Source organism: Phoenix dactylifera, unplaced genomic scaffold, assembly GCF_009389715.1.
Source record: "Phoenix dactylifera cultivar Barhee BC4 unplaced genomic scaffold, palm_55x_up_171113_PBpolish2nd_filt_p 000665F, whole genome shotgun sequence".
NCBI classification, from domain to species: domain Eukaryota; kingdom Viridiplantae; phylum Streptophyta; class Magnoliopsida; order Arecales; family Arecaceae; genus Phoenix; species Phoenix dactylifera.
Window position 1 is genome coordinate 170,001 of NW_024068052.1, and position 103,014 is coordinate 273,014.

At 39.9% G+C, this 103,014-nt stretch overlaps 3 protein-coding genes across 3 annotated transcripts; 2 read left to right on the forward strand and 1 right to left on the reverse strand.

Moving 5' to 3' along the window:
* Window positions 1–18,097: 18,097 nt before the first annotated feature.
* Window positions 18,098–19,406, forward strand: LOC120106852. The gene is made up of 3 exons (XM_039119954.1): window positions 18,098–18,924; window positions 19,009–19,155; window positions 19,227–19,406. Exons 1-3 carry the CDS (start codon window positions 18,211–18,213, stop codon window positions 19,383–19,385), a joined length of 1,020 nt encoding a protein of 339 aa, XP_038975882.1. The 5' UTR covers window positions 18,098–18,210; the 3' UTR covers window positions 19,386–19,406.
* A 6,046-nt stretch (window positions 19,407–25,452) lies between these two features.
* Window positions 25,453–28,017, reverse strand: LOC120106854. The gene is made up of 4 exons (XM_039119957.1): window positions 27,839–28,017; window positions 26,642–27,692; window positions 26,375–26,548; window positions 25,453–25,635 (listed from the first exon to the last, which is right to left on the reverse strand). The coding sequence occupies exons 1-4, from the start codon at window positions 28,015–28,017 to the stop codon at window positions 25,453–25,455; spliced, it is 1,587 nt and encodes a 528-aa protein (XP_038975885.1).
* A 1,414-nt stretch (window positions 28,018–29,431) lies between these two features.
* LOC103718068 (endoribonuclease Dicer homolog 3b-like) lies at window positions 29,432–96,236 on the forward strand. Its single transcript, XM_039119958.1, is given in 31 exon segments — window positions 29,432–29,760; window positions 29,845–30,025; window positions 30,121–30,234; window positions 41,303–41,437; window positions 41,575–41,644; window positions 44,521–44,585; window positions 44,722–44,853; window positions 44,928–45,080; window positions 70,844–70,979; window positions 73,694–73,799; window positions 73,896–74,088; window positions 74,175–74,335; window positions 80,482–80,697; window positions 80,838–81,103; window positions 87,509–87,783; window positions 87,884–87,908; window positions 87,911–88,409; window positions 88,514–88,602; window positions 88,768–88,985; window positions 89,078–89,138; window positions 89,141–89,286; window positions 95,050–95,250; window positions 95,252–95,291; window positions 95,294–95,394; window positions 95,396–95,453; window positions 95,456–95,526; window positions 95,672–95,692; window positions 95,694–95,747; window positions 95,749–95,871; window positions 95,873–95,955; window positions 96,155–96,236. Coding segments are annotated over 31 exon segments (4,092 nt in total). The 5' UTR covers window positions 29,432–29,680; the 3' UTR covers window positions 96,174–96,236.
* The last annotated feature ends 6,778 nt before the right edge of the window (window positions 96,237–103,014 follow it).

The following is a 103,014-nucleotide window of genomic DNA, read 5'->3' on the forward strand; positions in this document are numbered from 1 at the left end:
AAATGAAAAGCACACAATATTTATGTAATTTTAACTATTTTAAAGTTAAGGCCATACATTAAATACATGAATTATGCAACTTGATTGTATAAGTTATTAATTTTATGAGAAAATTAAGCACATAGATACCTTTGATCAACACAACGACACAAAATATAAAATAAAATGTTAAAATTTTATTTAAGAGATTATCAATTCAGTGCTGTGATTTCATATGGAAGTAAAAAAAAGAATGGGGTCACAGGAACCTTGCTTAGAATGTGGGATAGTTGAAATCTTAGTAAAATAATTGAAAAAATAACCTTTTTAAGAGTAGATGGAAGGATTATTATGGATATTGTCATCTTCATATAATTTTCGCTATCATTCATTTCAGCCAAAAATAAGGATATGATGGTAATTATACAACTGCTGTTCGAAACCCGCCATCTGAAGCAAGAGGGTGGTTCTATATACACCCCCCCTATTGCTCAGGACACCCCCCAAAAATTAAAAAAAAATTAAATACTCTCTACACCCCCCCATTTGCTAAGGACACCCCTAAAAAATTAAAAATTCCTAAATTACCCCCCACCCTCCCCACCCCCTCACCTAAATTGCTCTCTACACCCCCCAAACCCCCCCCCCCACCCCGCTCTTCCCCTCCAAAACACCCGCCGGCGGCCAAACCCCCTCCGTCTCCCCCTTCTCCCTCTCGTCGCCGGTCGGTGCATTGCACCTCGCCAACGCCCAAAACCCCCCCGTTCCCCCTTCTCCCTCTCGTCGCCGGCATTCTCCCGATCTCCGACCACCTCGCCGGCTTCTCCCGGAACTACCTCCCCGGCCATCTCCCGAGCAACGAGCACCTCGCCGGCGCCTCCACGACCACCTCGAGGTAGCTCCCCCCCCCCCCCCCCCGCCTCCAGTGCTCCGTTCGGCACTGGATCGCCGAACAGAACCCTTCTGTTCGGCTGAACAGTGCCGAACAGAAGCCTTCTGTTCGGCAACCCTCAACCGAACAGAAGCCTTCTGTTCGGCTGCACAGTGCCGAACAGAAGCCTTCTGTTCGGCTGCACAGTGCCGAACAGAAGGGTTCTGTCCGGCTCTGTGCAACCGAACAGAATCCTTCTGTTCGGCATTGTGCAGCCGAACAGAATCCTTCTGTTCGGCTCTGTGCAGCCGAACAGAATCCTTCTGTTCGGCACTGTGCAGCCGAACAGAAGGCTTCTGGTGCCAAATCGCGTGCCGTGCTGAATTTTGTGCCGAACATTTATGTATGCAATTGAATTATTTTCTTTGATATAGCCTAACATTGAATTTCTATATTTTCAGACATGGATCCCCGTCCCGCCAGAGTTAGACCTACGGCGTCAGCTAGGAGACGTCGTGCTAGGATTGCTTCTCCCGAGCCTGCTCATATGCCATCGGACTCTCCTGAGTCAGAGCATGATGATATGCCCGCTAGGGGCGAAGACGATGAGTCCGTTGGACCATGTCCAGGAGGTCCAGAGGATGAGTCCGTCCTGATCAGTTTCAGGACGCATATAGCAGCTTCCATCTGGAGGCAACAGGTATTGTTTATTTGTTATAGCATTATATTTTGTTTATTGATGTTTTATAAAGTAGTAGTAATTATACATTTATATTACAGGAACGAGCTCCACTAAAGTGCATGAACCATACTGCCAAGGTTGGTGAATGGAAGTGGTGGTCTTTAAACCAACCAAATACCAGGTTCAGAGCACTATTGAGGCAGTCGGGCCTCGTAGAGTTAGTACAGTGCTCTTATCGATTCATCGATAAGATTCTGATTTCGGGCTTCGTAGAGAGATGGCAGCCCGAGACGAACACCTTCCATATACCATTTGGCGAGATCACTATCACGTTGGATGATGTATCCGCCATTTTAGGGATTCCTGTCGCAGGTGCCTCAGTAGCAGTTTCTCCTGAGAGGATGAGTGATCGGGATGCTGAGGAGCTACTTGTGGAGTTGTTGGGGGTGTCAGCTGGAGACGCGCGTCAGGAGGTACTGTCATCGCGCGGTCAGTCTGTGAGGATGGAGTGGCTGAGGACTCAGTTTCACTTTGTATTTGATAGAGACAGCCAGCAGAGGATAGAGTGTGCAGCACGAGCCTATTTGTTATTTTTGTTAGGCTGCACACTCTTTGCTGATAAGAGTGGGACCAGGGTGCCTATAGCGTGTCTGTGTTTACTGCGGGATCTGGATAGGGTGAGCACATATGCCTGGGGTACAGCTGACTTAGCATATTTGTATCGGTAGTTGGGGATTGCGTCGAGGTCATCAGTGAGACAGATCAGTGGTTATATGACGCTTCTGCAGGCATGGATTTATGAGCATTTTCCAGCACTCAGTCCTCACCCGTCGCTCGAGTATACTGATGCCAGTCCCCGCGTGCACCGCTGGATGCCCGGTACTCCATCCCGTACCACGATGGACCATTTAGTGGTTCTACGTGAGTCATTGGACCTTTTGAGCATCGATGAGGTACGTATCATATTACCATTTGCTTGTGTTTGTCAGTACTTTTAATATGCGATATAGTATAAAACTGAAATGGACCTTTTGTTTTGCAGGTTATTTGGGATCCCCATCATCGGCTTCGGGGAGATCGCCCATATATTGATATCACATTTTTTAGTGGCTCCATCAAGTGCCTTGATATCGTAGAACCCTATCATCCAGAAAGGGTTCTTAGACAGTTTGGTCGTATTCAGACCATCCCTCGAGCGCCACTAGCCCCTACGCGAGCCAACAGAGGTTCCACAGCAGGCTCGTACCGGATACATTACTCCTATATGGATCAGCTTTGGGAGCGGTGGGAGGACCACGTGCTGAGCCAGGCGAGCAGGAGCCACCCAGTTACCCGGCCATCAGACAGCGTACCGGGATACATGGAGTGGTATCTCCGTATCACGCACGTTGCAGTTCAGCCTCCTCATCTGCGCTCGAGTACTCATTCTGGAGCTAGGGGAGGTCATGATGATGCTGACATGCACCGGCGGCGTAATGCAGCTGCACTCGGTATCAGTACCGACATTGTACGGATGGGTCCCTCAGAGGCTACGTCACTAGGTGCCGGGCACCTATTTGATGCTATTTCTCAGATGCATCAGGTACTTCTGGGTGATGAGCCTGGCCCGAACGGGATGTCCCGGCAACAAGAACACCTTCAAAATTAGAAATAAGAAAATATTAATAGCTACAAAATTATAAATAAGCAAAATTAAATAAGCAAAATTAAATATTCGCAAGTGTTGTGAACGTAGTACCTCAACAAAATGATTTCCATTTACGAATCCGATAGCGATATCTTTGCGGGATAGAAGAGGTACTGGCACAGAACGGAGAGGTAGGAAGGTCAGACATTGTTGCAACGAGAGATGGTATAGGACAACATTATAGCAGGATGCTATAAGATGACCCATGTCCGGCATAGTCATCCATCTGTCATATGGTGGACAATCATCATAATATGATAATGCATGAGTGATCTCAGCAATCGTCCCTTCCACACCATATAATGTGCGATAGTGGTCCGAATGACATTGCAACTCTTGCAATAAATCCTTCCTAACACGCACCCAGTCATCTTCTCCAAATCCCAGTAAGTCAGCTATTGCCCTAAATCCGCAATTCCCATCAGCTTTTACATCCTTGATATGCTGGATGTATGGTCTCAAGGCAGAAGGAATAGCATCAATATAGATAATGAGCGTATGTGACTGGGCTCTAGTACGAAAAACCTGCAAATAATATCAAATGATAGAAAATATGTAACAATGGCAGAAATATCCAAATAGTTATCCGTCTCAGCACTTCCCGTACCGGCACGGCACGGCACGTCCCGACATGTCCCGTATCGGCACATCTCGGCACGGCACGTACCGACATGTCCCGTATCGGCACATCTCGGCACGGCACATCCCGTATCGGCACATCTCGGCACGGCACGTCCCGACATGTCCCGTATCGGCACATCTCGGCACGGCACGTCCCGACATGTCCCGTATCGGCACATCTCGGCACGGCACGTCCCGTATCGGCACATCACATACCGGCACGGCACGGACCGTCCCGTAGACGTTGTGATACCTATTGTAAGGAAATAAATATTTGGTACTTACCTTTTGCTTGGGCCGCCTCTTTTGAATCTGAGTAGATGGATTGCGGATGGTAACTTTCTCAACACCAGGTGAATAACTATCCTGTCCAGATAGAACCAACTCAAACGCAGACGGGTCACGTCGAGTAGACGTATCAACCTTCATTGAAGCGCGCCCACGTGAACCAGTCTTCCATTTTGCAGGCTCTAAAAGAGGTGTACTATCTGGACTTGCAATCTCTCGTAACTTCTTGATCATCTGCAATTGAGAAGCCCCATCTAACTTCTTGAATCGTAGCGCAATCAAATCTAACTCTGCATTACAACTCAACTGAATTGGCTGCACGGGGGGGTAGGCAGAATATCAAGTTTCCTCCAATGAGGATCTATGCAGTCGAGAGGAATGGGCCGACCTTCCACCCTGTACCGCGCAATCTGGTGAGCACATGGTATACCATGTGTGCGTCGAATAGCGCACCCACAATTTGAATCATCAAACCCAACTGAATTGGCTCGTTTCGATTGGGCGAGGACATGATTTAACGCACTTATAGATATGAAACCTCGCAACTCTTTGAATTCAGTTGGCTTGAAGTTGTGCTGCACTACCAATAAACTCTTCTCCAATGAGGCTTTAACGGAGCTGTGCTGCAACTCAATCAATCCATGTATTCTAGTCCAAGATGACTCGAAACTTCCTTGGCTTGATCCAAGCTGCTTTTTGAGCTTTGCATGTGCACTCTCGACCCTAGTAAACAAATGAAAGTTAGATATAAGAATTGAGGCAAATTAAAATTAAATGAGTCTTTATTTGTGATACCTATTTGTCGTCACATTTCCGTAGTGCCTGCATGTATCCGTCCACGCCGCAACAAATCTTTCCTTGTATTTGCTCAGCCAAGTATCTGACACATACTGTAGTGCATCTGGATAGGTACCGAACTCTCTCTGCAGTGCACTCCAGCGATCATTATACTCGTCTTCCATGGAGGACAGCACTAGTACATTCCAACTCATAATAAATTTATCCCATTTCTCCTTCAATTCGAAAAATTTTTTGCACTTGGCCAAAACATTCCTACTAATATGCCATCTACATAATAAATGTCTAGCAGTAGGAAATACTCTATGAATTGCATTCATCAAAGCCAAGTCTCTATCTGTAACAATCAACTCAGGCAAAACATCATCAGCTATGACACTGCGCAATCTCTCTAATGCCCAAGTATAGCTTTCTTCCCCCTCAGAATTTAAGTATACAAAAGCAACTGAAAATGTCATGTCAGTAGATGTCACCCCCACAATCTCTAAGAGCGGAAGACGATACCTATTCGTCTTGTACGTGCAATCCATTATCAACACACGGGGAAATGCACGGAACAAATCAATGCTGCCAGGGTGTGCCCAAAATAAGTCATGCACAACATCCGTATTAGTACAATTCCTATGCCACTCAATATATTTAGCCTCTGATAATTTACCTAATAGATGTTACATTTCAGACCTCCCGGCTTTCTCTGCAACCTTAAACCGTTGACGTACATTGTAGATAGTCTTGATAGTCGTAACATTGAGGGCATCTCTTTCCTTCAATGTGGATAATATGTCCTTTGGACGAACCAAACTCTTCGACATATCCACTAACAATTCCGTCTCCTGCTCAGATAATCTCCCTGCATATGAGTGCTGTTGCCCAAGGTGACAATCCAAGAGGGGGGGTGAATTGGTTTCTTCTAAATTTTTGGTACTTTTAAAACTTTCTAAATTAAGTGCGATGGATGCTCTCTTAGGTTATTTAAGTGAGTTAATCTAATGCAAGAAGAGAAGATAAAGTAAGAGAAAATGAAAGCACAAACACAATGCAAACACACCAATATATAGTGGTTCGGTGCTCTCCTTAGCACCTACATCCACTCCCCAAGCGTACCCTTGGGAATTCACTATAATCTTGCGGATTACAGTTGGATTGTTTTCCGGGCTCACAATCCAAAAACCTTGTTGGTTTTACGGGCTCACCAACGAACCTATACACTTGGTTTTCCGGGCTCACCAAGAACCTTGTTGGTTTTGCGGGCTCACCAACGAACTTATACAACTTTGGTTTTCCGGGTTCACCAAAAACCTTTGTTGGTTTTGCGGGCTTACCAACGAACCTTTGTTGGTTTTGCGGGCTTACCAACGAACCTTTACAAAGTGTTTATACAAATGAAAAGAAAAGATTTAAACTCCTAGATGAGCATATAAAGCAATATGAACAACAAGACGAGTTAGAAAGAAATTATCGCTTTGAAGTCGCTTTGCTCTTCTTGGTCAAGGAAGCTTCACTCTTCAATGGGGGAAGGAGCTCTTAATGCCTCTTTGAATCTGCTCAATCCCTTTCTTTGATTCTTGAATGAAGCTCTTGATGAAGCTTGTCTTGCTAGGGTTCTCTCTTGAATGCACTTGATGTATTTTCCCCAAAAGCTTACTTCCTCTGATGAATACTCCCTCTTAAATACTTCTCCAACCTCCAAATAGTCCTTTCTGACCGTTGGATTGAAGAAACTAGCCGTTTATAGCCGTTGGGAGTCCAAAAAGCATTTCTGCACAACTAGCCGTTATGTTCAGCCCGTGTTTGGGTCGGCTCAACCTGTCCTTGGGTCGACCCAACTTGGCCTTGGGTCGACTCAACCATTTCTTGGGTCGACCCTCTCAGTAACCACAGAAACCTCAATTTTCAGCCTTCCATCCCTTGGGTCGACCCAACTTTTCTTTGGGTCGACCCAACCTTGGGTCAGCTCAAACTTTTCTTGGGTCGACTCAAACCTTGGGTCAGCTCAAACTTTTCTTGGGTCGACCCAACTTTCAGAAAATTCAGAATCTTGAATTTCAGCCTTTCTTCACTTGGGTCGACTCAACCTTTCTTTGGGTCGACTCAAGGTTTACTTGGGTCGACTCAACTTCTTCTTGGGTCGACCCTCTCAGAAAATCCAGAGAACCATTTTTGAGTTGTTTGAGGATCTTAATGTTTGGGTCGACTCATGCTTTCCTTGGGTCGACCCAACTCACTGTTCATCTGTGCCATATTTGCAGAAGTGTGCCAAATGATTTCTTGATGTGCCGGGGTCGATCTAATCATCCTTTGGGTCGACTCAATTCACACTTTGCTGCATTCTCAAGGTTAGATTCATTCAAATGAACAATGAAATATATCTATATCAATTTATACAAATATACTGAGAGTAATGAACTTATAAATGAAGTATCAATTTAACTTATAGCATGCTCTAGATAATTGCTTGTTAATCATCAAAATAACACTATCATCCTCAATCTCCCCCTTTTTGATGATTACAAAATAAAGAGTATAAGCCTATTGATACTTGTCTTTAAAATCTGTTCATAAAAGGGATTAAATTGCTGAATTTCAGCTTTTCATATATACTTGTGAAATCTCCCCCTATATTATTCAAAAGTTGCCAATTTGACTGTTTGAATGGCTCCCCCTTTCATTTATAATTCATTAGCAATGAAACTTCAAAAATTTGAGATAAAATATGAGTTTCAGCTTATGTATCGGGGTGCGAGAGGTGCGTGCCAAATTCTGAATTTATATGTGCCAAATTCTGAATTATGATAGAAATTTTTGATTTGATGATTTTCATTGTTACAAATTGCTCCCCCTTAGATATATAAGGTTTCTTATATGATTTTCAAATTGTTTGCCCATTTATTTCTCTTTTCTTTTCATAACTTCTTTACTCACTCTTTCTCACAAAATTAATACTCTTTCTTTATTCACTTTCTTTACATATTCTAAACACTATCTTTACTTCTCCCCTTTTTGTTATACATATTTTTACTTCTCGCAAAATTAATACTCTTTCTTAACTTCTCAAATGAAATACTCTTTCTTTTCTTAAATTGAATACTCTATCTTTTCTTCTCCCCTTTTATATACTCTTTTCTTCTCTTCTCCTTTATATACTCTTTCCTTCTCTTCTCCCCCATTTTGTTATCATCAAAAATATATATATGGGAAAAGATGCAACAAATAACAAACTTCAAACTTCATTGATCAAAATAGGAACATTTTAGTACATTCATGCCAAAAACAAAATAAATACAATGTTCCTCAATCAAGATTTAAAGATACATGATAAAAGCAAGATACATATGAGAACTAGATATCTAGCCTAGGCTCTAAACAAGATCGTGAGACTCTCCCGGATTGCTTGGCTACGGCTCTCTTGGGTCCCATTTCTCCAAGATCTTGAAGTATTCTACTGTTTGGAGATAATTGGAGAAGATTTGAGAGTGAGGAATAGGGTTTTCGGAAGAGGACAAAGGGTAAACAGTGCCCTAGATATGCTCTCGGGTCCCATTTTAACAGTGGGGTCCCGACGTTGGGTCGACTCAAGATTTTTCTTGGGTCGACTCAACGTTGGGTCGACCCTATTCTGGGTTGGGTTGACCCAAGTGTAGACTTTTTCTTTTCTCTTTCTTTTTGCTTCTAAAAAGTTTTCCTTGCTTCCAATCCTTATAAACTCTTTATGGGACAATGATACATGAGTAAGGAATCTATAGATAACAAATTTGACTCATGTTTCATGGGTTTTTAGAAATGGGAGGAATGTATCATGAGACTGCTTGCTCCCTTTTATATCTCTTCAATAAAAAGGATCACATATGCCTAATTTCCTCCTTAGGAATGTATCTATCTTCACTCAAGGGTTTCATAAATATGTCGGCTAATTGTTTTTCAGTGCATATATGTTCAATACATATGTTTCCATTTTGCACATGATCCCTAATAAAATGATATCTTATTTCTATGTGTTTGGCTTTAGAAATGAGACATTTAAGATGTGAGCCAAAAAAGATCTCTAACTGTAGATTCCAAAGATATTTTTCAAATCAAGTGTAGATGGAATCTTTTTCAAGTTATTTCAAGAAGTGTCAAGAATAATATTCAAGGAAAGGCACGGATGAATATCCAACATTTTTTTTAATATATTAAGTATATAACAAAATGAGAGCAATCTAATTAATTTTCAGAGTATAATATAAGAGCAGATAAAGATCAAAACTTATATACTCGAAAAATATAAGATTATGTTGAATCCTTAATTCTTAATGACTTCAAAGTTCTTTCATGATATAAAAGTATTGGGGCATAGATACCAAAACATGAATTTATGCAATGTAGGATACATTAAATTTAGGGCTTTGAAAGTTCTTTTAAGGCTCTCTTAAAGACTTTCTTTTACTCCTTTAAAGATCATAACATCAAAATCAATTAAAATGAATTGGCTTAGGATTGAAACACTAAGGTGCAAGCCAATAAGAACTCATAAGTAGATTCAAGATAAATTTTCGATACTAAGACAGACGGAATCCTTGTCAATTAATTTTCAGAAATAAATGATTTACCGATGAATACAGATGGAAATCCAACTTTCAAAAGATATTCAATAAAGCACATAGTTTAATGCCACTTTACATTTAGTATTCTTTGTCTCATCTTTAGATGCGAATTTATACGATTAAGTTCTATATGATCTCTCCCTCTGAAATTTTCTTTCTCTCCCTTAATTAATCATTCCATTTGAGAGTTTAGAGTTTGAAGATAATTTTCAATAAAGAGATTGAGTATTTAAAGCTCCCCCTCAAAAGATGCATTTTCTTTTAAACTTTCTTTTCTTTTGTTGAATTTCAGATTTTAATGATAAACGTGAATAAAACTGAAACTTTATGATATCAAGAATGTAGAGTGATCTAGAGTTATTCAAAATTTATAGCAATCACTCTTTTTAATCTTTTAAGAACAAGTTATGCTTCCTCTTAATCTTTGAGAAAATGTACTGAAATATTAATCAGAAAATGATTCATTTGAAGCTCAAATTCATTCAAGAGCATTTACATTTTCTTTCTTTTAAGAATCATTTGAGTGAGCTGAAATATTTCTAGACTTGAGATCATTCACTCTTTTAATAATATATATACATATATATTTTGATGAAAGTCTTTAACAATGTAGGAGAGGAAAAAAAAATATAGATGACCATTGAAGTATATGTATTTATAGAACTCAATTTCTTAATCAAGGTTTTTCAGCAATGTATATATGAAGCACAATAAATCTTTTCAATATCAAAATAAAATCATATATTAAAAAATATTTGTTTGCAATCAAGATCATCAAAAGACACATCATTCAGACCAATATTAGTACACTTTGAAGATAAGAAATGATATGTTTCAGATGCGTATCAGGGCAAGCAATCAAGGCATCAGAATTATTCTATTTTTCTTAAGCTGTAATTTTATCTAGAAATTCATATTGAGTTATTCCCCAAAATGATGCAATCATTGAAGCATATAATGAAGGTTACAAAAATACAATGATAGAGGCATTTTTAAATTAAGTTTAAGCTTTTATACAACATCAGATTCTGAATTTCATAAAAATTTTCAAGGAGCCTTTCAGGATTATAATTTGAGATATGCATCTTCTACATTGTAGCTCATCTTAAATTATTAAGATTGAAGACACATATTTCAAGAACATTAGAGCACATCCAGAATCTTTGTAATTCATATTGAATTTTGGTACAAATTGGAGGATATTATGTACTAATGTTAGGCAAGATAAAAGATATGTCAGAATCAATCCATTTTGCCTAATTTGCAAATTCAAATTAAATTTTTTTTTTTATTTTTCAAAATATATTCATTAAAACAAAATGATGTTGTTGTTGGTAATAACATGTTTCAATCAAAATTTATAGGCATAAAGCATTACAAGTTATATCTAGGAAAGATCTTTGCTATTTGAATATTGAAAACACATAATTCAAAATATGCAAAACATAACAAGCATGTCATGGATCAAAATCAATTCTTTTCAAATAAAATTTCCTTTATTTAAATACAATTTAGCACTGATTTTATCCTTAAGGTGTGTTTTCAAGTGATTCAAACTTCATTTGATTTTTCACAACCTTCTTATATATTTTTATTTATTTATCATTCATTCCCCAAATTTTTAATTTCTTTCTTTAACCATTCAATGAACATTTTGATTATCTTCATTTATTTTTCGGTTTTACTTTTCTATGCTCTATATTCTATTTGCTCCCTATCCGGTGGAGTTGGAAGGGGCACGAGGTACTACCACTAGCCTCCCTCTTGTGCCGTCCCTAATATGCCCTGCACCGAATAGTTGGGTCAAATAGTGCCGGGTACTACCACTAGCCTCTCCATTGGCACCATCCCTATAATGAGCAATGTAGAAATGTTAAACTATTCTCTTTAGCAACAAGATATTCACTCCAAACTCTCCCTATTTAAATATAATTAATTACGGATTTTATCCCTTCCAAAAGAATGTTCACACAAGTCTCACAAATATGCTGAATATATTATGCTTGTGCTGCTTTTACTTAAGATTGGAGTATTTACTTAGCTTTTACTTCTTCTGAGCAATGTTCATTTTCTTTTTCTTTATCTCTCTCTTTTTGTTATTTTCAAATAGTTACATGAAAGAGCAGAATAAAGAATTAATCTAATATGCTGCATATAAATATATATCATGCAAACAACATTTTCATTATGCCCAATGATTCATAGCTTATCACAAGTTATTTTGAATTAGAGATTTGAGGCATAAACTTGTGTATTTCATGGTTATGCATTATATAGGAAAAAGTAAACTTCAATTTAATCACACCATGAAACAATCATCACTAGCATGAGAATGAAGCATGATATCAAGATGATCAGCAATTAAAGGTTTAATCATGCTACCATATAATTTCAGATTATTGATTTTGCTCAACTAACTCACAAGAGAAGAGTTTAGATTACCAGTGTATTTAGCATTCTTCAAGCCAAATACCTTTTAGATTCTTTACACCCTTGGCTGAAGAAAATCTCTCTCCTTTTTTTTTGTTTGCAAAGGAATGTTTATTGTATCTTTCATCAAGGTGTCCTTCAAGTTGAAATTTCTTGCTCATAAATCCTGTATCATTAATAAACTCTTTTTCTTTCTTGAAGGAAAGTCATTAGTTTCTTCAAGATACAAAACATTCATACAATATATTTCTTTAGCTAGATGACTCAACATAAGATATGACAATAATTGAATATTAAGTCACTTTACTCAAGAGATTGTCTAAATATAAGCAAGCACAAGTCACTTGAACTAAAGAGATAATTTTATTAAATAATATGGTTCAAGGACACCCATGTGAGGCAATAGGAAGATTTATCAAAGTCAAACCAATTTTTTTTTTTATTTTCAGAAGCAATTTAGCTTAGATTCTATTTGCTTAAAATAATTATCAATAAGATATACCAGTTAAGTTTTAATCAAGTTATTTTAAATAGTTGTTTCTATCAAAGTTCTGGTTATGATTCGGCTTTCAATACAAATAATCTTGTTTTAGAGAGATAGGCAATTTTCTTTTAGATTAATTAAGATTTTATATTTGACTTATGGGAGATGGTTCAAAGGAATTAATATTCATACTTTTAGAATATTTTTATGCTCAGATTAAACATGACGTGTTAACATTAATCAATAGAATTCGAGATAATTTTATGTAAGGATATTAATCATTCAATCAAGGATACAGTGATTATACTAAATGAGACACTTTAAAGATCAGATTTATTAATCTTAGATTTTTTGAATAGTCTTGAGAATTACAAAAAAAAAATCATTGTTATAAAACTTTTTAGTAGAATTTTCATTATGATCACGACACATTAATCATTTATGATTGAAACATATGATGCATACATGCGACTTATAGAGTAAATCATAATATATTTCAAATAATCACATAAGGAATGAGTGATATTATGATAAATTATACTCATACCTTCACAAATAATGAAATAAGATTTCATAAGTATTATGCTCAATAAAGTTTTAACATGAAGGTATGAAATCAGCATCAAGTGTTTATACTAGAGAGAAAATTTAGATTTTTGTAAACTTGAAGAAGAAGGTTATATATATATCCATTCATTGTTTTCTTATCATGATGCAAGCACTAGAAAGTTTCATGCTAAACTCGTTGAGATAAAATTTAACATATGAGGCATTTAAAAACTTTGATGCAGAGAGTATCGTAATTTCATAAAAAAGATAATTTCAATACACGAAGTAGAATGTTAAACCTTATACTAAATTTAATGAATAAAATGAGACTTATCTTTAATTATGTGTCAATGCACCCATTTGTATGAAAATTTCATTTGTTCCATGGGTAGCTTGGCACACCTACATCTATACCCTCATATTTTTCATTTTGGGTACCCAAGCTTGCTTGGGTCCTTGAGGGTTAGTGCATATGGTTCCTTTTGGAATCCAAATTTGTTTAATCGTAATAACTTTACCATTTGATTTATTCGAATTAGAACCATAAATAAAGTTTTTATGCCCAATCTTTTTATATTTGAACTAAGTTATCTTATTTGATGGTTTGCTTGGCAAATTGATAACCTTTTTCTTTAGGGTTTTATTATTGAGCAAAGGAATCCAGCCAAGTCTTGATTTATCAAAAACAGCATGTTGGCTTTCAAACATCGTTTTTAATTTTTCTGAACTTACAGTGAATTTGTTAATAAAAAATTTTAATTGGTTGATTTCTTCATTTAGGTTTTGATTTTCTTTAATTAAATTCTGATTTTTCTGAATCAATTGTTCTGAATTTAACCTTAAGCTTTCATTTTCAGAATTTAGTTTGTCTTGCATTTCAGCAAAAGAATTTCTTTCTTTTGAAATTTTTAGATTTAGTTTCTTAGAATTTTTATTCTTCATAGCTAGTTTTCTACATTCACAATACAATTCATGAAAAGCATTTAATAATTCATCATAAGAAAATTCTTCTTGAAAATTATTTGATGTAAGAGTAGATTCAGATTGTACCTTATCTTCTTGTGCCATAAAGCACAAGTTAGTTACCCCTTGTACTTCTTTGGAGCTAGTATCATCATTGTTGCTCCTAACTTTTATTTTCTTGCTTGACTCTTCCTTGGTCAAGGCTTTCTTCCTTTTTATCTCTTTCTTACTTTCTTCTTGCTTCCTCTTCTTCTTTGTCTTTAGGAAGCTTTTGAATTTTTCGGTGTTTGGGTATGGATCCTTGTTTTCATCACCGAATTCTTCATTTGTTGTTCTTTCTTCCGGATTGGGAGATTCAACATCGTTTTCTGCAGGCTCACTGTTAGTATGTAATTGAAGCATATGTGAGCTAAACAGAATATTGTCATAAATATTTTCTAAAGTATCCCAGATTTCCTTAGCAGATAAACATGCAGAGATTTTATTAAATTCAGTTTCATGGATAGCACAATATAGTATGTTCATAGCATTAGCATTCAATTGTGCTAAGTCTTTTTCATTAATAGTGTGAGAGAGTGAGTGAGGGCCTCTAGTAATGATGTACCATAATTCATAGTTTGAAGCTTGAATGAATATCCTCATTCTAGCTTTCCAATAAGTGTAGTTTGTGCCATTAAATAGAGGTGGTCTATCAATTAATTGTCCCTCTCCTATAGAACATCCCACTTGGATTGTCATGATCTTTAACTCTTGATTGTGAGATCAATGGGTACTATTAGAGCACCTTGCTCTGATACCACTTGTTGCCCAAGGTGACAATCCAAGAGGGGGGGTGAATTGGTTTCTTCTAAATTTTTGGTACTTTTAAAACTTTCTAAATTAAGTGCGATGGATGCTCTCTTAGGTTATTTAAGTGAGTTAATCTAATGCAAGAAGAGAAGATAAAGTAAGAGAAAATGAAAGCACAAACACAATGCAAACACACCAATATATAGTGGTTCGGTGCTTTTCTTAGCACCTACGTCCACTCCCCAAGCGTACCCTTGGGAATTCACTATAATCTTGCGGATTACAGTTGGATTGTTTTCCGGGCTCACAATCCAAAAACCTTGTTGGTTTTACGGGCTCACCAACGAACCTATACACTTGGTTTTCCGGGCTCACCAAGAACCTTGTTGGTTTTGCGGGCTCACCAACGAACCTATACAACTTTGGTTTTCCGGGTTCACCAAAAACCTTTGTTGGTTTTGCGGGCTTACCAACGAACCTTTGTTGGTTTTGCGGGCTTACCAACGAACCTTTACAAAGTGTTTATACAAATGAAAAGAAAAGATTTAAACTCCTAGATGAGCATATAAAGCAATATGAACAACAAGACGAGTTAGAAAGAAATTATCGCTTTGAAGTCGCTTTGCTCTTCTTGGTCAAGGAAGCTTCACTCTTCAATGGGGGAAGGAGCTCTTAATGCCTCTTTGAATCTGCTCAATCCCTTTCTTTGATTCTTGAATGAAGCTCTTGATGAAGCTTGTCTTGCTAGGGTTCTCTCTTGAATGCACTTGATGTATTTTCCCCAAAAGCTTACTTCCTCTGATGAATACTCCCTCTTAAATACTTCTCCAACCTCCAAATAGTCCTTTCTGACCGTTGGATTGAAGAAACTAGCCGTTTATAGCCGTTGGGAGTCCAAAAAGCATTTCTGCACAACTAGCCGTTATGTTCAGCCCGTGTTTGGGTCGGCTCAACCTGTCCTTGGGTCGACCCAACTTGGCCTTGGGTCGACTCAACCATTTCTTGGGTCGACCCTCTCAGTAACCACAGAAACCTCAATTTTCAGCCTTCCATCCCTTGGGTCGACCCAACCTTTCTTTGGGTCGACCCAACCTTGGGTCAGCTCAAACTTTTCTTGGGTCGACCCAACTTTCAGAAAATTCAGAATCTTGAATTTCAGCCTTTCTTCACTTGGGTCGACTCAACCTTTCTTTGGGTCGACTCAAGGTTTACTTGGGTCGACTCAACTTCTTCTTGGGTCGACCCTCTCAGAAAATCCAGAGAACCATTTTTGAGTTGTTTGAGGATCTTGATGTTTGGGTCGACTCATGCTTTCCTTGGGTCGACCCAACTCACTGTTCATCTGTGCCATATTTGCAGAAGTGTGCCAAATGATTTCTTGATGTGCCGGGGTCGATCTAATCATCCTTTGGGTCGACTCAATTCACACTTTGCTGCATTCTCAAGGTTAGATTCATTCAAATGAACAATGAAATATATCTATATCAATTTATACAAATATACTGAGAGTAATGAACTTATAAATGAAGTATCAATTTAACTTATAGCATGCTCTAGATAATTGCTTGTTAATCATCAAAATAACACTATCATCCTCAAGTGCCCCTCCAGATTCTCTGCAGCGGGATGATTGTGCACTCCACATACGACCAGTAATATCCAATCATCCGCAGTATCCAATTTCTTTCCTCTTAATGCAAAATGGCATCTACACTTCTTTGTCCCACAGGCAGTCTTTATTCGCTTTTCTTTTTTGGTTCGGTACGTCCCACCCCTCTCACAACCTAACGTAATTCTGGGTTTCTTAGAAATGGTACCTGCATCAGATGATTTGATTACAACAACAAAACCATTTCGCCTCCCAGCTTCACGACACCAATTACACAAGTCCTCTCTACTCTTGAAGATCTATACATTAAACAATTTATGTAAGTACACAGTTGTAAAAATAGCTCGCTAAACTATTACAAAATTGCACAATACATTATAATACCTCGTAAGTTGTAAATTCGCTTGTGTAATCCAGTACAAATTCTGATCCAATTATACTCGATTCGGTTGTAGCATAGCCCTACATATAAAATAATTTATCACCAAGAATTAATGAATCAGAGGATCTGTTCGGCACAAAATTCAGCACGGCACGCGATTTGGCACCAGAAGGCTTCTGTTCGGTTGAACAGTGCCGAACAGAAGCCTTCTGTTCGGCAACCCTCAACCGAGCAGAAGCCTTCTGTTCGGCTGCACAGTGCCGAACAGAAGCCTTCTGTTCGGCACTGTGCAGCCGAACAGAAGGCTTCTGCTCGGTTGAGGGTTGCCGAACAGAAGGCTTCTGTTCGGCACTGTGCAGCCGAACAGAAGCCTTTTGTTCGGCGATCCAGTGCCGAACGGAGCACGAACCGTGAAAAAAAAAAAATTCGAAACAAGGTGGAACACGTACCTTTGCGGCCGATTCTTCGTCCCAAATCACTAGTTGCTTGTCCATGCTTCGAATGGGGCTTAAATCTCCTTCAAAGATCGCCTAAACGATGTAAATGGATCGAGGGGTTTAAGGGGGGTTTGAGGGGGGGTTTTTTTTTTCTTTTCAAAACGAAACGGAGGAGGAGGAAGGGGGGGTGTATGAGAAAATTTCAAGGGCAATATGGTAATTACACTAAAGGTTAGTTTGGGTATTTTTTTGGGGGAATTAATGGCCGGTCCAGTGTTGGACCGGACTATAATTTTTAGTCCCTGTTTACTCTATTTGTAACAGCCGGTCCATCCCGTTTGTGCCGTTATGTTTGAGACGAAAATAACCCTGAGATATATCCCGAAACAGCCGGTCCATCTCGTTTCTCTCTTTCTGTTTGAGACGATATTAGCCCTGAAGTCCCCAACGGATTCGGCTTCATCTCTTCCCCTTTTCCCCCATTTTGCAATCCTATCTCCTCCCCACGAAAATTTCCATCTTCCTCACCGATTCCGGTTGATCTGGTGTCCCCCGTTTGAAACCCTAAGACCGTAAACAAGCTACCCACCGGGAAATCACTCTTGCTCCAGACCGAGAGTTCCTCTGTCGACTCTATTTTCCGGCCGGTCTCCGACTGAGAGCTCTGAGACGACGGCATTTTGTCGACTCCCACACCTGAAGCTTTCCTTGACGCTCGCGTCTTCGCCCTGATCGTTGGTCGACGGCGCTTCGTTCGACCTCGCTTCCCAAATCCTCTCCGAGGCATATTGCCGGTTCTTCGACGGTTTGTAATCCCTGGATCATAATTTCTCGATTAGGTTTTCGTAGCAACAAACTGTAATATAGTATTGTTGGGCATTTATTTTCATAATGTGCGAATGCTTAGGATTTAATTTCTTTCGTCCTCTGTTCGTTGTTATAGTTTATTAAAATCATTCATTATCCCGTCTATGTTTTACTCAATTATATGTTTCTATTTTTGAGTTGATTTTATTCACAATTTGTGTTTGAATATATTTGTGTTGCAGACAATTTTCATGGCTCCAATTAAGACTAAACGCAGAGCACATGCTGTTGGCCCTAAAAATATGGTCAATGGTAGGTGCTATTTCAGCCATTTTGTTAATTTTATGGTCACCCTAGTTCCGTTATTGTCGCATGAGCAAAAGGTTAGGATCACCGGCACACCTTTTGGCCATTTGCTAGGTCTGCCATATATTAAACAGAGTAGGCCTGTCCTGGACACTCTGCTCTCCTTCTGGGATGACGAGGAGGAGGGTTTTTGGTTTGGTAAGGTTTTAGTTCCTTTTGTAGGGAGCGATTTTGCACTAATTCTTGGTCTAAGTGCGACGGGCGATGAGGTAGAATTGCATAGTAAGGGGAGGGTCACGTCTGACCTCATCATCCGTTTTTTTGAGGGGGACCATAAAAAAGCCAATAGAAATGCAGTAAAGAGTAGATTACAATTTCTTGTTGGAAAGAGCGGACAACAAGATGTAGAGGATTTCACAAAGTTATGGGTTCTATATGTCTTTGTGACTATCCTCTTTCCAACTATACACTATTACGTTCCTAAGGCATTATGTTCATATCTTGATGATTTAGACCGCTTAGGTTCATATAGTTGGGGTCTTGCTGTTTTTGCTTTTCTTCGCCAACAAATACCTAGTGTAGCCGATAGTGTGCGGTCAAGGAATATCACTGGGAAAGGATCGGCTAAATATATGGACGGCTGCACGGTCGCTTTGGTGGTAAGCATCTTAATATCTATTTTTAATTTCATTGTTAAGATATGTATTTACTTTTAATTTTATGTTTACATTGATTTTTTGCAGGCATGGGCTGTTGAGCATGCGAACAGCCTTGTTGGAAGCCAACGACCCACCTTCATGTATCCACGTCTCCTGCGTTGGAGCAATGTCTCATTTCCTCGCAAGGTGGACGTGATTTCTGAAATCATGAAGAACTTAAAACGATATCAGGTTTGACTTATTATTTGTTACATCGAAAATAATTTGAGTTGATGCCAAACTTAAGTTTTCGCTTGCAACAGGTGATCGAGAAGCTAGAGCCTAGAGAGGAGGAGTTGCACATTCTCTCGCGAGGAAGGCCACGAGACGTTGCTTCCATAGAGATGCGAAGAGATGATGCATTGGTAAAGGGTTTACAAAACATTTTCAATGTTTGTACAGAAATCTTACAATCATTCTAGACTTTCGCACGTATCTTTCAATTGGCGGCACACACTTATGTACATTTGGCACACACCTCTCTTGTAGATAGACATCATTATTTCTTGGCAGCACACAGTTATTTTATCTGTCAACATAGTAAATAGAACTGTGCACACAGTTAAACGTTATTAGGAAATTGTTGTAGAAGTGGTTGGGATGAGGTAGTAAAAGGGCATAAACACTCAATCCAGATTGGCACATCCCAAAATGAAGCAGTGAACTCCTATTTTTGATGAGTAGAAGGTTTGGCAAAGTTTAATCACCGTTATTCTACCCCGGAACACAGTTATTTCAACTGTGCACACAGTTTATGATACTATACACACAGTTTATTTGTTTCGGAACACAGTTATTTTGTCTGTCAACATAGTAAATAGAACTGTGCACACAGTTAAACGTTATTAGGAAATTGTTGTAGAAGTGGTTGGGATGAGGTAGTAAAAGGGCATAAACACTCAATCCAGATTGGCACATCCCAAAATGAAGCAGTGAACTCCTATTTTTGATGAGTAGAAGGTTTGGCAAAGTTTAATCACCGTTATTCTACCCCGGAACACAGTTATTTCAACTGTGCACACAGTTTATGATACTATACACACAGTTTATTTGTTTCGGAACTCAGTTATTTTGTCTGTCAACATAGTAAATAGAACTGTGCACACAGTTAAACGTTATTAGGGAATTGCTGTAGAAGTGGTTGGGATGAGGTAGTAAAAGGGCATAAACACTCAATCCAGATTGGCACATCCCAAAATGAAACAGTGAACTCCTATTTTTGATAAGTACAAGGTTTAGTAATATTTGAACACCGTTATTCTATCCCGGAACATAGTTATTTCAACTATGCACACAGTTTATTTGTTGGAAAGCACAGTTAAATTAACTGCGAACACAGTTAATAAAACTGCGCACACAGTTAAGTATTATTATGAAATTGTTGAAAGTGGTTTGAGATGGGGTACTAAAATGGAGTAAACACTAAATCTACATTGCTACATCTCTTAATGAAATAGTGAACACTTAATTTTGATGAATAGAAGGTTTGGCAAAGTTTGAAGACTGTTATTCTACCCTGAAACATAGTTGCTTCAATTATGCACACAATAAGTTCTACTCTGCACACAATTTCTTTGTTTCCGAACACAGATAAATTAACTGCGAACATAGTTAATTAAACTGTGCACCCAGTTAAGTGATATTCAGAAAATGTTGCATAAGATGGCATGCTGAATTTTATGAAACTCCGATACACTTTTAAGCATAGAAATAATAGTATCTGAAACTGTAATACACAGTTTAAGCGTTTGTTAAGCATTTCTTTTTCTTTTCTTTTTTCTTCTCTTCTTCCCGATGCCCCTTCTTCTTTCCTCTTGCATCTAGACATCAATATTTATTGGCAGCACACACTAACAACAACTCGGCACACATCTTTCTTCATTTGGAACACTCCTGTAAATTGATGGGAAGTTCTTATTTCTATATGGCACACAATATATCATATCTGTAACCATTATTCTTTCGCAATAGCAATAACTTTAAACCATTAGGCACCTATTTACTTGCATTCGGTATGCACTTTTCACTTGCCGGCATACACTTAGCTCCATTTGGCACACACCTATCTTTTCTACGCACATCATTAATTCTTGCTAGCACATGCTTACAAACAACTTGCGCACATATAATTTCAACAGTCTTTAAGGAAATACATACAGTTAGTTTGATAACTCTTTTGTTTTAGTTACCTTCATCTAGCCATAGGGAACCTCATCCAATGGAAAGCATAGAGAAACGCATGACATTGGTTGAGAGCTGTTTAAGAAGACATGGCTTTAGTTTACAAGACCCTGAAACTGTTGGGGATGATGAAGGGGGGGACGATCGCCGGTTGGTCCTGATAGATAAGAGGTTGTCCATAGTCGAAAAGGTCCTCCAAGATAAGGGCCTCTTGTCGGATGACCAACGAACTGAGCATGCGACTGGTTCTACAATGGTAATCAAAGTTTGACGAATTATTAACTCAATCTTCTTGTTGAACTTGTATTTTTGTATGACTTTAATACCACACATTCTCAGGTGAGGGAAGATCATACTGCAGTTGGTGAAGCTCTAGATCAAGCTGCAGCGGAATTAGAGGTTTTGCAACATAGTGAAGAAATGGTGGAGGTTTGTAATTATTTTCTTGACATCATTATTTGATTATAGATTTGTAGTGTATATTGTAGAAGTGTAAAATGCATATTCCTATCAGGTTATTTGGCCCACTGATGTCCAACAAGGTGAAAAGTTCCTTCGAGAAGCAACACCTTTTGATGATGCTATGGATCAATGCGATGCGGAAGAAGAGGATATGCACAATAGTGCAGATGACTTGGAGGTAGAGTAACTTTTGCATCGTAAGGCAAATTATAATTTGACAATTAAATAATTATTGTAATTTACTGAAATTGCATAATACTAGCAGGTTATTTGGGAGCATGATACTCCTTGCGAGAAGAAATGTGGATCGACCACCAAATATGTCTCCTCCTTATGCAGGCGCGTGAAGTTTGGAGCACGCGAGAGAAAGGCAACGGAGAAAGCAAAAGCCATATCCCAATTTCCGAAGACTTATAAAAGAGCACACAAAAAACAGAAAGTCAAGAAATTGGATGATTCGCCCGATTACTCAAGTAAGTTTCTGTTGCCTATAAGTACTGCACTTATGGAGCTACACAGGTCTACTCCAATCGTCAAAGAAACTCTCCCTCCTAAAGAGGTATAGCATTATTTTCATTTTCCCTAAAATTCTATATCCATATGTCAGCTGCTGATTCAATATCCCATGTCTTTGCTAACTTATATTGTTGTCTTCACTTTTAATTGTTCTTAGCAATTACTACAATCCTGTGACATAATTGATGTTGAGAGATCGGCGTCGCCTGAAAGGTCAATAAAAGTGGCACCAAAACTAACGTATCACGGGAAGGGGGAAGGTATACTTCCTCTTTACTATGAAGAAGCTATTGATTTCTTTCTACAAGGAAACAACTTCGAGTAAGTTTCTTTTATTAACTGTGCAATTTCACATTTCTCACAAATAAAGTACCTTAAACATGTCAATGAAATACGTAGGCAAACAATATGGGAAGATGCAGATAATTTGAGACCATCATGCACTGGTGATGCCATAGTCCAGCTCCTTCATGATGGGCCACTACGCAGTGATGTACGTAAATTAGAGACGTACCTCAGTTTAATCTATATCACTTGCTTATTTAACATTTTTCCTGAAGTACAGGTCATGAACGTGTATTTTTCTGTATTGGAGCTATTCCATCGAGAATACGTTGAGCCCGTTGATAATCCAAGTATTTACATGCGTTGCGAGATACAGGTTATTTACATCAACATTTTAAATTAGAGGAACCACGTTTTGAAACATTTTAATTGTGTGCCATTATAAATTTAATAGGCTGCTGTAGTTCCACATCTTTCAAGCGTTCGTGATGTGACAGCTGATGTTACCAGAAAGATTTTAGATTCTTTGCAGCCTAGTATTCGGAAGTGGTTAGGGCAAATTCAACTTTTCGATCTCGAACAGTGTAGATATTTATTTATTCCAATGAATACGGGATGGCATTGGTATCTAATTGCTCTGGACTTGACGAACCAATGTTTTGAATGCTACAACTCGATGTGGAGCTTTCATGTACCAGATGACGTTATCAAATTTGTGGGTATCAATTGTACAATCTTTTACATCGTTTTTGTTTTTAAATTGAATCACAAGTTAAGCAGATATAATATATTGTGAACATTCTTGCAGGCATCATTTTTGAGACACTGGTTAGAAGATTGCGTTGGATACCATATCCCTGATTGTCCCGTTCGAGAAATTAGAGAGTGCGCACAACAGCCACTAGATAGTGTGGACTACGGGGTGTATGTCCTCATGTATGCCGAGGAACTGATACGTGGCACTACCAGAGCATTACCGGAGGAGTTCAAGGATCCCTCTATGTACAGGACCTGGGTTGCAGGAAAACTTTTGTTAAATACTCGTTGTCTTACAATTGATAGGTTCTGGTCGTGGTATGACGAGAAGAAGAAATAGGCATAGAGAATAGAGCCTTCAGATGTAAATCTTTCTTGCAACAGTTTTAATTTCTGTGTAATTATACTGGTTGACACAGTACCTTCAGATGTAAATCTTTCTTGTAACAGTTTTAATTTCTGTGTAATTATACTGGTTGACACAGTACCTTCAGATGTAAATCTTTCTTGTAACAGTTTTAATTTCTGTGTAATTATACTGGTTGACACAGTTATGACGATTAAATTGAATGATTTTGAGAAAAGTCTAATTTGCCTATATCTCTTTGCTGTCGTGCTATATAAAGGATGCAATGACAATGTGTATTTGTTGATTTTTGTGACTCCCCGCCATCCTTTTTTTTGGTGCCATGGTGTGCCATGCTTCTGATGGCACAATGAATTTTCTGAAACGCTAGAAGCCAGTTGAACACAACCTCCAGGGATAGATAACAACAAGTGTGTTCCAACCAAACGTTGATGTGTGCAAACATTAACAAATTTTGTGCCAAGCTAGGTGCCATGGTTTGGTTTGTCATGCTGCATTTAATTGATTTCGATACTGTTTTTCTTACAGGTATGTTTTTATTTTAGTTGAAAAGCAGGTTTTGAGTAAAGTAATGACCAACTTTGCAAACCTTGAGTGTACGGGACAAATATGCAAGTACAAAGTGAAAATCATGTTTCTGTTGAACATTAACTTCCGAGACAGGATTCAACTACTGTGTTCCAACCAAACGATGCTGCGTGCAAACAGTAATTAATTGTGTTCCAGGAATGTAGAAGTGTGTTCAATTGTTTAAATAGAAGTGTCAGTTGTGTGCTTGGGATTTATGTATGGGTTCCACTCATACTTAAATGCGTTCCAAGCATAGTTTACTGTTTGCGAATCATCTGAATTTCAAGAAGCTTCTGTCTTATATTTGTCCAATATCATCAACAGTAAGAGTGTGCCGGGGCAAATGGCACACTAAAGAGCAACTCAAAAATCTGACATTGTCTAAAACAAGTGTGTTCCAAGCAATTTTTATTGGGTGCAAACCTTAAAAAAATGAGTGCCAGGCTTTTATAAGTGAGCACACCACATACTGAAATGTGTTCCAAGCGTAGCTTACTGTTTCTGTAGAATGAACATTTATGTGCCAGGCTTCTACAAGTGGATTCCAATCATACTTAAATGCGTTCCATTGCAATCCAATGAAGTGTGCACCAGTATGGAATGTGTGCCAGGATTCACAGATTGTGTTCGAAGTTCACTTAACATGGTGACAGGAACTTTCAGTGAATTTTAACAGTGTGCCTTGGTGTACCATATTATGTTAACTCCTTTTATTTGCTATAAATACAGTGTTCCAGTACTAATAAACGGTGTGCTTCGGATTACTGTATGCTGCGTAGTACATATGACTGACATGTTGCACAACCAGAGGTGTGCCATGGTGTGCCAAGGGTTGCTTACTAAGAAATTGGTATAGAGACACACAATCATCTGAATTTCAAGAAGCTTCTGTCTTATATTTGTCCAATATCATCAACAGTAAGAGTGTGCCGGGGCAAATGGCACACTAAAGTATCTGAAATTGTTTCAAAGCAACTCAAATATCTGACATTGTCTAAAACAAGTGTGTTCCAAGCAATTTTTGTTGGGTGCAAACCTAAAAAAAATGAGTGCCAGGCTTTTATAAGTCTGCACACCACATACTGAAATGTGTTCCAAGCATAGTTTACTGTTTGCGTAGAATGAACATTTATGTGCCAGGCTTCTAGAAGTGGATTCCAATCATACTTAAATGCGTTCCATTGCAATCCAATGAAGTGTGCACCAGTATGGAATGTGTGCCAGGATTCACATATTGTGTTCGAAGTTCACTTAACATGGTGACAGGAACTTTCAGTGAAGTTTAACAGTGTGCCTTGGTGTACCATATTATGTTAACTCCTTTTATTTGCTATAAATACAGTGTTCCAGTACTAATAAACGGTGTGCTTCGGATTACTGTATGCTGCATAGTACATATGACTGACATGTTGCACAACCAGAGGTGTGCCATGGTGTGCCAAGAGAGTGTGCCATGGTGTGCCAGTAAGAGTGTGCCGGGGGAACCAGAGAACAATGCAATTCATTTCATTGACATCAATTGTTTCTGCAAAATTCTACCACAACAAAATAAGAAGCAAATGACTACGACAAAAATAAAAAATTCAGATCTCCATACATTACACCTAATCTCCAAAATATTTAGTCGATGGCCACATTACAAGTTCTTCTGTTGTGCCCAAGCTTTCCGCAGCGTCCACATTTTATATGACGTACTAACTCCCCTTGCGAAGGTCTTCTCTTTTTTTTTGGCCTACCTGGTCGAGTCTTTCTGATTGGGGGTAAAATATGAATCTCATCTGAGGCACTATAGGGCTCCTCGATATCAGGAATTGGACTAATAGCTTCGGCATATGTTGCTCTGTACATTTCAGTTTTGAAACAATTATCAGTGAAGTGGTACAGTGATCTACCAGCCTTCTCAATGCATGCACATGCATGCTTACATGGCATGCGGAATATGTGCCACTCGCCACAAGAGCATTTGTTATTCTGGAGGTCAACTTCGCAAGAGTAGTTTGTATCCTTTACGTCATATATCATTATGTTTGACGTAAATACGGATAATCTCCGACCGTCTTCTGCATTTCTATGCAATACTTTCTCTGCATCTGGGCATAGATTTGTTTGAATATTGTAACCTCGATTACGCCGTTCATGCATCAATGTCATTATTTGAATCCTAATATGGTCAACCAACTGAGGCACGGGAAGATGGCGAGCCTCCAAGATCCAACTATTGAAACACTCTGCCACGTTAGATGTCATAATACCCCATCGTGGACCTGGAAATACTGCATTTGCCCAATGCTTCGGATTTGCATTAAGGAGAAAAGTTCTACTCCCTGGAGCATCTAATGTAAGCTTGCTAATTATTTTGTGGAAAACATTCAGCCTTGGAGTATAAGCAGCAGCATTTAGTAAATCGAGCAGCCTTTTTCTCTCACTTGCACAATAATGGACAAGCACCTGCATTAACAATAATAAAAGGATGAGATCATCAACATCCTAAATTAGTTAGATATATTCTATGCTGAAAATTAAAAATATGACTATACATACCTGATTCTTGAAGTTGTCTTTCACATGACGGAAACAATATGAGTGGTAACTACCAGGAAAGTACTTCGGCACTGATTTAATAATTCCTTGATGTCTATCCGTCATAAATGTGATCTGCTCACTTCGCCACTCAATGCAACTATAAATTGCTTCTTTCAAATTCCGACAAAACCAGTCCCAATTGTCATCCGTCTCCGTATCGACCACACCATAAGCAATAGGAAACATATCGTCGTTCGCATCTTTGGAAGTCGCACCAAGAACTACTCCTCCATCCTTATGCTTTATAAATGTTCCATCCATAAAAATCAAAGGTCTACAACCTCTTATGAAACCCACTACTGAAGCATGAAATGAAATAAATAGGCGTCTGAATCGACCTTCAATAGTTTCATACTTCGCTATGCTGCCAGGGTTGGTCTCAAGAATGGCATCGCAATACCAGCGTATCCGGTCATAAGATTTTGATCTGTGACCATAAAGGTCCTTCATAGCCACCTCCTTGCCATGCCAAGCTTGATGATACGGCAATTCAACACCATATTCTCGACGAATATCCTTTACGATATCAGTAGGCCTATATAACGGCATATCTTGAAGTTTTTCTTTAACTATGTTTGAAACCCAACATTTCGAAGCCTTAGGATGCGACCGGACTTGCAACCCTCCGCCACATGTATGCTGACTATTCATTTTTTTAATTGCAAAGCTTTCTTGATTTCCAAGTCGGGAAGCATGGATACGCCATTCACATCCTTCGTATGCACATTCCACGGTCACTCGCAGGCGATCGTTCTTCACAAATACAAAATCTCTACAATTTGCAATGCAAAAGTTGCGAATCGTGTCGCGAAGAGTTTCCACATCATTGAACTCCTGACCAACACCCTCAATAGAAGTTTTCCAAGCATCCAAAGAATTTCTTTGACTAGGTTGCTCTTCGATTGCCGCTCTTGTTTCTTCAACAACTCGACCGAAATTACTTGAGCTACCTTTTGAAAAATTTTTTGATCGGCAACTGCACTCAACATTTTGGGCTGGGCCACTATCCCTACAATTAGTTTAACAAAAATTCAGCATACTAACTATTAAATTAGTGATTAACATGAAAAAACTAATATGTGAAATATGCAATACAACAAAGAGTTAAACTAAGATTACCAAAATAGAAAAAGATGCAATTAACTACTGCATTACCTCATATCAATTACGACATCGGCTGCTTCGATCAAGCATGGAATATGACTAACAACCAACTCGATCACCGGCGCATTTAAGTTGACGTGTATTTGATGCATTTTCCGAACATCATTATCCCCCAGGAGCGAAACAACCATTCTAGACTTGTTTGGAATAAAATATTTAACTTCTACCATTGTATCAGACAGATGTCTCCACCTATCCACTATTTCTTTGTAAATTTGATCGAGATTTGTGTCTTCGGAGATGGAAATAATAATAGCTTCGCCACCATAAGAACAAATAGCCATGAAAACAGGGCTATTTGTTTTTTTGGAATCCATGACAATAGAAAAATGAAAAAAGGGGAAATGATTGAAGTTCCGAATGCTATTACAACGATGAAGCGAAGGGAATGCTGACACAGCAACTATTTCTCGAATATGATATCATCAATGAGAGTCACACGTTTAGGTCTCCAAACAGTATATGAGCAATGGCAGAAAAACATCAAGATAATCCAGCAGCTAAAACAGGGTTTTCATTTGATCAAAGCTGGGAAACAGAGGAGAAAAGAGGGATAGCAACTTTATTTCGAATATGAAATCAGCAATGGAAGTCACAATATCCATGAACAATCTGAACTGTAGTTTCTTCCGCTTCAAAGTCTCCCCTTTCCGCTTCATTCTTCCGGATCCAAGAAGCAAAATCGAAGAAGCCGGTCCATCCCATGCGAATGATCAGCAATGGAAGTCACAATATCCATGAACAATCTGAACTGTAGTTTCTTCCGCTTCAAAGTCTCCCCTTTCCGCTTCATTCTTCCGGATCCAAGAAGCAAAATCGAAGAAGCCGGTCCATCCCATGCGAATGATCAGCAATGGAACTCACAATATCCATCAACAATCTGAACTGTAGTTTCTTCCGCTTCAAAGTCTCCCCTTTCCGCTTCATTCTTCCGGATCCAAGAAGCAAAATCGAAGAAGCCGGTCCATCCCATGCGAATGATCAGCAATGGAACTCACAATATCCATCAACAATCTGAACTGTAGTTTCTTCCGCTTCAAAGTCTCCCCTTTCTGCTTCATTCTTCCGGATCCAAGAAGCAAAATCGAAGAAGCCGGTCCATCCCATGCGAATGATCAGCAATGGAACTCACAATATCCATGAACAATCTGAACTGTAGTTTCTTCCGCTTCAAAGTCTCCCCTTTCCGTTTCATTCTTCCGGATCCAAGAAGCAAAATCGAAGAAGCCGGTCCATCCCATGCGAATGATCTCCGCGAATCGCTGACAATGGAGAAATCCAGTTTCTCCACGATTCCAATGGAGAATCCGAGCCATATTCCCCTCTTTGCGGTCCATTTCCCAACTGATTCCACATTTTCAACCTTAACGGCAACGAAAGGGCAGCTTCGGGAAAAAAGAAAAAAACAAACCTCTGTTATGGACCGGTAATTAAGATTATCCCTAATCGTGGACCGGTAAACATGGTTTGGGTCAACAGGGACTTAGCATTACACAGCAGTCAAGGGGAGGGTCGGGAATTAATTTACGCTATTTTTTTTTGGTTTTTGGGGGGTGTCCTGAGCAATAGGGGGGGTGTATATAGTACTACCCGAAGCAAGAGGAAGGTTTCTCTCATGCAACTCCACCACCCGGCTCTGCCCTCACGCATTTTTAGCCTCCCTCGTCCTTTTCCGTCGAGAAGGGAATCCATGCCCTTCGCCTTGGCCTTTTCTCAGGCCGTACCATCGGCCGTCCACGTCCTCAGCTGGAGCTCCAGGGCTTCAAAAACCAAACACGACCAAGAAAACCCTCGGAATTCTCCTCCCTCCGATCTCCCATCGACCCTCCAGCCATGGATTCCGCCAAAGAAGTCATGGAGGACAAGGAGGAACGACCATCTCGAAGGCCAACCAAGGCTTTCCAGCCTAGGAGGTTCTTGCTGGGTTCTTCTCCTACTCAGTTTCTTGAAGAAGAATTGTTTTCAAGTTTCCTTTTTTTTTTTATTGTGGTTTTCAGTTATCAGATTAAGGTATTCGAGGTTGCAATGCAAAGGAACACTATTGCGGTGCTGGAAACAGGGGCCGGAAAGACGATGATCGCGGTGATGCTTATAAAGGAGATTGGGAGAAAGCTGATTGAAAATGGTAAAAAGATGTTCATATTTTATCTGGCACCAACCGTTAATCTTGTCAATCAGGTGATGCAGGGATTCTTTGCAAGTTTCGTTTTGCCTTCCTTTTATTGGGAGCTAAGATTTTTGGTAGAGAACTTGACATTATAAGTGATCTGCAGCAATATGAAGTGATCAGAGATCATACAGAGTTCGACGTGGCTGAATACTATGGGGCAAAGAAGATTGGTGAGTGGAGCGCTGAATTCTGGAAGAAGGAAGTTGGCAGCAGAGATGTAATTCTTTTGGCCCTTTATGTCCATTAAACTATGATTTTATGTACAGATGCTTGGTGTAGTTCTAGCTACAGTGACTATAATTATTTGGGGTACAACAATTTTTTGATCTGGTAAAAGCTTCTTAAAAAAACATTTTTTTTGACCTAACTTTGGTTTCATTCTTGAAGAAACTTTAATGGTATTTAATCATTTTATTTTATTAGGTACTGGAGGTTGCAATGTTTACTTTTGTTCTCACCGATACAGCATATTCAGTTACTTGAATAAGTATGGTTATTACTTACAATTATTAATTTTTGCGCCTATTTCCCATGGTAAATCTAGACTTCTTATGAGATCTAGTCTGATATCTGAATGCCATGATTTTGGGCAAAATTGTATCTGAATACAAATACATGGTATCATATAATGTGATTAGCTAGTATTAGTTATCATATAATGTGTCATGATTTTGGCCTAAGTATAGAGTTAAGTAATCCGGGACCGCACCTGCTAAGCATGACCAAGTATGTGATGCAAAAAGGTCTAAGTTCCAATCTAGATCACATGCCTATAGTTGTCAAACATGTGTTGTCTGATGCTTGTTGGCCTGATGTATAGGATTCATATTAGTGACATCTTGAGTTAGCGTATATAAACATTTATTGATATATGATAAGCCTATTGGCTTGATATAGACACACACACACATAGGGTTTATACCAGTTGTGTCCTTTATTGGAATGTATAAATGTGCATTGATCTGGCTGGAGCATGTCAGAGTGATCTGTGATGATGCATGTCAGCACAGATTAAAATGAAGTTGAGCTGCACTAATACAACCAAACTTAGCTGAAGTCATCTCAGTGAGTTTGGTTTTACGGTTTACCTTTTCTTCTCTATAATGTGACCAATCTCCTTTGAGCTTCTCCATTGTATATTGTTCGATTATTATAAAGCCCAATTTTATGCTAGTTAGATATCTTTAGATAATGCATTGCATATTGTTTGGTCATCTTTATTAGCAATTAGAACATTTCATAGCATCATTTAGAATGATTGGTTGGCCGTAGATTAAAAGTTTGAATGTCCCAAATGTTTCACTCCTCAAAGTAGGTAATCAAAGTTACTCTAGATCGAAAAAAGGGGAATCCTAGTGTGTCTTATTATGTTGTTTGCATATAAATAAGCACTCGAGCATATCTTTGTCAGAAAATGCTTATTGAGTGTTGGCATGGCATTATATGTTATTGTACTTTGTCAGCCTCTGATTGGCTTAAAGTTATAATTTACAATTCTGGATCATTAGTAATTTGATGTGAAAGAGGATCCTACTTTGCACGGAGGTTCAAAAACACAATTTTGGGTTTTAGTGTTGCCGAATGAAGTCCAGTTTCATTAGTTTTGGCGGTTTCATTGGCAATTTGAATTTTGGTAGTTTCAACTGAAAATTATAAATAAAGTTGATGAAATTTTGGCAATAAAAGAAAATTAGTTAAGGTCAAGAAAACAAATGTGAGATGATTTTAAAATATATTATATTATCTGCCCTTTATATTAGTTCGCTAGCCGTACACTTGGGTGATTGCCTGATTGGATTTGGATTGTTGAATGATAAAGTAGTTATTTTACAGAATAATGTACAAATTTACTATTTGATGCTCGGTTATCAGAAGTGGGTGCATGAGCAGATTTGGGCGTGGGCATGGGAAAGTAGCTCTCTTAAGAAAAAAATTGAAAAAGGAAAAGTTGAGGAAGTGGGTGCAGGGATGAGCTCCTTGATATAGTTCAAATAAGATGTGCTACTCCAAGTGGAAGATTCATGCTACTAAAGTTTGACGATAACCAAAAGCAAAAGAATCTAAATGCCTATGAGATTTAGGTTTATAGAATGGTGAAATGTATCTCAGAACTTTAGTTTTTTGTGTATCTCATTCAGTGTTCAATAATTTGGTTCCCATCTTGGACAGGGCAAGCGAGTTTTAGCATCAATAGATTTGGCCAGAAAATATTGAAGATTCAAAAAATATATAAAAAAGGAAAGCAGTAGAAAAAGAAAAGTAAACATATTTAGAAAAGGAATCAAGGATCATCTAAAAGCAACCATACGACATTCTGTTATTTTTGAGTATTATTTGGTACGTTCGAGTATATTGTTTGGGTTGTTTATACTAAGATATTCTTTGCATGTATGCCTTTACGAGATGCATGCCTGCATACATATATATTATTATTGATAGACTATAAAGCAGGGTCGGCAGAACTGTTCCGAACCGAGCGGCTCTGATCATATCGAGCTGTCTCGGCGGTGGACTGGGATGATTCTGGCAATGGAAACGAAACTCGTCGCCGGAGGAGAAGGAGAAGAAAAAAAAGGAAAAGAGAGAGTGAGCGAGGAGGAAGGGAGAGGGAGAGGGAGAGGAAGGAAGAGAGAGGGAGGTGAAGGTCGACCGGTGAGCCTGCGGAGACCGACGAGCCGCCCGGAGGAGGCTCCTCTGGGCTCTGCGGTTGGGTCCCCTATGTTCGAAAGAGGGGACCCGCTTGCAGAGCCCTCCTCCGTCCGGGTCGCCGCCCTCCATCAGCCCACCACCGGTCTCTGCCACCCTCCTCTCTCCCTCCCCCTAAACATAGGGGACCCGCTTGCAGAGCCCTCCTCCGTCCGGGTCGCCGCCCTCCACCAGCCCACCACCGGTCTTTACCACCCTCCTCTCTCCCTCCCCCTCTCCCCCTCTTCTTTCCCACCCTCCTCTCTCCCTCCTCCTTTTTTTCTCTCTCCCGTTCGCCCTCTCTCCCGCCTTCTCTACTTTGTCGATACGGGGCCGACACGGAATGGTATGGGGGCATACCATTCCGTGCCGTCGGGCAACCAGTCTAGGCCTCCTTTATGGCATAGCAGACCTTGTTATTATTCACATGACATTATTTTTTAGTTTAACATATCATTTTTGTTTTGAAGACAGTTCAAACACAAAAATCTAAATGTTTATTAAGCTCTAAACTAGTCTAGCCTATTCAAAAATCATACTAGTCTAGATTCTTTTAGACCTAATTTCATAGCACCTCCAAATATTCATAAACTTGTATATTTTAAGCTAAATATTGGGAAGACACTTCTTAATATTAGGAAAATGAAGAAATGGCAAAATCTCTAATGAATTGCTTACATGTACAATTGAATTAAACCATAAAAAATTTTCGGTCAAAACATTGAAATCTGCCCTAGTTTTGGATTAGTTCCAACCATAATTGATAAACTTTGGTTTTAGTATTGTTCTACCCTAGTCCGCCGAACCGGTATTGGGATCCATACCAGTTGGTTGACAGTTCGGTATGGTACAGGCACACGGTACGGTAAGACATGCCTGTTCCGAACCGGCACGCCCAATTTTACTTTGTATGGAGTATTTCAAGTTGATTTAATTGGTAATCACTCTTTTTGAACTTTTTCAATGATTTTAAGTCTAATTTGATTTTTTTGACAATTTTTGATGTATTTTCATATTTTTTGATGTTTCTATAATTTCAGTTTAACCTAAATGATGCATCTTATTGTTTTAAAATGATATAAATTATAAAATAATTAGCGAGATATTACATGCTACGAGGAACAACATGAGATATCCTCAAATCAAGTACTGAGGTAAAAATTATAAAATAATACAATCAATTATATACGTTTAAAGTACAATATACATACCGATATCTAAAATCGGATCGAATGACGATGCCTTGTAGATATCCGGATCATCGGCATAGTCAGGAGGCACATCAATTCACCCATCTAACCAAGCAACGTTGTAATCTTGTATGTTTATCCTATAAGGAACGCGCTTCGGGTTATAAGTACTTTCGGATCTTTTGCCGAAGCTCTGGCTTTGAGGAATGTCCTCGGGCTGATAAACTGGTTGATAAAACGACTGTGAAGGGGCCCATCCGAATAAGCCAACAGCAAAATTCGACCCATAAGATGCTCCAGTCTGCGTAGGGCAGTAGCCACCAGAAGATGTCTTAGATGCACCATATCCATATGGGCCATAGGTTGTATGTAGTTGCGAGGTCATTTGCAGTTGCACCGTATCCTCCTGAATGACCTCGAGAAGCCTGTCTCCTATATGCAATTGGATCTTGGCGGGCTCTACCAGATCGTGCATCATGGTCTCTAATCTATGTAGCATGTATAAACTGGGACTCCATTGGGACTGCAGGTGCCTTTTGTTTTTCTTTTTTTTATGCTTGCAGCTGCCTTCTTACCTTCCGTGCTACTCGTGGTCTACTTACCCTTCATGCCTCTCTTTGCTTAGCTATGTTGAAAGGATGTATGTCACTCTTCTGACCGAGTCAACTCGATAGCGTAGTGACCATGTAAAAAATAATTTTTATTTATTTTTTAAATTTAAAAATAATTTTAAAATATTAATATTTTAAAAAATTAATTTCATCTTAGATCCATGTAAAATCCAACAATGCTATTTTTCTAATCCCTTGGGCATGCATCAAAGACTACTTATTTCTTATTTTTTTCTAAATTTAGGCCTAGGCCACTGTGCTCATGATCGCATTAAAACTTAAATAAATGAACACCAAATTTTATGCTTCTGATTTTATATTTTTTTAATTTTTATTTTTTAAATATATATATTTTTTTATTTTTAATACAAAATAAATTTTTAATTTTAAACATATATATAATTCAAAAATTAAAATTTTTTATGTCACCATGTAGATCGTCCATAGATCTACAACATATAATAAAATCATGCCCAAATCAAGAATTTTGGCATGATTTCTCCTTAGTTTGCAATTTTCGAACTATTTTTTCAAGCCCCAAAAAAATGAGGAAATGAGATAGGGGAGAGAAAGCACACCTTATTTAGGATCGAATGTTTTTTCTGAAGTGTTGAATCAGTGTGCCTTTTGACCCGGTGGGAAGGAGGAAAGGCGAAAAGTTCTCCGCCGCTTACACATGTTGGGAAGGCCTTCCCAACTCATTTTAACACCAAAAAAAAGGAAAAGGGAGGGGGCCGGTTTTAGAACCGGGTTGACTTCCCGGTTCGCACCGAGTTCGAATTGAATTGGCTGGTTCTAGGCCAATTAGCACCGGTAAGGTCTAGTTCGGATCTTTTTCGATCGGTTTTGGACCAGTTCCGGCCGGTTTGGGGCCGAATCCAAAGGCCGAACCGATCCGGTTTTCCACCAGGTTGGCTTGGTACAGGCCGTACTAGGTGGTTCGGCTAGGTTCGACATTCCTTGGTTCTAGCGAAAAATTAAAACCCTGTTAAACAACTTTATTTTTATTCGGCTGATTTGGGCATGGGCCACCACTAAATGATGCAAGTGGGGATATTACCCAACTTTAATGGTTAAAATTTAAAACTGAAAGTTATATAGCTTTCAGATATTTACCTATATATCTTTGATTTTCAACCTCCCTAAATGAAATATTTCTCTAAGACTTTAGAGTCCCCCACTTGTATGACCATAGAGTTCAATTTCACTTATAATGTTTCAGATTTAGTTCTATATGAGATAATGAAATTACATCTGAACTTTGAATTAACATTTGTTTTGTTTTAATGATTAGACTATACTAAACATTGCATTCTAAATCATCTTCTTGTACAAATATATTTGCATGTGGCTAAATATCAACACATATTATATATTCATTGAAAATCTTACAGTTTTCAATAGAAAATACCATCTTGTTTATTTTGTTTGTTATATGTGCTTTTTGCCCAAATGTCGTATATATTTGGTGCCCAAATAAAATGAGATGACAAAGTAATTTTTCACTTGTCTAGAACTTGATTTTAAGCAAAGTTGTTGGATCTTTCCCCAAATGAAATATGCCATTTTCACCCTTCTACCCCATGAGAACATTGGTGTACCAATTTAATATGTATTAGGTAGCTAAAGTTTAGTAATTCATAATCAAAGTAGGTAAATATCATCATCTTCTTTGTCCACATAAATCTTTTTTCTTTTAAACTTTTACAGTTTTCCTTACATTCATAATTTATTTTAAATCACCCTTTGAAAATTTTCAGCAATTGTCAGAGGAGTATTGGAGGTTAGTGCATGCTCTGGTCATTCTTTCTTGAAAAATGAGATTTCCTAACAACTAAAGTAGCAAGTTAGGAGAAATAGGAACAACTAAAAGAAAATCTTGCACTCTCAAAAGACAGAGAAGGGAGTTTAGAATTGATTGAACTCAAGACAGGCTTCTTAATTGGCTAGGCACCCCTATTTATAGTTGTAGAAGCCCCCTTAAATCTACCCATGAATATGTCTACATTCATTCCTAGCTAAAAAGGTAGCATATTTTACAAATATGGAAAATGATTGTGCAAAAGAATCTCCCTGTAATTTGCTAGAATTTGATTGATATAAAGTAAAAAGTAGATATAGTATGAGTCTCCTCATGATTGGATAGATTTTTTAAAATATCTCCAATTGATCTTGACATTTGGGTTCTTCAAATTTTTTTCAAATCTGTAATGTTGTTTGTCCTTATCATCATATATTTGAGGTTTATATCCCAAATCTTCCTTAACCATCAAAAACTTGGCCCCAAATCAAACATTGAAGCCATTTGCTGTCTTGAGCAGCTTTTGATATGTGCTAGCTAGGTCCACTGCAGATGCATCAATGGTAATGGGGAATGAATAAGGACTGTGAGCTGCAACTGTCAGAAGCAGTTGTTTCATGGGAGATATACATGCCTCACAAACTACTCGTCATTAGTTCATCACTTTTCAAACATTAAACCACTATGGAATTATTATACTTGGTTCATGGGAGAGAGAGCTTTTCTGCAAACTGTTCTTTAGCATGTATAGAGCAAGCATGGTGAGAAGTCGATTAAGAGGCTACCTAACATTTAAGTGGAAGGTGGCCATTTAGTTAAGTGATCAGGTGGACTTTGTTAACATAATTGATTAGATACATAGACACATGTATAAATATGTAATGCAAAATTAACTAGAGAATTATAAATAAATCAAAATAAATCAAAGGAAAAGATATTACAAAATGAAATACTATATCCTATACATTTATATAAGTACCTACTACCTATATTAGTGCTAGACATCAACTAGTTGGGTACAATTTTTCCCTACATACTATGTAATAGATGACCCAGAAAAAGAAATATAATCTAAAAGTAGCTTTGCACAATGATTATTTATCAATGCAAAATCAGAATGAAACAACCATTAAGAATTAATGAAGCTTGTAAGTCAAGGTATGCCGTACCGGCCCGAACCGGGCGGTACGCGGCGTACTGTATCGGTTTGGTACCGATATCCGGTACGCCAAAAAAATTTCATTCCGTACCATATCGACACTGTGCTAGTGTGGCACCGGTACGTGATCCGGTACCGAGACGGTGAACCTTGTTGTAAGTTGTTACTAATGAACGTGTTTGGGCACCAATGAGAAAGAAATGGGACTATACCTTGCTGACACACTAACCCATTTAAAATTCTATCCCGAGCTCCACCCCTTTGGGTTAAAAATGATGACTAATTATGCTAAATTAGAAACAAACAACCACTCAATGATTAGTTCGTAGGTTCTACGCGGAACCGACTGTACCGACGTACCGGTGGGCATCGGTACCGGTACGGTACCGAACCAAACCGAGCCGAACCGGTACTGTACCGGTGGGGTTAAAAGCCAAAAAAAATTGGAGCCGGTACGGACTGGTCGGTTCGGGCCGGTACCGATTCGGGACGGGCTGGTACCGAGTCGGTATGGGTCGGTACCGGTCGGTACGGGCCGGTACGCGTCGGTACCGGTCGGTACCGGTCGGTACGGGCCGGTACGGTTCGGTACCGAAATTTGTAGCTGTACCGTACCGGTAGGGTCCGGTACCGGTATGTACCGGCCGGTACCGGCCCGTACCGACCGGTACGGCAGACCATGGGTGTTTCAGTATCAACGAGAAAGATACGGAATTGTAATTTGCCTTGGTTACACACCTAATACTCCATCCTAGTTAATAATATTAGCCAAACTTGACCGTTTCTAGCTGCGTTGGCTAGGTGATCCTTTTAGATATAATACTACAGCATAGGTTCTCACACCCTCAGCCTGAAATCACAAGTCAAAGACTTGGCAACTGCCACTTACTTATAGGGTAATACCCCACAAGCATGCAAGGTATCCAACACGATATCATAATAATATAAATAAGGAAAAGGAATAAAATCAGAGCAATTAAAATTCAAAATTGAACGATTAACAAGTCCAAAAAAAACTCACAAGAAACTTGACGAATTTTATTCAGAAGAATTTAACTTCAATTGTTCTCCAAATATTTAATCGAAGAAAGAAACCTATAAAATGCTTCCAAGGTCTATACTAAGTAAACAAATACTAATTCTAGGATATGCCGAAGATTCTATTCTCTCAACTAGTACACTACATAATAATATCCCATCAGCAACTAGTTATCTAGACTTGTAAAGAAAGAAGAGGCCAAATAATGAGCTCAGCATCCTAGTAAATAATGAATACCTTAACTAGATAACTCAATAATAAATTAAATTAAATTCCTTGAATATAGCAAGCATATAAGAAAATTATTATATTTTAATAAGATAATTTTTATAATTAAAAATATTAATGTTTGCTTAATTGTTCATATTCATGATCATAAAACAATTTAAGATGTTATATTTCAACTCAACAACCTATTAGACTATGACCACACTTATATCCTCTGGCAAACTAAAGAACAGCTCTTGGACCTTGTGGAGGGGATAGAATATTGCACTTGTACTCTATGGAGTGGGCTAGAAACCCTCATTTATACTCTATGAAAGGCCTGGAATAATGAGTTTTTGGAATAGACAAAGTACCAAAATATAATCTCCATGGGTGAGGTTCAAAATATGGTCGGGTTGAGAGTTAAAGAATTAAAATGTATTAAAGCTATTCACAAATCACATATACAGATTTATCAAATTCTAAACAAGTATGCATGTTCAATAAAATGTTTCTAAACAATTATGCATAATAATCAGTAATGAAAGTAATACTTTCAATTGACAAATTTATTTTCCATTTAAAATATAATTTTATAAAATTCATGAATTGCATGTTAATCAATTTATAATTTATTTAATAAATATTTATTCAGAGTAAATAAATGAAAAATCTAAGAAAAGAGAATCATTACATACCTTGTGGGCGCACTCAGTAAACAATTCCAACTAATCTTGAAAAATTTCTCTAGAACCTAATATTCCAAAAATTATATTTTTATCAAAAAATGTCAATGATAAACATATCATGGTTTCAAAATATGGCTGGAGGGTAAAATTTTAAATTTATCATTGCCATATTTTGATAAAAATATAATTTTGTAGAGGAATAAAGTAAAAAGGATTCAGAAACCATGATATGTTTATGATGCTAACATTTGGTCTATGCTGGAATAAAGTAAAAGGATTCACAACTAGTACTCTAAGAGATGCTACTTCAATTTTTTTAACATAGACCAATCTTAGGTACTTCATACTACAGTGCTCAAATTTGTAAAACATACGTGATCATGTCAGCTGATCTGCTGCTCTTACAAAGCAAATCTGCTTAGTTAAAGGTATCTTGCCTCACTTGGGGCTAATTATTCAAGCCAAGATACAAACTTTCATTGTTTCCATGCATTTGTATTATCCCTAAGCAAGGTTCGCCATCTGTATCTGACCTTATATCGGAACCATGTTGGTACAGTGTTGGTATGCTCGGCACGAGGATTGGTTTGGCGTACCAAGACTCGGTGCATCTCCGGTCCCAAGTCTTGGTTCAATACTGGTACGGTACAATATGCTCGGTACAGAGCGATACACCAGTATGAGTGTACGACCAAGTATGACCCTAAGTTATCCAACACATTTCATGCCTCTGAGTGATTATGGATCATGGATGAATCATTTACTGAAGGATACTTCTAGGAAATCTAGCAAGTAGACATTACCTATAAAAAGCTTATTGTTCAATCCATGGTATGCTGAACCGACCCGTTCAGCATGTACCGGACCGGTCCGTCCGGTCCGGTTCAAGTATGGAAAACGGTTCGGGCCCCAGAGGGGCCGGAACCGATCGGTATGGTCACGTACCGGTGCGAACTGGACTGGTTTGCATTGGTACGCGCGCCCACGCATGCTGCCCAGTGCGCCATGCGTGGTTCCCCATGCTGGGTAGTGCGGGGCGCGCGCTGGGAACCACGCTGGGCAGCGCGCTAGCGCGGGTGAGCTCTGGGAACCGCCCATGCGCTGGAAACCGCACAGGCACGCGGTCCCGCAGCAGACCAGTTTAGAACCGGTACAAACCGGTCCGAATCAGTATCGTACCGGTCTGGTAGGCGATCGGTACGCCTACCGGTACCGGTACAGCATACCTTGGTTCAATCTCTACTAGTTGCTTTCTCTCTCCACATAATAGGTTGTGTTACCACTATTTCTGTTACTTCATCCTCATTCTAAGACCGTCTAATTGGTTCTTCTTTAGCCTTGCTCAGCATTACAATTATATTTCTTTCTGTATGTTATTCAAACATGTGTCCTTGGAATATGACTACCTTTGCTCTGTAGTATTGGGAGAGTGCATGGGAGGCAATGTTTTTCGCTTAGATAGCATTCCAGGCCATGTTGTAGTTAATTGATAGATACTAGTAGTTAATATTAATTAGTATCCATTGACTTGACATAGTTGTTTAATTTGATGGATAATTATAAGTGAATAGTCAACTTTTACATTTTTCATCATAACAGCCAAGAAGTTTTGCCCAATTTTTTCATCTGTAGCTTAATTTTCATTATTCATTTTTTGGGTGTGGGGATGGGGCCAAAGATCTGGATGATTTGCGTAGAAAATGCATTAAATTCAACCATCAGTCTATTAATTTGCTTTAACTTTAGGTAAACTACATTTTATACAAACTAACCTGAGAACTCTTTTCTTCTATTCCTGTATGTTTAGTGGGTTAACTGTTCAAAAAGGTACCATCTACTGCATCTTTAATCTTTCCCTTCAAACTTGTTTATATTAAGAGTTCTTGACAGCTTCCATTCTACAGGTTGTGATGATGACTCCCCAGATTTTATTGGATGCTTTAAAGCATGCTTTCCTGACTCTGGACATGGTAAACTTGATAATCTTTGATGAGTGCCATCGTGCAACTGGAAATCATCCATATGCAAAAATAATGAAGGTGCATAAAAAGTTAATCTTGCTAAGTGATAAACTTAATATAAATATATGGAGATACTTTCCTTGTTATTCCTCTTTTGTATGATTTATTTTGTTTTCAGTATCCGATTAACTATTTTGATGCTAATTGTGATATAGGAATTTTACCACAAGTCTGGACGCAAGCCAGCCATTTTTGGAATGAGTGCATCTCCTGTAGTTAGGAAAGGCAAGATACTATAGGAACAACAGATTATTAATTTTTGGAATGAGTTCATTTTTGGAGCTTTAAAATTAATTAATGCTTCAGTTTTGTTTTGATGATTAATTTGCCATGATGATTACTTGTCTCTACATAGATAAACTTGCTAATAACTCAGTATATCACGAGGCACAGATGGTACACATTACAGGAAGATTATTTCTGTAAGGCATAATTGTTGTCTCAAAGTACTTATTTCTTATTGCAGTCAAGGTGCTTTTTATTATTTTATACTGTATCATTAGTTCTTTGTGTGGTGCTGTATTAGCTAGTGATTATTATTCATTATAATATGACTTCTTTAACTTCACAATGACCATCTTGTTGGCTTGATAGGGCACTGATATTCTCTAGATCTTGTGTAACTATCAACATTTTTAAATTGCCATGGTAAGACATTGATGAATTTAAATGTCTGTTCAAAAACAATAAAAAGCCTGGAGAGGTAGGATAATCTAATACATGTCAGAGACTATGATGAATTAAAACTACATACATACACTAAAAAAAGCAAGATAAGTTCATGACCTCTCTCATTGGAATTATTTCTGTTTGTGGATATTACATTTGCTTTATCTTCTAAATGAACATATATGTACAAGCCTGTTCGGCATCATCAGTTTACACTAGACAGGAAAGGTTATAAAAGCAAGTTCTCGTGAAGAGCTCGTTGTAAGCTGAAAACTGATTTGCATCTTAATCATACCGAATAATATTGATCCCCTTTTTCTAATTGAACAATCATCATACTTATATATTTACTTTAATGAATCTTTTATTCTACTAATTGAACAAGCAAACTCACCAGATCTAATAAAGCATAGAGTTGGTTGTGCCTGATAATGGATGGGATGACAATCATGAGTTAGTAGCCAAAAAGCTTGTGAGTGGGATGTGAAAGAAGGAAATGGTAGCGGGATATGACCTAAAAATGATGAAGCCCCAAAGTTTTGCTGGATTTTGATGGTCATTTTGATTGCTGGAATTTGACAATGCTTTGACAACAAGGCCTGGCAGTGGCACATGTGTCAGCAGGTTGACCCATGTTATTCCAAATTGATGGCCCAAATGTTCAGACACTTCTGCCAAATACCAACATGCCGGCCAGAAAGTATCATGGAAAATGTTCTGATGTGTTTGGCCTAGATAAAACTTTTGAGGACAATGTGGGGAGGCAAATCATTATCTGATTAGGACAAAATCTTGAAAATGTGGTCACATAAGGAAGAAAATAAAAGTACAAGATAAAGATTTCACTAGAAGATCTAGTGTATATCAACGTGCACCAAAAATTGTGACCAGAAAACTCCCATATTGGAAAAAAATTGGGTTTTCCATGTGCAGATTAGGCCGTCATAATTGAGTGCTTCTGCAGTCTTTTAGCATTATGGTGCCTGCAAGACCTTGTCTTACCTTCAGTTAGGTCTACATATTCGGACTTCTCATGAAGTCTTATGCTAGAAACAACTTCTGTCTTTGTGTACTTGATGGGAGAATGTTGCTAGACATACTGCACAAAACTACAAGCTGTATCTTCTTTGGTGTTTCGTACTTTATAATTTCTTCTGTGATATTCTGACCATGTTGAAAATCCTTATTTGCACATTTATATTATTCTGGTTTTTTCCTTACAAAAAATGTTTTTGCATCTAAATTCTTGCTTCTCAAGTTACTAGGATTGCCAAACTCCCATTGATCCTTGATCCATAATATTAACTGAAGACTTCACTCCTGTAGAGCCAAGGTCTGCTAAACTGGTCGGAACCGATGAGTTCAGCTTGTACCGTACCGGCACCAGTCGGCATTGGTACGGTTCGCACCGGTACTCGCGGGGAAAAAGAAGAGGAAGAAGAGGAAGAAAGAAGAAGAGGAAGAAGAAGAGAAAGAGGAGAAGACTACCTGTCGAAGGGGGGAAGAAGACCTCTCTTGCGGGGATTTTTGTCTACCGGGTCTCTTTCTTCCTCCTGAGCACCTCGCGGGGAAGAAGACTACCTTGCGGGGAAGAAGACCTCCCTTGCTCGCGGGAGAAGGAGAAAAAGAGAGGAGAAGAGAGGAGGAGAGAGGGAAAGAAAAAAGCGGCTTGGGAAGAAGAAAAGGAGAAGAGAAAAAAAAAGAAAAGAAAAAAAAGAGAATCTAGGGCAGCGCGCGGGGGCGCGGCGCGAGTGGGAAAATGCGTCCCCAACTTGCGCCCGCACATGTTCCACACAGTGCGAACCTCGCGTCCACGCGCAGCGCGCGGTTCCCCGCGCAGGCTCGCCGCGCGGGGTAGCGAGCCCACGCAGGCTATCCCGTATGGGCTTTTAATGCCACAGAGTGGCATTTAATGCCTCTATGGCATAATGCGGATGTGCGCACGTCCACGCGTTTTCTTTTTGTTTTTTTGAACCAGTTCGGTACCAGTTCCAATCGGTACCGAACGGACGTACCGGTGGAGACCGGTACGTCGGTTCAGTCGGTACCACGTATCTTGTGTAGAGTCATAAATGTGCATAAAATTGACATCTTGAGTTTGAAACTTACGGCTTCCTTGTTGGTGTTCTCTAAAAACATTTTAATTTGCCAATTATTTCAGAGAAGAATTCCCTTATAAGTTATAGCCTTCACAATGTTTTTACATGCTTTTTTCCCCTTCTCTTTGAAATATAGTTTCAATTTTTGCTCATTTTAAGTGTCAACATGACTTGCTTGTGCTCTGAAAACAAGAATCATATCAATTTGGGCAAGTTTGAGCCGCCTTATGATTCGGATGACTAATATCTTACAATTTTTTGTGGCAAATCCAGTTGTGTGTATTTCTTTGGCTTGTTATTTCTTACTATGTCTGACATATCTCCTTTAAACAGGGGTTTCATCAGCCAAAGGTTGTGAAGAGCAAATATCTGAGCTTGAAAGCATCTTAGATTCTAAGGTTATATTCTATCACCACATAATTATTACGCGATCTCTGAAAACATTGAAATTTCTATTATTTTATCAAAACAAGTTTGTCTTCATTGCATTATATAATAAAATGAAGATGCACTGATAAATTGGTATTTTTTCAGGTTTATACTGTAAAGGATAGAGCTGAAGTTGAAGCATTTGCTCCTTCAGCTAAGATGATTAATATATACTATGATGCCACCAACTTTAACTTTCAAGATATGAAAATTAAGTTAGAAGCTTTAAGGGAGAAGGTAAATTCTTCTTGATCTGGAAATTATAATTCATATTCTAAGGTTGTTTTGAATAAAATTTGTGCTCTGAACAGGTTGATGCTTCACTGGTTAGTTTGCAAGAATCACCGTCCAATCAATTTAAAGACACTAATGATATACTAATGGCATCAAGAAAGAGTTTGTCAAGATATCATGGGAAGATTTTGTATTGTCTAGATGAGCTTGGGCTTATTTGTGCAGCTGAGGTACTGCATCATCAAATCTCTGTGATCTAGTTAATTAGACATATCATATATTATGCAAGAGGTACTTTATTATGCATGCCTTAGTATTATATTTGATTGTTGACCTAGATCTTTTGCCATATTTATCTGCTAACTTTTATCACAAACTTGTGTTTTTAATTATGTACAAGGACTCTGTAATTTCCATTTCTGGTATAGGAAACAAGGTAGCATGTTATGAGCTGTTATGATGATGTATACAAGATGTCTTTCCTCATTAAAATCGAGATAGACTTAAGATCAGCCTGGTAAAATGCTAAGAAAAACTCATTGACCATTCAATTTTCTATGTCTCAGTTTTTCTCTACAATAAAGAAGCCAGTTCCTAGCGTAAAAGGAAGAAAATCTGTGGTTTCATAAGCCTATTAATTTGCTAGGTTATTGAGGGTATGGATATATGTGCAGCAGATCAGCAGTTTTTCTCATCTTAGTTATAAATTCCAAGAACTTCCAGTAAAGAACAATCTGACTGCACTTTACATTCAGAAACATTGGAAATTTGGAATTGTAGTTTTAGTTCTATATCCATTAATTTAGATTTTATGACATACGATTCATGGAAGAAAACTAGCTTGTACTTTTATCCAACTAGAGACATGTATCATGATTCATGGAAGAAAACTAGCTTGTACTTTTATCCAACTAGAGACATGTATCATGCATTCTCCTTGGAGAATTAGACAAATAGTAGTCTTATCTAATATTGACCATTGGACAGATTCCTTGAAATGCTTTTGAAATTTAGTGTATTCCACTTAGTTTAATTTTTTAAATATAAGTTTGCTTACTGCAGTGCATCAATTAATAGAATGAAAGATCCAGAAACATCTTTTTAAATATCACATCAAGGTTCTGTCAGGCACCTTAAGGAGATTCTCCTGCATGACTCTAACACTGTGCACTCTGCTTTCACAAACAATGCAACTTTGTTGGTCCTTTTATATTGCCTGGATTTGTTAATTTTGCTGGCTAAGATTGTCAGAAAGATATCTATGATACTTGATGGGATCATTACTATGCTTACACCATAAGACTTTGTGAAAGAGTTGGGACATGTGGGAGCTCATTATTAAGTGGAGCAGCAGGACATCAAAGTAGCTCTTCTAATTCTTCACTAATTCTCTGCTTCTTTTGTCATTGCTGACTTCACCCATCTTTAAGCTTTCTTTAGACCAAGGTCGGAGGAACCCCTGGTGGGATAGCTTGGTACGGGTCCGCGCCATGCCGGGGCCCGTACCGATATAGCGAACAGACGGGCGGGGGACGTACCGATATAGCGAACAGACGGGCGGGGGAGAGGCCAAACAAGAGAGGAAAAGAGAGAGAGAGTGGGGGAGGGAAGGAGAGGACACCGGCGGAGCCCGGTGGACCCCAGGGGAGGCTGTGAGGGGGCCGGCGCCCGGGAAGAAGACCCCATCAACTGATTTGCCGACTTCACTTACGAATTTTCAAATTTTTTAATTTCGCAATTCGTAAGTGAAGTCCGCAAATCAATTGCCGACTTCATTTACGAATCTTCAATTTTTTTAAGCGGCAGACCCCTATTTCGAACAAAATAGAGTTTGGCCACCGTTGTTCCCAAGACGATGTTGATGAGGATTGAGAGGCTTGCTCAGGGTTTTATTTAGGGGATGCAGGGCGGCGGCTAGGGGTTGCATCTGGAGGATTGGGAGTCGGTATGCCAACCGACTAGGGCAAGGGAGCTGGGTGGTTAGTCTCTACTGACCAGGAGGGAGGTGCAGATTGCTCAGCATGCTGCCAGGATTATCTTGGAGCCGCAATCTCTTTGGAGTTGGATGATGGTAGCCCGGTATGGTCCTGTTGGGAGCAGTGTGACCCCATCTGGGGGTCGGAGGGCATCACCAGTTTGGCGTGAGATCTGCAGATACATGCCTATGGTCCTATCTAGATGCAGGCGGTTGATTGGTGATGGCCAGAGGGTCGAGGTGGTGGAGGATGCGTGGGTGGACGAGCTCCCATTGAGGTTTTGGCCGACCCTAGTTAGTGTTGAGGTTGGGGACGGACTCCGGGTGTGTGACCTTCTTTCCAGAGGTGGGGGGTGGGATACATACCGGATTGATCAGATGTTCGAGGAGCCACTTGCGGCGCGGATCCGGTCGCTCCCAGTTCTGGGGCACCCCTGCCCTCACGTCAGGGTATGGAGCTTGTCCTGCACGTCTAGAGTCAGAGTGGCCGACGTCTGCTGCGTTGTCCAGGATGGAGGGCAGTTGGGGGGTGGATCTCAGCCGGGTTTGGCGGTTGGGGCTCCACCCTAGAGTGGCTTTATTTCTTTGAAAAGTTGCTTAGGGTAGGCTACCGACGAGACTTCTGCTGTACGGGAGGGGCATGGGTATCCACCCCCAGTGCCCTGAGTGTCAGACTGATGAGTCGTTAGACCATGCTATCTTCCAATGCCACTGGGCTAAGAGGGTCTGGAGGCGGACAGGGTTCTCCACGAAGCTCTAGTGCCATGCGGCATCTTTTCTTCAGGTTCTTCAATATTTGGTCGGGGCCTCGTAGTCCAGACTGAAGGTAGTGCGGGCGACCTATACTGCTCATCAGATCTAGCTAGCGAGGAACGTATGGACATTTGGGGAGTATCACACCTCGAGCCCGAAGCGCGACAGACGCCGCACGCCTGCACGGCGAACCATACAGGCGTGCAAAACAGCTGATCATATCAAAACTATTACAATGCTTAAAAAATGACTTAAACATTAATACATTCAAAACAATCTTACAAAGTTTCAAAATAACATATATCAACATAATTCAAATGTTTTAATTGGTCTAACCAAAAATTCTAATTTTAACAAAATCTTCCAAAATTTATTGCACTCCCCAATCCCGTGCGATCAAGCCTCTGGATCTGAAAAACAAACAAAATAGGATAATGAACTACACTAGCTTAGTAAGCAACATAATACCCCAGAGGGGTCGAAGCATATCAGATAATTAATCAAAGCACAAAATAATGACTGAAAATTAAATCACAGATAATATGTATTCTTTTCTTTTGAAATTTGCTAAGTGTTTTCATAAAAATCCTGATACCAGAATTCCAATACAAACAGGCTATGGCCACGTAACCCAGTGGCATGGGTTGCACAAGGTGCCAAAACACCACTATTATTAATCGCCGGTATGGTGTCCAAATATTACTATTATTAATCACCGGTGGTACGGTGTCTAAATACCACTATTATTAATCATCGGTGGTATGGTGTCCAAATACCACTATTCTAATCACTGGTGGTACGGTGTCGAAATCAGTTTCTCATAGATACAAGTCGACAGGGCCAACGAATAATCTTCATTGGCGATGCCAGAATAGATGATAGTCATGCTGAGAATACATACATATAAAAACAAATTTCATAAGTTGCCCAGTCATATTTTACAGATTTTATAGCATATAACAAAATTTTCAAATAATATTTAATATGCCTGACCCATTTTAACTAAGTACAAAACATATCTCAAATTTAATCCATTAATAATTAATTTATCAAATAATTTAGAAAACATAGTTTGAAGTATTAAGTTACTTACCCCTTTTCGTTTAAATCCCACTTCACACAAACAGGTCAGGTGCACCTATTTAAATATCATTAGAATATAATTAATTTCTTAATTAATCTCAGAGCTAAGCAAAATCAAAAATATTATTGGACACGGTCCAACAGGGTCCCACATGGCTGAACTGAGCACAAGTTAGGCCCACAATGGGTACGACCCAAATAGGGCCCAACAAGGCTGGACTGGGCCCAAGTTGGGCCCACAAGGGGTACGACCCAACTGGGCCAACATGGCTGAATTGGGCCCAAGTAGGCCTGCAATGAACAAAGCCCAAGCTTGGCCCAGTTCAGCCCACGATGGGCCTTCTCTTTTTCTTTTCTTTTCTTTTCTTTTCTTTCTCTTTCTTTTTCTTCTTTTTCTTTCTTCTCCTTTTCTTTTCTTCTTTTCTTTTCTTTTCTTTTTTTTTCTCTTCTTCTTTTCTTTTCTTCCTCCCGAACCTTCCTTTCCTCCCATCTTTGTTCCTTCTCTTCTTCCTCTCACCTTCCCCCTCTTCTCCCGTGAACACAAGAGGAGGAAGATTCCAAGCCGGGGTGCTCGGGAGAAGAACCCACGACGAAGAGGGAGCTCGGGCGGGGAACAGCTCAAGGCTGGTGGTGTTGGCGGCCGGCCAGCGGTGCTTGCGGCACCTGCGGCCTGGCCTCCTCTTTCCCGCGAACACAAGAAAGTGGTCCCTCGCCGGAGTGCTTAGGAGGGCCAGACCGAGATCGGCGGTGCCCGCGGCGGCCGGCCCTCACTTTCTTCCTGCGGAGGGCCAGGCCGAGATCGGCGGTGCACGGGTGAGTCCCCCCTTCCTTCTTTCTTTCTCTCTCTATCTCTGTTATCCCGAGTAAATCGAGAGGAAGAAAAGCATGGGAAAAAGAAACGAGGGGGTCGGGAGGCTCACCTAGTTCTGGGGAGAAGTCACGAGCACCTTCTTTAGCAACACAAACATCCGTTCAGGGAGCCCCGTCTCTAAGGAAGGAGGAGAACAGCGAGAGAGGAGCAATGATGTGGGGTTAGGAAATAGAAGGGTTCTGGAGGGCTCGACGACTGAGCCACCATACATCAATTTCTCCCCTCTCGAAGCAATGGGTAGTGGCCTCTATATGGGCTGCTGACTTTGGTTCAGGTTGGCCCATTTGGCGGCCCATTACTCACATTCTCCCCTCCTTTAAAAAAATTTCGTCCTCGAAATTTAACATACCCTATTTCAAAAAGGTTTGGATATTTTTCCTTCATCTCGTCCTCCAGTTCCCATGTAACCTCACGTTCCGAGTGATTGTTCTACTGGATCTTGACATAAGGAATCATACGCCTTCTTAATACTTGTTCCTTTCTATCTACCACACGTACAGGCTGCTCAGCATAGGTCAAGTCCTCTCTAAGCTGCAAAGGAGCCACTTCTACTACATGGCCCGTATCTGGAACATACTTTCTTAACATGGAAACATGAAATACATTATGAACTCTAGACAGTACCGATGGAAGTGCCAGTCTGTATGCAACAACTCCAACTCTTTCTAGAATTTCAAAGGGGCCACATAATGCGGAATGAGCTTTCCGCGTATTCCAAATCGCATAACCCCTTTAGTAGGAGACTTTTTCAAAAACACATAATCTCCGACCTAAAATTTCAATTTTCGCCTTCTATTATCTGCATAACTTTTCTGTCTGCTCTGAGCTATCCGAAGGCGTTCTCTCATTAGCTGAATCTTTTCTATTGTTTGTTGAACAATTTCGGGACCCATAAGTTTTCTTTCACCAACATTATCCCAATAGATAGGAGATCTACACTTCTTTCCATACAAAGCCTCGTAAAATGCCATCTGAATACTTGCCTGATAACTATTATTATATGCAAACTCAACCAAAGGCATGTGACGGTCCCAAGAGCCTCTCATATCAATCACACAAGCCCTCAGCATATCTTCCAAGATCTGAATGGTTCTTTCCGACTAGCCATCGGTCTGAGGGTGGAAAGCTGTGCTAAAGCTGAGAGTGGTCCCCAAAACTTTATGCAGACTACCCCAAAAGTGAGACACAAACCGCGAGTCCCTATCAGAAACAATGGATATGGGTACTCCATGCAACCTCACTATTTGCTCAATATAGAGCTCCGCAAACTTTTCCAGTGTCATTCCCACTTTGAATGCCAAAAAGTATGCTGACTTAGTCACTCTGTCTACAATCACCCATATAGCATCATAACCCTTAGGGGTATGAGGTAACCGAGAGACGAAGTCCATTGTTATGTATTCCCACTTCCATTCAGAAATTGAAAGGGGACGCAACACTATTGCCGGTCTCTAGTGTTCTGCCTTAACCTGCTGACAAGTCAAACACTGAGCTACAAATTATGCAATTTCTCTCTTCATGTTATTCCACCAAAACATATTTTTCAAAGCTTTATACATCTTAGTATTCCCAGGATGCACTGTATATCCAGTATTATGAGCTTCCCTCATAATTTCTCTCTTTAAATCAGAGTCATTTGGAATACAAATTCTGTTTCTGAATCTCAATGATCCATCCTCATGAAGTACGAACTCTAACTGAGAACCTGACTCAATGTCACTTCTAATCTTTTGCAACTGAGGATCATCTGCTTGAGCAGTCTTGATTCTCTCTACAAGGTAGGTTGGACACGTAGATTTGCCAAATATGCATCAAGATCATGCCAATATACCTCGATTTCTGCTCTCAAATCTTCCAAAATTCCTCTCTAAGAGGTGAGTAGAGCAGCAATACTACCAAAAGCTTTTCTGCTCAGTGCATCAGCCACCACATTAGCTTTTACCGAATGGTAATGTATACACAAATCATAATCTTTTATCAACTCTAACCATCTTCTGTCTCATATTGAGTTCCTTCTGAGTAAAGAGATATTTTAGACTTTTGTGATCCGTATACACCTTTCAAGATTCACCATATAAGTAATGTCTCCAAATTTTTAATGCAAATACAACAACAGCAAGTTCAAGATCATGAGTGGGCTAATTTTCCTCATATGGCTTAAGTTGTCGAGAGGCATAAGCAATCACCTTATCATTCTGTATCAGCACACAACCAAATCCTTTCTTTGAAGCATCACTGTAAATGATATAACCTTCACCACTGGAAGGAAGGGTAAGGATGGGGGCTGACACCAAGCGTTGCTTAAGCTCCTGAAAGCTCTGTTCACATTTATCTGACCACTCAAACTTAACTCCTTTACGAGTTAGTCGAGTTAAAGGTGCAGCAATGGGAGAAAAACCCTCAACATATCATCTGTAATACCCAACTAGACTCAAGAAACTACGAATTTTAGAAACACTATTTGGCCTGCTCCAGTTGATCACTGCTTCAACCTTCTTTGGGTCCACATAGACCCTCTTTAGATATCACATGTCCTAGTAACATCATCGCTATTAAAGATGGAGATCTTGTACTTATAGTTTTTTTTGGAGAAGCTCACCATCAACAAATTTCCTATCGAGCTTGGTTCTCTTTCAATGCTGAGTTCTAGCGTATTCGACATGGTTGTGTGCTACAAGGTCCCCATCAAGGCTTTAACAAAAACATAGATATATGGATTCGAAGCAGCTATCAAGTTGGCAGGCTTTGTATCCATCGATATTTCAACTTAGGGGCCGGCCCCAGTAGGCTTTGACGGTTATAGATAGAAGTAGGAAACGTCAATGAAAGCCTACATTAGCGAGTAGTCATATTTAGGCGTAACTGACGGAACTACACTTCCAACCAAAATTTACTTTTCTTCAATTTGCCATACAGTTGCTCCTATCTTTGGGTTTCTAGTACTATCCTCAAATGTTATTCATGCTCGGCCTGACTTTCAGAATAAATTAAGATATCATCAATAAAAACCACGACAAATTTATTTAAAAAAGGCCTAAAACCCTATTCATCAGATCCATAAAAGCTACAGGTTATTTGTCAGCCCAAAGGGCATGACCAAAAATTCATAGTGCCCATACCGAGTATGAAAATCAGTCTTAGGTACATCTACAGCCCTTATCTTTAACTGATGATACCCAGAACGAAGATGAGAATACCTGAGCACCCTTTAACTGATCAAATAGATCATCAATTCTTGGTAGAGGATACTTATTCTTCACTGTCACTTTATTTATCTCCCGATAATCAATATATAACCTCAAACTTCCATCTTTCTTCTTTACAAACAATACTGGAGCTCCCCAAGGTGACACACTAGGTCGAATGAAGCCTTTATCAAGCAAATCTTTCAACTGCTCCTTTAATTCTTTCATTTCAGCTAGAGCCATTCTATAGGGGGTTTTGGAGATTGGCGTGGTATTGGGAATCAAATCAATTACAAATTCAATCTCTCTATCTGGTGGCAAACCAGGAAGATCTTCTAGAAAGACTTCAGGGTATTCCTCTACTACTAGGATATCCTCCAATCTTTGGTATGATTGTCTGGTATCCACTACTGTGGCAATATATGCCATACTCCACTTCCTGAATAGCCGCTTTATTTGCATAGCAGAGACAACTCGAGGGGAAGTATATGCACCATTACCCATGAAGCTAAATTCAGTATCTTCAGAGATTTGAAAGTTTACTCGATTTTCATGGCAATTAATGGTAGCAAAATGTGTCGCGAACCAGTCCATATCCAATATTATGTCAAAATCATGCATATCAATGACTATCAAATTAGCAATCATGTCTCTACCTATTATCTGAATTGAACAAGTCTTGCAGACTTGATTAGCGATCACCCCATCCCCTGGCAGGGGTGCCAATATATAAATCATAATCTAATGGCACACAAGGCAGGTCATGTTTTTGCACAAATGTAAATGACATAAAAGAATGTGTAGCACTAGAATCAAATAACACATAAGCATAAACAGATGCAATCGTAATGTACCTAACACCACAGTGTTAGATACCTGAGCATCCTACTGAGTCAGTGCATAAATACGACCCTATGTGCGCGGTCTCCCCCCTTTCTGCTGCTTGGGAGAAGAAGATTGAGCCGACTGAACTGGAGCAAAGAAGCTTGCATTTTTGGGTCCTTGTAGCTTGAGGCCTCTTAACTGATTGAGAGTCTTATTGATTATGAGGGTACTCCGCTATCCTATGACCCTGTTGGCCGCATTTGAAATAAGCTCCAGATAACCGTCTACAAATTTCTGTCTTATAGGCACCTCCACATGCTTCACATTTAGACTTCTCTTGCTGATGTTGAGTAGCCTTCTCATAAGATCTCTGCTTTCCTAATTGCCAAGACCTATTACGAGATTGTGCAGATCTGATAGGATTCTGTCCACTGCGGTTATCGAATTCTCTGCTCCTCTTTTGTTTCCCATCTCTAATATCCTGAGTTTCTTTCCAGATAATCCCCATGTTCTTAGTAAAGAGGTGCGATCATACCAGCACTAATGCACCGGATCCCATCATAACTCCGCAGTTAAGCGTGCTTGGGCGAGAGTAGTACTAATTCTAACCTTAATCTACGAGGCCTAGGCTCTGATACCACTGTTAGAACCCGCCCATGCCGCAGAAAATTTTTCAAAAAAAAAATCAGATGGCAGCGTAATAGGCATAAGCGGGATCTTACGTTCATCCCATGAACGTTGTTCAAAAACCGTTCGTAGATAGATTAGAATTAAAAACTTTTAACTACATTATGAAGATTAGATCTTCACCTTGTGCGGGTAGATGATCACCGCAAACTAATGATCGTGGTTTTGGAAGAAGGCTCGCTTGAAGCCGCACAAGCATCCGGCCTCTACGGATATCCACACGAAGCAAAAACCGATCCTAGTTTCTTTGTCTCCCCGGGGTGCTAGCTCCCTTGCAGAGGCAACTTTAATGGCTGATCTCCTTCCTTTGAATCAACCCTTGATTAGGCTTGGGAGGAGGAAGAAGAAGGAGGGATCTTGAAGAAGAACCAAAGCCTGACTGCAGCCCTTTTGTTTTCCTTGCGTTGGAAGAAGAAAACAAGGAGGGAGGAGGGCCGCCAATCACCTTCTCTTTTCTTTCTTGCTTGCGGCTGAAGACCAAGGGGAGGAAGGGGGCCACGACACAAGGGAGAAGAGGGCTTGAATGCCTTAGTGTGCCGCCCCTTACCCCTTTTTAAAGGGAGTGGAGCTCCTAACTTTTAGGAGCTCCTTGACAACCTTCCAAGAGGGGCGTCGGCCCCTCTTGTTGTGCCGCACAAAGCAAAGAAAAAGAGGAGGGGCATGCGCCCCTCCCTCTTGGCTAACCCTAGTCCTCCTCTAAGGAGGATTAGGTGATCTTCTTATGGCTAAGTCCTAATCTAATTAGGCTTAGTCCAAGGTTTAACCAAATTGGATCTAATCTAGGTAAGTCCTAATCCAATTAGAACTCAAATCAATTATGACTCAATTGAACTCTTCAATCCTAATCCAATTAGGAGTCTTGTTAATTCATTAGATTAATAATTAATTAAGACTTAAGAAATCCTAATCTAATTAGGACTTATTTAATTTTAGTCCTCATCCAATTAGGACTCTAATTTGAGTCCGAAGTCCTAATCCGATTAGAACTCTGGGAATCCTACTCCAAGTAAGAATCCAAATTTAGTTCAAAACTCCTAATCTAACTAGGATTGTAGGAATCCTACTCCAAGTAGGAATCCCAGTCCTACTCCAAATAGGATTTCTAGTTCTAATCCAATTAGGACTCTAGGAATCCTACTCGAAGTAGGATTTGTGTTTAAGTCCAATTAATTAATTCCATTGTTCCTTCTTGAACTGATTATCAATCGAATTGATTACTTATGATTCCTAATCACGATTCAACCATCGGATCGATCAATGCCTCTAGTGTGTGTGATCCCATAGGTTCAATTCTGACCGGTAGTGAGATATATTATGATCTCTATCACAATATCGTTGAAAACTCCTTTTAATGGGTCGGAACGATTCCAACTCTACTCATTAGGATTTATCGATCATCGAGACAATTCCTATGAGTCCCACCATCCACCAGTGACACCTAGCAGCATGTAGTGGCTACCCAACAGAATAGAATGGTGAACCTCTAGGTACAGTTATTGTGCGATACAGTCCTTCTATCGTGGATCCCTATAGGGCGGAGGTCATGGACAACTCGTCAAACCCCATCGCCTGTCATATGTCAAGATTTATTCGACTTAAGCTCGAGAGTGGAAAACTCTCTCCACTGTACAATCTGCCCCGGCCGAGGTCTTACGAACTCAGTCTTAAAAATCACATAGGATCTCTTCTTATCTATCAAGGTTGATAGATTCCTTATAGGTGCATACCCTACTCCTACAGTGAACGTACTGCAGCCAATCTACACTGCATGGATCCATATGGCTAGAGACCATGTATGTGTGCAGTCAAACTACAATAACCTCACTGTGAGTAGCCGAAGCATCGTAGGTCAAAGGACCAGTCACACTACTGCAACATCAAGCAAGTCACTGACGAGTGGATAGACATCCAAGTGACTTCTTATCTTGGTCACGCTCCGTACCCTTGTTCTCTAACAAGCACTTGCACTATCACTTCAGTGTCCCTACACTGTGGACTCGAGTCTCGTCTATCCGTAAGGAAAGTGATGTGTGCACTGATCGGATCAATCACCGTCCTCATGATGATCCATCGATCACGAGCATTTAGAAATTAATCACCAATGATACATGGCTCAAATTCTCAACTCTTGAGAATATGCATCATCATCTTATTAATTCTTTGGACGATTCATAGACACATAAACAATATGAATGAAAAAGATGCCTTTTATTTATTCAATAATAAATAGTCAAGTACAAAATTATGTCCCAGAATTAATAATGTGTCAGCCTTATTGGCTTCTAGGGCATATATCTAACACTTAGCCCTATCAACCAAATCCTCATAGCTTGCTAAGTGCGCTGCGGCCAATCCCCAACGTAAGTGAGGCAGAAACGAGGGGGTCGGGAGGCTCACCTAGTTCTGGGGAGGAGTCACGAACACCTTCTCTGACGACACAGACGTCCGTTCAGAGAGCTCCGTCTCTAAGGAAGGAGAAAAACAGTGAGAAAGGAGCAGTGACGTGGGGTCAGGAAATAGAAGGGTTCTGGAGGGTTCGACGATTGAGCCACCGTACATCAATTTCTCCCCTCTCGAAGCAATCGCGTCCAGATGAGCTGCTGACTTTGGTCCAGGTCGGCCCATCTGGCGGTCCAATACTCACAGGGAGAGGTGCCAACCACCGGGGGTGGTGATGGAGAGGGCGCGACTGTTGGCGTTGGAGGCCTCTCAAACGATCCATTCAGATAGACCTTTGATAGCTCGGGATATCTGGGGCTCTACATCTGCTCGTGAAGCACCCCGCTTGGTGTTTTTCACTTGGGAGCCCCCACCTCCAAGTTTCTTCAAGGTCAACTTTGATGGATGCGTCCTGTAGGGCGGTAGGAGGGGAGGTGCGGGCTTCGTTGTCAGGGGCTCGGACTTCAGGATGATTGTGGTTGGAGGTTGCCACTTGTTTGATGCCTTAGTGCTAGGGACGGAGTTGAGAGCGGCCTGGCTTGTGTTATGTTCAGCGTGCCTTGCATGGGAGAGACTGTTAATAGGATCTGCAGGATCTACAGATCCTATTTACGTATGGTTTCCATAGCAAATCTAATTACCTTTATTTCCACAATCTACTCATTTCCTTTGTTATTTCTATTAACTATGTATAGCTTAGTCTTCTTAATTTAGCTAGCAGAATTAATTTGCAGATTTATTGTGTATAGCTGTCTATAGCTAATTGCCATGTATGATAGCTAATTTCCTTGTAATGTACAGCTATCTATAGCTAACTTCTCTGCACGGTTTTTTTATTTAATGAGATTCTCACAAAGATGAGAGATTATTCAGTCAATTTGACATGGTATCAGAGCCTATGTTCTAAATCTGGTCATTAACGCTTTCTCCTTTCGGTTTTCTCTAGTTTTAGTCCAAGGGGCTCTCGGTGTTCTAGATTTTTGAGTCTCGATACGACCTTATGTTTTCTAGATTTTGAATTCTTGGTAAAGTTCTCTAGTTCTCTGGTTTCTAGCTTTCTTGGAGTTCTCTTTCTAGTGTTCTTTCTTGTGGTCATAATGTCTACATAAGCCTTTTGTGTTCGTTTCACTGGGAAGAACTACTCTGCTTGGGAGTTTCAGTTCAAGATGTTTATCAAAGGCAGGGAGCTTTGGGATCATATTGATGGCTCTTCTAAAGCTTCAACTGATGCTAAGGAATTTGCTCAATGGGAGACCAAGGATGCTCGGATTATTTCTTGGATTTTGGGGTCCATTGAGCCGCATATGGTGAACAATCTGCGGTCCTTTAACACCGCCAAGGAGATGTGGGATTATTTGAAGCGCATCTACAACCAAGACAACAATGCAAGGCGGTTTCAGTTGGAGTTGGAGATTGCAAATTACAGCCAAGGTAATCTTTCCATTCAGGAGTATTATTCTGGTTTTCTTAATCTGTGGAACGAGTATTCCGGAATCATTCATGCTAAGGTGGCAAAAGAAGCCTTGTCCGCTATTCAAGAGGTTCATGCAACCAGCAAACGTGATCAATTTTTGATGAAACTTAGGCCAGAATTTGAAGTTACTAGGGCTGCGCTATTAAACAGAGATCTTGTTCCCTCTTTGGATGTGTGTCTTGGTGAATTGCTTCGTGAGGAGCAACGGACTCTTACCCAGGCTGTTATGGCACAAGAGAAGCTGTCCTCAGATGTTGTGAATGTTGCATATGCTACTCAAGGGAAGGGAAAGGGCAAGGACAAGGTCCAGTGCTATTGCTGCAAGGAATTCGGCCATATTGCTCGCAACTGCAATAAGAAATTCTACACTTACTGTAAGCAGTCCGGGCACATCATTAAGGAGTGTCCTACGCGACCTCAGAATCGCCGAGCCAATGCTTTTCAAGCTGCGGTCAGTTCTTCTACTTCTGTGGATCAGTCCGCAAGAATCGCATCTGCTGCAGACACATCAACAGGTCCTAACCAAGTTGTTCTTACTCCAAAAATGGTGCAACAGATGATTATCTCGGCCTTTTCAGCATTGGGACTTCAAGGTAATGGTAAAACAATTTCTCATCCTTGGTTTGTTGATTCTGGAGCATCAAATCACATGACTGGCTGTTCTGATTTTCTGCACAATGTTCGGTCCTATAACGGTACACAACACATTCAAATTGCTAATGGAAGTAATCTTCCTATTATTGCTATTGGAGATCTTAGTTCACCTTTCCGCAATGTGTTTGTGTCACCTGGACTCTCTACTAGTTTGATTTCAGTTGGTCAATTGGTTGATAACAATTGTGATGTGCATTTTTCTCGAAATGGTTGTCAGGTTCAGGATCAAGTGTCGGGAAAAATGATCGCGAAGGGGCCTAAAGTTGGAAGATTGTTTCCTCTGCATTTTACTCTTCCAAATCTATTGTCTTTGGCTTGTACTGCTGCAACAAATCAGAGTGAGGTTTGGCATAAACGCCTAGGCCATCCTAACTCTCTTGTTTTGTCTCATTTAGTGAAGCATGGTTTTTTGGGCAATAAAGATCAGTTCTCTTCTTACAGCATGTCTTTTGATTGTACTGCTTGTAAACTTGGAAAAAACAAAACTCTATCTTTTCCTAATCATGGTAGTCGAGCTGAAAAATGTTTCGATATTATTCATAGTGATGTTTGGGGCATTACTCCTGTAACATCTCATGCCGGATATAAATATTTTGTGACGTTCATTGATGATTATAGTCGTTTCACTTGGGTGTATTTTCTTCGCTCCAAATCCAAAGTATTTTCTATTTTTCAGACCTTTGTGGCTTATGTTGAGACTCAATTCTCAACCTGTATTAAAGTATTAAGGTCTGACTCGGGCGGAGAATATATGTCTCATGACTTTCAGGGGTTCTTGCATCAAAAAGGTATAATTTCTCAGCGATCTTGTCCTTATACACCTCAGCAAAATGGTGTTGCTGAACGTAAGAATTGCCATCTGTTAGATGTTGTTCGCACCTTGTTGCTTGAATCCTCTGTTCCTCCTAAATTTTGGGTTGAAGCTTTGTCTACTGCAGTTTATTTGATTAATCGACTGCCTTCTCAAATTTTGGACTTTGATTCCTCTTATTATCATTTCTATGGCAAGCATCCTGGTTACAATCAGTTTCATACTTTTGGGTGTGTTTGCTTTGTTGACTTACCTGCTAATGAACGTCACAAACTTGCTGCCCTGTCGGTTCAGTGTGCCTTTATGGGTTATGGTATTCCTCAAAAGGGTTTTGTGTGTTATGATGCTGCTACTAAACGACTTCGTGTCTCTAGAAATGTAGTTTTCTTTGACAACCAGTATTTCTTTCAGTCCAATGTTGCCTCATCTTCTGATCTTGCCAGGATTTCTAGCTTTGATGATATATATCATTCTATTGAGCGCTTCAAACCAAATATTGTGTATAAGAGACGTCAGCCACCTCAGCCCCTTCCCGATACTGATCCACCACCTCAGCCTGCAGTCCCTACGCCTTGCAGGTCCACCAGAGCCTCCCATCCACCAGATAGGTATGGATTCTCACATACATCACTCAGTGCGACTCTGTCTACTATCACAATTCCTACTTGTTATTCCCAGGCAATTAAGCAGGAATGTATGCAAGATGAGCTTCAAGCTCTACAAGAGAATCACACTTGGGATATTGTTCCATGTCCTTCTGATGTTAAATCCATTGGCTGTAAATGGGTGTATTCTGTGAAGCTACGTCCTGATGGGACTGTGTGTTGTCGGCGCCCCGCACCGGAACCCACTCACACCAGCGCCGCCACCGACGTCGGACAAGCAAGAGAGATACAAACGGATAAGCACTCTCTCGCTCCCTCGACTCCCGACTCAAGGATCACCTCTTCGCTCCGCCTACGAAGGGCAAAAGATTACCCCGTGGTATCAGTAGGATAAAACACTTGAGCACCGCAACGGATTATCAAAGATCAAAGGAAGAAGAAGGAAGAAAATAGCAAAGCAAACACAAAATGTAACGAGGTTCGGCTACAAATAGCCTACGTCCTCCACCGCTCCAAATCTCAATAAGGATGAACTGATTACAGAGATAGCACACACCCGAACGATCACAAGCGATCGATCTACAAGAGATTCACACAGAATTCCCTTTGCACAAGAAGTAGGATCCCAATCCTCTTCTTCTCTAGAACCCTAGCCTCACAAACAAGAGTCTCTCTCAAATATACGGCCAATAATCTTACCCTAGGGCTCTCATGAGTCCTATATATAGTCTCAAGACCTTCAGATGATCATAGCCGTCGAAACGCCACCAAAAAACACCAAAAGAAAATCGTCCGTACGATTTTTCGCGAGCCCGAGTCGACTCGGCTGAAGTCCGAGTCGACTCTGGCACGTCTGAACAACTTCCAGTTTAACTGGCACGATCTCGAGTCGACTCCACTGTATCTCGAGTCGACTCGACGATGCTCCGAGTCGACTCGACTGTAGTTCGAGTCGACTCTGACAGTCCAGACAGAAACATGGTTTTTGCGGCTTTCTCCTCTCGGGTCGACTCGACAGACCTCGAGTCGACTCGACTGTTCCCGAGTCGACTCGACTGAAGCTCGAGTCGACTCCGACAGTCCGCCAGACAGAAAACTATGCAGAATTGATTTTCCTTCAATTCTCTTCATCACCAAAGGTCTCCACATACCCCAACAATCTCCCACTTGGAGACCTTGGGTATATCCTCTTGTTACTTGGCTCTCCTCTGTGCTCCCACTGAAACTAAATCATCCTAGTGAAATAGGTACGATGCCTCCTGAACGTCTTCAAGCATGAAGACCAGCAGAAGCTGAACAACTCCTCAGCTTCTCCACCGTGACGACCTTCGTCAACATATCTGCAGGATTCTGACTTGTATGAATCTTCTCCAACTTGACGAGTCCCTGCTCGAGCAATGACCTCACGAAGTGGTACCGTATGTCAATATGCTTCGTCCTTGAATGGAAAGCTGAATTCTTTGCCAGATGAATTGCACTTTGACTATCTGAATATAACATGCAATCCTTCTGTTCCTTCCCAAGCTCCTTCATCAAGACTTGAAGCCATATTAGTTCCTTGCACGCCTCTGTGGCTGCCACATACTCCGCCTCCGTAGTCGACAATGCAACAACTGGTTGCAACCTGGAAATCCAACTGACGGCTCCACTGCCCAAGGTGAACAAGTACCCTGTCGTGCTTCTCCTGCCGTCCAAGTCCCCTGCCATGTCTGAGTCCACATAGCCCTGTAACCGGATCTCAGAACCTCCATAGCACAATGACATGTGCTCAGTGCCTTTCAGATACCTCAGTATCCATTTGACTGCGCGCCAATGCTCCAAGCCTGGATAGCTCATGAAGCGACTCACAACTCCCACTGCTTGAGCAATGTCTGGTCTCGTACACACCATAGCATACATCAAGCTCCCCACTGCCGATGCATACGGGATTTTTGACATATTGAGCTCCTCCACCCGCGTCTTCGGACTTTGCCCTTTTGAGAGCTTAAAATGGGCACCCAGCGGTGTGCCAACAGGTTTGGCACCCTCCATGCAGAATCTCCTGAGTACTCGGCTGATGTACTCCGCCTGAGATAGTCTGAGGATATGTTTAGACCTATCTCTACTGATCCGCATCCCAAGGATCTGTTTTGCTGCTCCTAGATCCTTCATTGCAAATTTTTTTGACAGCTTCAGCTTCAATTTTGCAATCTCATGCATGCTAGCTCCTGCAACTAACATGTCATCAACATACAATAGCAAGATAATGTAAGATGTACCGAAGTCCCGGAAGTAGCAACAGTGATCCTCCTGACATCTCCTGTATCCTATCTCAAGCATGTAACTATCGAACTTGAGATACCATTGTCTGGGTGCCTGTTTCAAACCATAGAGGCTTTTCTTTAGTTTGCAGACTAAGTCACCCGTGCCAGCTGCAATGTATCCCTCCGGCTGCTGCATATATATCTCCTCATCGAGATCTCCGTGGAGAAAGGCCGTCTTCACATCAAGCTGCTCTAAGTGAAGATCCTCTACTGCCACCATGCTCAGCACCGCTCGAATAGTACTCATCTTGACTACAGGAGAAAAGATCTCTGTGAAGTCGATACCTGCTCTCTGCTGAAATCCTTTTACAACCAGCCTGGCCTTGTATCGCTTCTTCCCGCCTTGCTCTTCCTTCAGCCTGTAAACCCATTTGTTTGACAGTGCTTTCTTCCCCTTGGGCAGATCCACCAAATCCCACGTTTGATTCTGCTCCAATGACTTCATCTCATCATCCATGGCCAACTCCCACTCCTTCCTGGTATCAACCTCCAATGCCTCCGTGAAGCATTCAGGTTCGCCATTATCTGTGAGCAGCAAATAACTAAGAGTCCCATCATACCTTTGAGGAGGCTTCCCATGAGTACTACGAGTGGACCTTCTTAGTTGTGGAGGGGGTGCCAATGCTTCAGGTTCTTGCTCTGACTGAGTCTTCTGACCAGAATTTGTAGACTCCTCTTCAGGATCCACAAAACACGGCTCAACAGGTTTTGTTTCTGATTCAGTGCTCTGCTGCATTTTCTCATTGAATACCACATCATTACTACGAATGATCTTCTTGTGTTCGGGATCCCAAAGCCGGTACCCAAACTGTTGACCTCCGTATCCAACGAAAATACACTTCTTTGATTTGGCGTCTAGTTTGCTTCTTTGACTGGAATCAACATGGACATAACTGGTACAACCGAATACTCGTAAGTGCGCCAAATCAATCTTCTTCGCTGTCCATGCTTCCTCAGGAATCCCAAATTCAAGTTTCTTTGATGGCCCTCTGTTGATCAAGTAGGCAGCAGTGTTAACTGCTTCCGCCCAAAACTGCTGTGGCAATCCAGCATGTATCCTCATACTCCTGGCACGCTCATTAATTGTTCTGTTCATCCTTTCAGCAACTCCATTTTGTTGTGGTGTTCCTGGAACTGTCCTTTGCCTGACGATCCCAGCATCTGCACAGTAGTCCTCAAACTCCCTGCTACAATACTCACCACCGTTGTCCGATCTCAGGCATTTCAACCTCTTTCCTGTCTCGAGTTCTACCATCACCTGCCATCTCCTGAAGACCCCAAATACCTCTGACTTGTGCTTCAAGAAGAACACCCAAAGCTTCCTGGTAGCATCATCAATAAAAGTAACATAGTACTGAGATCCACCAATGGAAGAAACTGGTGCAGGCCCCCACACGTCCGTGTGCACGAGATCTAGCTTTTCTTGCTTCCGAGGTTTACCTTCTTTGTTGAATGAAACACGCTTCTGCTTTCCGAGAACACAATCCTCACAGAAGTCCATCTCAACACTCCTGAGACCCTGCAGCTTTCCCAACTGGTGCATTACCTCCAGTCCCTGATAACTCATGTGCCCAAGTCTACAATGCCATAACTTGGTGTCCACATCTGCTGCAACAACTCCAATAGAGTTCTCCGTGCCGTTGGTGACATAAAGTGTCCCAACCTTCTTGCCACTAGCCACCGTCAACGAACCTCTGGATATCTTCCACTGATCAGCTGTGAAAGTAGCCTTGTACCCCTGGCTCGCCAACTGTCCAACAGAAATCAGATTCCTCTGCAGTTGAGGTACGTGCCGTACGTCCTCAAGCTCAAGTGAAGATCCAGAAACCAACTTCACTTCCGCGCTTCCCCTTCCTTGTATGGTGCAAGGCTCTCCATCCCCTAGGTAGACTTTGCCAAAGTCTCCCTTCTCATATCCTTCAAGAAGCTTCCGTTGGGATGTAGCATGGAAAGACGCGCCCGAGTCTATCACCCAAGACTCGTCATAGGTAGACAAAGATAGAACGAGGGCATCCATATCACCGTCTTCAGCAAGATTTGCCAGATCCTTGCTGACTCCTTCGGTGTGGTCGCCTTGCTTCCCTTTAGGAGATTTGCAATCCCTCCTAAAGTGCCCCGTCTTCCCGCAGTTCCAGCACTTCGCTCCCTTGTTCTGAGGTGCTCGAGACCTGCTGGATCTCGACTTCGAGTCGCTTCGAAAACGACCATCCTTCTTTTGTCTTCCCCGGTCAGAGGTGTTTAGTGCACTTCCAGACGACTCCGTAGCTCCAGAAGATTTCCTTCTTGCTTCTTCACTCAGAAGCACTCCCACAACGTCATCAAAAATCAACTTCCCCGTTGCCGAAGAGTTGCTCACCGCCATCACTAGGCCCTCCCAGCTATCAGGCAATCCGGAGAGGATTAGCAATGCCCGAATCTCATCGTCAAAACTAATCTCCACTGACTCCAACTGGGCCGTGAGTCCATTGAACTCGTTGAGGTATTCTGCTATGCTGCCGCCATTTTTCATACGAAGATTAAACAACCTCTTCATGAGAAATACCTTGTTTGATGCTGAGGGTTTCTCGTACATCCGCGACAATGTTGCCATCAACTCCATCGTCGTCTTCTCGTTTTTGATGTTGAATGCCACTTGGGATGCAAGTGACAATCTGATGGTGCCGAGCGTCTTCCGATCGAGGACCTCCCAGTCTTCATCGGACATCTTCTCTGGTTTCTTTGCTCTACCTCCAAGAGGTAAATAGAGATCCTTCTGGTAAAGGTAATCTTCTATTTGCATCTTCCAAAACCCGAAGTTCGTGCCATTGAACTTCTCAATTCGCAACTTCCCTTCATCCGCCATTGCAGAATAACCAATAGCTCTGATACCAATTGTTGTCGGTGCCCCGCACCGGAACCCACTCACACCAGCGCCGCCACCGACGTCGGACAAGCAAGAGAGATACAAACGGATAAGCACTCTCTCGCTCCCTCGACTCCGGACTCAAGGATCACCTCTTCGCTCCGCCTACGAAGGGCAAAAGATTACCCCGTGGTATCAGTAGGATAAAACACTTGAGCACCGCAACGGATTATCAAAGATCAAAGGAAGAAGAAGGAAGAAAATAGCAAAGCAAACACAAAATGTAACGAGGTTCGGCTACAAATAGCCTACGTCCTCCACCGCTCCAAATCTCAATAAGGATGAACTGATTACAGAGATAGCACACACCCGAACGATCACAAGCGATCGATCTACAAGAGATTCACACAGAATTCCCTTTGCACAAGAAGTAGGATCCCAATCCTCTTCTTCTCTAGAACCCTAGCCTCACAAACAAGAGTCTCTCTCAAATATACGGCCAATAATCTTACCCTAGGGCTCTCATGAGTCCTATATATAGTCTCAAGACCTTCAGATGATCATAGCCGTCGAAACGCCACCAAAAAACACCAAAAGAAAATCGTCCGTACGATTTTTCGCGAGCCCGAGTCGACTCGGCTGAAGTCCGAGTCGACTCTGGCACGTCTGAACAACTTCCAGTTTAACTGGCACGATCTCGAGTCGACTCCACTGTATCTCGAGTCGACTCGACGATGCTCCGAGTCGACTCGACTGTAGTTCGAGTCGACTCTGACAGTCCAGACAGAAATATGGTTTTTGCGGCTTTCTCCTCTCGGGTCGACTCGACAGACCTCGAGTCGACTCGACTGTTCCCGAGTCGACTCGACTGAAGCTCGAGTCGACTCCGACAGTCCGCCAGACAGAAAACTATGCAGAATTGATTTTCCTTCAATTCTCTTCATCACCAAAGGTCTCCACATACCCCAACACTGTGGAAAGATATAAGGCTCGGTTGGTTGCTCTTGGTAATAGACAGGAATATGGAGTAGATTATGATGAGACTTTTGCTCCGGTGGCTAACATGACTACAATACGGACAGTTCTTGCCATTGCTGCTTCTAAAGGTTGGGCCCTACGACAAATGGATGTTAAGAATGCTTTTTTGCATGGTGATCTCAAGGAGGAGATTTTTATGACACCTCCACTAGGTTTATTTACTACACCATCTTCTGATGTCTGCAAGCTGAAGCGCTCTCTCTATGGCTTGAAGCAGGCACCTCGTGCTTGGTTTGATAAGTTTCGCTCCTCATTACTTGGTTTTTTCTTTGTCCAAAGTCAGTATGACTCTTCCTTGTTTCTCCGCAAGACTGAGAATGGAATTGTTCTTCTTCTGGTTTATGTCGATGATATAATTATTATAGGGACAGATTCTGTGTTGATTCAGCAGCTTCAACAACACCTACAGGCTTCATTTCACATGAAGGATCTTGGTTCTCTTCAATATTTTTTGGGCCTTGAGTTGAAGTCGGGACCTGTGGGTACTTTCTTGCACCAACATAAGTATACACAAGATTTGATTGCTTTGGCTAGACTTCAAGATGCTTCTTCTGTTGACACACCTTTGGAGGTGAATGTAAAGTATCATCGTGAGGAGGGCGAACTTCTTTCTGATCCCTTACTGTACCGACAGTTGGTTGGAAGTTTGAACTATTTGACCATAACTCAGCCTGATATTTCCTTGGCTGTTCAGCAAGTTAGTCAGTTTATGCAGACTCCTCGACACCTTCATTTGGCTGCCATCCGCTGTATCATTCGCTATCTGAGAAGCACTCCAGTTCGTGGCTTATTCTTTCTTGCTGGTTCACCTATTCAGTTGAGGGCATACAGTGATGCTGATTGGGTTGGCTATCCAGATACGCGTCGCTCAGTTACGGGCTGGTGTATGTTTCTTAGCAATGCACTCATTTCATGGAAGAGTAAGAAACAGGACCGTGTTTCTAAGTCTTCAACGGAGTCTGAGGATCGAGCCATGTCCTCTGCATGTTATGAGAATATTTGGCTTCGTGGATTGTTGGCTGAGCTTGGGTTCCCTCAACTTGAGCCCACTTCTCTTCATGCAGCTAACACTAGTGCAATTCAGATTGCGGCGAATCCTGTCTTTCATGAGCGCACCAAGCATATTGAGGTGGATTGTCACTCTATTCGTGAGGCTTATGATCGGCGTGTTATCACTCTTCCTCATATCACCACGGATTTTCAGATTGCTGATATGTTTACCAAGGCTATGACTCATCAACGCCATAAGTTTCTAGTTGGCAAATTAATGCTTCTTGATCAGCTAGCATCAGTTTGAGGGGGGATGTTAATAGGGTCTGCAGGATCTACAGATCCTATTTACATATGGTTTCCATAGCAAATCTAATTACCTTTATTTCCACAATCTACTCATTTCTTTTGTTATTCCTATTAACTATGTATAGTTTAGTCTTCCTAATTTAGCTAGCAGAACTAATTTGCAGATTTATTGTGTATAGCTGTCTATAGCTAATTGCCATGTATGATAGCTAATTTTCTTATAATGTACAGTTGTCTATAGCTAACTTCTCTGCACGGTTTTTCTATTTAATGAGATTCTCACAGAGATGAGAGATTATTCAGTCAATTTGACAGAGACGTCCTCCTGGAGGGTGACTTTACAATGGTTATTGGGTGGATCCTACAGGCTTCTGGGGGGATCGACGACCCCCTGCTGAGAGATATCCGGGCCATGGTTTGTGATGGGATGGTGATTCAGGCGAAGCACGTGTTTAGAGAGGCTAATGGGGGGACAGATTGGGTAGCTTTTTTTGTTGCCAACCACTCGGGGGACCACTATGGGAGGGAGAGGCGGAGTTGCCTAGTGCTCTCCGTGATATATTGCTTTTTGATTTTCTTGGCTGTATCCGTACACGTTATGTATGATACTTCCGTTTCAGCAAAAAAAAAAGCAGCCTTCTTTCTCGGTGCCGGCCCCCTCGCGGGCTCCGCCGGCATTCGCTGTCATCCCTCCCTCCCTCCCCCGCTCTCTCTTTCTTTTTCTCTCTCATTCTACCTCTCCCAGGGTTCCTTCTTTCCCAGCGCCAACCCCCTTGTGGCCTCGGTCGGGCTCCGCCGGCGTCCTCTCCCTCTCCATCTCCCTCCCTCCCCAGCTCTGTCTTTCTTTCCTTCTCCTTCTCCATCTCCGAGATGGCATCCCATTTTCTGAGTTGGAACCGTACTGGAGAGCCACCGGCACGGTTCGAAACGGGTGGAACCGGCTGGTTCGGGTCGGTTCCACCGACATTTCTTCAGACACGCACAAAAAAAAAGAACAAAAAACCAACAATTAATCATTTTGTTCAGTTTCTAGTTAAAATACATTGAAAAAAAGGCGAGGCATCAGCATGTAGTGGCTGAAAATGCAGAAATCTAATACAAAAGATCTTAAGTTTTCAAATGCCAGTAGTCTCATTTATATTCATTTGGACATGGAAAGGGAAAAAAGAAAAAATAGAGCTTTTGCTCTTGGAAGAGAAGAAAAGTAATTAAAAAATATTATCAATTGATAGAGCATCAATTTATGTCAAGAAAAAATATGATTTCACATGACATCTAACAATAAAAGAAAAATAGAAAAACTAAACATCAAATCTTAATAAGAAAAGAAATGGTAGGGTGAAGATGCCTTGATGAACGAGATAGGAGGAGATGAAGAGGTGTAAGATGAGTACCTTCTTTGTTGCTGACCCTTTATACTGAAGAAGAGAAATAGAAAGATCAAAACTGTAGTAGTAAGAGAAAGAGGAGGTGAAAGATTTCGGATATTTGATAAGTGAGGAGATGCATCAAGTACCACATAAATGGGACTGCCATAGTAACTAGACCCATCAAGTCGTCAAACAAAATTTGAGATCTTTTTATCTCCATCCTTGATTCGATAATACCAACTGGAAACTAAAGAATATCAAAAATAAAAGGAAAATACTGCAAATCGACAACTAAAGTTACTAAAGTAACTGAAGTTTCATGACATGATCTTGGATCTTTGTCGATAAGGCATTGACATGGGACATATCTTGCAATCAACCATGCTAATGGGCCCTTTTTTTCATCCATGGTTTGGTCAAAGTTGACCATTAAAAAGAGCTTATACTGAAACATACCAAGGAGATTGGGAGGGAAACCAAGTGGTAACTTGCTATTCCTTCTCATATATGAACTTTTGAAAGAGAATGTGGATAAGGGTATGATGAGATGATATTCCATGAGTTTCAAACTAAGCCTTGAATTAAAATCTAAATTACTAAGGAAGACCAAAAAACTAACAAGAAAGAGAAAAAGCAGAAAACTTCTTTAAATCACTGCAGTCTGCTGCTATCCCCTTCACATCCAAAGAGGTCTAGTTCTCTGTAGACCAGAAGGAATTTTAAATTAAGTGGCTACCTTTTGACAGCTTAACCTTCACTGTCCTTGTGACTAATTTATGTCAGTATTTATCAATAATTTGCCTCTAAGATAGGTAGCAGACACGCATCTCCAATATGGACTAAGAAACCTAATAGACACTTAAAATCATATAATCTCGACTAAAATTTTACTCCAATCATGCCTTGAAGAGAAAGTAATACCAACAATAGACTCCTAGACTACTTAGCCTCTAGAGTCGGCAACCACTTTAATGGCTGAGTTGGCATAATCAGATGTTTTGGATGAAAGAAAGCTTGCATCAGAGTGACTTTGACCCAATTTGTGATCTAATGTGACAGCTCATAATTTTAGTTATCAAAAGTGACGTATAACGGGATTCACCATCAGAATTGTTCCGACAGTTCAGTTCTGCCTGTAGCTGCCAGAAGCTAGACAAATGCAGTTTTGAAAGTCGAGGGATGCATCTTGACCTAAGGAGCTCTAGAGTTGGGAACGTATTGATGGTTGAGGACACATCATCAGATGTTTTGGACGAAAGCAAGCTCTCGCAGAGTGATTTCGACCCAACATGCACCCTACCTAATTTGACAGATGATACTTAGTTATCGTGTGTCATATGACAGGATTTTGCCTTCTGAATGTTGAATCAGATTCCATAAGCCTGACTATAAGAACTCCATGGATGTCTTCAAGTGAAAGCCATAGATTGTGGGTAGTCTTTTCAAAAGACTTAAAAATATGATAGCTAGTTAAGTTAGAGTACTTACTACTTAGAATGTCCCTCTTTGCCAATTCCTGCATGCTAATACTAAGATATCAAGTTGTGAGATTTAGGCAAGTACTTAACTGTACCAATTATTTTTTAATGATTTTTTTCTTTGAGGTTGTTTTCTAGTACTCTTCATTTGTTTTCTTTTTCAATGACATATGCTGCTTCAATCTTTTGTTTCAGTTTTTTTTCTTATTTTTTCAGATTGGTACATTGCATTGCCAAGTACAATTTCTCCTCTGGTTATTTCACCCAAATTTTTTGGACCAATATCTGATTTGTTTTGTAGGCAGCAAAAGTGTGTATAGAAAATGTCCATGTCCTATATGCTGTTGGAGAGAATGAATTTTCTAAAGCAAGTTTTGACTTATATATTTATTTTCTAGAGGAAGTATTGCACACAATAAAGAAGATATTACCACATGGTATGACTTTTTGCTCTCAATTGTACAATTATCCAGAAGCTGATTCAGTAAAATCAGCTATCTTTGTTAAGTAATACTTCTAATTTAATTTTGAATGCAATGATTTATTCCTGCTTTATTTTTGTTCCATTAACTGCAAAGTATTGATATGTTGTTAAGAGTTTTCCTATACATTATGCACTACTAAATCATAATCATGATCATACACCTCATTAAAACATGTAGTTCGCAGATTATTTATTCTTCATCATGACTTTCATATATATTACATCTCTATCAATAGAGTCCATATCATTTTATGTATCTTTCTTCTAGGTGTCCTGAGCTCTTCCTCTCTCATTCCAAACCTTCTTCCATATTTGAGCCCTCTATACCAATGTCTTGAATCTTCTGATGCATGAAAAATAATATTAGAATTTAGAGCTTTGTATCACCTATTATATTTATAATTAATCATAGTAAATGGCATGAAGGCTCTAGATAAATAGTGAAGCCAAGGATTGCTCAAACTACTTGGGTTATTCTAGTGATGAGGTATTAAGCTCACCCATGATGGGCCCTGTCTTGGAATCCTGCAAATGGTAGGAGTTGGAGGATGAAACTTTAAGGGCAAGTGTTCAATGCCACAAGTTGTCTAATAATATAACAAAAGAGAAATTGTCTTATATGGCAGGGAAATTGCGGAAATTGTCTCATATAGTGGCGGAGCCTGGATTTTACTTGATGTGGGAGAATGTTAACCACCAATTTGTGATGGTCATATATATTATAACTATTTGTTAAAAAGAAATAATTTGCCAATGCATGTAAGATAAATTTGTTTTTCCAAGCCATTGATAAGCATCAATAGAATTTTCTTTCATATGGAGAATATTTACAATAATTTTTGATCCACTAAATAACTAGTCATAAAATAAAAAAAATATCTATTATGCTATATAATAGGTTTCAGCACCAGATAGCTATTATCTTTTATAACTATAAATTAATATTAGTGGCAATTGCTTATTTTCAGTTTTATGCATTTAAATTATCATTAAAATTTGTAAATCAAAATATATAAAAAATATAGTGGGGAAAGGCCAAGTCCATACTATTCCTTTTTTTGTTAAAAGAAACACTAATTCATATATTTTTCATTACAGTGACAGATTGCTGTTTGAATAAAGCCTTTAGCATAATAATGGTCAAAAACAAAAGAAATGGATGAATAGGCAATTGATTTAGGACTAATTGCAGTTATACTTCCTCTATGCTAAAGATTAGGCGTATGATAGCTAAAAATAAGAAATTTAAAATAAGACAAAGTTTGAAAGAGAGAGCATGCCAATCTTTGTTCAAATCAACGTTGGCGGAACCGACCTAAACTGGCCAGTTCCGCCCATTTCGAACCGTACCGGTGGCTCACTAGTATAGTTCCGGCTCTGAAAATGGGATGTGTTCCTGGAGCCGGAGAAGGAGAAGGGAGGGCCGACGCCGGAGAAGAAGGGCCACCATTCTTTGTTTATTATGATGGCCTCTAAACTGAAATTTGAAAAATGAAATATCAGTAGCATCAACAAGGACAGACTTTGGCCTCTAAACTTCAATTAGAAAGGGCAGCCCGGTGCATAAGGCTCCCACCATTGCGGGGTCTAAGAAGGTTAGATGACAGACTAACTTAAAGGATGACATAAGAAAATCAAAAATCAGTAGCATCAACAATGACATATTAACTTAAATGACGATATATAGAAATATTTAAATTCACTTCGGACTCCATTACAGTTCTCATAGAAAAAGCTAGGACACTAGTATTTTTAAACTTCTCTCCAATTAGCCTCCTTGTTTTGGCAAACTCTTGGGAATGAGAAATAGAAAGGGAGGGGATGCCGCACATGTTTTTGAGAAAAAATTATGAGCTAATAGGTGACTTAAAAATCTAAAACAAATATAAACACACAAATATTTTCTCTTATACATGCTCAAAAAAATCTTTCTTTTACTAATATTTCATCAGAGTTAATATTACCAAGACATTTATTAGTAGCATGACCATCATATAGGAGAAGAGATCAATTTTAAGATGTATAATTCTTCCTGTCACTCCTAATGATGTTTTCTTGCTCTTGTTTTGTGGGCCCATCCAGCTGTGATTGTTAGGTAATGGCAGGGTGGCCTCCAATGAAAATTCCTAGAAAAAGTCTATATAATCATTTGATTTCATTTCAGTCTATAAAATAGCTAATCTATCTGCCAAAAAGCAATATAATTCTTATGTTTATTTAAAATCATATACCTGTGATGTGCGCTAAGGGAACGGACTTCTACCCAGCATCCTTTTATCCATCATTTTATCGGAGGCAATCTTACTGAAAGAAAAGAACTCTTTGCATAAGACTAGGTTTAAATACTCTTAAATCAGCTCAAACTAAACCTAAGTAAAGAGAGAATTTATGCTGTACTGGTTATAATTCAATGTTACAGTTGTATGCTTCATGTATATTTACTTGGCAGAGCTTTAATTCATATTCATGTTCACTCGTGTTTGTTTGATGTGGATTCTCAAAGTTTCATTTTTTGCTACTCAAGTAGAAAGTCTTTGATAGGATTACATGGTCAAAAAAATTTATAAGTTGACCCAGAGTAGATTAAATAGAGTTTGCTTGTCATCATTTTGGTAATTTTGTTATGGGTATTGTGTACTTTTAATCATGTTTGTGGAATCTATTCAGACTATGAACAACTTACAAAAACAGAAAGCAACTATATTGAGGCAACTAAAATGGGACTTGTATCTCCTAAGTTGGACAAACTGGTTCATATTTGTCAATCATTTGGGTAAGAATCATCAGTTGTTATGCTATTCCTTTCACTTGCTGATCGATTAGTCTACAACAGTTCATGAAAATTTAAATCTTAACCTTTGATTCACAGGTCATCTAAAAAATTACTTTGTCTAATTTTTGTACAAAGAATTATAGCAGCTAAAGTGATTGAACGATTCATGAAAATGATCAGTAAGTTATCTCATTTTGCAATCTCTTATTTAACGGGGGGGAATTCATCGAAAGATGCTCTATCCCCAAAAATGCAAAAGGCTACTCTAGATATGTTTCGAGCTGGGAAGGTACGATATGGTATCATGAAATTAACTTGGATAACCTATATAGTTCTGTTTCTATTATCTATAAAGCTTGAAAAAATGTATTGCAGGTAAACATCTTGTTCACTACAGATGTAGCTGAAGAGGGAATTCATGTACCTAATTGTTCTTGTGTGGTACGTTTTGACCTGCCCAAAACAGTTCGTAGTTATGTCCAGTCTCGTGGCCGAGCACGGCAGAGTGATTCCCGTTATGTCCTCATGATCGAAAGGTAGAAACATATTGTTTGAAATTTTTTAAGCTGTGTCTATTGTCTATCTCCATTGTTCAACTTCAAGGAATACATTGACTTTATATCATTTGCTTTGTCCATAATCTGTCTACTAGTTTCTAGTTCTTTGATTCCTTAGAAATATTATTTGAAAATTCTGTTTAATGTTTGCATAGTTATAATTTGACTTTTGAGAATTCCTGAATAAACTACTGTTTAAATACTCTTAAGTCCCATCATAGCCTGTTCTACAGAATACTACACTTAAAAAGATAAAGGGACCAACAACAAAAAGAAAACTAGTAATTTGCTGAAGGTGCTTCAACTATCACTAGATCTGAAAAGCAATCCCAAAACACGAGTTGTCTTACCCAAAAGAAACACTAAGTCAACTTCTATCAGAAGGGTCCACTATTAGCCATTGCTGGCCATTTAAAAAGATTTTATAATAATTGGTGGGAGATTACATTGCTCAATAAGTAACTTTACCATAAGCAAAAGAATTCAAGCCACCATTGAAGCTAAATGACTTTTTAGAACATAACACATAAATCAAATTATCATTTGAGAAGTTCAGGATGAAGCTTGGACCTGAAAGAGTTTTATACTAAAACATGAATGTTGATATTTTCTTACAAGAAATGAGATATTTCAAATAATCAAAGTATATAATTTTGAAAAGAGTTCAAATGATTTACATAAAACCACACCTTCAAAAGTCTCTTATATCCTTGAGGTTACTTATAGTCTCCTTGCTAAAGCAGATGAAGCCCTTATTTCCTTATAAAAAAAACGGGATATGGTAACTTATAATCAAGTTCCACAGTGTTGGAACCGGCATTATGTTGGTAGGTTGGCGGTGCGGTATAGTATAGTACTGCGCCATGCTGTTCTGGCATGAATCAATAGGGAATTCGGCAAGGGAGGGGGAGAGGGAGAAGGAGAGAGAGAGGACAAGAGAGAAGAAGGTATTGGATTACCCCCACACGCGTTGCGACGATCGCAGCGGAAAAACACGTGCGGGGGCGTTCATCTCATGAACGTTCTAGGGAACGTAGATTTCAAAAAAATTCTAGAGTTCTCTAACTCAATTTTATGAAATCTAAAGGGAAGATTAAAATTAAAAAACATGATTAATTTCAGATCTACTACAATTGCTAATTGTATAAAATTTATAAAGATCTAATCTTTACCTTTGAGCGGGTAGAACTTCACCGCTATCTGATGATCGTAGGATTTCTGGTTCTCTTGAAGCCGCACAAGCATCCGACCTCTACAGGTATCCACACGAGGTACAGATCGCTCCAAGATCTCACCGGGGTGCTAGCTCCCTTGCAGAGATCACCTTTGATGGCTGAATTCCTCTCTTTTTAATCAACTCTTTGATTACTTTGAGAGGAAGAAGAAGGAAGACGACGAATGTCGAAGGGGAGGAAGAAGAAGACGATGGCTCTTCTTCTTTCTCTCTTGCTCACGCCAAAGGGAAGGAGGGAGAGGGTGGTGGCTGATTGAAGGCTCCAAATCCTTATGCATCACGCCTGGTCCCTTTAAATAGGCATCTCATGCCTACACAATAAGGAATAATTTCATCAATCAATCAATCCTTGATTCATCCCTCCAAAATCAGCAACACCCCTTACTTAATTCTATCACAACCCTTACTTAAAAGTGATTTGGAGAATCCAAAGGATGTGCTCGTGCCATGTGGCAATCCGCGTGAAAGAGGAGGAGCATCCGGCCCTCCATGTGGCATGGGATCAAACTAGGAAAGGAGGGGCGGACGCCCCTCCTTTCTTCATGCGTGTGAGAAGGAGGGGCGGACACCCCTCCTTCTTTCCTTCTTTGTTCCACACGGCATGAAGGAAGATCCCTTCCTGGTTTTTCATGCATTTATTTCCTAATCTAATTAGAAATTACATGGTCCCACTTGGCCAATTGAATTCTAATCTAATTAGAATCCAATGGGTCCTCCAAATTGATTTATATAAATCCTAATCCAATTAGGACTTGAATTGGACTTCATGAATCAAGTTCCTTATCTAATAAGGGTTCTAATTAATTAGGCCTTGCCATCCTTATCCAATAAGGTTAAGCCTAATTTAATTAGGTCCAATTAAATCAATTAAATTGCAATCCAATTGCAAATCTTTCTTCTTTAATTCACTAACTTTTAGCGGATTAAACCAATTGTCAATCAAATTGACAATCAATTTTAATTGCGAATCTAAACCGCAATCCAACCGTCGGAACGATTAAAACCTCTAATGTGTGTGACCCCGTAGGTTCTATTCTGACTGGTAGTGAGATATATTATGATCTCCATCATAATATCATCGAAACTCCTTTCAATGGGTTGAAACGACTTCAACTCTGCTCTTAGGGTTCACTAATCACCAAGTGAATGCCTTTGAGTCTCACAATCCACTAGTGATACCTAGCAGCATATAGTGACAACCCAGCAGAATGGAAGGGATGAACCTCTAGGTGCAATTAGCGTATGATACAGTACCTCTATCGTAGATCCTGACATGACGGAGGTTATGGATAACTCGTCAAACCCCATCGTCTGTCTTATGTCAGATTTATTTGACTCAAGTTCGAGATTGGAAAACTCTTTTTCCAGAACTGCCCTGGCCAAGGTCTTTCGAACTTAATCTTATAAATCACATAGGATCACTCCTAATCTATCAAGGTCGATAGATCCCATCTAGATGCAACCCTAATCCGACAGCGAACCTACTGCAACCAATCTGCACCACAAGAATCCTTAGGGCTCATGTTTATGTGCTCGTCAAACTACAGCAACCTCAACGTGACTAGTTGAGGCATCGCAGGTCTAAGTACTAGTCATACAACTGCAGCATCAAGTAAGTCACTGACGAATGGATAGACATTCAAGTGACTTCTTGCTTTGATCATGCTCAGTACCCTTGTTCTCTAACAAGCACTTGCACAATCACTCCAGTGTCCCCACACTATGGACTCAAGACTCGTCCATCAAAGAAAGCGATCTGTGCACTAATCTCAGTGGATCGATCACCGTCCTCGTGATGATCCATCAATCAGGAGCAATTCAGGAATTAATCACCAATGACACATGCCTCAAATTCTCAACTCTTGAGAATATGCATCATCATCTTATTAATTTCTTGGACGATTCATGGACACATAAGAACATGAATGAAAAGAATGCCCAACTTAATAAATTCATAATTAGGTTAAGTACAAATTTATGTCCTAGAACTAAATAATGCGTCAGCTAAATTGACTTCTAGGGCATACTTCTAACAGAAGGGAGGGAGGGAGGGAGAGAGAGGGAGTGGGAGGGAGGGAGAGAGTGGGAGAGGGTGGTGAAGAGAGAGAGGCAGAGGGAAGTGGAGAGGGAGAAAGCAGGAGAGGAAAGAGAGAGGAAGGGAGGGAGAGGGGGAGGAAGGGAGAGGCTAGCAGAGTGCAAGAGAGGTGGAGGGAAGGGGGAGAGGGGGCTTTCTTCCATGTTGTCGGAATAGGGGTGGAGCCCCTCTTTCATTTCGAAACAGGAGCTTCGACCTCTTTTATTTATTTTTTTATTTTTTTAAAGTGAAGTCGGCAGGAGCTGCCACTTCACTTATTATTTTCTTTAAGTGAAGTTGACTTCCTCTCCCCCCTCCCTTTGCCTCTATTGCGCTCCGCTGGCCTCCCCTCCCTTCCTCTCCCTCCCCCTTCCTTCCTCTCTTTCCTTCTCCCTCCCCCCTCCCTTGTCAGTTTCTCAATCCGAAGGCCGGAACTGTCCCAGCCGGCCTTCGGTACGACTTGGTACACCCCAATCTGGATAGTTTGGGATGGTAACACTAACCTTGCTTATAATTGTTGAAGTATGAGGCCGCCCATATCCTTGAGGTTTACCCACCTATATCTCCATTTAATTTGGATGAGGCCGTAAAATTCACATATCATAAATCCATTTTTATCTTTATTGATAATTGGAATGAGGCTACTCATATATTGCTTTGCAAGAAGTCTAGTTTTATCTTTCAAGTATAGTATTATTTTACAAATTAAATAGAAATACACATGCCGTTATAAACTATTTATTAAGAAAGCTCCCATGAAAAAATAATTATTCTATTTCAAGTTTAATTTATAAAAGAGTAAAAATCATGACTGAGCTAGATACATAGACATGACCATGGATTCAAAAATCATCAGAATGGGATGGTATGACATGGTTCGCCTATCGGCCCAAATCGGATGGTACGGGGCGTACTATATTGTACAGGTTCAGTACTGGTACCAGATACGCTGAAAAGATTCCAACCGTACCGATATCGTGCTAGTATGACACCGGTATAGGATTTGGTACCGAGATGATAAACCTTGGTTATATGCAAGGTTCGCTGTACCGGTCGGTATCGGTCGGTACCGAGCGTACCGTATCCGTACCGATGGGTACCGGTATCGGTACACCAATGTCGGTACGGTCGGTACCGAGCGTACGGTACCGTACCGACACTCGGTACGCCTATACTAATGCGGCACCGGTACGGGGTTCGGTACCGGTACCGTCAGGTTTGGGGCGCATTGAGCCATGCCGATGATGGACTGCACGTTTCCACCCTTTGGTTCGAGAAACCAGCAAGGGCGGGGGACAGGGAGAAGAGGAGAGAGGAAAAGAGATAGGGGGCAAGGAAGGAGAGGGAGGAAAGGAGAGAGAGGGAGTTGTAGGGGATGGACGAAGGAGGTTGGAGAAGAGCCGCGGAGGGCCAAAGAGGGGCAGAGGAGGGCTCCCGCTGAGGGTTGCTCTCTTTATTTTGAAAACTTTAAGTGAAGTTGGCAAGGTCTTAATGTTTTCCAAATAAAAAAGGCCTCCTCCCAGGGCTTTTGTTTTAAACGAAATAGGACCAGATGGTTGAGCCTTCCTCTACCCATCCCCGCCCCTCCCTGCCCCTCCGCGGCCATCCTCCTCCCTCTCCCTCTCCCTCCCTCTCCCTCTCCCTGCCTCCCTCTCTTTCTATCTTTCTTTCTCCGAACTCAAATTTTGTATCGGTTTCCACCTAGTATGGTATGGTACGCCCCATTTCGGGTAATATGGGGCAATACAGCAAACCATGATAGATAGACTGTAAATACTCGGTCCTATTCTGGCAGAACTAGGATGTGAAATACTACAAGTCTCAGCATTGGAGGGAAGTTAGGTGTTGCATCATTAAGTGATAATAATGGAGAAAAGATTAAGATAATATAGACATCCTCAGATAGGGCCATAGATGACATTAGTAGTTGAGGATCAAACATGTGTTGAATGGTCACCATACAAAGGCTTTCGAAAAACTCTGAAAAGAAAAGAAAAAAAAATATAGAAGGAAGTAGAGGAAATTGGTGTGAATGCCTTAGATTAATATGAAATTTAGGCATGAATGATGAATGGATCCCATATATGACTATTTGTTATTGCCTTATTGGTATTAAGGTTTTTCCTTGCATCTGAGAACTAAAATTTCTCTTGTAAGTAGAAACTGTACATTTTCTCCCCCCCCCCCCCCCCGCCCCCCCCAAAAAAAAAGGAGGAATTACACATCACATATAGTTTGTTAGTGTACAACATGGGGAAATGATTTGAAAGCTGATTGGCTTGTTATATGATATAATCTGACATATGGTAGATGCACTATGGCGCCATATTTTTTCATATTCTTGAAAAATTGTAGTCATGCAAACAAATCTAATTTATAATTAATAGCTGTTGTCCACTCTTGACTAACTAGTGAGCAGTTTGACTAAACTCTTTTTTTAATGGTTTTTTGGAAAGCATGCCATGCAGAACTTCGAATAAGGTATGATTCAATGGAGTTCTCTATTACATTCCATTTAAGAGGGTGCTATAGGTTCTCAGTTGTTTTCATGGAATTAAATTTTCTCTTTAAATTATCATGCCTGTTGGTATCAGAAGTCATTTACTGCTACAAGCCTACAACATAACTAGCCCTCATATGTTCCTAAACTATTTCAAGTTATGAATTCGTTAGCACTTTATTTATTGCTTTTGTATTACAAAGTATTAAGGTACCCAAGTTAATTTGTTCATTGTTAGAGGGCACGCTTGATGCCTTTCTATGTTATTGGAGATGGATTTTGGTTATGTAGGTTCTAATGTAATTAATCCTCTGCAGGGGAAATACTGAACAAAGAGATCACTTGTTTGATATTATTCGAGGTGAATTTTTGATGACAAGTTCTGCTTTATATAGATATCACAAGACTTCTATCTCTAAAATTTGTTGTGAACATAAGGATGTATATTGTGTTGGGTCAACGGGAGCAACAGTTACTGCAGATTCTAGTGTTAACCTCATTTATAAATACTGTGACAAGCTTCCAAAAGACAGGTATAAGTAAATCCCTCTTGTTTCTCTTTGGAATGATTGCTATGCTTAGTTTGATACTTGCTTAGATAACTTATTTGGATCCTGATGCTTGCTATGTAGAATATGCTTCTATCTTATAACTGATAGAACCCATTTTTTAGGTATTTCATCCCACAGCCATCCTTCCAATTACTTGCTAAAGATGGCTTATTTGAGTGTACGTTGACTTTACCTCCAAATGCAGCATTTCAAAGGATGGCAGGTCCTCTGAGTACCAACTCTAACTTAGCAAAGCAGCTGGTGTCCTTAGAGGCCTGTAAAAAACTGCATGAGTTGGGTGCACTAAGCGATCATCTTCTTCCTTTTCCTGAAGAGCCTCTGGAGACTGATATTGGTGGAATAAACAAAGATTATGCTTCTGGGGCAGGTATCTTATGCAACTTCTATTTTTTGTTTGTAGGTATATTATTTAGTGTTGCATATTGTCAGAGTGATCCTTGTTGGATATGGTTAGCAGCATAGTTGCTCCACCTGATAAATAAGACACATCAGGTTAAAATCCTCCCTTTTTTGTCTCTCTCTGTGTTTCCTGGGTACCTTATCTAAAATGACTGTCTCAGGTGTATACTCTCCTAATCTGAAGTTATTTCAGTCACAGTATTGCATCATCTTGCAAAATGTTTCACAACTTACTATGATATATTTAATGGATATCGGAATATAAAGAAAATAATGCCAAGACTAACACAAAGTGATATTAATTCTGTATAATTATATTGCAAGGTTCTATGGCTTTTTAGCAATTCATATTGGGTTTGCTTGTTAAATCTGTTATTTACTGTTAATATGGTATATCTGAGGAGTGTGGACTTTTTTAAGGAAAAGTTGAAAACTCAATAAATCAGATGTGTGCATACAAGTCAGCCTAGAACATGTTTTATATATGCAAAGAGATATGTGCCATTCACATTGTATTGTAGATAATCAATTCACTTCCTAGAAATTCCTAAAACAGGTCATTTTCTTATAGGCTAGTTTTTTTTTTTTTTTGGCTAAAGCGGGTGTTTCATACAGATTGAGTACGGATATACCCAATAAAATCAGAAAACAACAAGTCTTGGAGTGCTCTGGGCAACTCCCCCTCCTTAGCCCACAGGGTACCCCTAGAGTGACAGGGCACATAAGAAGCCACCCAGTCCGCGGCCCCATTAGCCTCTCTGAATACATGCCTAGCTTGAAAGGCCACAACGTCACTTACCATAGGCCAAATATCCTGAAGCAGGGGGTGTCTCCCTCTACCACCACTCGGGCCACTTTGTTATAGGCTAGTGTTAGTTACAGTACTTGTGACTCATTTTCTATTGTTCTATAAAAAAGCACTTCATATAAGTATACTTAGCAAACAAGCCCTAGTATACTTGTTCATCTCGTTGACTGGAGTTTATCCTCGTGTAGTTATCACAAGTCATTTATTGCATTTAACCATCCAATTTCAACCATTATGAGTTTGGGAATAGTGGCCAGAAAGGTGTTTTTGAGAATTTGTTTTTATACTGGAGTGTAAAAAAAGTTGGGTTGAGCTCAGTTGGTTTGTTTTATCCATTCTACCAGAGTCCAAGGCTCCAAGCTCAAAATAATAATGAACAGATTCCATTAACTTTACTTCTTCTTTTTTCCAATCTTAAATCTTTAAGAAAATTTTTGGATCCCTTCTGTACCTCTATCAGTATCTTCACTTGATTAACATTCTTTTAGCCATTTTACTTATTCTTTTGGTTATCTTTGTTAGGTTATTTGGTTATCTTTGTTAGGTTATTTTGGTGACAACAAGTACAATTTGCACTGGTTTTAGTTTCTAGATATTCCTCTAATCCTTGTTATCTAGATTATCAATTAGTCAAATCTAGTGTTGTCGCTTCCATAAAGTTTGTTAATATAATTATTCATCAAGTATGAACAGATAATATCCCCTCTCCCCAATTATTGACAATTCAGTACTTATAGCTGCTAGCCACGATGTGATCTGGCTAATGAATTGCTTGATAGAGGAAGATATTCAGAATCAAATTATTTGGTCTGTTTAATACCCGAAAGTCCACCCATAGTGACCAGAGAAAAATAAGTGAAAGAAGATGGAAATGTTTTTTGCCCCAGTATTTGCTTATTCTGTTTCTTAATAAGCAAAAAGAGTGGTGTTAATATCACCAGTTTAAAATAGGATGAATATTTAGATATTATCTAAGTATTATAATCTATAATATACTTCTAGAAGTTTCATAATTTTGCAATAGAATGTATTATTTTAATGACAAAGAAGGATGTATAATATGAACACACATGGTTGGGATAAGGTTCCTTTAACATGATTTTTATTTGAATGCATTTTGTCAAATATTAAGTAGAAGAAAAAAATTTCTTTAGGAAGATTGCATGCCATGGTTTTCTGAGGCAGCTACTAGAGTTGGTTGAATTATAGCCTAAAAGATCAAACTTTTTTCATCATAATTTTGAAGTTATCTTCTGTTGTTAAATCATTAAGAAGGATCTCATACTTTATCTGTGACTTCCATTGAATATGTTAGTACTTATTTTCCTAATGGATGAGCATCTATGTGATTACTCTTGAATCCACATATTTGCTTCAAGACTTGTTAGTTGAATAGACTTCATCAGTGTCGTGAGCGAGGGAGCAGTTTGCTTGCAGGCTATGGTATTGCTGGCTTGTGCATGGCGGTCGCTCGGTAGGCAGAGCCACACAATGTTGGCACAACAGTAGAGCATTGTCCCACCTCATGCAGTAACCACACAAGATCCACTCTGATCTCTTCTTCCTCATTCTCCTACTACTCCATTTGAGCTGCTTTTCTTCTTCTTCTTCTTCTTCTTCTTTTTCTTCTTCATCTTCTTCTTCGCATATCAGGATGGGATTCAATTTGAGAACACTAACCCTAAGAGATTCTTTGAAACTCTAAGGGGATTTGGGAAGCTGTGTGGAGTCAAACAGTGAATATGCTATTTGATGACATGGCAAACTATTGTTGGATGGTCAATATTGGTCCCAATTGTGAGTATGGTTTAGGGAGACGAATGGGGATTGAGGAAGTAAAATAGACCAGTTCGGGGTAGTTTCATCATAAAAAATGCATTTGCTTTCCACTGATGCCAACAATAATGATTTTTTCTATTCTATTGATGGGACTTTAAAAAAGGTATTTCTTGGGATATAGCTTGATATTATTCATGTCAATTTGTTTGTAAATGTCGATAATGTAGATCTTTATATGTAATATTGGCAAAATGTTGGGTGTCATTTGCCAAAAATCCTATATATTTATGTTAAGAATATCTAGCATCTTTTCTGCACAGCCCATTCTTTTTTTTTTTTGGTACTATGGTAGCTCACATCAGCCATGTGTGAGTTCTACCGACAGCGTTAGAGGAAATAAGAGTACATAAAGATAGGGGAGCAGAATTTGTCCCTGTCCACAAAACCTCCCACAAGTGGTGAGCAGCGAACGAGGCGACCCAGTCTGCTGCTGTGTTCGCCTCCCTAAACACATGGGCCATCTGAAATGAGCTGCAGTCAGCCACCAAGCTCCAAATGTCACTGAGTAGGGGATGACCATCTCCCTATCGCCCACCGTCTTGGATCCACTTAGACACCGTAGTCGAGTCTCCCTTCAGGATGATGTAGTCTGCCCCTAGAATTCTCTTCACATAGGTGACTTCCTCCCATGCTGCTCTAAACTCCGCTCCAATAGCGGTCATATCCTAGGTGCACCTCCCGCCCACCACAATCAACCTGAAATTGTGATCCCAGATCACAAACCTGGTACCTCCCCTATCTCCACTCGCCAAGGCGCTACCATCAAAGCTCACCTTGAGGTGACTAGGGGGTTGGGGCTCCCAAGAAACAAGAGTAACTCGGGGCACTGTAGTAGCGAGATGGGAGCCCCAGATGTCCCTAGCCCACTCCGATGAAGATGTCCTGGTAGCAGCGATAATTTCCATCGCCTAATGGATAGCTCTGTCCACCACAACCCTCAGGGATGCCCTCCAACCATCAAAGGCACGAGCATTCCTGTCCAGTCAGATGTGATACGCCATATAAACATAGGTGATGCCACTGTCTAAAGTCTCCGGTCTACCTGCCTGCCTCTTCAGGTGGTCTAGCAGATCCTCTGCCGACTCCATACCCTGTGGCAAGGAGCAAGGTGTCCTCTGCCACACCTGCACAGCCCTGAGACACCCAAGAAGGGCATGGCTAATAGTCTCCTCCATGTCCGGACAGTCTTCACACATCGGAGTAATCCGGACACCCCTACTTGCCAGCACCCCCTAGGTCGGTAAGCAGCCCCAAGCCACCTTCCAAATGAACAAGGTGATTGGGGGGTGCACCTGCATTCTCCATATCCACCTGCCCTTAATCTGTCGGGTGACTTCTTTGCCCATCAGCTCCTGCAAATCGCTGGATCTCACCCTTGTCCGCCTTGTCGATGCCCACAGTCATCGATCTCTCCTGGCCTCACCAGGGATCGGAGTCGCGAGGACCCTCTTGGCCAACTGCTCCATGAAGACGTCCCGAATCAATGCCTTATTCCAGCGACCCCCGCTCGGACTAGTTAGGTCACTGACTCTGCATCCGGCCAATCTCATCGAATCCACCATCGTTGGCATCCTACCCAGTGGCTGGTCAGTCACCTAAGCATCCTCGAGGACATCGATAGACTGCCCATCCTCGATGGCCCATCTAACCGCTGGCAACACCACCGGGGCATGAGCACAAATCTCCTTCCAGATGAAGGAATTGTGTCATCCCATCCGAAAGTCATCCATCTCCGAGCACACACCGTTCTTGCCCCTCAGAAGGGCACACCACAGACTGTCCGGCTCTAGAATATATCTAGCCACATGTCTCGCAGCCATAATCTCCCGCCTCACCACTAGGGAGTGCACTCCCAGACCACCTGACCTAACCGACTGGCATAATACCTCCCATGCCACAAGGTGGATGCCTCCTCTGCCCCGTCGCCTGCCCCAGATGCAATTCCTAAGTAGCTGGTCCAAGGATCTCATCGGCGCCACCTGCACAATAGTGTTCGATAGCAGGTATAACGGTATGGAGTTAAGGACTGATCTCACCAATGTCACTCTATCCATCATAGACAAGGTCTCCATCTGCCAACCCTCAAGTCTCTGTTTAATGCTCTGCTCAATATCATGACAATCCCCGTGACGCAGATGCCTACCTGTGATCGGGACCCCCAAGTACTTCAATGTGACCTCCTGCTCACCTACCCCCAAATTTTGCTTGATTGAAGTCTTCTCCTGAGGCTTGATCTTTGGGCTGAAGGAGATTGCTGACTTGGCTAAGTTGACTTGCTGACCAGAGGCCGCACAGTAATCCCCTAGAATATGCCGAATCACCAATGTTGCTTGCCTTGTAGCCCTAGCCAGGATCATACAATAATCAGCGAATAAGAAGTGCGATACCTGAATGGACTTCGGACCAGTTCTGTAGACCTCCAAGGATGCGACTCCACCGCATGGCGGAAGGTTCTACATAAGGCATCCGCACATATAATAAACAGTAGCGGGGATAATGGACAACCTTGCCGAAGGCCTACCGTAGAGACAAAGAACTATGTGGGTGTGCCATTCACCAGGATGGCAAAGGATGCCATGCTGACACATCCCATGACCCAGCTAATCCACCTGTCATGAAATCCAAAACTTCTCAAAGTACTCCTCAGGAAGCGCTAGCTCAACCTGTTGTAAGCCCTCCATGTTGAGCTTGATCCTCATCAAACTCTGCCGGGGTGGAGCTATCTAGAGGTCACACATAAACTCCTGTGCAATGAGCACGCTGTCGGAGATGCTTCGCCCCCCCCCCCCCCAAAGGCGCCCTGCTCCGGACTGATGATCCTTGGCAGTATGCCCCTCAATCTGGCAACTAAAACTTTCGCGGTGGCCTTGTACATGGTGGTGCACAGGCTGATCGGACAGAAATGTCCCGCCTCCGAAGCATCTGCCCTTTTCAGAATAGGGTGATATAGGAGTAAATTGCAATAGACTCGATGTCTTGTTCCAGCAGTTTTTTCTTTTTATTTTCTGACTTAATTCTAATGGAGTAACATGAAGGATAGAACAGCGAGGTAGCTTTTTTTTGGGATCAACATGCATATCTGCGGTTGTACTGAAGCATTGCATGTCTAAAATAGTTTCACTTTATACAGATTTCACTGAGATAGAAATTTTGTTCCAGATAGAACATGATTATTTGTTCTTGGATCATATTCAGGACAGTGTATACATTTATCCATATAATGAAGTTTTGCCACCATGGAGGACCAAATAACAAACTGAATCATAGAATGCCCCATCATTTTCTTTTTAAATTTTTTGCAATTGCTTTGCTTCCATATTAGCATTGCAGATCCTTCTAGTCATTAACTAAATAGTTGTGATGCACTCATGGTACATCACCTGATTTTGAGTGGTGAATAGGATATGCAAGCAAGCAATCATGTAATGTAATATATCCTACATAGCAATAGCACCATTTCTGCCACATTTTTACTGTCTTTCTTTCTTTCTCACTGTACATGTACATACTGCAAATGTACGTACTTTTACAAGTTCTGTTATCGGTAACTTACATGTGTGCCATTACATACTTTTACAAATTTAATAATCCGAAACTTATATGTTTGCTGACATATCAGCTCAAATGATTGCATATTCAGATGGACGTATTTAACTTCAATCATTTTTATACTTTCTAATAAGATTTATGAAGGATGCTGTGCTACTGTTTTTTGGGTGTTTGAAGGAACAACTAAAAGGAAAGAACTTCATGGAATGATCAGTGTCCGTGCTTTATCTGGAACTTGGGCTCACAGACCTGATAATGTGACATTGAATGCATATAAAATAAATTTTGTTTGTGACCAAGAAGGTGAAAACTATTCTGGATTTTTTCTCTTAATTGAGGCAATACTTGATGCTGATGTAGCAAGGGCAAACATGGAGCTCTTCTTGATTCCTAACAAGGTGGTCAAGACATCCATTTCTCCAAGTGGCAACATCCAATTAAATGCAGATCAGGTCTCTATAGATAAGCTTAATTGTGATTTTTGAAATTTTTATTTCTTCTTGGAAGTTTCATTTACTTTAGATACATTTATTGTATCATTGTTCATTTCAGGTGGAAAAATCAAAACTGTTCCAAGAATTTTTTTCAATGGCTTATTTGGTAAGTTGTTTAGTGGATCTAGATCATCTGGAGTGCAGCGGGAATTCCTGTTCAGGGCAGGACATAAAATATCATGGAGCTCTCTGAATATGTACTTGCTTTTACCCCTTGAGTCCTCATTGCTTACAAATCATGGTACTCTAAACATTCACTGGAAGGCGATCGATGCATGTGCATCCGTGGTGAACTATCTGAGAAATATCCACTCAATAAATGGTGAGTGTTGTTCTGAATGTTCAGTAGACAGCTGTTCAATATCTTATAGAGCATCAAGTAAGAAGTCGGACATCATTCACTTGGCTAACAAATCTCTTAATACTGAGTACGTTAAAGATTCAGTGGTTTTATCCATTCATACTGGGAGGATCTATTCTGTTCTTGATGTGTTAGATGATACTACTACAGAGAGCCCATTTGATGAGTCTTTTGATGCCAAACCATCACAGTTTGCTTCATTCATAGACTATTACTACCAAAAGTAAGTTTTTTTTTGGCTAGAATTTTGGTTGTTATTTCTTACGCCATATCACTTTGCTGCCATGCTGAAGATTTTTTTATTAATACATACCTCCACAAATACAGGTACAATATTGTACTTAAATATCCAGGACAGCCACTGTTATTACTAAAGCAAAGCCATAACCCGCACAATCTTCTTTTTTCAAAATCAGGTCTCATATGTATCTACTAATAATATTTCATTACACTATCCATAATTCATATTTCATGACTTTTGGATTTCATATTGTAGCTTTGTAAAGGTTTTTTTATATGAAAATGCATTTCGCAATATTCAGCTCCATTTTTTATGTGAATAGTGTGCACTGTTGTGGCAGATGGTTCCACTGGCCAAAGATTGATGGTTGAGAAAGAACAAGTTCATGCTCGTATCCCTGCTGAACTTTTGGTTCACATTGATATATCAACCGATATATTGAAGTCATTTTATTTACTACCTTCAGTAATGCATCGTTTGGAATCATTGATGCTGGCCAGCCAACTTCGTGAAGAAATTGGTTCTAGTCATAGCCATTCTCGCATATCGAGTTCTCTGGTTTGTTTTTGCATTGTCCATATTTTATTTTCGCATATTAGATGATGGATATTTGTTTATTGGTTGATTTTTTTTTTTTTTTTTGAGCTTAGATTTTGGAAGCAATTACAACTTTAAGATGTTGTGAGAATTTTTCTTTGGAGCGTTTGGAACTTTTGGGGACTCAGTGCTTAAATATATAGTGAGCTGCCATCTATTTTTGAGATATCCTAAGAAGCATGAAGGGCAGCTATCTGATCATAGATCTTGGGCAACTTGTAACTCGACACTTCATAAACTGGGAACTGGTCGCTCCCTGCAGGTACATGACCTTGTTACACTTCTGGTTGCCCAGAAAGCTTCTCACAAATAATCAAGTATTTCATGAAGACATTATAACTTCTGGGGAATTTGTCAATTTCTAAATATTATGTTTAAGAAAAAAAAATCAAGGCTAAAGTACAGTTAACTGATGAGAACTGCAAATATTCCATGCTAATCCTTTGCACCTGTTTTCGATGTCCAATATCAACTTACTGCCAAATTTGGCATAATTGTAATTTTTAACATTTTCTAGTTTGTTATTAAGATATATTGTTACTCATATGCCAGCTGAATACAGAGTTTATTTCTTAAATATCAATTGCATGTGTTTGGTCCCACTCAAGCATGCTTCAAACAGCTTTATGAGGAAAGGACCTAGTGGGCTTTGTAAAGTTGGGCTAAGAGATTTGGATATTGTGGGTGAAACGGCAAATAAGGGTGAGAGATTTGAAATCTTGAAATATGCGAAGAACTATATGAAAAGGGTCATGATAAAAGTGAATGGCAAAGCATTCACATAGTCCATAAGGCCTTTTTATTATCAATATGATCTTTATTCATTTTCTTCGTACTGTATGTACTTTTTTTTTGATTATGCATCACTAATATTTGCAGCTAATATTTTAAAAAAGAAAATAACAAATTAAAAGGAGTAAATTTAGAAAATTAGACACAATCAGTATATATGTCGATCTCTGATTATATTGAGAAAATTAGCTAACATGTTTCTCACATATTTTTAATAATGGAAATAATGTTATTCTGTAAAAACTCAGCTCTAAGTGCTGGCAGTACACCAAGAGATCATCTCAAATTGTTTCATGACTCATGACGGAAGAGTAACTTTCCCTGTACCTTTTCACTTGAATGAGTTAGGTAGTTGAGCATGCTTTCAGCTGTCTATATCTAAATTATTGATAAAGAAGGGACTTTATGTAGTTTTAAATTGTTTCTTTCATATGATTATGAACTGAACCACCTACTTGTATATATTTAATCAAAATTCAAATAGTATACTATGTACCTTCAAAAAATTACATCCTTTCTTATCAGCAAAGAGAAAAAAATAATATTGTAATGTGAAGAATCAGAAAATAATCTGTATGAGAAATAAATTATAAATCTAGAAAAGGATATCTACATAAAATAGTATATGGTTAAAGAAATTTGAGATGATTATGTAAATGCTTTTGTCTCATATGGTGGTGATGTACAATATAAAACTGAGTACATCTTCTTGATATGTGTGTATGTGGGTTTCAATTGCCACACATTCTGGTTCATGCTGGTTGGCATGTACATGCCAGTTCAGTAGCGCCACCCCCCATGTGTTGGTAAAGAACCTATTAATTATTTTAAAATTTTGTATCAAAAAGGATATTAAGTATTTTCAGTTTTTATTTTGGCAGGTGTGCTGATGTGGCATTGCACAGCACTATCCTGCCAACAAGCGGCTTGCGCACACAGAAATACTGGCACTTAAATCCTTGCTAAAAATACTACAAAAACTGCATATCTTCTTTTGTTGTCTAAAATATTTTTTAAACTCCCACTTCTTCCTAAACTTTAAGGCAATATTTTTTCTTTCTAAAAAAGTCTTAGAATAGTGTTTGGGTAAATACTGGATACACATATATATTAAATGAAAAGTGTAGGTCAATTATGTCCCGTACAGGATATATCTTCTTAATTTAGATAATGTTGGTACTGTTGAAATTAGTGGAATCATAGAGTTGACTACATGACAGTTTTCATTATAGAAGATACAAGTACTGTTCAAATTAGTGGAATCATACAGAGTTGACTACATGATAGATTTCATTATAGAAGATGCAAGCTAAATTCATTGACACTGTTAAATCTTGTCTAGTCAGGTTGACACTGGCTAGCATTATGTTGCCCCATCTTGCTTTTTAACCATGAGTTTGCTTTCTAGTTTCAAATTTTCTATCACTCCTGCAATGTATACTTATGCAATTTGTGTGTGTCTTGTCTAATGCATGAAGCTAGAGTTCTAGGCTGCTTCTGTACAATAACATGATTCACGTCATCTAGTCTAATGCAACTGCTGCTGTACAATAACATGATTAACATCATTGACCTATCTGGCAAATGGACAAGTAGGTGAATTCCTTTAATTTTTTAGTATTCATGAATAACAGGCATAGATTATTGCATATGAAATTTAATTAAATTCATGTTGATACTTGATACTAATTGTAGATTGTTTGTGTCCAGCAATTTGGTTTGATAGTTTTCCTTTCACTCAACAACTTGTACTCAATGAAGCTAAATAGAACTGGTCTTTTGCTTTTTGTTGCATTGATAATATCTTCCTTTTTTTCGTCTTTTAGCAAGGAAATGTTCTTGTGGTATATATTTCTTTGTTTTCTATCTAACCTATTTTATGTCTCACTCAAGAGTTCTTGAGAAATTGAATATATACTGTAATAACTCTGATTTTTAGGGCTTGTGGGCCAACCCGGAGTGGCCAGGCCTAGCCCGACAGCACCCAGCCCAACCCTTGGGCTTGTGGGCCGGCCTGAAGAGGCTAGGCCCAAGGCCACCGTGTCCTGTGGCACAATGCAGCGAAGGAGTCTTCTTCCTCTGATTTCGGTGAAAATCGAAGTCATCTAGGCAATCTGAGTTCGACTAAAACTGTAACAACCCAGGACCTCACCCAAAATGGCTAGCCGGAAGGTATTATTTGGGTTCCTTGATTATGTATAAGTACCCAAGATCTACCCAGCGAATAACCGATGTGGGACTAAACACACACCCGCACGGTCCTCACATACTCTCCCCGTCAAGCCCTGACATCCTCGTCAGGCTAAGGGTTCATATATATTCAAATCTAATCACAAACACCATGATTGGCCCGTGGTCAGCCCCAATGGATCTGTGCTGCAGTGTCCCCTAGTCCACATAGGTTATGGGCCGGATCCGCTTTGATACTATTTGTAACAACCCAGGACCTCACCCAAAATAGCTAGTCGGAAGGTAATATTTGGGTTCCTTAATCCTGTATAAGTACCCCAAGATCTACCCAGCTAATAACCCGATGTAGGACTAAACACACGCCCATACGGATCCTCACATACTCCCCCCATTCAAGCCCCTGACGTTCTCGTCAGGCTAAGGGTTCAAATCTATTCAAATCTAATCACAAACACCATGATTGGCTCGTGGTCAGCCCCAATGGATCCGTGCTACAGTGTGCCCTAGTCCACATAAGTTATGGGCCAGGTTCGCTCTGATACCATTTGTAACAACCCAGGACCTCACCCAAAATGGCTAGCCGGAAGGTATTATTTGGGTTTCTTGATCCTGTATAATACCCAAGATCTAACCCAGCGAATAACCGATGGTGCGACTAAACACACGCCCGCACGAGTCCTCACAATAACTCTAGGATTTCCCTTATTTAACTCTTCCTCCATTGAAAGCCCGTCCACAATGAGTACAAGAATCGTCGCCGATCTCGACGACCATCTCCGAGTCTTCTCCTCGATTCATCGTTGGGAAGGGTCGCCGAGAAGCCTCAACAAACTGACGTATGAGTTCTTCATCTCTTCCTCTCTTCTTAGAGTTTTAGGGCCTTCTTTCTCTTGGATTTGAGCCGGCAATCACTAGAGCTTCATTCGAAACAGAGCACCCTTGTTTCGTTAGCCACTGCCGACCGTCGGGTTTTGGCAGGGGTTGCGACCACTTGAGGCTGTCGTTAGGTAGGTAGCTGGGCCATTGCTGCTACCACCTATTGCCGGTGAGGGGGAAGGAAGAAAAGAGAGAGGAAGAAGAATTCTTCCTTCTCTATTTTCTCTCTCTTTCTCTCCAATCTCTACTTTCTCTCTAGAAGATCTATGAAATTCCGAATCGGGTTCCTGTTGACCTGATCTATGAACCCAAGTTGACCTCTGGAAAGAGGCCTTGAACTGCCTTGGTGCTCAGGCCATCTACTGAACCGATCACCCCAGGCCCTGTTGAATGTCCTTGAAAATCCCCATTGATGAACCTTATTGATTATCTTGGCCTGATTGAGTCCGATTCATTGAGCGAATTGTCTAGATCTGATCTATCCGAAACCACTATACACCCAGTGAAGTCTTCTCGTATTATTTTATTAAAGTCATCAACTAGAAATTAATTTTGCTGTTAATATTTTAAATAGGTCTAGCGGAGTTATCTAGCGAAGTCTAACAGTTTAAGACAAAAGTGGTAAGTAGATCTTACACTTTAATATCAAATGATCATATTCCTCCGTGCATAAAATTTGCTTTTGAAAATGTCATTCTTTTCTTAAAATTATGGTTCAACATATATGTTATGAAAATCATGCTTTATTATGAAAATAGTTTCATAAATATTTTGATGAAAATAGCTTTTGTTATGAAATATGAATCTGATCGTGCCATTTAGTGTTTTTCATCTATTTATATATATGTTTTAAGAAAAAGATATAAGTTTTCTAAAGGCTCTCAGATTGCTATGACCGCCCCTAGAAATGAAGGCCAATCGACACCATCCAACGAAAACGCCCCTCTACCAATGGGTTAAAGTTAGTAATGAATACAAACTATGATATCTTATCGATTACGAAGATGACCATTGGTTATAGTGACCATGGCACGAATATTTATGAGCAATATTTTGAACTATAATATGGCTACATGGCAGAAGGATGATTTATGAATTTATTTGCAATATAAACATGAAACTATGTTTATGAAAGATGGGATGATTTGTTGATGTATGATTTGCTTTATGACTTGAAATACTGTATTATGAAATGTTTATTTTGGAATATGTATTATTTTTCTTAAATGATGCATTGACATGAAAAAACTTATGCTTGATCCGGTAAGGTAAAGTAAGATTTACTTATTGAGCCATGTCGCTCATATATCTCTATTTTATTTTTTTCTCTCCAAACGAATAGGGACAATAGGGATGAAGGATGGTCCGGGCTTGGAGTTCGTGCTAGCAAGCTTGGCGATCTATATAGCAGAATTTTAGTTCTTCAATTGGACCATGAATTTGTAGTTTTAGTAATTTTCTAAATTTTGAGGATTATGGGTTTGGTATTTATATTTTGGATTTAGAAGCTCTGAACCAATATTGGTTGTATTTAATGGATAATGAAATTGGATTCCTAATTTATTCTACTTTATGTGAGATGGATTTGAAAGTTAAATGTAATATTGGCTTCGTGTTATCGTAGGTTGTACCTCTCGGTAGCACGGCCATGTTATACTCCGGATCTGGGGCGTGACCTATACAAATGGTTAATGGAGTATTAAATGCTTTCGAGTGGGGGTCCATACAATTTTTTTATGGACTGGGGTAGGCTCATGCTGACTCTAGATCTAAGCTTTGAAGGGAATTGTTAAAATTTACAAAGAGAAATTTGACAAGACTTTACACTTTGGCTTTTATAGTTATCCACCTGACTGGGCCAACAGATTGAATAAGTAGAAATGCATCTTAAGATGAATGTTCATGGTGGACAAACATCGAGGAAGGCCGAGTTCAGAGATGAAATGTTTTGTCTTTTGGTCCTAAATTAACTGCCATTAGCTTGTGGCAAATTAGCTGCGATCAGAAACCAATTATGCCCTCAAATTTGAGTGCCTTATACTGGACGTTTCCTACTTTCCTTGGTAGCAATCTGTTTAAAGTATCTGCACTTTTATTATTTTTATATAATGTTTCTTTTCATGTCCTTTTTTTGTTGTTTGTGTTTAACTACAAACTTTCAATACAGGGTTATATACAGGACAGAGCATTTGATCCACGGCGCTGGGTTGCTCCTGGACAAATTTCATTACGTCCCATCCCTTGCATTTGTGGGATTGACACTTCTGATGTTCCTGTCGAAGAAAGATACATGACTGAAGATACTTCTGTTGTGGTAGGAAAGGCCTGTGACAAAGGTCACAGGTGGATGTGCTCTAAAACTATTGCAAGATTGTGTTGAAGCTCTCATAGGAGCATATTATGTAGGTGGTGATTAAGTGCTGTATTTTCATTGATGAGATGGTTAGGCATTGACGTAAAATTTGAAACAACATTAGTGAAAGAAGCGAAGATGATTGCATCTCGTTGGTGTTTACCTTTCACTAGTGAATGAAATTGAAATGTTGGAATCTAAACTTAATTATAGGTTTTCAATAAAGGTTTACTATTGGAGGCCATTACACATCCATCTCGACAGGAGTTAGGACTTGATTACTGCTACCAGGTTTAATGAACATAAATCTTCCAAATCCTTTTAATATATAAAATTTTTCATGTCTTCTTGAATCTGCTGTAAACAAGTTGTTATCTAATGCAGATTTACATTAAAAAAATTGATTGTAATTATATGTAATGTCTTTTTTTTTCAGCGACTTGAATTTCTGGGCGACCTCTGTATTGGACTTGCTTATCACATGGCATCTCTTCATAAACTATAGAGATATTGGACCCTGGAGAACTGACTGACTTGCGTTCAGCCTCAGTTAATAATGAATATTTTCACAAGCTGCTGTAAGACACAAACTTTCAACAATATCTTCAACATGGCTCTGGAATACTTTTAGGGCAAAATAACAGACTATGTAAAGTATATTTCAGAAAATCAAGGCAGTGAAGATATGCTCCATCAGCTGGTGTTCACAAAAGTCCCAAGGTTGGCTACTATATGATAGCAGCTTGATTCACAGCCTTCCACCTAGGGACTACTGATATATATAGCAAGCTTCAGATTTTGCTAGCATTTGTTTTAATTCACTTTCTTCTCTGTCTACATGGTTTTACTTGGGTTATTTTGGTGTTCACCCTGTTTTAATACAAGACCCCCTTCTGTTGTCTTTTATTTTCTGGTTCAGGTTCTTGGAGATATTGTAGAGAGTATTGCAGGGGCAATATTAATAGATACAGAACTTAATCTCGATATGGTTTGGTGGATTTCCAACCAATACTTTCTCCTATTATAACACCCGATAAGCTAGAATTACCCCCTCTACGCAAATTAATTGAGTTATGCAGCTATCTTGGTATTTCATAAATACAAAATGCATATATATTGGGGAAGAGGTTGCTGCTGAACTTGCAGTACAGCTTAAAGATGAACTATTGGAAGGACATGCACGTGACAGAAATAGGAAAGCTGCAAAAGCACAAGCAGCTGCTTGTTTATTGAAGGACTTGAGGTCAGTTGGTATACTTGTTCATTGTTGCCTTTATCTTCTATTTCATTGAGTTCTAGTATCATCAGTTGAAGTTTAATGAGCATCATAACCTGAATATTTTTTATTCTTTATGTTGAAAGCTTTTTGAACTCACAAAAGTCACTTGGAAAAGCTGAACTTTCACAGCATATTCTTTCCATATCTATATTCCGGTCGTTGCTGTTAGCATTTGAAAGAGAAATATAAACTTATGTTGGCTTTTTTTTTTAATGGTGGATAATGAAGAGATACTTCTTGAAACAGAAAAGGGGAATTTCACATACTCGATATGTATCCAGAAGGGAACGTGAACTTAATTCTAGAGACATATCCTTTCATTCAGCTATAGATGTAAGTATTCTCGCACCTCCAAAAGAAAGTGACTTTATTGAGCCTTACTGTTTCAAGGAGCAGTTGATGGTGGAATGCTTTTGCAGTTGGGACAATCTGCATATTCTACATTTTGAAGGAAAATTGTTATCCAAACGATCTTTCCAGATTGAGCAGTTCCAAGCTGAATGAACCAGGTGGGCATTATTTTTTTCATCCAAATTCTGCTTTTAAAACTAGAGACTTGAAATTCAGTTTGAATATGTCTCTACCAGAAGTTTTTATTCCCTTTAAATGTGAATTTTGATTAATGTGCATGATTCTTTGCCTTTTTCTCCTCTTCATGACCCTGCTTGTTATTCCAGAATCTCCTTTAGCATATACTGCATATGCTCATACGATGTAATTAGCTTCCATCTTGTCACACTCAAAAACAGAGTGAGGTCCATGGCAAATTGGCAACTGCTGCACACTTAGAGGAACACCTTGCAAGCATGCACGGGATCCAACTGTAATCAAACCACAATAATCCAATCACACAGATGGTGGTATAAACTAGAACAACCAGTACTCCAAAAATTAATAATTTATCAGATCTGCACAACTAACAAAAAATCAAATAACCATTTCACAAGGTTCTATCTTAAACATTTGAAACAAAAAAACACACAAGCACAATAAGTTGTCAAGTATTCACAACCAAAACTAATAAAACTAAGATCAGTCTATACTACAAACTAGCCTCACAGCTAATTGCACTCTCAATTATATCATGCCAGTCTCTAGGCCTTTGGACTTGTGAATGAAAGTATGGCTTGACAGCTTAATAAGAAAAAATCTACCCCATCCAGCTGGAACAAATAATTCAAAGAAAATTTAAACAATTAATCACATAAGGAAATAAGATACATTTGATCAAATAGATGTTTGCCAAATAAATCATGAGTTCACATGTTCATGTTTAACTCACTAGCCATAAGAGTGCGGCCACATTTATACCTTGTGATAGGTCCAATGAACCAAACGTATATCCTATGGGTTGGACCAATACTACAACACTGTATCCTACGGAGTGTCAGTAGCAACCGCATTTATATCCTACGAAGTGAGCCAATATACTATAAGTTCTAGAATAGTCAGTGGTGCCAGTTCATAACTGCATATAACTTGTTGGAGAGGGGATGGTCTCACATCAGCTAGGCAAAAGACTTTTATATGCGCATGGGCCCATCCTCCTATTAGCTTAAAACTTTTGGGCTGTATTGCTAACATGGTATCAAAGCCAAGGTCATTTTCAAATCCTCATTTAGGCTTATTTACCTCTTTATTTCTTGAGTTTTTTTTTTCCTCTTGACTCATTCCCAGTTTAGTTTTTCTTGACTCGTTCACAATTTGTCACTCATTTATTCCTTCATGCGTATGGTCTAGCCGGGGGGGGGGGGGAGAACGTTTCCCTAACATCTTAAGCTTTAGGGTCTAGTGGCAAACTAACATGGTATTAGAGCTAGCCACCATTTCACTCAGTTCTCCCCTCTTGCTTTCCACACTTAGCCCTTCATTTTCATCCTACAGGTTTTTCATGCGCAGGGGGGTGTTGGAGAGTAGGATAGTCCCACATCGGATAGGCAAGGGATATTTTAGTAGAGCCTGAAATACATATGGGACCATCCTCCTATTAGCTTAAACTTTGGAGCTGGATTGCTAACATAACCTGCACTAGCAAGGTCTAGTGCATACTTAGCCTGAGAGCCGCAAACAATATATATTTAATTTGAAGTTGTTCATAAATCATTAGGATATCACTCTTTAATATTCATAATTTTCAAGCAATCTTCAAATTTCAGAACCGATTAGGTTACCAAGAGATTTAATAATTTTCATTTAGATTTGATTTACAAAGATGTTCAAAATATGTCCATTGTACACATATTTTCAGAAGGGTTTTCAGATAGTATTCCATTGAGTCCCTTGGTTTGTAATTACTGAAATTATCCTACTTGATCCAAATCATAGAATATAGTAAAATTGGTATCAAAGGACTCAGAACCATGGTTTAAATCTATAAGATACAATTTATATATAATATCCATAATCGAAAATAACTTGTAGTGTAATTGATAGTACAAAACGAGAGTATGAGGATATCATCCAAAAATTTCTCACCGTCAAGGGATTTTTACAAATATCAGCAAATTAATATTATTTAACTTAAATGTTTTTAAGGGGAAGTTAAAAAAAGAAACTCTAGAAAAGGCACAGTATTACTTACCTCACGAGCACAACAGCAAACAAAATCCAATTTGGTCCAAAAGGAACCATCCAGATTAAGGTACGCGATACCGACTGTACCGTAGGCATTGGTACCGGTACGGTACCGAACCAAACCGAGTCGAACCAGTACTGTATCGATGGGGCTAAAAGCCAAAAAAAAATTGGAGCTAGTACCACTGTTCGGTACGGGGCGGTACGCGCCGATATCGGTCGGTATGGTTCGGTACCGAAATATGTTAGCTGTACCGTACCGGTAGGATCCGATACCTGTATGTACCGGCCGGTACCGATCCGTACCGATTGGTACGGCAGACCATAAATCCAAAACCTAATAATTAACATTATATTTCTGTAGAGATATGCCTATACGAGTTTGAAATAATTTCCTAAACATCCTAGACATCCCCAAATAATTTCCCTAATTTATTTAAAAGGCCTTCAAGAGTTTTCAGGTCCGTTAAGGGTCATTTACAGCCTTCAAATAGTCTAATAATGCCTGGCACTAACAAGGTCCTTAAACCTACTTAGAATTGGCCAACAGTAAATAATGTAACGTAAAACACTGATTCTTAATATTATTTGTAAAAATAATATGCCCTAGGATCTGTTAAATTTAAAGTCCAATCATATATCTTATATCCTAAATTTTATGAAAACAATCAACAGAATTTAATATCTGAAATATCATTTTTAGAAGTCTATAAACATAATATTATTTCATAAAAATTAGCTTACAGAATTAATAAAATCTGATATTTATTTTTCTGTAGTTTATTGGACAGAAATTTTCTTTTGCAAAAACTAGCTTTTAAAAATATGACACAAAAATATATAATACTCAGAAATTTAGCTTAATGTTATTTATTTCACAGAAATTAACTTACAGAATTCTTATTTTACGAAAGTTAAGTTACCCGATATTGATATACATATTTCTAATATACCAAAATTTAAAAACTAGAATAGGATATTCAGAAAAATTAAATTGCAGAAATTCAAAACGGGTTTTGCTAGCTGGAAATTTGTTTGCCAGAATTTATTTTATAGAAATTAATTTCCTGCAATATGACATACGTAAACTTGATATTCAGAAATTTAAAAAAAAAATTCAGATTTCTAGAAAAGGTTCGAAAAAATTAAAGCAGATTTTTAGAAATTTGCGGAATTCACATTATACAGAGATCAAGTACATTAAAATAAGAGGATTACAAGACTTAAGGCGCTATAACTTCAAGACTCACATAACTGAGGTCAAGGTGATATTGTAACGACACCCAGGACCTATCCCAAAAAGATTAGCTAAAAGGTATTATTTGTCTCTTGGCACAGTATAAGTACCAAGATCTATCCAGTTCACAACCAATGTGGGACTAAAACACATGCTTGTATGGGTCCTCACACACTCTCCTTATTTAAGTCTTGGCATCTTCTCCAAATTAAGGGTCCAAATCAAGATACGCTATCTTGATATGGGCCCCGTACTGGTGCTACTTTGTACTGTGTTGGTATACTCCATACGAAGGTCGCTTTGGGCGTGCCGAGTGCCGGTATGGCACTCCGCACCAAGGTACGCGGAACCGACTGTACCGACGTACCGGTGGGCATCGGTACCGGTACGGTACCGAACCAAACCGAGCCGAACCGTACGTACCGGGGGTAAAAGCCAAAAAAAATTGGAGCCGGTACGGACTGGTCGGTTCGGCCCGGTACCGATTCGGGACGGGCGGCTACCGAGTCGGTATGGGTCCGGTACGGTCGGTCGGTACGGGCCGGACGCGTCCGGTACCGGTCCGGTACCGGTCGGTACGGGCCGGTACGGTTCGTACCGAAATTGTAGCTGTACCCGGTACCGGTAGGGTCCGGTACCCGGTATGTACCGGCCGGTACCGGCCCGTACCGACCGGTACGGCAGACCATGCTCCGCACTATATACCAGTTTGGTACCGATACAGCACGATATGCTCCATATCATTCGGTCGGGATGATATGGTGTACCTTGGTCCAAGTCCAATAAATTCTAATCACAACACCCATGATTGTGTTGGGAACCCGCCCATGCCGCTGATATTTCAAAAATTAAATCAGATGGCAGCGGAAGAGGCATGTGCGGGATCGACGTTCATCGCGATGAACGTTGTTCGAAGACCTTTCGTAATTAGGTAAGAATTAAAACTTTTAAAACTAATAGGAAGATCAAATCTTCACCTTGCGCGGGTAGATGATCACCGCAAATCTGAATTCGTGGCTTTGGAAGAGGGTTCGCTTGAAGCCGTTCAAACGTCCGGCCTCTACGGGTATCCACACGAAGTAGAGGACCGATCAATGTTTTCTTGTCTCCCCGGGGTGCTAGCTCCCTTGCAGAGACTTCCTTTGATGGCTGATCTCCTCTCTTTCTTTCAACTCTTGAAAGTGCTTGAGAGGAGGAAGAAGAAGGATGAAGAAGAGGAAGAAGATGAGCCCTACGCAGCCTTCTTCTGTTGCTTGCGTTGGATGAAGAAAGGGAAGAGGAGGAGGCCGCCAACACTTGGAGAGCTTCTACCCTTGCTTGCGGCTGCAACTAAAGAGAGGAAGAGGGTGGCCACGGCACAAGAGGAAGAGGATTCCAATATCCTAGGGCGCCGGCCTCATGGTGCCTTTTATAGCCATCAAGGGCTCCTCCAAAGTAGGAGCCCTAGATGGTTTTCCAAAGAGAGATGGGGGGCGCCGGCCCCTCTCTTCATGCCGCACACAAGGAGAGGAGGAGGGGCGTGATCCCTCCTTCTTGTGATGCCCTAATCCTCCTCCAAAGAGGATTAGGTCCTCTCTTATGGTTTAATCCCAATCCAATTAGGATTAGCCAAATTGGGTTCAATCTATGCTAGTCCTAATCCATTAGGACTTGAATGAACCATGACTCAATTGAACTCTTCAATCCCTAATCCAATTAGGAGTCATGTTGATTCATTAGATTAATAATTAATTTAGACTTAAGGAATCCTAATCCAATTAGGATGTATTTATTTTAGTCCTAATCCAATTAGGACTCTATTGAATCCGAAGTCCTAATCCAATTAGGATTTCTAGGAATCCTACTCCAAGTAGAATCCTATTTTAATTTCAAAATTCCTAATCTCATTAGGATTGTAGGAATCCTATTCCAAGTAGGAATCCCAGTCCTACTCCAACTAGGATTCCCAGTCCTAATCCAATTAGGACTCTAGGAATCCTACCCGAAGTAGGATTTGTGTTTAAGTCCAATTGATTAATTCCCTTTGTTCCTTCTCAACTTCTTATCAATCAAATTGATTACTCGTGATTCTAATCACTATTCAACACATCGGATCGTCAATACTTCTAGTGGTGTGTGACCCCATAGGTTCTATTTAGACTGGTAGTGAGATATATTGTGATCTCTATCTCAATATCATTGAAAACTCTTTCAAAGGGTTGGAACGATTCCAAACTCAACTCGTTAGGGTTTATCGATCATCAAGATAATCCCTATGAGTCCCACCATCCACCAGTGACACCTAGCAGCATATAGTGGCTACCCAGCAGAATGGAATGATGAACTCTAGGTGCAGTTAACGTGTGATACAATCCTACTATCGTGGATCCCTACAGACGGAGGTCATGGACAACTCGTCAAACCCCATCGTCTGTCATATGTCAAGATTTATTCGACTTGAGTTCGATAGTGGAAAACTCTTTTTCCACTTTATATTACTGCCCTGGCCAAGTCTTAGAACTCAGTCTAACAAATCACATAGGATCACTCCTCTCCTATCAAGGTCGATAGATTCCTTATAGTGCATACCCTACTCCTACAGTGAACTTACTGCAGCCAATCTACACTGCATGGACCCATATGGCTAGAGACCATGTATGTGTGCAGTCAAACTACAATAATCTCACTGTGAGTAGCCGAAGCACCGCAG

Coding starts and splice junctions, on each gene's coding strand:
- LOC120106852 (XM_039119954.1), top strand. CDS start 18,211: ATGGCTCCAATTAAGACTAAACGCAGAGCACATGCTGTTGGCCCTAAA. Junction 18,925..19,008: donor GCTGCACGGTCGCTTTGGTG/GTAAGCATCTTA, acceptor GATTTTTTGCAG/GCATGGGCTGTTGAGCATGC. Junction 19,156..19,226: donor AGAACTTAAAACGATATCAG/GTTTGACTTATT, acceptor CGCTTGCAACAG/GTGATCGAGAAGCTAGAGCC.
- LOC120106854 (XM_039119957.1), bottom strand. CDS start 28,017: ATGGTAGAAGTTAAATATTTTATTCCAAACAAGTCTAGAATGGTTGTT. Junction 27,693..27,838: donor GATGTCGTAATTGATATGAG/GTAATGCAGTAG, acceptor AACTAATTGTAG/GGATAGTGGCCCAGCCCAAA. Junction 26,549..26,641: donor AAGACAACTTCAAGAATCAG/GTATGTATAGTC, acceptor TTGTTAATGCAG/GTGCTTGTCCATTATTGTGC.